The 144,179-nt window shown below is 33.3% G+C and overlaps 8 protein-coding genes, 3 long non-coding RNA genes and 1 pseudogene across 19 annotated transcripts; 6 read left to right on the forward strand and 6 right to left on the reverse strand.

The window, feature by feature from the left end:
• The first annotated feature begins 14,200 nt into the window (after positions 1 to 14,200).
• On the forward strand, positions 14,201 to 20,005 carry LOC147407835 (uncharacterized). The gene is made up of 4 exons (XM_086436593.1): positions 14,201 to 15,116; positions 15,209 to 15,283; positions 15,389 to 15,535; positions 17,965 to 20,005. Exons 3-4 carry the CDS (start codon positions 15,487 to 15,489, stop codon positions 19,923 to 19,925), a joined length of 2,010 nt encoding a protein of 669 aa, XP_086292719.1. The 5' UTR covers positions 14,201 to 15,116; positions 15,209 to 15,283; positions 15,389 to 15,486; the 3' UTR covers positions 19,926 to 20,005.
• Positions 20,006 to 23,797: 3,792 nt separating this feature from the next.
• Positions 23,798 to 27,305, forward strand: LOC147407836 (fumarylacetoacetase-like). Its single transcript, XM_086436594.1, has 5 exons — positions 23,798 to 24,119; positions 25,441 to 25,519; positions 25,754 to 25,805; positions 26,271 to 26,345; positions 26,957 to 27,305. Exons 1-5 carry the CDS (start codon positions 23,934 to 23,936, stop codon positions 26,982 to 26,984), a joined length of 420 nt encoding a protein of 139 aa, XP_086292720.1. The 5' UTR covers positions 23,798 to 23,933; the 3' UTR covers positions 26,985 to 27,305.
• Positions 27,306 to 34,524: 7,219 nt separating this feature from the next.
• On the reverse strand, positions 34,525 to 36,602 carry LOC147407837 (uncharacterized). Its single transcript, XR_015175822.1, has 3 exons — positions 36,214 to 36,602; positions 34,949 to 35,093; positions 34,525 to 34,858 (listed from the first exon to the last, which is right to left on the reverse strand). It is a non-coding gene; the product is annotated as an uncharacterized LOC147407837 (long non-coding RNA).
• Positions 36,603 to 37,475: 873 nt separating this feature from the next.
• Positions 37,476 to 43,871, forward strand: LOC147407838 (fumarylacetoacetase). Its single transcript, XM_086436595.1, has 14 exons — positions 37,476 to 37,799; positions 39,162 to 39,240; positions 39,475 to 39,533; positions 39,683 to 39,807; positions 40,000 to 40,074; positions 40,602 to 40,677; positions 40,818 to 40,917; positions 41,004 to 41,063; positions 41,201 to 41,271; positions 41,380 to 41,442; positions 41,692 to 41,756; positions 42,150 to 42,246; positions 42,352 to 42,477; positions 43,510 to 43,871. Exons 1-14 carry the CDS (start codon positions 37,593 to 37,595, stop codon positions 43,570 to 43,572), a joined length of 1,266 nt encoding a protein of 421 aa, XP_086292721.1. The 5' UTR covers positions 37,476 to 37,592; the 3' UTR covers positions 43,573 to 43,871.
• A 1,671-nt stretch (positions 43,872 to 45,542) lies between these two features.
• BAG5 (BCL-2-associated athanogene 5) lies at positions 45,543 to 46,637 on the forward strand. Of its 2 annotated transcripts, XM_086436597.1 has the most exons (2): positions 45,543 to 46,483; positions 46,523 to 46,637. In XM_086436597.1, the coding sequence occupies exons 1-2, from the start codon at positions 45,885 to 45,887 to the stop codon at positions 46,539 to 46,541; spliced, it is 618 nt and encodes a 205-aa protein (XP_086292723.1). In that variant the 5' UTR covers positions 45,543 to 45,884; the 3' UTR covers positions 46,542 to 46,637. The 2 variants fall into 2 exon arrangements, with proteins under 2 accessions (XP_086292723.1, XP_086292722.1); XM_086436596.1 differs by having other exon boundaries at positions 45,546 to 46,637.
• Positions 46,638 to 50,705: 4,068 nt separating this feature from the next.
• LOC147407840 (serine/threonine-protein kinase rio2-like) lies at positions 50,706 to 58,835 on the reverse strand. 2 transcript variants are annotated; one of them, XM_086436598.1, is made up of 14 exons: positions 58,581 to 58,827; positions 58,429 to 58,475; positions 58,275 to 58,345; positions 58,078 to 58,191; positions 57,795 to 57,970; positions 57,613 to 57,701; positions 57,265 to 57,382; positions 55,431 to 55,504; positions 55,234 to 55,281; positions 54,106 to 54,274; positions 53,258 to 53,383; positions 53,005 to 53,082; positions 52,478 to 52,582; positions 50,706 to 51,099 (listed from the first exon to the last, which is right to left on the reverse strand). In XM_086436598.1, exons 1-14 carry the CDS (start codon positions 58,662 to 58,664, stop codon positions 50,908 to 50,910), a joined length of 1,491 nt encoding a protein of 496 aa, XP_086292724.1. In that variant the 5' UTR covers positions 58,665 to 58,827; the 3' UTR covers positions 50,706 to 50,907. The 2 variants fall into 2 exon arrangements, with proteins under 2 accessions (XP_086292724.1, XP_086292726.1); XM_086436600.1 differs by lacking the exon at positions 53,258 to 53,383 and having other exon boundaries at positions 58,581 to 58,835.
• Positions 58,836 to 64,061: 5,226 nt separating this feature from the next.
• On the forward strand, positions 64,062 to 73,269 carry LOC147407841 (polyadenylate-binding protein-interacting protein 11-like). 5 transcript variants are annotated; one of them, XM_086436603.1, is made up of 11 exons: positions 64,065 to 64,546; positions 64,637 to 64,747; positions 64,850 to 64,897; positions 64,991 to 65,063; positions 65,180 to 65,292; positions 65,377 to 65,436; positions 65,508 to 65,555; positions 65,654 to 65,722; positions 72,659 to 72,720; positions 72,848 to 72,919; positions 73,055 to 73,269. In XM_086436603.1, exons 1-10 carry the CDS (start codon positions 64,493 to 64,495, stop codon positions 72,903 to 72,905), a joined length of 696 nt encoding a protein of 231 aa, XP_086292729.1. In that variant the 5' UTR covers positions 64,065 to 64,492; the 3' UTR covers positions 72,906 to 72,919; positions 73,055 to 73,269. The 5 variants fall into 5 exon arrangements, 4 of the variants coding, with proteins under 4 accessions (XP_086292730.1, XP_086292729.1, XP_086292728.1 ...); XR_015176916.1 differs by having other exon boundaries at positions 64,066 to 64,546; positions 72,848 to 72,985; XM_086436602.1 differs by having other exon boundaries at positions 64,066 to 64,546; positions 72,848 to 72,942.
• Positions 73,270 to 74,755: 1,486 nt separating this feature from the next.
• LOC147407842 (putative RNA-binding protein ARP1) lies at positions 74,756 to 80,500 on the reverse strand. 2 transcript variants are annotated; one of them, XM_086436605.1, is made up of 7 exons: positions 80,286 to 80,500; positions 77,188 to 77,455; positions 76,909 to 77,047; positions 76,165 to 76,270; positions 75,970 to 76,006; positions 75,370 to 75,559; positions 74,756 to 75,274 (listed from the first exon to the last, which is right to left on the reverse strand). In XM_086436605.1, the coding sequence occupies exons 2-7, from the start codon at positions 77,365 to 77,367 to the stop codon at positions 75,129 to 75,131; spliced, it is 798 nt and encodes a 265-aa protein (XP_086292731.1). In that variant the 5' UTR covers positions 77,368 to 77,455; positions 80,286 to 80,500; the 3' UTR covers positions 74,756 to 75,128. The 2 variants fall into 2 exon arrangements, with proteins under 2 accessions (XP_086292731.1, XP_086292732.1); XM_086436606.1 differs by lacking the exon at positions 80,286 to 80,500 and adding an exon at positions 77,634 to 78,038.
• Positions 80,501 to 92,365: 11,865 nt separating this feature from the next.
• LOC147407843 (uncharacterized) lies at positions 92,366 to 93,201 on the reverse strand. Its single transcript, XR_015175823.1, has 2 exons — positions 92,684 to 93,201; positions 92,366 to 92,600 (listed from the first exon to the last, which is right to left on the reverse strand). It is a non-coding gene; the product is annotated as an uncharacterized LOC147407843 (long non-coding RNA).
• Positions 93,202 to 97,060: 3,859 nt separating this feature from the next.
• On the reverse strand, positions 97,061 to 98,320 carry LOC147407844 (alcohol dehydrogenase-like 3; annotated as a pseudogene). Its single transcript, XR_015175724.1, has 4 exons — positions 97,976 to 98,320; positions 97,363 to 97,445; positions 97,194 to 97,269; positions 97,061 to 97,110 (listed from the first exon to the last, which is right to left on the reverse strand). The product of XR_015175724.1 is annotated as an alcohol dehydrogenase-like 3 (transcript).
• A 69-nt stretch (positions 98,321 to 98,389) lies between these two features.
• Positions 98,390 to 98,970, reverse strand: LOC147407845 (uncharacterized). Its single transcript, XR_015175824.1, has 3 exons — positions 98,770 to 98,970; positions 98,551 to 98,686; positions 98,390 to 98,440 (listed from the first exon to the last, which is right to left on the reverse strand). It is a non-coding gene; the product is annotated as an uncharacterized LOC147407845 (long non-coding RNA).
• A 34,310-nt stretch (positions 98,971 to 133,280) lies between these two features.
• On the forward strand, positions 133,281 to 135,644 carry LOC147407846 (NAC domain-containing protein 43-like). Its single transcript, XM_086432863.1, has 3 exons — positions 133,281 to 134,033; positions 134,273 to 134,541; positions 134,968 to 135,644. The coding sequence occupies exons 1-3, from the start codon at positions 133,865 to 133,867 to the stop codon at positions 135,520 to 135,522; spliced, it is 993 nt and encodes a 330-aa protein (XP_086288989.1). The 5' UTR covers positions 133,281 to 133,864; the 3' UTR covers positions 135,523 to 135,644.
• The last annotated feature ends 8,535 nt before the right edge of the window (positions 135,645 to 144,179 follow it).

Here is a 144,179-nt window from a genome sequence, read left to right on the forward strand (position 1 = left end):
AACATAATGATCATAGTTAATATAATAAGTAAAATTGAAATAAATAAAAATATGAAAAATATACATCCAACAAACGCATACAAAATATATTATCCAAATTGCGTTGGATAGATAACTCACCCAAAAGGGAATACCAAGATAAGAAGAAAGCAAGCAACATGTTAGCAGCTAGCACCTTGCATCCACCCCTTCCTGTGTTCACAAACCCAGCGGGCGAAAAGTAGTCATGATAACATCTCTTCTGAGGGGTCAGGGGGGGGGGGGTGATGAATATATGCCCAAAAATTGTCTCAAAATAACAAAAAAACACGTCTCAAAAATCTTAGATGGAAATGAGAAGCACCTAATCGAAACCTGATTCCTATTATCTTAAAGAATTTACCAAATACTCCACTACCAATATGAAAAGGAAACAAACAAAGAATCCCCTTGCAACAACTCCTAGAGCTTCCAAAAAATTGGCCCCTTACACATGGGGAGAAAATTAAAAAGATGCACTTCTGAACCCATCTTCACCATATCAACCCAAAACTATTTCCACCCAATAAGATAATACAATAAATTACAACTGGCATAGTCATATGCCCTTAGTATGTCTATTTAATTGAAAAAAAAAATCTCTAAAATCACATAAAGGACTTTGGAATCAATACACACATCTTCAATAAGAACTCCTTCCAAGATATGCCGACCCTTAAGCCCATAGATTGATTTTATATTTAAATTATATATATATATATATATATATATATATATATATATATATATGTCTTACAAAATGAAACACCCATGACATGTACCTTGACAATGTAAAGTGAAAACAAATCAAAGAAGAAAGCCCAAAAGGACACATGATGCAAAAGAAGCACATATATGAGATTAGCTTCAAATCCTCTACCCACCACCATTCAAAAAAAAAAAATAATAACAATCCCTAACAAGAACCATCATCACATAACCCCATTCTTATAACTAATATTTGGTTCAATATGAAGATAAGCTTTAGTTATGTCATTCCAAAATTTATTGTATAAAACTTGAGTCTTATCCAATCAAAAAACCTAGAAAATGGTAATAAAACCTTCAGATTATTTAAAAAATCTATCAACTATCACTTTGTGCTCGGTGGTATTATAGCAATACATAGTTCACCATTCCATTATGGTCCAAAACAGGGGAACTTATCAACTATCACTTTGTTTTTCTTTTTTGGTTATTTGAGTGAATAAGCTAGAATTGGAATTAAACCCAGGATTCCAATTCAATTATAGGCAAATCCAAATAATTTAAAGTACAGTTTCATTCAAGATTTATCTATGTCAAATGGATACTTCAACTGTATAAAAAAATTTCTGAATTATTTACAAATTCTCAACTAAGGATTCAAATACTAAATCAAAATACAGATTATGTAAATTTTACATTGAAATCTAAAATCGAAATTAAAGGAAAAAATGACCAAAATGATGATGAAATGGACATAGATTTACCTTCAGAGCCAATTTAGAAAGGAATCCCAAAATCCCATGGTGTTAGAATCTGGAGTACTTTCTGAATCTGTAGGTTCTTCAATCATATTGAGATCTCCAATATTTTTCAATTTCTCCTTCTCTAATTTCTCGATAACGGTCCTACACCCAAGTAATCCTCTTCATCTTCATCATCAACGATTTCTTCACCAGCCCCTTTCTTTTCCTCTCTACACCCAAGTAATTCTCTTCATCTTCATCCTTGTGACTTAAAACATCAACACCACCAAGAATCTAGAATACCCGATAGTATTCTATTCAATTTATTAATTTTTTTAATATAAATTTATAAATTAGATTATCGAATACCCGATAGTATTCGATTCAATTTATTAATTTTTTTTTTTATAAATTTATAAATTAGATTGTCGAATATCCGATAATATTTGATTTATAAAAAAATATTATAAATTAGATTGTCGAATACTCGATAATATTTGATTTATAAAAAAAAATTATAAATTTATAAATTAGATTGTCGAATACCCGATAACATTCAATTCGATATATAATAATTTTTTTTATAAAATTATAAATTAGATTATTGAATACACGTAACAGTCGATTCGATTTATAAATTTATAAATTAAATTGTCGAATACCCAATAATAGTCGATTCATAAAAAAAATTATAAATCTATAACTTAGATTGTCGAATACCCGATAATATTCGATCTATAAAAAAATTATAAATTTATAAATGAAAATCAAGGGTTGTGCTGTGTGAGGATCTTTCGAGAGAGGAAAACTCTTGATTTTTGAAGATGAAAATCAAGGGTTCTTTGGCTTAGGTTGAGATGAGAGAGAGGATACCTAAATAATCGTCGGAGGTGTACTGTGTGAAGCTCCGTCGAGAGAGGAAAACTGGTGTCCAGATTGGCTACCGTTGGGTGTGCTGTGAGAGGCTCTGTCGAGAACAAAATGTGTGTGTTCGAGCTTCTATCGACAACGAAGAAAAGAAGAGATGATGAGCGAGATATCTGTGCGAGAGAAAGAGAGAGAGAGAGAGAGAGAGTGTTGTGTGAGATAGAGAGAGCTGTGCGCGAGAGAGGAGTTTCTGTCGACAGCGGAGAAGAAGAGAAGAGAAGGGCATTTCCGCCTTTTTCATTCGATCGTTTTTCGGTCATTGCGTCTCCCGCAAATGCAGAAAAAAAAAAAAAAAGCTCCTCTCAAGAGCTTCTCAAAATTGCAGTTAAACACAGTTGCAGATTCGAAACACAGAATTTTAAAGCGTTAACAAACGCTAATTTGGGAGGAAAACTCAGATTTTCAGCGCAAACGCACTGAAATCCGCGTTTTGAAGCGGAAACAAACACACCTTCATAATGGGCTGATTGTTGACAAGGATGATCTCCTCACCATAGAGATCATCCTCACAAAAAATCAGCCCATTCCAAACATTTTTGCCCATATAAGATAAAACACGTTGTAGCTTTATGTGTATACGGATTCTAATCCTATGTATATATATATATATATATATGGGTCAATTCAAGGGACATGAGAAAACATATGTAAAAACAATGTAACATTAATAAAATTTTAAAATATGGGTTAGAAGTTTCGAATTGAACTGATTTTTTGTGAGGATGATCTCTATGATGGGAAGATCTTCTGAAGAAAAAAAATTAGTCCAATCTGAAACTTCTAACCCCATTAAAAGTGATTTAGAATGTGGACCATCGACTTTTTGTCAATTTTTGTCAATAATTTCTTAATCAATTTTGATGGATTTAGAAGTTTCTGATTAAGCTGATTTTTTGTGAGGATGATCTTCTCATCATAGTGACCATCCTTGCAAAAAATCAGCTCAATCCAAAATCTCTAACCCATATTTTGAAAAACCATTGTTTTTTCATATGTTTTTACATATGGCCCTTGTATCGCCCCCTATATATACATATACTCATAAAGCTACAATGTGTTTTGTCTTATATGGGCAAAAATGTTTAGAATAGGCTGATTTTTTGTGAGTATGATCTCTATGGTGAGGAGATCATCCTTGCCAAAAATCAGCCTATTATGAAACTTCTAACCCCATGTTTACAAGTTGAAAAATTTTAGACCGTCCAATTTTTGTAAATCACTTTTGATGGAGTTAGAAGTTTTGGAATGAGATGATTTTTTGCAAGCATGATCGCCTCACCATAGTGATCATCCTCACAAAAAATCAGTCTATTCTAAATCTTTTTAACCATATAAGATAAAAACATTATAGCTTTATGAGTAGTTTTATGTGTCTACGGAACCCGACCCATATATATATATATATATATATATGGGTCCCGTTCAGCACCAAACATTTTGGCCAACATTTTAGCCAACCATTTTAGTCCTACATGGGTTAGAAATTTTGGAATGAGTTGATTTTTGATGAGGATGATCTCTACGATGATGAGATCATCCTCACCAAAAATCAGTCCATTCCAAAATTTCTAGTCTCATGTTTACAAGTTGAAAAATCGTGGATCGTCCATTTTTTGTAAACCATTTTTGATAGGGTTAGAAGTTTTGGAATGAGCTGATTTTTGGTGATGATGACTCTTCACCGTAGAGATCATCCTCACCAAAAATCAGCCCATTCCAAAACTTCTAACCCATGTTTTGAAAAATGTTTTACCAAAATGTTTGGTGCTGAACATTTCCCTATATATATATACACATATATGGGTCTCGTTCAACAACAAACATTTTGGCAAAACATTTTTCAAAACATGGGTTAGAGGTTTTGGAATGGGTTGATTTTGGTGAAGACAATCTCTACGGTGAGGAGATCATCCTCACCAAAAATCAGCCCATTCCAAAACTTCTAGCCCCAGTTTACAAGTTGAAAAATCGTGGATCGTCCATTTTTTGTAAACCATTTTTTATTGGGTTAGAAGTTTTGGAATGGGCTGATTTTTGGTGATGATGATCTTCTCACCGTAGAGATCATCCTCACCAAAAATCAGCCCATTCCAAGACCTCTAACCCATTTTTTGAAAAATGTTTTGCCAAAATGTTTGTTGCTGAACATTTCCCCACATATATATATATATATATATGGGTCCCGTTCGCCACCCTTAGTTTTACCACACACTTTAACAAACGCGTTTTGTCTTACATGGGTTAGAAGTTTCGGAATGAGCTGATTTTTGGTGAGGATGATCTCTATGGTGAGGAGATCATCCTCACCAAAAATCAGCTCATTCCAAAACTTCTAACCCCATCAAAATTGATTTACAAAAAATGGACGGTCCACGATTTTTCAACGTGTAAACATGGGGCTAAACATTTCGGAATGGGCTGATTTTTGGGGAGGATGATCTTCTAATCATAGAGATCATCCTCACCAAAAATCAGCTCATTCCAAAACTTCTAACCCATGTAGGACAAAAAACATTTGTTAAAGTGTGTGGTAAAACTTAGGGTGCTGAACATTTCCCTATATATATATGGGGGGCGTTCAATGGCAAACTTTTTGGCAAAACATTTTTCAAACACATGAGTTAGAAGTTTTGGAATGGGCTAATTTTTGGTGAGGATGATCTCTACGGTGAGGAGATCATCCTCACCAAAAATCAGCCCATTCCAAAACTTCTAACCCCATCAAAAATAGTTTACAAAAATCGGACACTCCACGATTTTTCAACTGGTAAACATGGGTTAGAAGTTTTGGAATGGGCTGATTTTTGGTGAGGATGATCTCCTTACCGTAGAGATCATTCTCACCAAAAATCAGCCCATTCCAAAACCTCTAACCCATGTTTTGAAAAATGTTTTGCCAAAAAATTTGCCATTGAACGCTACCCATATATATATATATATAGGGGGCGGTTCAAGGGCCATATGAGAAAACATATGAAAAAACTTTCGTTTTTCAAAATAAGAGTTAAAGGTTTTGGATCGAGCTGATTTTTTGCAAGGATGGTCACTATGATGAAAAGATCATCCTCACAAAAAATCAGCTCAATCAGAAACTTCTAAATCCATCAAAAGTGATTTACAAATTAGTGATAAAAATTGATAAAAAATCGACGGTCCACATTCTAAATCACTTTTAATGGGGTTAGAAGTTTCAGATTGGGCTGATTTTGTTTTTTCGATGATCTTCCCATCATAGAGATCATCCTCACAAAAAATCAGCTCAATCCAAAATTTCTAACCCATATTTTAAAATTTTATTAAAAACGAAAGTTTTTACATATGTTTTCTCATATGGCCCTTGAACCTGACCCATATATATATATATATATGGTCCTGTTCAGCAACAAACATTTTGGCAAAACATTTTTCTAAACATGGGTTAGAGGTTTTGCAATGGGCTGATTTTTGGTGAGGATGATCTCCTCACCGTAGAGATCATCCTCACCAAAAATCAGCCCATTCCAAAACTTCTAACCCCAGTTTACAAGTTGAAAAATCGTGGACCGTCCATTTTTTGTAAACCATTTTTGATGGGGTTAGAAGTTTTGGAATGGGCTGATTTTTGCTGATGATGATCTCCTCACCGTAGAGATCATCCTCACCAAAAATCAGCCCATTCCAAAACCTCTAACCCATGTTGTGAAAAATGTTTGTTGCTGAACATTTCCATATATATATAAATGTTCAGCAACAAACATTTTGACAAACATTTTTCAAAACATGGGTTAGTTATATATATAGGGAAATGTTCAGCAACAAACATTTTGGCAAAACATTTTTCAAAACATACGTTAGAGGTTTTGGAATGGACTGATTTTTGGTGAGGATGATCTCTACAGTGAGGAGATCATCATCACCAAAAATCAGCCCATTCCAGAACTTCTAACCCCATCAAAAATGGTTTACAAAAAATGGACGGTCCACGATTTTTCAACTTGTAAACTGAGGCTAGAAGTTTTGGAATGGGCTGATTTTTGGTGAGGATGATCTCCTCACCGTAGAGATCATCCTCACCAAAAATCAGCCCATTCCAAAATCTCTAACCCATGTTTTGAAAAATGTTTTGCCAAAATGTTTGTTGTTGAACGGGACCCTATATAAATATTCACAGTTGAATTTTAATTTTAAATTTGAGAGTTTTGTAGTCAACCATTTTCAATACCTTGGATCAAGTTCCAAATGTGTTTTTTTAATCTGAATTTTTTCATGAAATCTACAAGGTCGTGGTGTTGGATTTTCAATATTATAGTGAATGATCATTTGTTATCTAAGCGAATGTCACTTTCTTTGTGTTGATCTTCAAATTCTTTCGATCTTTTTGTTATTGTTCCTCCAATTTTGTCTTGCTTATTGCTTGTACAACCTTCCATAAGGCTATTATTTCGTCAAGAAGATGGTAAAACTCTCTTATAATAGTTTTACAATAATCTTTCAATATTTGATTATATTAATTTCTAAAATTGATTTTGCTAAAAAATCATTGCTACATAAGTGTTTCTTTGAAATAATGTTATTAAATAAGTGAAATATAATTAAGTCTAATATTTAATATTAAAATAATAGTAACTTCTCAACAGTTAGGAAATTAAAACAATTTAAAACATCAGACTGTTCAACGGTTTTTTGAAATCACTGGACTATCTAGGTTCCGAACTACCCATCTTTATCACTCTTTACATAAAAGTAAGACAGTCGAGAGAATTATGTTGGATTATTTTAGAGAGTTGCTATTGCCACACCAACTGCTATGCAAATCACGGAGGAGTTACACAGTTGGTGTGGCGTTAGTAAAAGATGGTGTGGCAATAGTAACTCGCTTATTTTAGATATACAAGGAAATGGAAGCTAAATCAACAAACTGTCAAGGAATTTTAGAAAGAGTCGTGCTGGAGTGACCTCGAGATTTTTAAGTCATATCACACATCACGTGTAAGAATCAAAAATGCTTTTCATTGAATCTTTCAAGTCAGGATGTGCGATATGAGGTATGATCTTGAGGTCACTTAAGCATTAACAACATTGGACAATCACTCATATCTCGATGAAAAGTCATTTTCCCAGTGCAGTGAGGATGTTTGATATCTGGTACAATCTTGAGGTCCATTTAAAATTGCAAAATGATGGGACCGTTGTTGAAAGGGTAAGGGACATGTTGAAAAACAAAGATCAAAATACCTGTTGGGTTGACGCTGTAGAACCAGCAGCCTTTTATTTGCATAAAATTACAATATTTTACCTATTGGGTTTTGATAATTTTTCAAATTATGTTTTCCTTTTTGATTACTTGCTTTGTCCCTCCCCAGCCTTACTCGGTCCATTTCTTGCCGACAGACATAGAGAGGTTGTATGCGAATTTGGCAAAGAAAAGTGGGGTGAGATAATTGAATAAGCATCTAGTGACATTTTCAATGATGATATTCGAATATGGATCTTAATATTAAGATTTGATAAATAAATAAATAAAAATCGATCCATATTGGATTGATACCAAGTAAACCTCTATCCAATCTGGACTAGATCCATTGATAGCCCTAACTAGATGTTGAATGTGAAAGCATTTTGATGATTAATATTGGTAATTTTCTTGATCATATAACATTGCTATAAAATTTGGGAGGCATCTTAAATATTTGAAAATTACCCCTTCTTTTAGAGTGGTAAAAATATAATAGATAAGGCTTGGTTTTGGTGAATATTTGAGATACCTGTGCTCTTTTATGAGATTAATAGAAAATGTCTAAAAATGCTCTCATTTTTAACCTCTTACAAAAAATCGTTGATTTTGGTGAGATGGCCAAGACCATGCCTTAGGAGATGTATTGAATTTGAATTCATTCTTAAAATTTTTTCCCAGAAATTACCTGGTGCATGGGGGGGGGGGGGGGGGGGGGGGGAATTGCACATGTCCCAAGGATTAGTTCGATGCTCTAAAATATCTAGATACCTTGGCTAAAAAGAAAATTGTTGTGAAAGGATAAAAATATATATTTGAAACCTCTAACAAAATTTCTCCCCAAAACTCTGGACTTTCTCTTAAAATCATTCCACATTTACCCTCGATTTATTTGACAAAGTAATCTAAGATACAATTTTTTTTTCTTCTTCTCAATTATTTAGAACATGAAACAACATATAATTCAGTAATAAAGAAAGATTTACTGGGCAGACCTATCTTTTGGTTTCTGTTACAAAAACACCCCTTACTTTATCAAATTGGTTACTCAAGAAACCTTTCATTCTAATAAAAAAAATATAGATTAGCCTTACTTGCATAGTAAGATTTGAAATCTTGCTAATTGTCATTGGGCTCACATGGATTATCAACTTGGCTATCTAACAATACAAACTTCTAGATCTCATGGAAAAATTCATATTCAAAAGAAAATAAAATCAAAGAATTTTTTTCTGAGCTTGATTGATGGTGTTGAACATGGATGACAACTAAACTCTCAAATTTAAAGTTGAAATCCAATGGTGAAAATTAATTTTTTTCGTTTATGAATTTTTTTCAAAGTTCTTAGAATTTTGTCCTTTAAAACTGTATGGGATCGAATCATGTTTCTTGATGCCAACAATTGATGCGGAAACTTTCCTTAATAAGTTGGTAAAGAAAGTGTTATTCTTTCTTTAACATACTTGGTATTATCAATCACATTTAAATAAATAAAAAAAACAACCTTGACAATTCTACCCCGATATATATTATTTTACTTTTCTAAAAGTCATATCTTATTCTTGATCTTTGAAGGTTGAAAAAGATGAAATCCAAAGATTGGAGACAAATTTAACTAAGATATCCATCATCTTTAAGTTGTTAACCTCTAAAGTAAATTACTTTTAATATATTCAACCTCGTCTTGGATTGTTCGATATTTCCTCTTTTACCCCTTTTTAACCTAGTTTATTATTTTTTATCTTTTACTCCTTTAATCTCTAAATTCTTTTATTATATCCTTTACCCCTTTAACTCCCACATCAAATTATAGTTTTATAGGGTCAACTTTATTTTTTTTACACTTCATCCTTTATAATTTTTCTATATTTTCTCTTTTACCCCTTCAACTCATTTTATTAGTTTTTATATTTTACCTTTTTAATCTTATAAAATTTTAATAATATCCCTCTAATTTTAATTTTTATGTTTTTACTCTCTTAACCCGAGAGAGGATGTCCGTGTTATACGCACAAACGAACTCTAATTATTTTAATAAGTCCAGTTGAATCACTTTTGAAGTCAACATTTGCTTTTATTTTAACAAAGCTTGAGGTCTTGTTTTACACGTTTCAATGTCTCTTTCATGGTGGATGAGGCTTAGTAAAGCCATTTTTCCTCACTATCTCGGTAAGGAAAGGGTTTCTCTTTATTTATATATAGATAGAGTATACATCTCTACAAGACTTGCTTTTGCTTTAGTTAGTTGCTTTTACTTTTGATGAGTGATTGCTAACCATACGATTCTAGCTGCCTTTTTTTTTATATCATGGACTTGGGCTTTCCGCTTTCAATTTATGGGCCTCTTTCAACGATTAGGCTAGTTCTAGGTTTAGCTATGCTCAAAACAAAGATGATTTTTGAGATATAATTTATTAGTATTTTGTCACATATAAATTTTCAAGAAGGTGGTCCCTAATTATAATAATACTTACTAGATAACATTAGAGAAACTTCTTAATTTACTATAGCTCCTTAATTTTGAGAATTGTCCAATTATTATTATTAGATGGGTAAGCCTATTTTTAATGAGTTCAGTAACTTGGTGTTGGCCGAATCATCCAAGGGTCTTGTTAACCTATGCCCTAAGGGCACACGTTGGAGTGCTATATACTTTGGAAATTGAATTTTGTATCGAAAATGCCGTTAAAAATTACTTCTTTTTTATTTATTTATTATCAAAATACCCTCAGATTAACCATCATCCAATTATTGTGTACAATTGGGTACGTTGAAGTGCAATAAATATACTTTGGCAATTGGATTTTGTACCAAAAATGCCCATAAAAAATTATTTTTTTTACAAAAATACCTTCACTGCATAGCAGTATGTTCGTGGAGTCCGACTTTGAAGTGAGCAGCCTGCTTCAAAATTTGAAGGAACCCTCATCATTATCAGACACGTGGTGAATTAAATTTATTTCACACCCCTACATGTTTACCAAAATTTGAAATACATCCTTGAAAATGCCACACACCACCTAACGAAGAGGGATAGTCACGGAATGGCCGTAGTAGGCTTTGATTGACGTAGCCCCGTTGCTTGCTCAATCAAAGGATGTGAAATAGAGCTTGCTCGACTAACCCTTTCTCCTTACCTAAGGGAAGCGAAGGCAATCAGTCAGAGTACACTTACTAAACAAATAAGGGAGGAAAAAACTAAACAATGCATGTTAGAAGAAACATAAACAATGTTGATCCAATATTCGATTCAAGGAATGTTGAACATCTTTTCTTTAAGATTATACTTGCGTACATTGTGCAATAATTTACCCTTACTCTCTCCACTTGTAGAGGAAAAAAACTTTGAAGATGGAAGCCCACTTTAAAATTTTGAAGGAATCCTCTTTATTAGATTACACGTGACATTTCCAAGGAAGTATTTCAAATTTTGGTGGAAATATAGGGGTGTGAAATAAATTCAAAATGCAACATGTTTTCTAACAGTAGGGTTCCATCAAATTTTAGAAGATGCACTAAACGGATAAATAGAAATGCACAAACTTCAAAATACGGAAAATTGGATATAAAGCACAGTGGTGCACATTCCAAATACTAAGAGTTCGAAATTATGTTTTATGAAACTAAATGTTGTTCATGATAATTAGAGATGAATGTATTCATGATAAATTAAGGGAACGTGGATTTAAAACATTCACGGCAACTCATATTAGTATGAACATGGAAACACACAATAAGTCAAATCAACGTTATTAAAGCAATTCTTACTACCAAGTGGGGATACTTTATGTTTTTCTAAGGGACTACTACACAGTGAGCCTTCATTCTAAAGAAATTTCAAAAGATGACAATTTGCTTTTTTATTTTATTTTTTAATGTCTTATATTTTAATCTAATTAGTCCTCAAAAACACAATAAAAGAGAAGTTCGGTTTAGTTGGATTTCAAAAGATAGCAATTTCCTTTTCAGATACATGACTGAAAAGCATCTATGGTTCTGTGCGCACCTCAACATCAGTAAAGTGTGTAATGCTGTCATTGCAGCAAGTCTCTACTTTGTTTACTCAAGTCACACAATTATTTTTTTTTAAAAGGTTAACAAGGCAGACTCAGACCAGCATAAGAAGAGGTTCAAGGGATTTTGAACCTAGGACCTTGGGAACAACCTCCAGAGAGGCTTACCACAGAGCTAAGTGGTCCTTCTTAATCATACAATTTGTTATTTAGTTAGTTGTGTCTCACAACTTTTCTTTTGAAAGACATTGTGACTCACGGGTGACGATGACTTGAGAGTTCCTGATATAGTAATGTCCTTTTCATCGAGATACATGACTGAAAAACATCTATGATTCGATGTGCACCTCCACATCAGTAAAGTGTGCATTGAGGCCATTCCATCAGGTCTTTACTTTGTTTAGTCAAGTCACCCAATTTGTTATTTAGTTGGTGGTATCTCACAACTTTTCTTTTGAAAGGTATCATGACTCACTGGTGACGACGACTTAAGAGTTTCTGATTCAGCAATTTCCTTTTCATCGAGATACAAGACTGAAAAGCATCTATGGTTATGTGGGCACATCCACGTCAACAAAGTGGGGTCACTCCAACAAGATTCTACTTTGTTTAGTCAAGTTGCAAAACTTGTTATTTAATTGAGTATCGATAACCTGACACTCCCACGTGGCATATTCAAAATACTTTCCTAACATGGCATGTGCCAGAACCATATATTTTCTTTCATCAGGATACACAACTGCAAATATCTGTGGCGATGTGCAATTGTGTATATCCCGGGGCATAAAGTCTATGGTTCTGACACAAGCCACGTCAGGAGAATATTTTGAGTATGCCACGTGGGGGACTCAGATTATCATGACTATTTAGTTAGTCGTATCTCACGACTTTTCATTGAGTCATGATAATTTGACTCCTCCATGTTTCACATTCAAAACACTCTCCTGACGTGGCATGTGCTAGAACCATAGATTTTAGAGTCGTTTTTTGCTTACAAACTCCTCAATGCTTGCCATGTCAAGCATGCAAGAGTAGTTTTGTAACTAATAAGAGTACTTTGGAAAATTATGAATGCCATTCAATACATGTGGGTACATGTGATTGGTGGATTCCAGATTTGTGTGGCTTCTACGAGCAAATATTTTTCTAGATTTTATGCCTCGGGATACACATCTGCATAAATTTTATGGAGATGTGCAGGTGTGTATCCCGAGCCTTAAAATCTATGGTTCTAACACACATCATGTCGGGAGAGTATTTTGAGTATGCCACGTGGGGGAGTCAGAAAATCATTACCCCTTTTGAGTAATGATAAATCCACTCCCCTAATATGACATGTACGAGATTCGTAGATATATACTCATTGGGATACAAAATTACAAAGCCCCATAAAAAGTTTAGATGTGTATCCCAAGGAGTACATATCTACTGGTCTAGCATGTCACGTCAGGGGGAATCGATTGAGTATGCCAGGTGGGAGAGTCATTTTATCACGATTCTACGGCAATATCCATCTTCTAAAACATGGACAAGTTTCCTCCTCAAAAACACTATAAAAAGAGAAGTTGGGTTTAGTTAGATTGCAAGTTAAAATTTAGTGTCTGTCTATCATCATGGAGTGGAGGAGGAGGTCTTCTCTCATGTGTTGTTTGTGGGTTTTGGGGGCATTGGTTAAGTTTGAGGGTTTAGGGTGTTTGGGATGCTTAGAAAAAGAGAGGATCGCTTTACTGAATATCAAAGCCGCATTCAATAACCCAAATGGTTCTTATTTTACTTCATGGGAGAAAGAGAGTGATTGTTGTGTGTGGGAGAGAGTTAAATGTAACAACAACAGCATGAGGAGAGTCATCAGTCTTTCTCTTAAGAATATTAGGGGCTATCAGTTACCAGGCTGGTATTTGAATGCCTCCTTGTTTCTACCCTTTGAAGAACTCATTGGACTTGACTTATCAAACAATTCGCTACTTGGTTGGATTGAAAACGGAGGCACTCTCTCTCTCTCTCACATTTTTTCTAATATTTTAAAAATAACCGTATTATTGGGTTGTTTTACAATTCAAAAAGACTATTATTAAAAAAAAAATGTCATTCTAACACTAATTTTCTCATTTTAATAAAATGTTTTTACCATTATCTAATTTAAAATTCATGAACGTGGTTTAATATTATCTACGGTAAGGTTAACATCATGATTCCCACACATTGATGTAGTTATAGCTTATAAACCTCTAGGTTTTGCAATTCATGTCTAATGATGTTTTCATGGATTTTGATAATATGACACCCTTTCTCTCTCCTGCCCATAGTGGAAAAAAAGAAATTTTTTTGATCTGATCTCCTTGTGACATTCAAAAACATTATTCGATGCAATGGAGTTAGAGGACAAAATTATATGAACTTTAAAATAAATAAATAAAAACAGTTATTTACACTGTTGAATTTTCTTTGGGCTGTTCGGAGATTGTTTGTGGATCTTCGCCTTCCCTCGTTTCTCTTCTTTCCCAGGATAAAAAGGGTTATCCTTTCCTGAGATTGTAGCTGGTCTGGGTCTGCCTTAACCCTGTTGACCTTTCCAAAAAAAAAAAAGAATTTTATTTTTAAATTTGGGTGCTCAATGGCCATCCATTTTCAATTCCTTGGATCAAGTTCGAAAAATATTTTTTTTATGAATATTTTCATGAAATCTAAAAGGCATTGTTGTTGGATTGTCAATGTGGACCCAACGACCCATTTTAAGATTTGAAATCTAAAAAAATAAATATGTGGGCAGAGGACGTGCGAGCAAGAGAGAGAAGAATTCTCTCTATTGTTGACGTTATTTGTTCTACATGTCAAACGTTTGTTGGGCTGTGAGCAAACACGTTAGGGGGCGTGTGCTAAAAAAGGCGTAACATTATCAACACTGTATTTCTTTTAAAGAATTTTAGATAGATTATCAAGATTTGATGATATTTTGAAGAATGGAGATTATATTTCCATACCAACTTTTACTAACGCCACCCCCAAGATGTTTACTAAATCTTTCATGATTAATTTACTTATGAATTGGGATGGCATTAGCAAAATTTGGTGTGGAAATAGAATCTCTCTCTCTCTCTCTCTCTCTCTCTCTCTTTAAAAGAATATCATTAGAAAATGACAAAAAACACCCCTTACTACTATTATAATTAAAAGATAATATTTTTTAGAGCTATTTTCGGAAAGAAATGATTTTTAAGTTTGCAAAAATTATATGACCAAGGGAATATGGATTAAAGTCTATGATTTATACATTGGAATAGTGCATTGACATTGACGAAAACATGTATCTGATCTTTGAGCATTCTCTCTTGTTTGTATACTAAGGTTTCGGTAAATTATCAAGAGTCAACAAATTACGAGTCCTTGTGCTAGATGGTAACTTCTTTACAAGTCTAACATCTTTGGGTGAACTTTCATCTCTTAAGTCTCTGCATCTCAAGGGTAATGAATTACAAGGAGCAATTCCAATTCAAGGTATGTTTAAGTCTTGATGCCCTAATAACATTTGTTTGTAGTTTTATCTCTCAATTTGGATCAGATAATACCATTTTTATTTTCTTTTGTAGAGTTCAATTCATTTAGGAAATTGGAGATTTTGGATCTGGGATATAATAATTTCAATGGCTCCCTACCAATTCAAGGTAAAGAAGGTTTCCTAAGATAACGTGGGCTTTTATTTATGAATTTTTTTTAAAAAAAACAATTAATTTATCTATTTTTCCTCCCTTTTTTTTTTTTTTTTGTAGAGTTCACTACTTTGAGCAAATTGCGATTGTTGGGCCTAGATCATAATAATTTCAGTGGGAGTATTCCTTCATTTATTGGGAATCTGACTTCTCTTCAGATGTTATATTTGTCACACAACAAACTCAATGGCTTCCTACCAACCCAAGGTATATATCTCTCTCTCTCTCTCTCTCTCTCTCGGAATGGACTGATTTTTTATGATGATGATCTCTATAGTCAGAAGATCATCCTCACGAAAAATTAGCAAATTCTAAAACTTCTAACCCATGAAAAGTGCTTAGAAACTAACGGTACAAATTGACGATTCACGATTCTTTATCTTATAAACTAAGGTTAAATTTTAGAATTTACTGATTTTTTGGATTTTCTCACCATAGAGATCATCCTCACAAAAAATCAGCCCAGTATAAAAAATTTAGCCCATATAAGACAAAATGCTTTGTCTAGAATGTTGTACAACACCCACATATATATAGGGAGCGGTTCGACAGCCCTAAAGTTTACCAAGTTTGATGCCAAACATTTTTTGTAAATCACTTTTGATGGGATTAGAAGTTTTGGAATAGGCTGATTTTTTGTGAGGATGATCTCTACGGTGAAGAGATCATCCTCACAAAAAAGACCGTAGAGATCATCCTCACAAAAAATCAGCTCATTTTGAAACTTCTAACCCTAGTTTACAAGTTGAAGAATCGTGGACCGTCCAATTTTTGTAAATTACTTTTGATGGGATTAGAAGTTTTGGAATATGCTGATTTTTGGTGAGGATGATCTCCTCATCATAGAGATCATCCACACAAAAAATAAGCTCATTCCAAAGCTTCTAACCCATATTTTGAAAAAATGTTTGGCACCAAACTTGGCAAACTTTAGGATTGCTAAACCGCCACATATATATATATATATATATATAAATAGGGTGATGTTCGGAGGCCCTAAAGAGAGTCAAACATTCGAATGATCTTTATAATAAGGAGATCAGCCTCACCTAAAATCAACTCATTCCAAAACTTCTAATCCCATCAAAAGTAATTTACAAAAATCGGATGGCCCACGATTCTTCAACTTGTAATTAGCGTTAGAAATTTTGAAATGGGCTGACTTTTAGAGATCATCTTCACCAAAAATTAGCTCATTCTAGAACTTCTAACCCTTATTTTGAAAATGTTTGACTCTCTTTAGGGCCTCCAAACGCTTCCCAAATATATATGTAAGGGTGGCGTTAGGAGGTCCTAAAGAGAGCCAAACATTTTTTTAATGTTTCAGCCCAATCTAAAACTTCTAACCCCATCAAAAGTGATTTATAAATTAATAGTAGAAATTGATAGTCTACAATTCTAATCCACATTTGATGGGATTAGAAGTTTCATATTCGGTTGATTTTTTATGAGGATGATCTCTTCACCACAGAAATCGTCCTCACAAAAAATCAGCTCATTCCAAAACTTCTAACCAATATAGGACAAACATGCTGGCTCTCTTTCGAATGGGACCTTATATACATTCCATAATGTTATGTTAGTGATCTCTAGACTACTTTTTTATATTATAAATATATCTAAAAGTATATTTCTATTTTATCTTTAAGTATAAAACACATACTTTATTGTCATTCTGCAATAATATTTTTCTAACGAATAATGCTGAAGTGACCTCATGCTAGAACCTCACATCGCACTTCTTGATGTGTAAGTGTATGAGAACAGGAGATACTTTCATCGAGATATGAGTGAAAAAGCATCGATGGTTCTTATACACTTTCACGTGAAGAAGTGCGATATGTGGTCAATCTAGCACCACTCTTTTCTAATATCATGAAAACTCAGAAAAAAAAAAAATGAATTAAACTATGATATTACACTAGAATAGTGAAACATGTGGGCCTTATATGAGTTGTGAACTTAATTTCTTACAAGTTACACCCAATGGTGGGATTCACATGAAGATCATGCTAGCTGTATAATCAAATCACAAATTGAAGAATGTTGAATTAAACTTATAATTCATTTGGATGATTTTAACATTTCAAATTTAAGTCAACTTATAATAGTTTAAAAATGTCGAAATGTACTAAATTTTTGTATAACAGCCTTCACAAACCTTATTATGAGGTTGGAATTGTTGTTAAACCATTTTACAATAGAAAATCAATAGGACCTTGTAACATGCTACAATACACGCCTTTAGAGAAATTAAATTGTCCGTGCAACTTTGAAAATGAGTTGAACCCATTGAGTCATTTTTCATGATTTACCTGATCTTGAATAAATTACGTATATAACGGGATCAAGTTTATGGACCATCAGCAAGATAAAAAAATGGTAGATCAAAGACAAGGAGGTCCCAGTTTCACCCAAGTCCACCAATGACCACAAAATCGAGAAGGAGATTTATTATGTGTCGTGCTATCCATGATCTTAGATATGAGATCATGGTTTCTTAATTGTGTTTAGGGTCTAATAATGCATTCTCAATTACTTTAAGTGCATCTTTATCATACAGTATGTGCATCACACTCCCTTCACTAGTGTTTATATATATATTCAACTAACACTTTCTTCATTTATTGCTCTAGGTTTGTGCAAATTGAAAATCCTTCAAGTGTTAGATCTCGGTTACAATGGACTTGAGGGAAATCTTTCAACATGTCTCGGCAACTTGACATCCCTTCGTCTAATGGATGTCTCTCATAACCAATTGGAAGGAGAGATTCCTTCATCTCTGATCCTTGGTCTCACATCGCTTCAGTTCCTTTCTCTTTCTAAAAATCGATTTGAGGGTCTAATATCACTTGGTTTATTTGCCAACAACTCTAAGCTCGAGTATTTCAGTCTTACTAATGGAAATGACCAACTTGAGGTGGAAACTGAATATCCACCTTGGATCCCTCAATTTCAACTTAAATTTCTTAGGTTATCAAATTGTAACCTAAGAAACCCAATTGGTTCCATTCCTAGCTTTTTGTACAACCAATACAATTTGAGACAAGTTTTTCTATCCGAGAATAACTTGAAAGGAAAGTTCCCATCATGGATACTGGGGAACAATACAAGGTTGGAAGCTTTAGATCTCAGCTATAACTCCTTCATAGGTCCTCTTGATTTGCCATCCAATTCCAACAACACTAACATACGTCTACTCGACATTTCCTACAACCAAATTCACACAAAACTTCCTTCGAACATTGGTGAAATCCTTCCAAATTTGCATTTCTTAAACCTGGCTGAAAATTCCTTGCAAGGTAGTCTACCTCAGTCGCTTGGTGACATGAGAAGCTTGTTAGCATTGGATCTATCGAAAAATAAATTGTCAGGTAAAGTTCCAAATTGGATTGGAAATTTGTCGAACTTGAGGTCACTTGTCATGCCTAAAAATTATTTTGAAGGTCATATTCCAATTGGTTTTTGCAAACTGAACAAACTTCACTTCCTTGACCTTTCTCAAAATAATCTTGATGGGACCATACCTTCTTTCACCAATTTATCATCTTTGAAATACTTACATTTGCAAAAGAACGGTTTTACCGGACCACTATCAAATGTTTGGACCCTAAATTCCTCCATGTTGTCAATAGATATGAGAGAGAACAATTTGTTTGGTAGCATTCCAAATTGGATCAATACTCTTTCAAATTTGAGAATTCTTCTCTTGAGAGGAAATCTTCTTCAAGGTCCCATTCCAGTTGAGTTATGTCAACTAGTCAAGTTAGGTATTATGGACCTTTCTCAAAACAAACTTTCTGGATCAATACCTTCTTGCTTGAGCAACGTATCATTCGGTAAAGCACGGAGTATAGATGATGTTTTTAGTCCGGATAACTATATAGAAACATTATATTCAGCACAACTGACGTTTCACATACTTGACACTATTATACGACTCACTAATTTATATTCAATTTCCGGCGTGCAAGAAGAAGTGGAGTTCATAACAAAAAGTAGGTCCGAATCTTACCATGGTAACATTCTTTACTTCATGTCAGGCATGGACCTATCATGGAATAGACTAACAGGTCATATTCCATCAGAAATTGGAAATTTAAGTGAGATTCATTCGTTGAATCTATCCCACAATTATTTAACAGGGTCAATTCCAGAATCATTTTCCAACCTGAAGCAAGTAGAGAGCCTAGATCTTTCTCACAACAGATTGAGTGGGACAATCCCTCCACAGTTGACAGATCTAACTTTTTTGTCAGTCTTCTCGGTGGCTCACAACAATTTATCTGGTATGACACCAGGGACAAAGAATCAGTTTGAGACATTTAATGAAACTAGCTACGAAGGAAACTCTTTTCTTTGTGGACCTCCATTACAAAAAAGTTGCAACACTACTGGAACACAATCATTGGTGCCAAGACCTTCAAAAGCAGGAGAAAATGACACAAGCAGCAATTTCTATATGAGTTTTGCAATATCATATATTGTCGGGTTGCTGGGATACTTTGCACTTCTCTACTTCAATCCCCGTTGGCGAGAAATTTGGTTTGGTTACATAGATGCATGTATTGCTTCCTTTCATCATCGTATTACTTGATGTCGTTCATTCTTCGTAAACTACGTGGCCATGTACTTAAATAACTTCAATGTTACTGCTAGAATGTATTTTATTCTATATATTTTTGTTCCCTTTTTGAATCAAAATCAAGGCAAGTATCCTCATCATATTTACATGAAATTTTGTCTTGCCTTCTAAAACACCAGTGGCCCACTAAAATTATTGGGAAGTTAGTGGCACAGGTTGATGACTTTAAGTAGATTATGTTGAGATCATATTTAATGAAAACATAGTTCTAGCCCATATAACTAATTTGTTGTACGGAGAATGCTTTGATTGTTGTGATGCATAAAATAATTTATAAATTAAATATTGATACAATATTAAAACATAGGCAAATGATAAAAATGAATTAAACTTATTATTGAAAATAATCGCATCACATCCTTTTATAGAGAGAATATAGAATAAGATACATATTTTATGATAAGTTGTCAATGTGCATGTAGCCAAATTGCTTATTCTAATTGAAAAGGGTCTCTCTCTCTCTCTCTCTTCATATATGGACTAGAAGTTTTGGAATAGGCTGATTTTTTGTGAGAATGATCACTATGGTGAGGAGATCATCCTCACAAAAAATCCAGCCCATTCTGAAACTTATAACCACATCAAAAGTGATTTACAAATAATTGACAGTCCACAATTCTTAAATTTGTAAAATGTGATTAGAAGTTTTAGAATAGGCTGATTTTTTGTGAGGACGATCTCTTCATCATAGAGATCATTCTGACAAAAATCAGCCTAATCCTTATATTGAAAAATGTTTGGCTTTCTTAAATTTGTAAAATGTGAGCATTCAGAGGCCCTAAAGAGAGTCAAACATTTTTCAATATATGGGTTAGGCTGATTTTTGTGATGATCCCCTATATATATATATATATATAGGGTCAGGTTCAAGGGCCATGTGAGAAAACATGTAAGAAAACTTTCGTTTTTCAAAATAAGGGTTAGAGGTTTTGGATTGAGCTGATTTTTTGCAAAGATGGTCACTATGATGAGAAGATCATCCTCACAAAAAATCAGCTCAATCAGAAACCTCTAAATCCATCAAAAGTGATTTACAATTAGTGATAAAAATTGAAAAAAAATCGACGGTCCACATTCTAAATCACTTTTAATGGGGTTAGAAGTTTCAGATTGGGCTGATTTTTTTTTTTTGGATGATCTTCCCATCATAGAGATCATCCTCACAAAAAATCAGCTCAATCTAAAATTTCTAACCCATATTTTAAAATTTTATTTACCACCGAAAGTTTTCTTACATGTTTTCTCACATGGCCCTTGAACCTGACCCATATATATATGGGTAGCGATCCATGGCCAACAGTTTGGCAAACATTTTGGCAAACACATTTTTCAAAACATGGGTTAGAGGTCTTGGAATGGGCTGATTTTTGGTGAGGATGATCTCTACGGTGAGGAGATCATCCTCACCAAAAATCAGCTCATTCCAAAACTTCTAACCTCATCAAAAATGATTTACAAAAAATGGACGGTTCACGATTTTTCAACTCGTAAAATGGGGCTAGAAGTTTTGGAATGAGCTGATTTTTGGTGAGGATGATCTCCTCACCGTAGAGATCATCCTCACCAAAAATCAGCCCATTCCAAGACCTCTAACCCATGTTTTGAAAAAGTGTTTGCCAAAATGTTTGCCAAACTGTTGGCCACGGATAGGGACCCTATATATATATATATATATATTGAACTAATGACTATTCACGATTCCATATTGAATCAATTTCATACCAGTTCCAAACTAGAGGAATGTTATGGTAAACCTTCATTTAAAACGATGTGGTAAAAAGCGACATACGGCTTGAAGGACATGATCAGTTGTGGATTATTACATCCGCCATTTGATTATATATAATATAGGATATAGGATATAGGAATGAAGGTGCTCTTGGCTCGACATAGTTTGTTCTGTTCTACTAGAACGTCCATTTTGTTGGGTTATAATGGAAATAGTACGTGATGAAGCTCGAGCAGAAAGTATTATATATATATATATAAACACACACACAAATAGCTATATATATTATTGATTTTCCACCACTCAACATTTGTATTTGATAATAATGAAAAGACAATAGCATTTTTAACATTTCTTGTAAAAGTTAAATACAATTTATTCATCCTCCCATAAAATTTAAAAATAAATGTCAAAATATTACCTTTTGAACTTTGTTAATAAACTCATTTGATAATAGTGTGTAAGCACCATATTTATTTTGGAATTGCCTTGCTATGCAGATAATGTACAAGGTAATAAATGCTTCGAAGACTTGGAATTTGTTTCTTTGCTGTGTTAAAGTAATATATATATAATGTCACAATTGTAGAAACATGACCAATAGAATGAGGTTTTGAATCTAGATTCTGAAATCAATTTCAACAATTCGACTTTAAAATCAAAATCTAGCAAACTGAATCAATTTATTGAATTCCAATAGCTTAAACCATTATCATTTAACAAAATGGAAACTAATATGGGTTTTGGGAAACCAGTGAAGCCTTATCTCTATCACGAGGAATAGTGAATTTTATGGCCATTATTTGTACACTCACATCTGCTGCCAAACGTTGTCATGATCAACAGTAAGTCACAAGTCGCGAAAAACAACTGCCCAAGGATGTTTTCATACACTCTGGATTTCTAGTCTTCCCACTCCTTACATTTTATCAAATTACAATCTTAGTTTGAGAGGTCAATTACCTTTGAAATCTAAACGCAATTTTGTTCCCTCTTCCCTCTCAATTCTCACACTTTTCTTAGTTATTCCCTCCCAATTGAGAAATGGAATTTTCCTCCTCCCATCTTCTTCCCTTCTCCTCTTCTCTGAAGATAAGAAAATAAAGTTTCTCAACACCAACATGAACAAGTTCTTGCAATGGGGTTTTACTAAATACCCACCTATACCTCTCCTAAATCTAAATCCTAATGTTGTAATGTAAACAAACAAATCAAAATATACATATATCTTCAGGTTCTTATCTCCACATCAATGGAAAAAATAAAAAATAAACCCAAAGATAAGGAAAACTATCTTTAGAACTCCATTATTTCTAATGGATAAATTGATTGGGGGAGGGGGGGTTTTCTTTAAAATCTAAAAGTCAGAAAATAATGGATAACATAGATCAAAGCAACCCCCAACATGATCTGAAATTCTTCATTGCACCCTAAATGCACATCCCCAAGCACTGGATGCAACAATAGCCTTTAAAACTTGCAGAAGAGACTCAAAATTGGTGCTCTTCTGTTTGTTTTAAATCACTAGTTTCTTCTAATTTTCACTAAAATTTCCATTATTTTTCTTTCATCCTTATATCCAGCTCAAGAACACAAGAACATAAAAACAAGACAAACTTAGAAGCAATTTAAGAGCTTGAGACGCAAACCTGGTGAGGTTTCGTATGCTCTAAATATAGGGTTTTTTTTTATATTCCCAAATTCGATCGATTTCAATGTCCTTGAAGCTGTAGAGACACAGAATCGTTGCGGCCTGGAGATTGAAGACTCAACCACGGAGATCCAAGTTCAATCAATCAGAGAGAGAGAGAGAATCCAATGTGTTTAGTGGCACTATTACGAATGCACCTAATTCATTGATAAACAATGGATGAAAATATCCATTGGGAAAAAATGATACCCAAAAATCGTCTCTTCACATAATAAAAAATAATAAACTTGTTACTGGCAACCCAACTCTACTTGTTACACTCATTTAAATAAAAATCCCCCAATGAAATACAGTGGAATAGAAAAATATAAATATATACATTTTAATTAATTTCATTTATTTCAACAAAAAAAAAAAAAAAAAGGGAATATTCATTATCAAACTTATTTTTTATTACAATTTTTGTCGAATTTGGTCGAACAATGGATTGAATCTGAGCTTTGCTCTTTGTAATCCGGCGAGGCGTGTTGTTTTTATCATTCATCCATATCAACATCCTCATATCTGCTACGCTCATTCTATGAATGTGTTGTTTCTTCCAAATACACTTGAAAACCTTCCGTACGGTATCTTCAAGCCTCTACAAGGCGGAGCAGAACCTCGTCCCTGCGTCGCAATAGGTGACTTTGTCTTGGATCTCTCTGCGATCGCTTCTGCTGGTCTCTTCAATGGCACAATTCTCAAGAACTCTGATTGCTTTCACCAGGTTCTCCTAATTTATTTCTGTTCGTTTAGTTTGATTTCGATTTCGATCATGTTTGTTGATTTTTCTGAATTTTGTGTGAATTTGATTAAGTCTAGTAGAATGTAAACTGTTTTGTTAATGATCGGTTACTGCGTTTCGTGTTCTTGCAAGTTTTGTTAGAGAAAATGATTTTCCAGATAATTTATTTTACTTCTTACGAAGTGGATTTTGGGGATCTTGGATTTATGTAAAATGTGAACTAACTGACAATTTTTATGGAAGAAGTAAAAATTACTCTGGAAGGATCGATGATACGAACCGAACACATATATGAGAAGCACAGAGAGGTGTTTGAGCAAAGCCAATCCAAGGCTTCAAATTGGCTTCTTCTTCATTTTGAAGACTCTGAAGTCCGAACCACTTTTGAACTCCAACTAGATTCATCTTTAAATCACTATTCATTCTCTCAAACACTATTTACTTGCTTACAAAAATAAAAGAATAAAGGGGGAGAATAACATGTTGGGGAAAAAAATGATATTTAAAACATATTCCATTAAATAAAAAAAAAAGGTTAAAATTGATATTTATGAAAAAATGGGGATATACTAGATATTTAAAAAAGGTAAAGAGTGATAGAGATTGGCTCTATATATATATGTGAAGACTTGAGTAGTGATATAGGGTTGAAATCTTCATTTTGAAGACCAATTGGAGTTTGGTTTGGATTTCGGAAGGCTCCATTTCTAAATATAGAGATTTGAAGACTGGTTGGAGTTGCTCTTATTTGTCTGGCTGGTGGCCGAGGTGATCCACTTTGCGGTGGCTTTGGGTAAAAATTACTCTGAAAGGATCATACTGATACGAACCTAACCAATGCACCAAAAGCATCTAGATGTTAATGATGTGTAAGGTTAAGTCTTTATCTCTTAGGGCTCATAACATACAACAATGCCCTGCAACCAACGGCCATGTTATCTCACTTGTTGCTGCTCTCAATCTGATACCCTTCATCTGGAGACCCCCCACCCCCAGTCCTTTCCCAAGGACTTTAAAGCTGCGGGCACTTGGTAGTCCTTTCTCCAAGTTATTCCTTTCGAGTTTCAAACCTGAGACGTGGTTTTGGCTCTTATAGTTACACAATTTGAAAAGAATCTAACCAATACAACAAAAGCACTTGATCGTTAACACATTTCTTTTGTATGAGTTTATGTATTTGTTAGCACATTTAGAGTTTGTTTGAATTGTCTTTTTGTGTCCATACTCGGCCCTCCACATAGACATTTTTATTTTTTATTTTTTGAATAATATAGTGGACTAATTCCTTTGATTTTGTTGCTAGATTAATCTTAACAAGTTTCTGGGAATGGGACAACCTGCTTGGAAGGAAGCTCGTGCAACAATTCAAAAGCTATTGTCATGTACACTTATATTCACTTTTTGATCATTAACTAGATTCATCTGTTTCTGTTTTTTGTTCTTTTTCATTAGTGAGGTTGAAACTTGTTATAGGAAAAAAAAATTTGGAGAATTTGAGAAGCATTCTCACTTCTTGCAATATTTTCTTTTACATAGTGAAGGAATAATTGCTCTCATGAAAAGCTCCTTGTGTGATTCTAATATAAACGAGTCATCAGAGTTATTTTTCAATGCAGCTGATGAGCCAGCATTACGTGACAATGCAGATTTGAGGCACTTTTGCCAATGGTAAGGCATATTCATGATCTGGTTGAAACCTGCCTTCACCTACTAATAACCAACCACTAACCCATTTGCCCAGTAAAAAAGAAAACACTACAACTTCCGCAGTTGTGTCTGTATTTGTTTGTAATAGGGATTATTTTTGCCAAACAGACTAAGGTCGAAATGCTTCTCCCTACTTTAATAGGGGATTACACAGACTTCTATTCCTCTATGCATCATACAAAGAATTGTGGTACCATATTTCGAGGTCCAGAGAATCCAATTCCATTAAACTGGTATGCTGAGTTTGAAGTTTTTATATTAAAATATACCTAACAAGTTGACTAAAATGTTGGGGTTATGTTGGATTACTATACTGTATTACCTACAAAATGACATTCATGAGTGCCATTTTGTATTTCTGCTAAATGCTAATGTCCTCAATCCATTGTTTTCATCATCCAGATAAGAATTTGATTCACTTTTCAGGTTTCACCTCCCTATTGCATATCATGGACGAGCATCATCAATTGTTATATCTGGGACTGATATTATACGGCCAAGGTGAGCAAAATCCCTTCAACCTTTTTATATTTTTGTTTCTTAGATTACCTTGCACTCAAAGGTTTCAGTGGGCACAAAGACCATGTTTTGACAATGTAGCTAAGGAATTACTATGATCTTCAATGTTCCTCTAGTTGTCTGGACAAAGAGAAGACCATTACTGGTACTCAGATTCGTGGTAGGATCCAGAGGATAATCATTAAATTCTCAGCCTCACAGATTGCATTCTTGTGATAAGTTGATGCGTAGGGTTTTTACCCTTTTCAGTAAGTCAACCTCCCAGTGATGAGTAAGCATAAATACTAAGTCCAAGGAAGAAAACTATGTTATTCAACTTCATTGTAGGCATTTGGGATGCCTTCACTTTTCAGCTTATTAATAACCTTTTTCTTACTTATCATTATTGTTTGGATTTTTTGTCTCCTATTATCCTTTCCAGTGTCGGAAATAAATGTGGTTCACATCACTGCTGACTAGTTATTTATCTCATATTCTCCTTATTTAAACTAAGCTGTTTTACTTGAGTCGGACAATCCCTCCACAGTTGACAGATCTAACTTTTTTGGCAGTTTTCACGGTGGCTCACAACAATTTATCTGGTATGACACCAGGGACAAAGAATCAGTTTGGGACATTTAACGAAACTAGCTACTAAGGAAACTCTCTTCTTTGTGGACCTCCATTACAAAAAGGTTGCAACACTACTGGAACACAATCATTGGTGCCAAGACCTTCAAAAGCAGGAGAAAATGACCCAAGCAGCAATTTCTATGAGTTTTGCAATATCGTATATTGTCGGGTTGCTGGGATACTTTGCACTTCTCTACTTCAATCCCCGTTGGCGAGAAATGTGGTTTGATTACATAGATGCATGTATTGCTTCCTTTCATCATTGTATTACATGATGTCGTTCGTTCTTCGTAAACTACATGGCCATGTACTAAAATATCTTCAATGTTACTGCTAGAATGTATTTTATTCTATATATGTTTGTTCCCTTCTTTGAATCAAAATCAAGGCAAGTATCCTCATCATATTTACATGAAATTTTGTCTTGCCTTCTAAAACACCAGTGGCCCACTAAAATTATTGGGAAGTTAGTGGCACAGGTCGATGACTTTAAGTAGATTATGTTGAGATCATATTTAATGAAGACATAGTTCTAGCCTGTATAACTAATTTGTTGTGTGGAGAATGCTTCGATTGTTGTGATGCATAAAGTAATTTATAAATTAAATATTGATACAATATTTGTAGGATATTAAAACATAGGCAAATGATAAAAATGAATTAAACTTATTATTGAAAATAATCACATCACATCCTTTTATAGAGAGAATATAGAATAGAAACATATTTTATCATAAGTTGTCAATGTGCTTGTAGCCGAATTGCTTATTCTAATTGAAAAGGGTCTCTCTCTCTCTCTCTCTCTCTCAATAAATGGACTAGATGTTTCGGAATTAACTGATTTTTTGTGAGGATGGTCATTGTGGTGAGGAGATCATCCTCACAAAAAATCCAGCCCATTCTAAAACTTATAACCACATCAAAAGTGATTTACAAATAATTGATGGTCCACGATTCTTAACTTAGTAAAATATGGTTAGAAGTTTCAGAATGGGCTGATTTTTTGTGAGGATAATATCCTCATCATAGAGATCATCCTCACAAAAATCCGCCTAACCCATATATTGAAAGATGTTTGGCTCTCTTTAGAGCCTTCCAATGCTCCACTATATATATATATTGAGCCAATGACTATTAATGATTCTATATTGAATCAATTCTATACCGTTTCCAAACTAGAGGAATGTTATGGTAAAACTTCATTTAAAACGATGTGGTAGAAAGCAATGTGCAACTTGAAGGACATGATCATGGATTATTTACATTCACCATTTGCTTATATATATAATATAGGATATAGGATACAGGAATGAAGGTGCTTTTATTAGAACGTCCATTTATTGGGTTACAATGGAAATAGTACGTGATGAAGCTCGAGCAAAAAGTATTACACACACACACACACACAAATAGGTATATATATATTATTGATTTTCCACCACTCAACATTTGTATTTGATAATAATGAAAAAACAATAGCATTTTTAACATTTCTTGTAAAAGATAAATACAATTTATACATCCTCCCGTAAAAATTTAAAAAAAAAAAAAAAAAAACCGAAATATTACCTTTTGAACTTTGTTAATAAACTCACTCAATAATAGTATTTATTTTTTAGTGATTCAAAATGAGTTCATATTCCATTCCTTCCATTTATGTTCTTTAGTGTATGATTCTAACTCTTTTAAGACTTTCAAGTTGAATATTTCTTCTAACTGAGATTCTAATCGCCTTCATTAAATACTGTCAAACCATCTTAATTAGTCAAATGTGCTCATTTCAAATTTAACTTGTCCTATTATTTTCACTCATCTATTTTAAGGGGCATTTGATTCAGTTCTAGAATCTACTTCTTGCTCATAATCTGATGTTACATTTGGTTTGGATTATAAAAATGATTTTCCCCCATAATCAGGAATCAACTAAAATAGGAACAACATTGAGTTTGTTTATTGAGATTTTGGAATTTTTTTCTTGTTTGTGTTAAAGTAACATGAATGTATATGTTTTTTTTTTTTTTTTTGGGTTGCATATCTAATAGTTAATGTCACAATTGTAGAAACATGACCAATAGAATGAGGTTTTGAATCTAGATTCTGAAATCAATTTCTAAAAGAGCATAGCCAAATGAGATTCTGGATTCTGAAAATCAATTTCAACAATTTGACTTTAAAATCAAAATCTAACTAACTGAATCAATTTATTGAATTCCAATCGCTTAAGTAATGAAGTTGATAAAGTAGGGGAGCTCCTCCAATAAAAATAGAATAGATAGGTCCGTCCGTCTGGTGAATCTCTCAATCAATCTGTGCGGAGAATAGAGGGTGACAAAAAGAAGAGTTGATATTTGCACCCCAATTTTTACTTATTACACCCCAATTAAAAATATATTTTTTTAAAATGAATGATTGAGAATAAATAAAAGTTTGGGTCTCATCAGAAGTTCTCTCATTTTTTTTCGTTTGATTTCTATTTTTAGGTTTTGGATTCTATATGAGCCTAATCCTACTTATAAATAACAATTAAAATTGTTTAAATGAGTGTTATAATATTTTATAATATTGAGATAATAACTTGAGTCAAATCTCTATAATATTGTGTGGACTTTGGACAGTATGTTTTAATTTTTAATTGGGGTGTTATAAACAATTTATGAAAATTGGTTGTGATAAATAAAAGTTTACGAAAAATGATTTTTGGCAAGAGGCCGTGAGTAATTCTTGTGTTTATCCCTTTCTATTAGTCTTTCAGCATAGACCACTGTAAAGTGAGCAAATAACCAATGTTAGAGCATCTCCAAACCTAACAAACTCTACCTGTACCATAAATGAGCTTTTCGGGTAGATTGGATTGTAATTATGGATATTTATGAAGTGGTTACCTCAACCGTGCTATCCTTACTCTTACTTATAATTTTTTTAAATATTTTTTTTATTTAATTTAATTTTTAAATAAAATTAAAAAAAATTAAAATTCTTGTCCTCCAAAATTCAAATTTCTCTTTCGTCAAAGTTCAAATTGAAGTAAATTTTTGAATCTCGTTCTCAATCGACAAAACATTCAATATTCAAGCATTCTAATGCAAAATTTCAAAAATTACAAATTCCCTTCAAAGATTAAAATTTACCTATAAATCTTAATCAGAAAAATTAAAATTTTAATTCCCCTCACCATTTAAATTTTGATGGGTGAAAATTAAATTTTGAATTTTGTTGAGTGAGATTCTAAATTTTATTGGGAGGAATTTAAATTTAAAGATTGAAAGAATCATATCAAACTAGGTGTGTCAAAAGGTACCCATTTAATTGAAAAAAAATTGAAATCGGAATCGAAAATCCTGATTCTGAATCCTTTTTTATTGGAATCGATTAGTGTTGGATTTAAAATGGAATCGAACCGATAAGAATCAAAACCATTAGATTCTATCCAATGGGTATCAAGGAACAATTTATTTTGTCATTTCTTTTAATATTATAGATGATTTAAGGTATTTTTTATTTCAAAATAAATGTATCTTGTATAAAAAAATTTCAATTTTTCTTATAAATTATTGATTGCATCTTAAAATGAGATACTTTTTCTAAAAAATTATTACTTTTAAGAAAGATAAATTTTTATTTTTGAAAAAAAATCATTAGTTTGTATCTTTAGTATAACAAATTGTAACTAAATTAATAATTTTGTTGATAATATGTTAATTTTTTAAAATGATTTTTTTTTATAATAATAATTTGAAATATATTTTTTCTTGATTATTGAGAATTAGAATCGATGGGTATCCGTGATTTTTGATAGTTTTGATTTCAATTTTATTTATTTGGAATCCGCTCGAAATCGACAAGAACCAAAATCAAACTAAATATCATGATTATGGTTCTATTCTTTAGGAATAGAGTCATTGACACTTCTTGATCAAACTGGTTTTTGATGAAAGTGGACTCTTACACAGGTCCCACTAATCATTGACCAATCAGATCCATCAAAAGTCAAGATTACTATGGGTGCACATTGAATTGGGTAAATCCGATAACCGAACCAATCCGAAGTCTTTTGGATTGGATTGGTTCGGATTGAACATGGTTGGTTTTGGTGCGGATTGTAAAAAAAAAAAAAAATCTGATTAATTTGATTTGATACCGGATTAGGGGTATAATACAACCGAACCAATCCGCAAACCAAACTAATCCGAAGTATATATATATATATATATATATATATATATATATATATATATATATATATATATATAGGATTAGGATCCGTATACACATAAAGCTACTGATAAAGCTACAACGTGTTTTGTCTTATATGGGCAAAAATGTTTGGAATAAGCTGATTTTTTGTGAGGATGATCCCTATGGTGAGGAGATCATCCTTGCCAAAAATCAGCCTATTATGGAACTTCTAGTCCCATGTTTACAAGTTGAAAAATTTTAGACTGTCCAATTTTTGTAAATCAGTTTTGATGGGGTTAGAAGTTTTGGAATGTGATGATTTTTTGCAAAGATGATCCCCTCAACATAGAGATCATCCTCACAAAAAATCAGTCTATTCCAAATCCTTTTAACCATATAAGACAGAAACGTTGTAGCTTTATGAGTAGCTTTATGTGTCTACAGAACCCCACCCATATATATATATATAGGGAGCGGTTCGGCAGCCCCAATCTCTTCCAAGCTTCGTGCCAAGTTTTTTAAGGCGTCAGATTATAATGCATGCGACGGTTCGGATCTAATATTACGGTTTTAAGTTAAAAAGAAAGTTAATTAAGATCGGACCCCTCTAAAAATCTTCTATTCGTTTTTAACTCCCTCTCTCTTATCAAACCTTCCTCTCTCTCTCTCTTCGAATCATCTTCTTCGTTCAAACAGAACGAAGCTCCGTGCCCTCCCTCCTCTCTCTCTCTCTCTCTCTCTCTCTCTCTCTCTCTCTCTCTCTCTCTCTCTAGTTACAGCTCACATCTCTCTCTCTCTCTCTCAAGTTTTAAATCGAACGACCCGAGGCTGTCGATCTCTCTCTCAAGTTACAGTTCGAATTGCCTTCAAATCTCATCTTCTTCGGAGCTCTCTCAACCCTCTCTCGCCGTCGACGACGCCGTTAATCTCTCGCTGTTTTCAACGAACGAGTATTTATTTAACTCTTTTTTTTTTTTTTAGGAAAATCGATTGGGGTTTTTTTATTTTTTATTTTATTGTAGTTGTTGTTCTTGAACTTAGGTTTAATGTGGATGGTTTTATTTATTTTTTTTAACTTAAACGATTTGCATTCTGTTACTACTGCTCATAGTTAGTCTATGGAAATTTTTTTTTTTTAATGATTGTTTCTTGAAATCCCTCATTACCTCGTTTTCCTGAATTTCTCTTTGAAAATCAAATTTCTTTTATTTATCTATATTTACTCTGGTATCAATCAAGGAATAATAGTTAGGCTTTGGTCTCATGGTTTAGGAAATTGCAGTGCTTCGCTCCAGTCCATGTTTGAAAATATTGTTGCATGTATATATCTTTAGAATGTGTTGTTTACTAACTTAAAAGGCTATTTCACAGTTTTTCCTGTTCCCTCCCATTGACATGCTTATTAATCCTGACTTTTGTAACATCAAGTATTTCTTGTTACATAAATTGATGGATATTAGCATAGCATTAGATTTTGACTTATCCCACGTAATATTTCTTTCACAAAAATGTTGGCCGTGAAATTTACTGATAGTTTCTTGTAGATATTTCAGCAGAAACTAACTATTCATTTCACAAAATAGTTCAAAATATTTTGGTGGACAATGAATTTCTACCGAAATTTTTTGGGTTCTACTTGTTACAGAATCCTTCTGTTTGAACAATTTTTTTTTTTTAACTCTCTCTTGATTTGTTTTGTTATTTGGATCTTGATTTTTGTAAAAAAAATTTATGAAGTCTGATTTCGACTAATTTGAATTGAAACCCCACCAAATAATGGTCACAAACAACAAGTCATAGAGCATAGAAGCTCACAAAAATTTGCTCTGGACCAGGAAAAGGAAAAGAAGACTTGTATAAATTTAGTGTTCTCAAAACACTCCTCTGTCTTAGCAATGGTACTTGGCAAGATCACTTGTATAATGTAGTTGTTATGTGTTTGTGACTTGTTTATGTTGGTAGTATTTTATTGGGATAAAGGGACTGCATACCAAATTTATTCCTTAAATTTGAAAGAAGTGTTTCACTTGTTATAATTGGTTCATTAAATCTATAACTATTAAGCAACATATCTGCGATTTCTTTTGATCAGTGTGATTTTCTTCGTTATTTCTCTGCTCAAGAATTCGATTGACTCGTAACTAGCCCTTGTTGAATTCGACTGTATATTACTTTTAATTAGAGTTGTAACTAGCCCTTGTTGAATGCTTTCTTTCTCTACTCTATTCTTTGCTTTTTTTATCAATATTTTTATTAAATGTTCATTTTTATCACAGATTGGAAGACCATCGATCTATGGCTTACCATCGAAAGGAGAATATGGGGGGCAAGACATGTCATCAAGATGCTGAGGGATGAGCTTGAGCTTACCAAGGCCCTTAGTATGTGTTGTTTCATGCATGAGGGATATTACTAGGAACAATGTACAGATAGCGTGATCAGTTTCTATTACAAGTGTTAATTGTTACTGTGTGCATCTGAGCTCTATTTTTCATACTGTAACATTTTTCCCATTTGTGAAAGAAATTTGTAATGGAATGCTACGGCTTATCCAATGAAGGACATTGTTTCATTCTCTGGCAATTATTTACCTTTTGTTTGATCAATCAATGGTATTGCTTCCTGCAGAATAAGATAGATCGGATGGTTAATATCACTTTATCATGTTGATTTTGATCTCTTAACCATCTTTAACTAGGGATGTTAATGGGTACTTACTTGATTGGATACCCATCTGGATCCAATATCTACAATTCTTGTTTTAGGACCATTTGGCTTTAATAGGAATGGAAATCAATTTTTATAATAAGATGTGACTCCTGGTCTAAATCTTAACCACCAGAAGCTCCCTCCTAATTGGATAAAAACGTAGTGACTCTCCACTACTGGAGTCCATTTTAGAAAATGGGTACACAAGAGAATTCCCTTTCCCAAACACAAGCACAATAACTCAGTTTAATTTTGATAATTTCTCCCTTATAGTCCCCAACCATCCATCAATTATCAAAGCATAAGAGCACCCATTTTGGTACCTTAACAAGCAATAAGGAATTAGATTCAATCACCATAGTTTCCTCTTCCATCTACAGCAAGATGAACCTTTCATAGAAGGCTTTGAACTTTGCCTCATTGTTTGATAACAGTCCAAGGTAAGAGTTGTACGCATGGTTTTAAAACTTGATTTCACATCTTGTCTCATCTCATCCATTGCACATGATCGTGCGCGCACGTCTATATACTGCAACATGGAATCTAAAAACTGAATAAGCACAACACCATCAATGATCAATCGATTCCATCAAGAAATGGCATGTTTCATTTGAATCCCACCTTGGTGCAAATCTTAATAGATTTAAAATAGCTATTAACAAAAAAAAACAAAGAGAAGGAACTAATCTAAGAAAAAGAATAGAGTGCAGAGATTCAATAGAAGACTCTTAATTGATTGTAATTTTTACAAACTTCATGAAAGAAAATTGACGAAAACTAGCATTTAGAAATGGTGGTTGCATTGGCAAAGGAATGATGTATTCTTTATCGATTAGCATTTGAACCACTTCGGACATGGATGGCCTTAATGAAACTGAAGCCTGTGTGCATAGAAGCCCAATTTGTAGAACATTTGATGCCTCCGTCACGGGAAAATTGCCTCTCAAGGAAGGATCAACAGATTCTAGGAATGAATTTGATTTATAATGATTCCAAACCTGACACAGTTAAGGAAAAACGCTCTTATCAGACACCACGTTCATGTTAAAGAGCATTTGACACAATGCACAAAGGAGAAAGAATCTTACTGTTTGTAGAATGAAACATGACTCCTGCACGAAAACAGTGTTCTTCCTACCACATACAATTTCAAGAATTATAACTCCAAAACTATAAACATCTGTTTTATCTGTTAGTTGCCCTTGAACAAGATATTCAGGAGCCATGTACCCACTGCACCAAAAAAAAAATACACATCAACAAAAAATACATAAATTAAGCTCACATTTCCTTATTGGTAATGAATTTAAAAGATATGTAAATGTATGAGTAGCCTATATAGGTGATAAGCTAAGGAACATGTATAAGTCAATTGAGAGGGTTTGGCCCTCTGCAACGAAGACTGTTGACAACACCAATGAAGACTGCTCACATTTGTTATTTTGTGCTCTACATCTTATAGCGCTGCTATTGTTGTCTGAGTAATCCCCATTTCTTTGCAATATTTGACATAAGTTGCACACGTCTTCTTTTTACGTAGATTCTTTTGTCACACCAAATTTTCCTAATCCCACCACAACAAGATGTGTGCTAATTATTTGATGATTTACATATGACTTGGATTGGCATTAGCAAAAGTTGGGGTTGTTTTGTTTTACAAAAATCAAGATCCAAATAACAAAACAAATCAAGAGAGAGTTTAGAAAAAAAATTGTTCAAACAGAGGGATTCTGTAACAAGTAGAACCCAAAAATTTTCGGTAGAAATTCATTGTCCACCAAAATATTTTGAACTATTTTGTGAAATGAAAAGTAAGTTTCTGCTGAAAATATTAAGTGGGATAAGTCAAAATCTAATGCTATGCTAATATCCATCAATTTATGTAACAAGAAATATTTGATGTTACAAAAGTCAAGATTAATAAGCATGTCAATGGGAGGAAACAGGCAAAACTGTGAAATAGCCTTTTAAGTTAGTAAACAACACATTCTAAAGAGATATATATGCAACAATATTTTCAAACATGGACTGCAATTTCCTAAACCATGAGACCAAAGCCTAACTATTATTCCTTGATACAAGAGTAAATATAGATAAATAAAAGAAATTTGATTTTCAAAGAGAAGTTCAGGAAAACGAGGTAATGAGGGATTTCAAGAAACAATCATTAAAAAAAAAATTTCCATAGAATAACTATGAGCAGTAGTAACAGAATGCAAATCGTTTAAGTTAAAATAAATAAATAAAACCATCCACATTAAACCTAAGTTCAAGAACAACAACTACAATAAAATAAAAAATAAAAAAACCCCAATCGATTTTCCTAAAAAAAAAAAAAGAGTTAAATAAATACTCGTTTGTTGAAAACAGCGAGAGATTGACGGCGTCGACGACGGCGAGAGAGGGTTGAGAGAGCTCCGAAGAAGATGAGATCTGAAGGCACTTCAAACTGTAACTTGAGAGAGAGATCGACGGCCTCGGGTCGTTCGATTTAAAACTTGAGAGAGAGAGAGAGGGTACGGAGCTTCGTTCTGTTTGAACGAAGAAGATGATTCGAAGAGACAGAGGAAGGTTTGATAAGAGAGAGGGAGTTAAAAGCGAATAAAAGTTTTTTAGAGGGGTCCGATCTTAATTAACTTTTTTTTAACTTAAAACCGTAATATTAGATCCTAACCGTCGGATGCATTATAATCTGACGCTTTGGAAAACTTGGCACGAAGCTTGGAAGAGATTGGGGCTGCCGAACCGCTCCCATATATATATATATATACTTAAAAATCAAACTTTTTTTAGTTTTGTTCTTCTATTCTCTATTTCTCTCTTTTTCAAGTTTGAAGAAAATCTAGTCATCATTTGACTCCCTCACCTTGCCACTCGCCACCTCGTCAGAAAACGAAGAGATAACTCATCAAAGTCTTCAACTTCATCTCCTCTATTTTTTCTAATAAAAACTCATTAAAAAAATGTACACAAATCTATCTTTCAACTCTCATATGGATCTATCCATTTATGGAAAAACTTTCTCAAAGAGTTTAATTTTTTATTTTTTTATAAGAACCTTTATGCCGTATTTGTTAGATAAAATATACCATACGAACCTAGACTTGGATTCATTAATCTACCATTTATGGATTAATTTTCTCACTAATCCATCCAAAATGCCAATTTTAAAAATATAATTTTTTTTTAGTCTCATTGAGCTTCTTCTAATTTTTAATTTATACAGATTTCAGTCAAAATTTAATCATAAAATCATTTTCATTTTTAAAATATGTATTATTTATGATCTGATCCAAAGGGTTCCTCTTTTGAAAGAAAACATACTAGTTTTTCTATTTTGAAAGTATGAGAATCGAGAATCGATCCGAATCAAGGTTGGTTTGGATTTGTTTGGTTCAAAATTTGTAGAATCGATCATATTTAGTTCGATTCTAATTTTGTCAAAATCCAAATCAATCCGATCCATGTGCACCCTAGGGATTACCACCCATCATCTGCACTCGCACGTGTGCTGATAGAATGGAAGTCGATGACTTTTGAAAGGTTGATGGCAATCTAATAATAAGTAACACCTCACCTCAACTTCATAGCACACGTTTATAGTATTGGTAGGTACCTTAGATCCTCTTTTCAATCCGCTTTGGTAGCTAAACTTCGTTAGATCTTCGATTTCATCCAAAACACACAACCCCCACCCACGCAAAAAAAAAAAAAAAAAGGGGAGAGTAAAAGATGTCTCTGAAATCTTTTGTTGAAGTTAATCGAGATTCTCATTTTCCACTTGAAAACCTTCCGTACGGTATCTTCAAGCCTCTACAAGGCAGAGCAGAACCTCGTCCCTGCATCGCAATAGGTGACTTTGTCTTGGATCTCTCTGCGATCGCTTCTGCTGGTCTCTTCAATGGCACAATTCTCAAGAACTCTGATTGCTTTCACCAGGTTATCCTAATTTATTTCTGTTCGTTTAGTTTGATTTCGATTTCGATCATGTTTTGTTGATTTTTCTGAATTTTGTGAGAATTTTATTAAGTTTAGTAGAATGAAAATGTTTTGTTGATGATCGGTTACTGCGTTTCGTGTTCTTGCAAGTTTTGTTAGAGAAAATGATTTTCCAGATAATTTATTTTACTTCTTACGAAGTGGATTTTGGGGATCTTGGATTTATGTAAAATGTGAACTATCTGACAATTTTTATGGAAGAAGTAAAAATTACTCTGGAAGGATCGATGATACGAACCGAACAAATACATGAGAAGCACACAGAGGTTTTGAGCAAATCCAATCCAAGGCTTCAAATTGGCTTCTTCTTCATTTTGAAGCCTCCAAAGTCCGAACCACTTGTGAACTCCGATTCATCTTTAAATCACTATTCATTCTCTCAAACACTATTTACTTGCTCACAAAAATAAAAGGGGAGAATAACATGTTGGGGAAAAAAATGGTATTTAAAACATGTTCCATTTAAAAAAAGTTTAAAATTGACATTTATGAAAAAATGGGGATATACTAGATATTTAAAAAAGGTAAAGAGTGATAGAGATTTGGCTTCGAAAATTCTCTATCGGCTCTATATATATTTGAAGACTTGAATGGTGATATCATTTTGAAGATCGATTGGAGTTTGGTTTGGATTTTTGAAGGCTCCATTTCTAAATATAGAGATTTGAAGACCGGTTGGAGTTGCTCTTAATTGTCTAGCTGGTGGCCGAGGCGATCCACTTTGTGGTGGCTTTGGGTAAAAATTACTCTGAAAGGATCATACTGATACGAACCTAACCAATGCACCAAAAGCATCTAGATGTTAATGATGTGTAAGGTTAAGTCTTTATCTCTTAGGGCTAATAACATACCACAATGCCCTGCAACCGACGGCCATGTTATCTCACTTGTTGCTGCTCTCAATCTGATACCCTTCATCCGGAGACCCCCCCACCCCCAGTCTTTTCCCAAGGACTTTGAAGCTGCGGGCACTTGGTAGTCCTTTCTCCAAGTTATTCCTTTCGAGTTTCAAACCTGAGACATGGTTTTGGCTGTTATAGTTACACAATTTGAAAAGAATCTAACCAATACAACAAAAGCACTTGAACGTTAACACATTTCTTTTGTATGAGTTTATGTATTTGTTAGCACATTTAGGTTTTGTTTGAATTGCCTTATTTGCACAAATAAAGATATTTTTTATATTATTTTTTGAGCCATAAATAGTCCTTTTTGTGGCCATACTTGGCCCTCCACATAGACTTTTTTATTTTTTATTTTTTGAATGATATAGTGAACTAATTCCTTCGATTTTGTTGCTAGATTAATCTTAACAAGTTTCTGGGAATGGGACAACCTGCTTGGAAGGAAGCTCGTGCAACAATTCAAAAGCTATTGTCATGTACACTTATATTCACTTTTTGATCATTAACTAGATTCATCTGTTTCTGTTTTTTGTTCTTTTTCATTAGTGAGGTTGAAACTTGTTATAGGAAAAAAAATTTTGGAGAATTTGAGAAGCATTCTCACTTCTTGCAATATTTTCTTTTACGTAGTGAAGGTATAATTGCTCTTATGAAAAGCTACTTGTATGATTCTTACATAAAAGAGTTACCAGAGTTATTTTTCAATGCAGCTGATGAGCCAGCATTACGTGACAATGCAAGTTTGAGGGAGAAATCACTTTTGCCAATGGTAAGGCATATTCATGATCTGGGTTTGAAACCTGCCTTCACCTACTAATAACCAACCACTAACCCGCTTGCCTAGTAAAAAAGAAAACACTACTACTTCCGCAGTTGTGTCCGTATTTGTTTGTAATAGGGATTTTTTTTTCCAAACAGAATAAGGTCGAAATGCTTCTCCCTACTTTAATAGGGGATTACACAGACTTCTATTCCTCTATGCATCATGCAAAGAACTGTGGTACCATATTTCGAGGTCCAGAGAATGCAATTCCATTAAACTGGTATGCTGATTTTGAAGTTTTTATATTAAAATATACATAACAAGTTGACTAAAATGTTGGGGTTATGTTGGATTACTATACTGTATTACCTACAAAATGACATTCATGAGTGCCATTTTGTATTTCTGCTAAATGCTAATGTCCTCAATCCATTGTTTTCATCATCCAGATAGAATTTGATTCACTTTTCAGGTTTCACCTCCCTATTGCATATCATGGACGAGCATCATCAATTGTTATATCTGGGACTGATATTATACGGCCAAGGTGAGCGAAATCGCTTCAACCTTTTTATATTTTTGTTTCTTAGATTACCTTGCACTCAAAGGTTTCAGTGGGCACAAAGACCATTTTCTGACAATGTAGCTAAGGAACTACTACGATCTTCAATGTTCCTCTAGTTGTCTGGACAAAGAGAAGACCATTACTGGTACTCAGATTCATAGTAGGATCCAGAGGATAATCATTAAATTCTCAGCCTCACCGTTTGCATTCTTGTTATAAGTTGATGTGTAGGGTTTTTACCCTTTTCAGTAAGTCAACCTCCCAGTGATGAGTAAGCATAAATACTAAGTCCAAGGAAGAAAACTATGTCATTCAACTTCATTGTAGGCATTTGGGATGCCTTCACTTTTCAGCTTATTAATAACCTTTTTCTTACTTATCATTATTGTTTGACTTTTTGTCTCATATTATTCTTTCCAGTGTTGGAAATAAATGTGGTTCACATCACTGCTGACTAGTTATTTATCTCATATTCTCCTTATTTAAACTAAGTTTTTTTTTTTTGCCAGAGGGCAGGGTCGTCCAGTAGGCAATTCTCCCCCGTATTTCGGACCTTCGCAAAAGCTAGATTTTGAGCTAGAAATGGTTAGCCTTTCAGTTTGTTAGCATTTCATTAGTTCTTTTTATATCTGCAAATGCGATCATGCATTCCTTGAAAAATTTATGAACAACTAGAGTTGTTTTCCATGCATTTTCTTACGTGGGTTTCCTATTATTGCTCCTAGGCTGCTGTAGTAGGTCCAGGAAATGAACTAGGAAAGCCAGTGAATGTGAATGAGGCAGCAGATCATATCTTTGGACTTGTACTTATGAATGATTGGAGTGGTAGACATGATTCTTGTTATATAAGTTGCAAATTTCTCTTCAGTTTTTCTTATGGATTTACGTTAACTAGTGGTTGGTTTTAACAGCTAGGGATACCCAATCATGGGAATGTGTGCCTCTTGGACCTTTTCTCGGGAAAAATTTCGGTGAGCATTCTATCTTTCACTGCTTGATGACATTGATCATGTTTGACAAAAATCAAGTGTTTAGGAAAATGTTATTGCATTACATCTGGTGGTGCTATTGTATTTTAAGTCTTACTTCTAGTTTTGGATGCTTTCAGGTACAACACTATCCCCTTGGATTGTGACACTAGATGCTCTGGAACCTTTTGCTTGCGATGCTCCCAAACAGGTATCTCAACATTTAACTATTTCAGAACCTAAAGTCCTTATAGTTTATAATCTTCATTTTTTCTTTGCATGAAACATATTTATTATGGTAAAACTCTATAAATTTCAGGAGCCTCAGCCATTGCCGTATCTGACTGAAAAGAAATCCAAGAACTATGACATTTCTCTAGAGGTAGTATATAGATGCTTTGGTTTTTTTTCTTAATGCATTATCATTTACATCAATTGTTTCTCCCTATATTTTTTTCCTCTTCATTTACAGCCTAATTATGACTTCTTAGTAATGATTATTGTGTTCAGCATGACCTAAAGCATAGAATGATTAAATTTTGATATATTCTTATGGTAGTACCAATAAATTGTCACTTACCCAAAAATATATATATATAATAATAATGATTGCACTTTTTTTTGCTGCAAGGTTTGTATCAAACCCGCTGGAATGGAGAAGTCATCAGTTGTTACAAGGAGTAACTTCAAACACTTGTAAGGAGTTTCAGATGAACAACCATCTGGTCTTAATTTGTACCCCAGCCTTACATGTTTTCTTGCATATATGAATATTTATTGGACCAAACATCCACTTTTTCCATCACTCACTACTTACTGGCCATGTATATAGGCTGGCATATATGTAGATGTAACACACGATACTCCTTCCTACCCAACATTAGAGTAATAAATATCTCAAGTGCTATGGTTCTTTACCTGCAAGTATTAGAGGAAACTTACCGTTGAATTAAAAAGTCCTAGATACTTGTTTTGGTCAATTGTTTTTGCTACAATTTCAGCAATATTCCTTCAGAATTTGTATATCATTTTGATTTAATCTTCTTTAGCCGCAAAACATCTCCAAACTTTTTATGTCTTGTGGATTAGATATTGGACCTTGACGCAACAGCTTGTGCATCATACAATCAATGGGTGCAATTTAAGGCCTGGCGATCTTCTTGGAACTGGAACCATAAGCGGACCTGTATGATTTTAAATTTTGTTCTATTTCTTCAATGCTATTCTGTTCATTAGCTCATCATGCAAGTCTTTGATAACTCTGAGTCTTGACACTTAACTTTCCTAACAGGAGCCAGAATCTATGGGATCCTTGCTAGAGTTAACATGGAATGGGCAAAACCCACTATCTTTGAATGGTGCAACTCGTAAATTTTTAGAAGACGGAGATGAAGTTATTTTAACTGGTTTTTGCAAGGTTATTTCTCATAAAACTTCTCTTCCATCTCACTTGAAATTTGCTGCATTCATATATCTTCATAAATCTTTGAAAATGGATGGAAACTGAAAACCAGCCCATAAAATTCTTTAAGGATGCTAAATCTCCCCCATCAGTCTCTTTCTAAGCTGAACAAAACTACTCTGAACCAGTTCTATGTACTTTGAACCTCATGTACCATGAACATATATATATTTTTTTGATAGGTAAAAATAATTTCATTAATAAAAAATGGAGGTTGAGAGGACCAACCGAAAGAAAGAAATACAAACCTGCCAAATGATGAGCAAGCAGCCGAAAAAGAAGAGAGATTACCTCATATCCACATTACAAACCCTCTCCCACCTAACTAAGAAATCTTCAAAGAAAATACCCTAAACTCTTTAAGCCTTTTACATAAAAAAAATAACAACGCCAGGACCTCCAAAACTACATCATGCACTTCCCTTTCTGTATTCTTGAACACTCCTTGATTTCTCTCCTTCCAAATCGACCAACACACTGCAAAAGGAACTAAATCCCAAAGAGTCTGCTTTGCCTTGGTGAAATACCTCCCCAATCTAGCCAACTCTCCCCCAAAACCTTCACCGAGTTAGGCAAACACCCCACCACCTCATATAATTGAAGAAAGTGGTTTCAAACTTTGCAAACGTAGCGGCAATGCAGAAGCAAATGGTTTACTGTCTCCCCATCTGAAACACAAAGGCAACAAATGTTTGTTAAGTAAATCGATGTTCGGCAATCTTCCAAGCATAGCAAGCCACATAAACATCGATACCTTTGAAGGAATGCACGTCCTCCTAACTGTTGCACAAGGGAAGCTTGAGTCATCAACTTGAGCCCCAGAACTGTAAATAGACCGCATCCTGAAAATACCATCCTTCGTGCTGTCCCAAACCTGTCTGTCCTCCATATTAACATATGTTCATCTGTGTGTTTCTTTAGTTGCATACCTTAGTGAAAACATGCAAATTCGACACTAACATTTGTTGATCTTGAATCAATTTCCAGGGTGACGGCTACAAAGTAGGATTCGGGACGTGCTCTGGAAAGGTCGTTCCATCTCCCCTTTGAGAAAAATATTGCTCGTATTTTATTTCTTGGGTGACTTGGTATGATAAGTATTTTAGATTTGTATTAGCAGGGCGACAATAATTGTTGTGGTGTTGCATCACAAGTTCTCCCCCCCTCCCTCCTCGTTCTTTTCAAATATTAGATGGTCTGAAGGTGTCTGAGTTACTATGAGTTGTCTACACGAACATGGGGTTGGTGACATTGTTTCAAAAGGTGATGGTCATTGATGCAGTTATAAATACCGATCAGAACCATTAAATAAGTAAGACCATACCATCTTTTGGGTGGCACTACAAGAACCCTGATGTATGTTGATTTCCCAAGATTCATGTGTGGTAGGGTCAGGAAAAACATGAGTGCTGCTATTGCCACACCCAACTTTTGCTAACACCCCCCCTCCCGAACAATGTGCAATTATTTGTGATTTACATCAGAATTGATGTGGCAATAACAGCTCTAAAAATTTTGGCAATTTAGAAAACCATGGTTTTATATCTCGTCCAAGACTGAGATGACTCGCCCAAGTCGTCTCGGTCTTGTTCAACAACAATACAGATTTACACGGTTTATCAACATTCACATCATCTTGTAAGATAAACGAGATATCTTGGACGATATTTTGAAAATCTTGTCCGAGTCAATCAGGATTTTATGAATTTTGGTTTAAAATAATTAATTTTTTAGAATTTAAATATTTATTATATAAATAAAACATGATTTTATCACTAAACATTTTCTAATCTATATATATAAATCAATGAATGTAAACCGAGTTAAATGGATTGTCTCGTCTAAGATGAGTTGAATTGTCCGGAACAACTCAGTTTCATCCATGGACGAGATGAGGTGACAAATAGAGTTTTGAAATCATGATGGTGACGGCTGCATTGAACTGCACTTAGGTTCCATTGGGGTTGGTGTCTGGGTCCATCCGAGAGGATATAAAAAAAAAAAAAATCCACTGCACAGATTTATGGCAGTTGCACATCTTGAGGCATAAAGTTTATGGTTGTAGCACATGCCACATCAGGTGAGTATTTTGAGTAATCCACGTGGAAGAGTTCGATTACTTTTTATAATGTATGCAACTTATGTCCAAATTTCAATTTTGATATACTGTTCATTTTAATTCCCAAAACATTATTTCGGAAGAATTTGTCACTTTTAAAATTAAGGTATGATAAACTATAAAAATGACGAATACATGTTTTTGGAATTTTGTCATATTCACCGCATGAAGAGATTCTCCCATGGTAAAAAGTAAAAAAAGAAATAGAGTTGACATCTCAACATTTACTTATCACACTTCAATTTCTTGGATTAATCATCACACTCCAATTAATCGAAACACACTGTTTCAAACATTACAAAAGTTTGGTTATTATTTCAATATTACAAAGCGTTATAACACAGGTTAGAATCCCCTGACTCAAGAAGAAAACACATGATCCCAACTTTTAACACATGAAACAACTTCAACAGTTGTTTACCATTAGGATTAGCCCAACATAAAATCCTAAATCTAAAAAATACAAAGAAAATTTTTATTGACACCCCAATTTTTTCTTATTATCAACTATTGACTACTTTTTTTTTTAGGATGAATCTCCATTCCCTTTGTTGAATATGATGAAATTTCGAGTCCGGTAAACTGTTTATTTTAATTTTCAAAATATGTTTTTTTAAATGAATTTGTCACTTCTATAATCAACGAATTCGTTGATAAAATACTAACAATTTTTTCATATCTAAGAACTCACTAGTTATAAACTAATTTAGCAACAAATTTGTTGAGTATAAACTGATGAATTCACTGAAAAAACATGTTTTGATAATTAAAATAAACAGTCTACCGGACTTAGCATTTTGAAATAAGTTAGGCACATTTTGGAAAAAATCTCTCTCTATCTCTCTTGTTTTTTTCTTTTTCTTTTTTTTTAAATTTGGGTGTAATTAGTAAAATTTCTAGTGCCAATAGCCACTCTCAAAAGAAAGTGGGACCTAAGTTTGACAATTTGACATCCAGTGCTGCAAAAGACCATTCGAGAAACGTCCCCATCATATATCACTGAATTTTGTACATCAATCAAGGGTTGAGATGAGAGGAAAAGCAGATATTTCCTAGCGATCCGTTCATGTCTCCAAATGATTTCGTTTAGTTTGGCTATCTTTAAGAATCATCCTCACATCTCAGCTGTGTTCGTTTGATAGAGAGTCTCAAACCTCGGTTGAGACTAGAGTTTTCCACTTTTCCTATTTAACTCTCCATCTTCTCCACTTACCACTCACCGAGTCTCCCTTTGTTCTCAACAATGAAACCCTCTCGCAAAGCTCGCTTTTTCTCCTCTACCATCACTACCACTACAATCGCTTATACCAACATAAATGACCAAAATACCCTTACATCTGAAGGCAAAACCACCGAAATTCCAATCTTGTCCTCAGAAGAAACTCCAATCTCGATCAACGTCCATCCCCCAACTTCTATCCAATCTCCTCCTGAATCTGCAGCAGCCGTTAAGATACAATCTGCCTACCGGTCCCACCTGATACGTACTTTATTTCGAAAGATCTCAGCCGTTAATTCTGAAGCCAATCGACTAGACCGCCTGATCCAACGGCAGGAAACTGTAGACGCGATCCGGAGTGATGAAAGAGAGAAGCTGCGGATGAATGAGGCTCTGATGTCTCTGTTACTGCGTCTTGATTCCGTACCAGGGATAGATCCAACAGTTCGTGAGGTGCGGAGAAGGGTAAGCCGTCGGATCGTGGGTTTGCAGGAGATATTGGACGCGGTATCGGATACCCGAGTCAATGACTCGGACGAGTTACTGAGGTATTGGGAGGAGATGATGAGAGGGATCGAAGAAGAGGCGTGCGAAGAGAGCGGAGGAGGAAGAGAAATGGAGAGGTTTTGTGCTGAGAAATTGGGTTTTCGGTGCATGGAGAGGTTTCTGAGAGGGGTTTGATCGAGTGTATTGTGATGTATGGCCTTCAATGTATTTCTCTTTTAAGATTATAATGACACGTGGCATAATAATTTTTAGATGTCATTATTTGATAAAGTTTTCAAGTGTTCCTCTTCCACCAAAAGAAATTATACTGTCACACCAAATTTTATTTATAACACGCCAATTGATGCTGTGGAAGAGGAAATAAGATTTTCTAGAGTTCCAGGTGAGACAACATTGTGATCCATTGGTCTTTTTTGGTGGGATCAAGGTGTATGCTACCACCACGTTTTTGTGAATGTTTTCAGGTGACGATAATATCTACACTAATGTTGGAGTAATACTAACGAGGACACAGCTGACACAAATGATGTGGTGGCGAGCATGTAACCGTAGATGCTTTTTAAATGTATATCGTGGACAAACATCTACGGTTTTGTGCACGCCACCATGCCATTGTGTCACTCTTGTGTCAACCCAGCATGACTCTAATATCTCTGATTTTCAAATGTTGGAATTTCATCTTGTCTCAATCCTCAACCAATATTAGGATGATTCAATAAGGGGTCTTAATTATCTCGGATGGAACAAAAACTTTTGTTTGGAATTTTGAAAACAGTAGAAAAAAGAAAACGAAGTAGAACCAAAGACGAGGAAGAATGAGAGGGAGCGATGGGGCGAGCTCATATGTGATATCTCATTTTATTTACAAGTGATATAAAGATGAGTAGTCTAAGAACAACTCTAACCCACTCTAGCTCAGTCTATGTATCCTCTTCCAACTGCTATTTTATAAAGTCAAAGTCCTTCGAAAGCATTCCAACACACTTAGGCTAAGACTATCTATTTTGAAGTACTTTGAGAGAGAGAAAGTGGGAGAGACAAACAAAAGAGTGAATTTCTCTCCATCTATACCAATTGTTGGTAAAAAACGATTGCAGTTATAAAATATTTCACTATAATTGAATTTGTAAATAATCATTCCAGTGATTCAATTGGTGTGTCACATCATTGATGGGCCATATACTTGAACAGATTCGACTCGGTAGTGTGACACCCAATACAACAGTTCTTTTCACTCAATAACTTAATACTTCTCAGCCAACTTTTACTTATACTAAATCACTTTTAATGGGATTAGAAGTTTCAGACTAGCTGATTTTTTTTTTTTTTTGAGAATGATCTCCTCACCAAAGACATTATCATCCTCATAAAAAATCAGCCCAAGTCAAAACTTTTAAGTCATATAAGACAAATTTTGTCTCCCAACATTGTCTCCCAAACACTACCCATATGCATGTATGACAGCATTCGATAAACAAAGTTCTAGAAAAAGTTATCTTACATGACTAAAAAGTTTCTGAATGTACTGATTTTTTTTTGTGAGGGTGATCTCTATGGTGAGGAGATCATCTTCTCAAAAAATCAGCCCATTCTGAAACTTCTAACTTGTGAAGTGGTTTATAAATTAACGATAAAAGTTGACAATCCATGATTCTTCAACTTGTAAATTACAGTTAGAAATTTCAAAATGAGCTGACTTTTTATGAGGATGATCTCCTCACCCTAGGTCAAAACATTGTCTACAATTTTGCCCACCGAACCCAACCCATGTATATATGAGTGGCATTCGACAAACAACGCTTAGGCTATGTTTGGATTGAGAGAAAAAAAGAGAAACCTAGTTTCTTTCCACCTTGTTTGGATTGAACGAGAAGAAAAGAGAAAGAACCAAGTTTCTCTTGTTTAGTTAGTATTCATAAGAGAAGAGAAAAGAAATTATTTTTGTCAAATAACTATCATACCCTTCATAATCTAAAGAACAAAGTTCTACTTGTGCAATGATACAAAATATAAACACCTAAACTTATTTATAAAGAATATGATAAATATTCATCTTCCAACCAAATATCATATCAAGAATTTATTTTTTGTCAAATGACTATTATTCTTTTCATAATCTACAAATAACCATTGCACTCTACTAAAGAGTTGACAAATGAGTTGAGCTGTAAGAAATTATTTTTAGTCAAATGACTATTATTCCCCTCACCCAACACAGTCGTGCCAAAATTCATGTCAATATATGGTTCAAATAATCAACAACCAAATCCTATTTGAATAGATGGAAGTATAACAACATCCTTCATGAAGATTTCCTAAAACAACATATTATTCAAGGTAGTTGGAAACAAGCTTTTATATCAATTCCACAACCTTGTATTGTGGCTTGTGGCTGCTATGACACAAAAATCATAGATTCACCTTCTCGACATTCTCCCAATGTCACAAAAAAAAACATTAACATTAACATACAAAATAAACAAAAACTAACATATATATTTACTTCCAACTAATTCAAAAAAGTAGCCTATATGTCCAAAAAAACATTTCCAAAGTAGAATCTCGAAAACACAAAAAATATTAACAAATTGAATCAAGAATCTCCAGCACCATTCAACATCGTTATTAAGTATCGCATACGTCACTCAACTGAGTTATCAAAAAAACGCCCTCATTCTTCTTGATTTTTCGAAGAGAAAAGAGTAGGTACGATCAAGTAATTCTGAATCAATTCATAACCTTACCAATTCCTTAAAAACATCATCCTCTGAGTAAACGCGTGCTCGAATCCTCTTCACTTCTCTCAATCCAAATATAGCTTTAAAGATTCCAATAATCTTGGAAGAAATTGAGGTTAAGCCAACTCAATAGTTGAGAACAAGATTGCATTGTTATCTAAATGTCTCTATCCTCAACGATCTTTTCTTCCCAAACAAATCATCTTGAGACTCCTCTTTTTCGATCTATCGTTTTCAACCTCACCTTGTAAAATTCTTCATTGTTTTTTTCCCAAAAAAACAGTCGTCTTCAAGTTCTTCATTTGAAATTCACTGTTTTAAACATCACCTTAGCGAAAACCCTTAATTTTTCTACTCAAACCAGTCATCTCACCTTGACAAAAACCCTTCATTGTCTCTTCTTAAAACCAGTCATCTTCATGTTCGTGATCATCAATCCATCATTTTCAATGTCATATACTTCTCCAAATATTATATTGTGTTCTTCAGGCTTGAAGATGACTAGTTTTAGGAAGAAAAACCAAGGGTTTTTAACTGAAGGTTGAAGATGAGGGTATTTGTGATATTTTCTATAATCAATAAGAGAAGGCCAATGTCAAGTGTTGAATGTCTTAATTTTGAAACCATGCAGATAGATGTATCTCAAATGTTGGTCGCTGTAGCCTCTCTATAAATAAAGAGATATTCTAATGTCACGCTAATTTGTATTTACAACACACCAATCCATTTAAATTGAAAGACAAAGAGGATTGAATATCCACTCTCGTTCTCTAATCCTGAAAACCAGATAAGGACATATAAAGGTTAAGGCTTGCGGCAACATCATTTTCAGGTATCTCTCTTTTGATCTTTCTTTGAAAATCCGTAAGATTCAATTTCATCTTCAGTTTTGAATCAGAAAGCACTTAATTTTTTTTGCTAAATCTTATCTTTAATCCATTGTCTTTTCTACCCAAAATCAGATCTTGTCTTGATGTTTGTAGGTTTCAAAGTAGGACAGGTAGAATATAAAGTTTAAAGATAACTGATTTTGAAGTTGAAAAATCAAGGGTTGAGACTGATTTTGAGAAAAGATTGAAGATGAGGGTATAGAGATGGAAAATGTTTATAGGGATTCCCAAGAGAGATCAGTACAATTTGTTTCTTGAGTTTTTATTGAATTCAAATTTGGATATTGATTCATAATATCTATCAGATTTTGGATTCGAATTCAAATGTTAATTTTTTTTTTTTTTTTTTGGATTCAAATTGAGATATGGACAGATCCAATTCGATAGCCCTAATATAAGATTAAATGACAATAATTCAACATTCCAAAAAACAGTTATTTTCATTAGTGTGTAATATTGTTTTTGTTTTAATTATTGTGCAGTATTAGGTTGCATGTGCAATTACACCCGTATTGCAAAAAATAAAAATAGGATTCATGTGAGATTAAAATTATAATTAATTTCAAAGATACCGGTTTATAGGGATGAAGGCAATAGGCACTAGTGGGTCACTTTTAGTAGTTAGGGAAACTGTGAGGCTTTGTTCGAGCTAACCTCCTCAATTGCCACAGTTGAGTCTTATGCCAATGTCTACGAAGCTCTCCTTTCAATGGTCATTCCAACTGCCAGATCCTTATCTCATTATATTGAAGATTAAAATATTATTATTATTTGTAATTTTAACAATTAAACATGTTTCACAGAACCAGGAAGAAAAAGATAAATCTGCCGTGCCTAGTGGGGTGAAGCCCTGCATGTGCCATACCCCCATTATATTGCATTTGGACATCATCCTTGTTTTACTACTTGTCATCACCAGCCGCCCAATTGCTTCTGGATTTTAGCATTATGAGAGGCCTTACCACCCTTGTCTTTGTAGGAATTTCTAGACGAGAATGCCCTCCCCGGCCTTCCGTGAGCTGCTGCTATTGCCCGTCGTCTCTGCTTGTTCAAGCGCTTCATCAGTTCACTATCACCTTCACTCAGACTCTGATTATCTTCCTCCTGATATAAACATGTCTGAACAGTATTAATGATAGATATCCAATCGGTATACCACCATTGAACAGAAGCAGATGACAAAATTACTTAAGAACATGCAAGTGCAACCACTCTTATCTTCTTGGTAAGAGATGTGTACCACAGATATACCATACCCCATTCATAGAATCATACTCTTGGTCCCCAAGGAAAATGAAAATGAGAAATAATCACAAAAATTCAAAAAAAGAAAACATAGAATAAAATAATGTCAATACAAGAGTTTATGAAATTATCAGTACAACTTACTTATGATTCCTCCAAAACTAATATTGGCCTTTTTTTTTTTTTTTTTGGGTTTTTGGCTAGGCAAGAAGGATTTGTAATCAGTAACTATAGTAGTTGAAGGCAGGCTTTAAATATAAGTCGTGGTATACAGACTTTAACCAACTTGGCAAACTGGCTCTTTCTATGCCTAATTTCAGGCCCTTTAAAAGTCTGTTTCATCTTAGTTGATAGCTAACTAGAATCCCCAGACCTATTTCAAGTCCACATAACCCTACAAGATCCTGCACCCTTAAGCCATTGATCGAGCCACTAAAAGCCCAAAATTCTCGTTGAATCTTATGATTCTTAACCAAATTGAAAACATGAATTCCTACATCAACATGCCTTGACAGAATGTATGTCAAAACTATGGAGTTGAATGGAAAAATAGGTTTTATATTGCCGACGCAGTAATTGGGATAATCCTAGAAAAAACGATGATTAAGCAGGGCAAACCTCAAGCCAACAGCTTTTGAGAGTGCCAATAATTTGGCCATGGGCTGCTCAACATAGAATGGCCACAAGGAAACCAGGGCCCAAAGAAGAAGTGTCTCATGGAAGGTTCGAAACAAGAAAGACAATCTGAGTAGATGGAAGAAGGTTGTATAAAGCAAGGTTAGATGTATTCTTATGTTTCAGCCGAAATGTACTGTATTTTTCGACATCCAGGAAGGGAACACTGCAGTATGTTCTAAAAAATAAATTTGTCAGTAAGTCCTGGATTTGAACTTGAAATCATCTTTCCACTGAAGTTTGTAAGTTCTAATCAGAGAGCAAGGGAGCGAGCGTGCGAGAGAGTGAGAAGGGGGAGTAGGGGATTAGAACACTACAATACCATAAAAGCAAAGTTTTGGAACATTTTCAATGGGTATCGATAAGAAAAGGTGACATTAAATCATTTCACTAATCACTGAAAAAAAAACATTTTCCCTAATCTATTTATGAATAGAAACTAGTTTTTTCTAAATTTGAGTGGAACATTTCAAAATATTTGGGAATGTAACCATATGTTTTGATTTTTTAAATTACTGAAACACTGAACAAAACATTATTTAAACCTTGGCTTCAATCATACCTTCTCACTTGTTTGTAATGTCTCAGGTCCATTGCTATCAACTGCTTTACAAGAACGTTTATCCACCGTCTCATCCTTGTCACCACAACTGGCAGTTGGTTCTTGCTGAAATATTAGAGTAATGAGAACTATCAGTAAAATGATAAAACTTATGTATTGTAATCCAAATTCAACAGGGCATAGTTCATGAAGGTGAGTGATAAATGTAGTCCCACTGTGGAGTTAGTCATTGAATCTAGATGTATGAACAGTACATGCATAAAGATGCACACAAGGCCATGCCACTATTTTCTCTTCATATCATTTCAGCTAGAAATCCCAATAAACATTGAACATGTCCCTAAGCAAGGTGTCTGTCTTACTTTGTGCAAAATCAATATGGATGCAATCTGTACTTAGGACAACTCTGGACAAGGTCCATTAACTGCTGACGGGAGAAAATCTACTAACCTTCTTAAACATCATATCATGTTCATCAAGTTAAAACTCAAACCACATTTATAAGAAGATTGGTTGAAGTTACAAACCTGATCAAACAAATTCTCATCTTCGTTGTGATCATTAGGGAAAGAACCAGATTCCTTCTCAACTCCTCCTTCAATTAACTGCATACGATTACTACATTAGAACATTAATGAACATTATAAATGAGAACGTGTCAAACACCATGAACCCATAGAACAATAAACCAGCACATATGTAAAGTAGCTCTATATGTTAGATCTCTAAATAATTTTAGTTCATATTAAGTAATGCGTATAAATCGGGTGAAGTACCTACCTGATCCACCAAATGCAATGAATCCAAATTAGTGACGTCTGCTTCACTGTAATCATCAGGGAGAGATCCTTCGTCCACAATAACATCATCAGAACCAGTTTCCTCCTCAACTCCTCCTTCAATGAACTGAATATATGATTACAACACTAGATCATTAAAACATGACAAACACCATGAACCCAAGGAACAATACATCACAAACCTCTACAATAGCTCCATAGATTGAGAGATTTATACAAACAATTTAGTCCATGTTAAGTAATATGTATAAAGGATGTACTTAGAAGAGCTGATATACAGTTAATCATCTAAAATAAATATATATAATAGTTGATAAGAAAAGAAAAAAAAAATTAATATCCTTCTGAAAAAGTGGGTCGGCAAGTGTCCATGCTAGTGGCCCTAGACCCATAGCAAAAATTGTGATTCAACTTCGAGATCGTGGGTACAAGTCCAGCTTTAATCATTTAAAATAAAATGTAAGCACAATGCAATATCCGACAAATCAAATTTCTAGTGTCCTTGCAATTTATGTTCTACCACTCTGGCCACATAAACCCTTCATGGAAACAAGTACCTCATGCACCCTTGAAAAAAAATAAGACATGGATGAAGCCACATTCTTTTATGAGGTTATGTAAATGGTCTGGAGATGCAACAAACCCGTAACAAAACAAAGCTAGACAGAAGGTTTGGCATGGTCAAGTTGACCTTTTAATAAATCTTCCATACAATGCATAGGGTAGTGATCCCAAGTTGAAGTGTCGAGCAAGCCAAGGTCATTTTACCAACAATTATGGTGAACTACTTCTATTTTAAAGAGTGGCTTAAATGGTATATCCAAGTACCTGCTCTATCTCTTCCTGGTTCTTTCTTGTAAATCCACTGGCAGCAAGTTCCTTGTCTAGGAAAACAGCAGATTTAGCTATTGAAGAAAAGCGAGGCCTTCCATTGTCATACTCGTCTGTCTCTGACCTATCACATTCATCTCTCTCTTCTTGAAAAGAAAGGTTGAACCTGGAAAAGAAGGAAATGATAAATTAGACAATACAACGGAGAAAATTGCGAACGGCAATCCTGTTTAAGAATCTTTACGGATACACAGTAGAATTAACAATTCAAGATCCTCCTCATCACAAAAAAGTCATATCTTAGAAATTTGACATCAACTGAGAAATAATAATTTGAGTATAATAATTGCAAACCAATAATTTGAAATAAAAATGGGTCATTTGCAAAGCAATGAAGGATCACGTTGACCATCACCCCCATCATAGTTTCTATGCTAGGTGGGTGTGGGTTGAATTCTTTACTCAGTTTGGGATCTCTAGGACAGTCCCTATGTGTATCATGGACTTCCTCAAGGGGCAAACCTGCAAAAGTCTTCACCCTAAAAAGTAATACTTTATGTTGAACCCTCAATTTTGTTGTTTTTTGGTCCATTTTGAAGGAGGGGTGATCAAGTTTCAAAAACATACGGAAATGTTGGGATACAATTCTTTAAAACGATTAAGGTCCTATTATACAAATGGTCTCCTATCTTGGGCAATTTCAAGGGTACCCGCTTCAGAGACTCCATGCTCAGATGGGAGAATGATGCACCATAGTTTTCTTCTGATTCTTTTGGGTCTTAGTGGGCCTCTCCATCATTATCCACAAACACATTGTATCTATGGGATTTTTTGCCTTTTCTAATAAAATTATCTACTGATCAAAAAATTCTAAAACACTTTACATTGTAACATATGTGGGAATACTTATAAAGGTGGTTCCATAAAGTTTCAACTTTCAATAACAAGAAATTCAAGGAAATTTATGTGTATGTATGCATTTGAAATACAAAAGTTATCTTTAAGAAAAAAGAGCACAAGGAACCTAATAGCAACATCGTGGACCAGCAGAACACAAAATATAATTCTGTCTTGTTTTCATTAAACAATTAAGACCTCTAAGAATTTCAGCTTTTAACCACTGACCTCTTGCTGAAGAACTTAAAAATGCATTCAACATCACGATCGAAGTACCTGCAACATAGGTAGCTTTTCAAAAGATGAAATATAATAGCAACTCACAGAAGATAAATTCAAGTTGACAAAATAAAAAATTAAATGAACGGGAAAGAACTTCTAAGAGTGCATCAGATGATAGAAGAGGTAGCTCTAGTTCTACATACATCTGTGCATTACGATGAGAAACAGATACCATTTGAGGGAAATCAATCATCGTAACCTTCTCATTGTCATCAATCTACAATAGACGAAAGAGGAATCCATCAGTTCAAGGATAGGAAATTATTAGCTAATGCAAAGATAACAAATTATCTTTAGAACAGGAAGGCTTCATAATTATTGAAGCACTTGTACTAAACCAATATCTTGACTTGGGGTTATAGTTGAACTGCTGAAATCACTGATTAGTATGAATACAATCATAACAAAAGAAATGACCTTAACCTGTTTAAGAAACCATTGGGACCTTGGCCAATTATATACTCAGGCAAAATGAAGCTAACATTTATGGGTCTTTGGACACATAAGAGATGGAACGAAGCTTTGGATGGAAGAAAAGTTATTTTTCATGCATTATTTTTTGCATCAGATCAGAATAAGTAAAAAAACCTTCCTCATGGGAAAAAACAAATAAGAAGTTGAATGTGTTACTGGCCTAATTTTTATTTTTTTATAAATAACCAACTAATATTTGGATCAAGGAAATTATGAATGCCTAAAAGAGATGCCAAAGTGATCTAACAGGAACCTGAATCTTCATGCTTTCCTTCGGGATGATAACCCAGTGTAAACCATTAAAATATTGACCTACCACAACCAAATGCTCAAAGGAAAGAAGAATATTTGTAATGAGAGGACCTTGAAACTACACTTGAACTTCTCTTTTTCGAAACCTTAACTTTGCCATACTACCATTTAGAATGTCAGTCCAAAACCAATCTAATTCTATTATCTCAATGAAGAGGTGCAACATCAAAAAGTCTTTTTGGACATGATGATCAGATGAGAAAATATTAGAGTGTCGTCAAGAAAGGTGAATTTGGGAAGGATGGAAGACATTTCCAAATGGCTTCAATGGCAAGCATTGTGAAAATATGAGTGTTGAGAAAAAAAATACATGGACAAATTATTACCTGCTATGTATCGAGTATATAAGAAAACTAATAAACTCTCATTGCCTACATTTGGTTATCATGTTACAACTCCTTAAGGGACTCCATTTTTCTTTTCTGGTTTAACAAAATTGTTTTTTTCTAATCCCAATGCTTATACAAGCAATTTACCGGAGAAATAACGCCCACCCACGATGTAAGTAGTTAAAGATGATGACTTCATTGCACCTCTCATCATCGTTATCTATGTCGTATCCAAGATATTTGAGTTGGCAACATGAATTCTACTCAATATTCAACCCTATATGGAGCCATATATCTACAGTCAAAGCAAGCTTGCATATCTTTTCTACTATCTCCATTCAAGTCATTCCTCAGCCTTCCTCTCACCTTTTAGAGGCTTCAACTTGCACCAAACTACTCCATTTCATGAGTGCAGTCATCATCGTTCATCTAACATGCCTAAACCATCTCAATCAACTTTTTTTTATTTTATCTTATATTGAGATTATTCCTAAATTCCATCATTTGTACTAATTTCTAATTTCACTTTAACTAGATCTACCAATCATCCATCATAATTCAACATGTCCATCATGCCCCGTCTATGGACATGTTATTTCTTGATTGCCTAAAATTCAGCTTCATAAAGCATGGTTAGTTGTTCTAAAATATGCCATCAGTTTGATTGGACATTATCTGTCACATTATACTCAAAAAACACTCATCCCAGAACTAATTTAGTGGATGAATTTATTCCAACTATTCATAATAATCAACAAGTCAAAGTCAAGACCTAGAAAAAAGAATGCTAAGATAACGAGAAATATACTTAAAGAGAAAATTTTGCGAGAACAGAAATGTTCATAGAGTCTCACACACATACCATTATATTAAATTCGTTGAAATCACAATGGATAAGGCCATGTTCTGCCAGACGAATGACGAGACCAATAATGGTTTCAAAAACCACATCAGGGTTTTGCAATTGCTTCACCTGCACCCTACATGGGGAAAAACAAGCTGTTAATTAGCTTACCTTGTATCTTGACGAGACCCTTGTAATCATTTTTTCTGGCAAGGTGACCCACAAAAAGTAGATAAACTGAATGAAAAAACTACTATCGATTCCATAGTAGTATTAAAAAGCAAGATGACCAGCCCATATCATAAGTCCTAAAACTTGATATAAAAGAAGCAAAAGCACAATCAAAATGTAAGAAGGAATTCTTACAGTGGATAACCTTGGACAAGTGACATAATTACACAATGCCTATTGCAGTCCACAGCATTAGGAACCGAAAATCCATGATCTTCCAAAGCCTAAATAAGTTAACATAGACAAAAACACTAAGAACAAGACAGTTACCCAATAGAATAAGTAAAAAAAGAGAATAATAAACAACAGTAAGCAACCTTCATGAACGCAAATTCTTTTAATGCAGCAAGCCGCGACAAGTACAGCCAATTATAACTATTACGATGCATCAAATAATCACGTTTAGATTTGACGGCCCTAAAAGAAACTCTACCCAATCTATGCAATTTCATCGCCAACACTGTTCCATCTTCAGTAGCGACCTCAAATATATCTTGACAGAAGAAAAGGGTTATCATTGTTAACATTAATAATAAATATGAATCAGTGTATAATATCGTCAAAATAAACAATTTGAAGTTCTATAAGAAAAAAGCTTACCAGACTCTTTCCCAACGCCTATTTGGCGACCAACAGCTGTAAATACTCCCCGATTGACCAGAGTCTTAATTGCAAGAAAATCGTAACCAAGATAGGTGAGACGAAAGCCGTCGTCTGCATATAAGATGAAACCACAATCAATTATAAAAGATTGATCCTTTTGTATGGAAATCGATACTAATTTATTAGATGCTCACATTTGGAAGAATCATGATGGAGTAACTTATGCCTAAGCAAATTCTTCAACACTTTGTAAGTGCCTCCATGCCTGTATATGGTGATTGATTCATTAATTATATAATTGATGAACAAATAATTTAGGGTTCTAAAAAAGAGGAAAAAAATTATTACTTGAGACCAGCGATGCGGTCGATTAGCTCTGTTGGTACAATTTCATGCTGAAAAATATAATAAATCAAATTAGAGAACAGTAGAACAAGGCCTCTTTCAATCGTTCAAAAAAAAATCAACATAAGGGTTTAAAGAGGAAGAGAGAGACGTACGTTCCTCATTCCCATCTCGACAGAGGTAAGAACCCTAAAATCATCTTTGGAGAGATATCTCAAAACATCTACGTTGAGCTTCATTATAATGAAGCAGAGACTCAATAGTGGTAGCAAAGATAAGAGAAGGGAAGAACGATGTAGGATTGAAGAAGGGTTTTAGCCTACAAGTTTGACTCAATAGTGGTAGCAGAGAGAGAGAAGGGAATAACGATGTAGGAGTAAAGATTGAACAAGGGTTTTAGCCTAGAAGTTTGAGTTTGCTGTTTAACACAATACAAAGCTTTGATGTTACCCCTTGTAGCCTTTAGGCTATGTTTGGCTTGAGAGAAGAGAAACCTAGTCACTCTCCACTCTGTTTGGATTGAAAGAGAAGAGAACAAAACCGCACATCTTTTTCCTTGTGTATCCCGATGAAAATAAATATATTAGATTTATTTAATGTGAGGAGAAAAATAATCAAAACTCCTTTATTACTCAATTAAGCTCCACGTTTGTGAAAACTATCCAACATGTAGTATTAGCTATTTCGTTAATGATTTTCTAACTGTGAAAATTCTCACTTAACTGACATGGCAAGGGCACAATACGGATCGAATGAATTTTCAAGTAAGAAACTCTCAGACTCTATTTATTTTGATGAAAATGACCATAATAATAATAAAGTTAAAAAAAATGTGGGAGCATTTTTATCTTCAAATGTGCACATGTATTATGTGGATATTTTTGTAATTAAAAATAATAACTACATGCATTTTGGAGATAAAATAAGAAAGGGATGTTTTCATAATTTATATAACTAACTAATGTGATTCTAGGGGGCATGAGCTCATGAGATATTAATTTTATTGTTTTTAGACGGAAATTATTAAGTTTAAATGTAAAAGTGAGGGCATTTTTTATCTTTCAAATTTTGATGTTAAACCATTTTACTCCCTCTCTCATTATAATGAGAAAGAGCGGAGTAGAAGTAGCTCGATACAAAAATTATGATTCTAAAAATGCCCCCACTTCAACATTTAAATTTAACAAAATTCATACCATTTTAATAAAAAATCAAGAAAATTGCAATCTCACATCCCTAAAATCACATTGGTTAATTTTCAAAAATCAAAATTACCAAATGCGGAGCACCTCTATCTACGATCACAGGTAATAATTAGGAGTCCTATTACACCTAAAGCCAATTGAAATTTACCAAACAAAAGTTCAACTTGTGTAGTGATGTGATATTGGATAGACAGTCGAGTTTGGATCTAACAAATGTCCCTACTTTTATTTTCAAACTTAATATAATCAAAGGTCATATTGGTCAAAAATTAAGAAAATTGCAATCCTACGACCCTATAAATATAATCAAGTTAGTTCGTTTCAAAATTATAAAAATATTCTTTTTTACAATATAATCTTTTAAAAATATTTAATTAATATCTTATAATGCAAATAAGCCCTTTTGATAAATATACGGTTTGCATTTCTATAACTAGCGTGATTATAAGGGTCACAAGAGTGAATTATTACCACGTTCCCTTTGAATGTTGAAGAAAACAAAATTTTGGGGGTGAGGGATAAATTTTTTACCATATTCAGTGATTGGTCCATCGATTAATTTGGCAATTCATCAATTTAATCGGGTATGCTGAGAAATTTTTGAAAAATTCAAAGAAATTTATGACTATGGATTTTAGGAATCGTTTGCTACATATTGAGAACAAGAATTCACAATTGAAATTTCATTAATGCAAAATCTGAAATTGCAGAAACCCAGTTAGCATCAAGAGCGTCCATCGAACAATACTTTAGTGGTCTTTACTTGGAAATGGTAGAACAAAACAGTAGGTAGCACTACCTTAGAATCCCTTTCCTTTCTTCCCAAAAAATCAAGGGAAAATTACTTAATGGTCTCCGGTGGAAGGTTTTCTTTCTAATTAGTCATTGACTTTTGGGGGTTAGCTAAATAGTCCATTTAGTAGATCCCTATTTTCTTAATAGTTCCTCAACCTCACCTCAGATTATAATATTTTTGAAATTTTGAAACTACCCGTTTTTCATCTTCTTCAAATTCTTAGGTTTTCTAATGGTGATTTCAATAATTTTCAACTATATTTTATCGTGAATGATGAATGGAAACGTTATAGTTCTCATTTTAAACTTTTAGACGTATTATTTATTTATTTATTTCAATGATTTATAATAAAAAAATAAATCTAGGATTTTCAGTTGTTTTATTTATTTTTTGGATGAAAATCAATCGTGGATGATTCTTTTGGTTTGAAATCATCTACACAAGTCGTTATGTCAAATTTTTAGTTGATCTTTCTATGTGTTTTAGTTGGAAAAATTTGAAAAAATGAAAACGGGTGGATTTTAAAACGTCAAGAGTTCAATATTTTTATTTTTGAGTTTAAAATTTTTATTATCGAACTCACCAATTTTTATTGTTGAGTTCAACAATTTTTTTAAAAAATGTCAAACTTGACAATAAAAATATTGAACTGAAAAATAAAAATTGTCGAACTCGACGCTGTAAAATAGACCCATTTTTTTCTTTGAGTTTTTTGAACTAAAATAGATGAGAAGATCAACGTAAAAGTTGACACAACGGCTTGTGTAGATGGTTTCAAACCAAAATAACCATCCTTGACCGATTTTCATCAAAAATGAAATAAAATAATTGAAAAATCCTAGTTTTTTACATAGATATTCAAAACCTTTGAAAATGACCTTTTCTTCATTTTTAATCATTTCCATCAGAATGGAGTCTCCAAAAATCGATCGAGATGCCATAAATCCAATTTTTTTTGGACGAAAATGATGAGGTTAAATAGTTTTTTCTTATTTTATATAAGTAAACGAGGTTAAATAGTTAGGACAATTTTGACATTTTAGTGGTGAGAAATGTTTACAGTGGGATAGAGGGAATGGATAGAAAAGAGGGATTTACTAAATTGACTATTTTGCTAACCCCTAAAAGTCAATGACTAATTAAAAAGAAAACATTATGCCAGGAACCATTAAGTAATTTTCCCAAAAATCAATCCCTAAAAAATGGGAGACTCGGCACCCATGTATTAGACGCTCTTGAGATTCCTTTCCACTCTCAAAATTTACACCTAAAATCTTAGGTGGTGCATCAAGCCCACATCAAAATTGACGCGTGTGTGCAAATCAACAAATTGAATGTTTTTAGAAAAATTAAAGCTCATTTTATTATTTATTACCTAAAGTTTGCCTATGCCTATGACATCATCGTTCTTTTTTAGGTTAATAGGGGGTAAAAACAAAAAAATAATAAAGTGGAACCCACAAAATTTGAGCTAATGAGATGTTTGTCCTAACAAAACTATAGTGGATGAATCGTTTATCCCCCATACAATTGTAGTCAAGCATGTTTTACAATCGTGTTTTATTATATAGATTAGAGTTCACAAGAACTTCCTCTTTAGGGTTAGAGGGAGTAAAAGTAGAAAAAATAAAATTCCACAAATAATACCATTAAAAAAAAATAGTTTAAAAGGAAAAAAATATAAAAAATAGGTTAAAGAAGAAATATAGTAAAATTAGAAGAGTTGAAGAAGATAAAAAAATAAAGTGGGACTCACAAAATTATAATTGGATATGATGTTTGTCCCACAAAAAATTATTGAGGATCCCCTACTTAACCATGACAAAGTAGGCCCTACAATTGTGTTTTGTTATATAAATTAAATCAAATATGTGGATAGTTCGTGTTTTTTGAAAATCATCCAATGCGTAATATTATTTATTTTGATGAAAAGAAAAAAACAAAACTAATAATAACGGCATAAGCAAATTTGGGAGCATTTTTTATCTTTTGAATTTCGTTATAAAACACCATCTCTCAATACAATTTAAAGAAGAAGACCAGTATTTGATGTGCGCAAACAAACATGTATAGATCTTTTTGTAATTAAATATTAATGACAAGATTTTTGAATATAAAATAAGAAAAATGATATTTTTGTAATTTTTAAACTAACTAACATGATTATAGGGTGGTGGCAATGTATGATTATTAATTTTGAAAGTGACTTTGATAGTATTAAATTTAAAGATAAAAAATAAGAGCATTTTTTCGTCTTCCAAATTTTGATGAATTCTCTTCTCTCATTATGATAGTAAATAGGGGTGGTAATTAATCGGGTGGTGTTCGTGTTGTGTTGTGTTGAAGTAGGGGTAATCTAAAAATTTATCCCCTTCTAATAACTAAAATCCGAACCCGAAAAATTTATTAAATAGATTATCTGATCTTTGTAATTAGTTCAATAAATTTTTATTAAGAATGAGAAAAATAGGTTATATTTCCTCCACCAAATATAGTGTCATGGATTTTAAGTCCAGATATATATTTGTAGTAAAACTAAAATCAACATTAATTAGTGAAGGAAGAACGCATGTGTATGTCAAAAAGAGGCTGAGCAAAAAACAAAAAACTTGATTAACATATACTTGATGTTTGCATTAAATAGTTCTATTAAATAAAAAATGACATATAATTATAAGAGAAAGACATGGAGAGAGAGAACTTAATTTTTGATTATTTGATAAATATCTTTAACATTATATTTAAAAAAATCAATATTTTATTTTATTATTATGACGCGCAAAAAGATTATTACAAAATTTAAGAAAAAATAGGGTAATTTCTAAGACCTTTGAATGATTATTGATATCTGAGACACCTCTTATGTTTCATGATTTAAATCAATTATATATGAGTCAAGTTGTACATGTGCCAATATGACACGTTAATGATATGGCAATTAAATAGGTTGATGGGATTGACGTATCTAACTTAAATTTGACCTGTTTAATAAATGAATTGAATAGATTGACACGCCTATGACCCAATCTCAATTAGAATGAATCCAAACCCCTTAATTTGGAGTTGTGATATTGTTAAAATTGCCATCAGATTTGTGCAAGTGATAATCATTAATCACAATTTTTATCAAAAAAAAAAAAAATAGGGGTAAAGAATTTTGCATTTAATAATGATTTTTTGACTCGAAAATTTTCATTTGATTTGTAGTGGTTGACGTGGCAAGGGCATAGAATTGTTGATCTGTTTACTTGTATATCCCGAAGGAAAAGATCTATGGTTCTGTGCCCTTGGCATGTTAGTCACGTTATGACCGAGCAAATATTTTCGAGTAACGACTCTTTTGCATTTGCATTGAGTCATGATTTTCTATCTCCCTCCTCTGACATAGTCTCCATACTCTCCCAACAGGGCATGTGTTGGAATCATAGATGTTTTCTTCAAGATACATCAAACAATCTCCCATAAATTTGTGCAGTTATGTATCTCGAGAAAAAATTTATGATTTTAGTACATGCCACGTCAGGAGAGTATATGGAGTATGTGGCAGGGGAGTCAGAAAATCATTAGCCCTATTCATTTACATTTTGTGTATCTCGAGGTGTATAGATAGACGAAAAATAACTTTGTAGTCACAGGTCACAGTAGTCAAGAAATTAAAACCGTCGGTCAGGCGGTCAGCACTTCTCTTCACAATCAAAAACAAAAACACTAAAATGTGAAATAAATGCGAAACGTCTTCTCTGATCCCTCAAGTTCTTCCGTTTTTTTTTTTCACCTGATTTAATAGAGGAATCTTTGAGAGCTGTGTATCGATAATGGCGATTGTTCAGAACGCTGTTATTGATTCCGGGATTAATGTTGGTTCTTCGATTCAGCAAAATATTGATCATCAAGGACTAAAGAATAATGATTTGCAGAAGAATGAAGAGTTGGTCGTGAGGGTTTCAAACGGGAAATTAGGGATTTGGAAGAACTTTTCTCAAAATTGAATCCCTCAGCTGAAGAATTCGTTCCGCAATCACTTGTTAACGATGGATCGGGAGGTAGATTTTATCCTAATAGCTTCATGATTCACAATAACATCGGAAATGTCAATGCGAACAGAAATATAAGTAGAAAGGTATGATCAGATTCCAAATTCTTAGATTTTGTTTTGTTTTTTATTTTGGATTTCTGATCTTTATGTTTTATTTCGGTTTTCGATTTTTAGAAGAAGAATAACCATAATCAAGGAATGCGGAGAAGTAACAGCCGAACAAGTATGGCACAGCGAGAAGAGATAATTAGGAGAACTGTTTATGTCTCTGACATTGGTCACCAAGTAAATAATTACAAAAAAAAAAAAAAAACATTTTTTTTGTGTGTTGGTTTTTGATTATTTTCATCTAATACTGAAAAACATATCTAATAATTTGGTATTCAGGTTACTGAAGAACAGCTTGCAACCCTTTTCACTCATTTTTGTGGACAGGTAACAATCGCTAATTTTCAATTGCTTTTGATTTTTTTTTTTTTGCTTATGAATTCTTATATTTCTGAATGATTTTTGATTTTTGGACTGAAGGTTGTTGATTGCCGTATCTGTGGTGATCTTAGTTCTGTTCTTCGTTTTGCTTTTATTGAGTTTGCTAATGAGGGTAATTTTCACAATCTCTGCAGCGTCTTTTGTTCTAGTTTATGTTTTTGATGAACTTAGGTGTTGTTGCATTGTAAATTAAATGTTGTTCATCGTGTTGGGTTTGTGCCACTTCAGAAGGTGCAAGGGTTGCTTTAACTCTGGCTGGAACAATGCTTGGATACCACCCAATAAGAGTGCTTCCATCAAAAACCGCAATAGCACCCGTGAACCCTACATATTTGCCAAGGGTGAGGATGTCTTGTGATTATAATGGTTGTAGTTGGATCATCTATCATTTTCTGTTCTACACTTATGACTATTGTGGTTTCCAGTCTGAAGTTGAGCGGGAAATGTGTGCCAGAACCATCTATTGTGCAAATATTGATAAGAAGGTAGTTTTGGGATTTCTCTAGTATTCTTGAATTGGTGGGTTGTGATTGATTTTTCTGACCATCTATTATAGGTTTCTCAAGCAGAATTGAAGTTCTTCTTCGAATCTAATTGTGGAGAGGTTTGTCACACTATTGCAACAAAACACAAAGTTCCCCTTTTTGTTCACTTCAATTTCAAAAAGGAGAGAGTTGATAAAGTACATCTTCTATGGTGCAGGTTTATCGTTTGAGGCTGCTTGGAGATTATAGTCCTTATACCCGTATTGCTTTTGTTGAGTTTGTGATGGTAATTGCTCTAGCACTAATGATTTCTTCATGCTTAGTTGTTCACTTTTAATAATTAACCTTGTCGTGTAAATGAGTGGATTGAGGTAGTGAGAAAGATTGAAGAACACACTTTAACGGAGGATATTTATGTTATTGAATCTTGATTCTAATTTGTTGTGATGATTTATTGTAAATTAATGAATGGATTATGCTATTGCCTACTTACCGTATAATTTGAAGGATGACCTCTGGTTTGCATGTTGTATCCTATTCAGTTTGAAGTGTTTCTCTTCATTGCCGTTGTTTATGAAGCTACATTATCATTTGCATTGAGGATATATGCATGCATTCATATATATATATATATATATATATATAAACACGTGTGTTACTCTTTACTTCTGTAGTTGGGGTCATATGGATATAATGTTGCATTATTGAACTGTATAGTGAATTTTCCATACCTTGGAGACCATCATCATAAAATGGAGTCCTCTTTGACATTCATAGCCTCATGAAAACTTGTTTTGAAGTTGAAAATTTTGGATTGTTAATTTGAGCATTATTGTAGGTAATCTTTTTTATGTAATTACTAATATTAGAGTAGACTTTATTTGTAACAATGATCGTCACAAGTATGAATCATTGTGGTTGGATTGTCCAAGATGCTGTCCATTTTTGTCTCTGTTAGGGGGAGATTCCAAATAGGGGTAAGAGCAAGAAGTATAGGCCATCTCTCTCTCTCTCTCTCTCTCTCTCTCTCTCTCTATATATATATATATATATATATATATATATATATATATATATATAAAATAAATAATAATAATAAGACACAATGGTGGGTCTCACTCTTTTATCTCAAGATTTATACACCATAAACCAGGGGCGGATTTACAGTTGGGGCTATGGGGGCACTTACCCCCACAAGAATTTTCAAAGTATATCGATTAGTGAACTATTGCAACAGATTTTAGCGGTGGATAAAAAAATCTGCCATATTGCCCCCACAATTTTTTTTTCCACTCTTAGTTGCCCCCAACACTATTTTTTTCACTCTTAGTTGTCCCTCACAAAAAATTTTTTACTCTTGGTTGCCCCCGCATGAGCAAAATCCTGGCTCCACCTTTACCATAAACAATGAATCTCGAGGAAAAGTTTACTTTTTTTAGGACAAGTTTTACCTTTTACCTTTTCTCTTCTTTCTCTTTCCAAAAATACTCCCAACTTTATTTTCTTTCTTCTTCTACGCCTTTGTCAATATTGCCCCTCCAACTTTATTATCTTTCTTGACAAGTTTTACCTTTTCTCTTCTTCCTCTTGTCAAAAATACCTCCAACTTTATTGTCTTTCTTCTTCTCCTCTTTATAATACCTCTCCAACATTATTATTTTTCCTCTTTTACACCGTTAACCCCAAAGATTGTTTTAATAATACCTCCTAATTTTATTATTTTTCCTCTTTTATCCCCTTAACCCTGTTGCAGGGGCAAATTATAGTATATAAAATAAAACACAACGTTGGATACTACTCCTTTGTCTCAACATTCATACCCTACAAAGAACGTATCTCTAATACACAATTTTACCTTTATTGTGTTTCCTCTTCCTCCACTTTCCAAGGATACCCCCAACTTTATTTCCTTTCATCTTTTACCCCTTTTTCCTGAATACCCTTCAACTTTAAAACCTCTCCAACTTTATTATCTTTTCTCTTTTACACCCTTAACCCCAAAGAGGATGGCCCGTGTCATAGGTATATGCAAGCTCTAAATATAATAAAATACACGGTGGACCCCATTCTTTTACCCACATGAATAGGAGTTGGGATTTAATCTCACTACAAATCTCGAGATTTTTTTTTACTTTTTTCTCTTTCCTCATTTATTACTTTCAAAGAATACCCTTCCAACTTTATTACTTTTTCTCATCTTCCCCTTCCAAGAACACTCCAACTTTATTGTATTTCCTCTTCTCCCCTCTTTTTGAATAATACCCTCCAAATTTATTATCTTTCCTCATCTCCCTCTTTTTCCAATAATACCCTCTCCAACTTTATTGTTTTTCCAATTTAGCCCATTAACCTCAAAGAGAATGCTCGTGATGTAGGCGTAGACTTATATATTCTAGTGAGTATATAATTTTCTAATTTGGCAGCTGTCATAATATTGTTTACCAAGGAAAGAATTCATTCCCCCCAACATAAATTGACACCATTTACACATTATACTCTCAATTGTATTCCTGGAGTCCTTTAACCTCATCGATTATTGGGTTTTGACTCAAATTTGAGTTAGCAGCCGAGTAGACAAGATGCCAAATTGCTACGATTGAAATAGTGTAGGTTAAATACCCCAAGTGTAGGGTTGTTGTGAAGTAATAAAATCTTAGGAGTCCGAGGTCAATTCACGGGGATTGTGTAAAAATTGAAATAAAACACGTGTGAGGTGAAAGAAGATTTGACCTAACTTATGAAAAAGATGATTTTCCACACTTTCGTATAGAGCAAAAATTAAAAGATTAAATTTTTTTTTTTTTTAAAGCGCTAAAGCATTGGGGATCCATTCAAAAATCACAATTCATTTAATTTTTTTTCTCAATTAGTTTCGAATAAAGATTCTCCCTAACCGGATGATATAATAATTAAGCTAAAAAATTATTTTCTAAAATATTTTGGAAAATATAAGATTGCCACAAGTAACACATTCATATACCACAAGGATTCTTTAAGCAATCAATATAACAATCATCCGCAATAAATCAAGGAAAATTTCCAAGCATTCAATGTGATTATCGTAAATGAAAAAACAATAATTTATAGATATAAAATTAAACAAAAATAATTAACTCACCTTAAATCAATCCAAAAAAATATAAATATTAATCCACCATTATTGGTCGAAATAAAATAACAATCTTTGAGTTTCACCTAGCTAGGATTTTAGCCAATAATCTTCATAGATGAGTCCATGAAAATTATTGAATAAAAAATCGAGAAAAATAAACTAAAAGAAATTAAAGAGGGAGAAAGATTAGAGAGGAAGATTGGAGAATAATAATAATAATAATAATAAGTCTAGAGAAATAAATAATGGTCGGAGAATAGAAAAAAAAAAAAAAGAAACAAATTAAAATTGAAGGTGAGAGATATGTGAGGAGAGAATTTAACATGTAGAGGGGAGAGAGAGAGAAAAAAAGATATGGAAAAAGTGTATGGGATCTTTTAGAATAAGACAAAATAGACAGAGAGACTTTGATGCTTTTACGTAAAAGAATGTGCAGAGATTTTTACTTTTTGGAAAATTTTCTTTCTTTTTTTATTTACCACTTTAACTTGTCTCATAATTGCTCCTCCGCCCTTTTGCATGTTTTATTCACCAAAAATCCATCTTTCGCATTTTTCTCCCATTTTGAACCTCCAACACCTACAAAAATGAAAATTCAATTAATTAGACATATTAACCAAATTAACATTAATTAATCACTACAAATTGGGGGTAAATATCATCAATTTATACAATTATCACAAATTAACTAGATTATTTATGTAATTTCAAGAAAAAATCACCAAACAATACTAGTAGATAGACTTCGTGATGGTCACCATCACCATCAATGTTTTACTCCAAAGATTTGGAGCATGTGATGGTCAAATATTTAATAAAGGGGTCCAAACTTAGGTTACATAGTCATACATAGAATAGTACAAAACTGAGATCTCGGTTGTTATTTTGCAATTCCCTTTGCTTGTCCTAGATAATGGAAATTATTTATAAAAAAAAAAAAAAAAATTAGCTTTTACTGTTGTTCGTCCTCGCTTGTTGGATCATCCTTTTTAATTGAAAATGCAAAATCACTGCCATGTGTTCTTCCCCTTAGTGGTCATTTTCTGAAAGGTGTAAGATGTATTTATTGCAAAAGAAAACAAAAGAAGAGGTTTCGGTTTCTGGGTATATGCACCCAAACTGAAACCAACCTTTTGAGTAAAACCCTTTAAAATACTATTGTTTCTTCAAAATTTGATGCCTACCGAAATATAGAGGTTACTATTTTTGAGGATTTTGATTTTGATAAGCCAGATATTGTAGAGCCTTCCTTGTGCGCATAATGCTCATATTATGTACTTTGATTTTATGGGTTTATATGAGCTTCTCTTTCACAGTCACTTTTCGTTGTATTTTCAACCTCTAAGTACTAAATCTTCATTCTAATGATAAAAGAATTAACTCTTACACGCATTTAGGTAAATAATAGAATAATCATTTACGTGTAATTACATAAAAGTAGTAGTATTTATTAATTAAAATAATAAAATTGGATGAAGGTGCATGAACTTAACATTTAATACTCTGAGCAATGTACAATGTGTCTGAAGTGAGATACATACTTGAAATCTCCTAAAAGCCATAATAGAGAACAACTTGACAATATAACAATGGAGGAGGGAGTTTTATGAGGCATACGTTAATTGATCAAGCGTTGGGTTAAAGGGAAATATAAGTCAATGCACTTAAAGGTTATATATATTTTGTCTTTTGTATTTGAAATATTGTGATTATAATCCTTTTTATGTAAAATAATAGCTATACACAGGGTGTTAGATATCTAAGCATGTGATAGAGTCCTATGGACATTTATTTTCTCACTCTACATAGTTTTTTTTTGTAGCTTGATGATTGGGGAGAATGTTTTCATGAACGTTGTTTTTTTTTATTGAAATTGTCTCAATATTTCCATCGTTCCTTTTGAAAAATTCCCTTTACTAGGAGGTCGAATATACATCTACGAATAAATTGGTTAAGGAAGAAATGTGAAACTTAGAGACAGAGATTACAATGATGTGGGATGAAGTAACTTAATCTATTGAAAAGTAGTGACATAGTTCCTATGGAAAAAAGAACACATAAGAAAACTCGGTGGTGGAATAATGATGTCCAAAAGGTCATTAGAGAAAACAAAATCCATTACAAGTTGTGGAAAATAAACTGAAGAGAACTTAAAAAAAAATAAAAAATAGAAGTGCTTACAAAGAAGCAAATAGAATGACAAATGAAGCAAGTGTATTGGATAGGATGATCTAGATAACATATTGGTACTATATAAGTGAGAAAGATGTTTACAAGCTTTTGCGAATTGGAGAAAGAAAAACTGAAGACTTAGATAAATTATTAAATGAGGGTCACACAAGACGCTTGGTGCTTAACAAGAGATGCATGGGAGATTTGAAAGCACACATACTTCTCTAAAAGTGAAAAGAATACTAGTAAAGATATTTGAGTTTATATTTTCCTCCACCCTCGAGTTTGTCATACCCCAGTTAAGCCCAGTGACCCTCTTATATTCCCCCTCTCCAACAGATCAGTCTTTTGGAGTAGTGGGTTGCTTAACATAGTATCAGAGCGCTAGGTTCGTATAGGTCACGGGTTCGATTCTTTCCACCCTTATGGGTGAGGGGGAGTGTTGATTGTATATTTTCCTCCACTCTCGAGTGTGTCCTACCCTAGTTAAGCTCCACGGACCTCTTATATTCATAGTTCTCCCCCTTTCCAACATATCGGTCATTTGGAGTAGTTGGTTGGTCAACTAAGATGAAAGAAGGTGAGACTTTTAGACCAAATGGAATTCTGATAAAAGTATGGGAAGTTTTGAATTGTCCTTACCGACTGGGCTGTTCAATAATATTTTAAATACAAAAAAGATGTTACATGAATGGAGAAAACCCATCGTAGTACCTATATATAAGACTAAAGAAAACATACAAAGCTATATCAACTATTGAGGTATTATACTTTTGAACTACATTATAAAATTATGGGAATGAGTAATTGAACAAAGATTATAAAGGAAAATATATCATATAACTAATTTAATTTTATACCAAGTAGACCAACCATTGAGGTGATCTACATATAGTTTTTATTAACCTAGAGAAAGGATACGACAAAGTATCTAGGGAGTTAATTGGGTGTTGGGAAAAACCTTTACATAATTAATGACATACATATGAGGGCTGTTCCTACTGTGAGTACCCAGTTACAATTTTAGTTCAGGGGTTGACTTTGAGTCCATATTTGTTTGCTTTAGTTATGGATGAAGTAATTATTCATATTCATGATAGCGTACTTTTGTGTATGTTATTTGCATATGAATTATGATGCAGTACTAGTTGTCGAGATTACAAGGGGAGTCAATGCAAAACTTTCTATGCTGAAAGGTGTTGGAATCCAAGGGCATAAAAATAAGTAGAAGCAAGGCCAAGTGTATGGAGTGGCTACAATGAAGATGCATTTCCTTAGCTATGCCACTGTCATATAATGACAAATAATTTTCGACACTAGTAAGACCAACTATGCTTTATGAAGGAGAATCTTAGATAGTTCCTTGAATGACTATACAAGAGATGGGTATGTTTAGATGGATGAGTGACTGGAATAAATTCAGAAGTGAGCACATCTGCTGTAATATAGGTCTACCCCAATAGAGCATAAAATAAAGTTAATGGAGATGTTTTTGGCTTGTACAACAAAGAACTATGATGACACTACTAAAAAGGAGCACTTCGGTGCAGGTTGTGGGCTATTCAAGAACAAAGGAGGGCTGAAAATGACGCGGATTGAGGTAATAATAATATATATGATGACATAGGCCTTAAAGTAATGGAAAAGTTATATAGAATTGAATGGCGGAATATAAGTCATGTTGCCAACCCCAAGTAGTTGGGATAAGGCGTTATAAAATGATGATTACAACATTACATGTAATGTTTGAGTAGATAGTCGAGGGTGTTGCATTGAAATCCAAACATATGTGCAGTTTTGAACACTTAAATTAATTTTTGAAGCCAGGAGTGTGGTCCTTTTTTAGACAATTGGAATCAAAATCAAACCTTGTTCTTTCGGTTAGTTTCAATGTGGTTGTTTACCTATTTACACTCATGCTTAATTTTCCTTTCACAGGCTGAAAGTGCACTTGCTGCTCTTAACTGTAGTGGTATAGTGCTAGGATCCTTGCCGATAAGGTCAGTTTTGAAGATTTTGCTCTACGTCCTTATGGCTTTTATAGTTAATAGTTTCTAGTTTGAGCTGATAGGTGTATTCTCCTTGCTTTGTTGTTGTATTGACCATTCATGTTTCATGCCTATTCAGGGTAAGCCCGTCAAAGACGCCAGTTCGACCTCGTGGTCCTCGTCCACCCGTGCACTGAAGGCATGATCGCAGGTCTCCCAGACAGATTTACTGCTGTATATAATTTGTCTACATATTCAATTTTACATAAATTTAAAGGTACTTCTGGTCTGGAAATTTCATTTATTTATTTCTATTGCATCTTAATTGGGAATCTTTGTTACCCAGGGGGATATGGTTTGTTCTTGCTAGCATGCAGAGTTGGATGGAATTTTGAGACTTCAAAAGAGTTCAATTATCACAGAAAATGATTACTGTGTGGATGGTTCTTACTCTTTAAAGACTAGAAAGGCTTCCTTATATGGATTTGATGAAGGTTTCTTGTTACATTTAGTTATATATAGCACATTGATTTCAAAGTGAAGCTCACAGTTGAATGGTTCTATGATGGCTTGGCAGTTCACCTGTTCTTCAGAGTCTGTTGGAGCGTAGTAAACTCCATATCCGTCTCACCTATTTTCTTAACCATTACTGCTTTCTAAGACGATTTACTGCATGGAAGTTATTTTTAGGCCCACCATTTGAGTTAGGTTAGTTACGTTGCTAGGTTTAACAAATGCCCACACTCGTATGTTTTCAGAGTTTTTTGCATTACTCCTAGAGATGTTTCCTAGTCAGTAGGGGTCAAGATGGAACTTTTGTTTGGGGGAAAAAAAAATGGCTGGAACAACAAACTTCTTGGCTTACACATTGGGATGGGTTATTATAAAATGATGATTCAACTGGACTAACACAATTGAAAGACATCCATCACTTGGCCCCTGTTTTAGATCAAAGCTGATGACATTGGACTAATTTGAATGCAGAAATTTCAGAATTGTGTTTTGGATGCTGTATATGGAGAAATGAATCACATTTTCTCTGATATTTGGTTTATTTTATCTACTTGGAGCCTCTAGGTTAGAACTAGGGAGAGTTGGTCGGGGAAATTAATCCTTTATTCAACTCTATCTAAAGCCATTTCTTCAGTGGATGCAGAAGTTTTTTTTTCATTATCTTTTCTTATTATTTTATTGTTTTCAGCTTTTCTCCTACTTGCATTAAAGCTATCCTCGTTGCTCATTCTTGATTGTCTTTCCTAGTTTTATCACTCATTCATCTCAACATCTTTATCTTTTCCTAGTTTTTTACTTGATGTAGCCAAATTCCTGTTATTCAATCTAAAGTAATATTTTGTTAGTTAAATATCCCATAGTTAACCCATTCAAACTTAACTTTTGTTGTTGAAAAACACTTTAAACAAAAATTATTCCTAGAAAGGTGTTCTAGTGTAAGTTACTTAAAGTTCAGAAGTAATGCCAATTGCATCCTTTGAATAACTTCTCCCACAAATCTGTTTGCATGTTCTCATCCCTCTCCTTTCTTCTATTTTTCTCTTTCATCTAAGCAAGTAAGATTAGTGTTCTGTGATTTGTATGTAAAGGTGGGTTTTGAACACTAGTCATGGTGTCAACACTCCCAGATTTCAACCAACTTAGTAAGCTGGCAAGTTCATGTGTTCCCATCCCCTTGGATTCATATTTCTTTCACAACAAATTTCTTTGGATCTTTTTTTATTGCATGGAAAGTTAATTTCCAAGGAATTTGAGATTCGCGGAGAAATGGTGGTGGAAAATGTGTGGAGTTGTAAAATCAGTTTCCATTGTTATATTGCATCTAAAAAAAATTAGGGGACAAAATTCAGAAGAAGAAGAGAGGTGGTGGCCAATGATGATGACGGGGAGAATGGGGGTCAAATGTGATGATGGTGTTGGAGAAGAAGAATAGAGGAGTTTAGGGTTTTGATTTGGGAATAGAAGAAGTTGAATTTATAGAGGGTGAAAAACCGTTTTCTATTGAAAAATGTAATCAAACACAATGAAAATACCATTTTTCATGCCCAACCAAACAGACAGCTAATGAATTTTCTCGGAATTCCAATATCCAAAGCAAATGAAATTCTAAAAATCCAAAGCAAATAATACAGACCAGCATGCTTCTACTTTTAAAAGCAGGAAAGGGTCCAAAACCCATATCAAATCCTAACCGAAAGTGATATGTGAAGGTTTAAAAGGGTCCAAAAGCCACATCAAATGCTAACAGAGAGACAGTGAGAGAGAGAGTTTCTTCCCATAATTAGTCCTACCTTAAATTGTTCATTAACCAAGGAAAAAATCAAGCAAAAGATAACGTCTGATGGCCAAGCTATCCTAGCTCACCCTTCTTGCTATACCGCCCCTTTTTCACTGTTTATTGATTTTATTTACTCATCGAAGACGAATCCAAATTCTTCTCCTCCAACAATTTGAGCTGGTGGAATCTGCTCAATTGTAGTCTCTGGGGTTTCCGTCATGTCCAACAGAGTCCCTGCTCCAACAGATGTCTCACCCATCATACCCACTGTGGCATCTGTTGCATATATATCACCTTCGACGGTTAATTATTATAGATGAAAAAATTTTAGTGATTGAATGAGAATAAGAGTCTTGAGTTTGAATTCTAACCAGTTGATAATGGAGGGGGAAGCGATTGGATCCTTCTGGTGCTATATAGAGGGGGAAGGAGCGGAATTTGTATTATTTGAGGGCTTTGCATTTCAAAACCACCATGTGGTACACCATTTTGACTGTAGTGAACAAAGAAAGGATGGGGATTGTGGAAAATCCCTGGCACAGCCCCGACACCAAGATAATTCTGCATTTTATAAATCGAAATATTTAGATAACTTGATTTTTTTTTAGACCTTTAGAAACTTTGTTGTTGTTTCTTTAACCATATTTCTTTGTAAATTGGTTTTAAAAAAAGAGCCATAAAGGTCGTTCAGCTTCCACTCCAAAAACTGTTAAAAAATATATTCTTTTTTCTTTCTTATTCATTTTCATTTACATTGGATTTCTACGATTGGATCGTAGCTTAGAATTGTGTCAATGTTTAAGACTGAAACTTCAAAGCCTAGAATGTTTAATACTCAACTAGGTGATTTTTTTTTTTTGAGAAATGATTTCTATGGTGAGATCTCTCACTGAAAATCTACGCTTACTCATTCTAATGTGGGTATACAACATACTTTGAATGCAAGAGAGGAAGAATTTTTTTTGACTAACCATTGGGTACATGTTTCTCTGTAAATATCCAGCATACCTGAAACATTATATCGAATGAAATCAAACTAACTGATAAGAATCACACATATGCATTGGTATTATTCTAGACAAAATGAAATGGCGGAAAAATATTTATGTTGCAGACCCAATAACTGAGACGAGCCATAGATAATGGTGATGAAGATATTTATTTACCCATATGTAGAATAAGGAAATGCATATTGCAATGGCTGGTAGTAGCCCATAGGAGAGAAGCCTTGGTAAGTTACAAATTGAGGGTGTGGTGCGAAGCTCCCCATAGCTGCAAATTAATCCACAAAAAAGTTATCAAAATGAGATAAATGTTTAATAGCAAACTTGTATAATGTTGAAGTTGAAATCGAAATGAAGATATGAGATGGGTCTCTGAAATTTAATTTAAAAACTTGAAGAAATAAAGAGAAACAGATATAACAGACCAGCCTTAATTAGGAGTATAAGATTGGTATATTAAATTTTAATCAACATTTTCGAATTGTTTATATTGAAATACAGGTGGAGATATTAGATGGGTATCTGAAATTTGTGAAGATAAAAAATAAAAACAGAAAAACTTGAAAAGCAATGAGAAATAGAGATAACATACCATATTTTAGAAGATATGAGATGGGTATCCGAAATTTTAATCAACATTGTAAAAATAAAATGTTGAAATTGAAAAGGAGGGGAGATATGAAGTGGGTATGACAAATTTGATAAAATAAAGAAGGAAGAAACTCAATGAACTTTAAGAAAACAATTGGAGAAATAAAACGACAGAATTGTTTTTTTTCTGAAAGGTGACTACGACAACAACAACTACAGAACTATTAACATTATAAAAATAAATAGAGCTAGAGATGTGAGGTTGGTATATAGAATTTTATATAAGAAGTTGAAGAAAAGAGAGAGAAAACAGACCAGGCTCAGGAATTGATGGACGAGACCGATTTCTCTGTGCACCAAAGTATGCAAGATTGCAGTTAGTTTTCTTTCCATCTATCACAGGACAAGGATCCATACAAGCCCTCCTCGCTGCTTCTGGATCTTTAAATGTCACCTAATTAATAAAACAAGTAAGAAATTATTAAAAAAAAATAAAAAATAAAAACCGATTCTCTAAATTTTAAAAAGAAAAGAAAAGCAAAAGAAGATGAATGAATGAAAATGAAACACAGAGAGAAGTCTTAGAGAGCTTACAAATCCATAACCCTTTGATCTTCTTGTTCTCCTATCTTTGATAACAACGGCTTCATCAATCTCACCGAACTGCTGAAAATAATAGTGAAGGTTTTCTTCTCCTGTTATCCAAGCCAACCCTCCTATAAAGATCTTAGTATATATGGTATCGATAAATCTAGTTGTATTGTTTTCTGCCATTATGATTCTTCTCTTCTTCTTCTTGGTCTTGGTCTTGATCTTCTTGTTGCTCTTCTATTTCTTTTGCAGCGCCACACGACCTCAAATCCTTCAATAACGATAGCCCAATAGAGAAAATCATTACTGAGTGAGAGAGTGAAAACTGAAAAGAGGGGGAAGGAAAGAAAGAAAGAAAGAAGAAAGAGATACAAAAGAAGTCCTATACAAATGAATCAGAGAGAGAGAGAGAGAGAGAGAGAGGACAAAAGGCTGCAATGGGTACCCACAACAGTAGTCAGAGAAGGTCAAATTATTTTCTTCAGTTTCAAGCACTTCGTAGGCTAATATTGGGTTTGTGCAAAACCTGCACTGCTGTATTCAACCTTTGACTCTCTCTCTCTCTCTCTCTCACTCACTCATATGATTGGTGATAGTGATTTTTGTTTTGAGAAGTCTTGAGCATCTCCCTTTCTTTGGTCAAATCTCAAACTGAGGAATGAGGATATAGAAGGCGAAATCAACTTACAATATTTTTGGGTAACCGATGGACATACCCCATTGACCATGATCTTTTCTGAGAGAATAATTAGAATGACTGAACTACCCCAATATTCAACTACTTGCTCACAGGGCAAACAACCAATGATTGTGTTTTTTAAAAATCCATCATCTTCAATTAAGGTGATACGTTATTTCATTGTTCATTTGCTGTCCAAGAGAAATTAGGATTTTATGCAAAATGACTTTGCCAAATAAATAAAGGATCAAGAAAAATATCAAGGATTAAAAAAAAAAAAAAATCGAAGTTTTATTTTAAAGATTGAAGAGGTTGAAGATAATGGTAATTTTTTTTTTTAAATCAAGTGTTTTTTTTGTAAGAGATTGCAATGGGAGTATTTTGGTCATTTTTATTAATCTTTGTAGAAGCCCGTGGTCACAACATATGTCCTCAATCTCACGGGTGGCAAGTGATTTTTTTGCTCATAGTCCAACATCCATTTGACATGATGCGCAGATGGCATCAATAATAAGAGGAAATTTCTCTCATGTCCACATTGGAAAACAAAAATTTCTTGATTGGATCACCTAATAGCATTCAGAAACATGATCTGATGCCATACGGTTGCAAAGGAGGAAATTCTACAAGCTTTCAAAAAAACATGAAGAAAAAAGACATTTATTTTTCATTGTTGAATTTTAATTTTAAGCTTGGGTACTCGATAGCTGTCCATTTTCAATTCCATAAATTCAAGCTAGAAAAACTTTTTGTTTTTGTTTTCGAATATGAGTTTTTTCATAAAATCTAAAAAGCTGTAGCGTTAGATTGACAATGTGATAATCCATGTAGTCTCAATGACCCATTTTAAGATTTTAAATCTTAAAATTGAAATTTGTGCACAGAGGACATGCATGCAAGAAAGCGAAAAAATTTCTTTGATACTAATGTCATTTGCGCCATATGTCAAACGAATGTTGGGCTGTGAGTGAAAAACATTTTGCGATGGCAATGGGTCAACTCATGTCGTATTGAGGTAAGGATATTCTAGAAAATTTTCCAACCTGAACACAACGCATTTAATAATCGTACCAAAACCTAAGATCTGAACCCTACCTATTTATTAAGTGTAACCCATGTAACTCGTTTAATAAACAGAATAGGTTGTGTCGTGTTTAGGTTGACACCAATAACCCATGACATGATACGATTATAACCTTCTTAGCTTGTTAGAAATTTTTAAACATGATTAGGTTAGGTTGTCTGTGGGTTAACATAATTATAACATGCTTAACTTATGTTTCATGATTTATATGTGTCATATATGGGCTAGGTTGTACGCAGGTTAACACAACATGTTAATGACACAATAATCAAAACGGGTTGATATCCTGAACTCGAACACAATTAGACTCAACCTAAACTCTCTAATTTCATATCGTTTCCGAGTTGTCTTCCGCAAATCATGTTGAGGATTTTCACTCATAGTTATCACTTTGAAGATGAGTCTGGAGGGGTATGTGTAATGTACAACTACCCATTTTTCCTTAGCAATGTTTAGAATGGAAATGATAATTTCAAGTAGATTTTTTACATTTTAGATCATTTGATAGACATTGACCATAATACATTAGGAATATTTTGACCAAGATCAAAAGACATGCTAACCTGATGTAGCTGAGAATTGAACCAGTCAAAAGGGTAGTTAATAATTAACAGTCTACAAGGAAAGAAATAGAGGGAAAAGGATGAGAGAAAAAATGACAACTATAAGCCTTAAGGTTGATTGACATATTAAGAGGAAAACTCTTGAGAAAGGTTCGTTCTATAAGAAATTTTCAACAAAAACTCCATTTACACAATAACATAGATGTATTTATACTAAATCCTACTAAAAATAAATCTAAATCATCCATATATTTATAATTTAAACCATCTAAATAATTTCTAACCACAATGGACAAAAATGCCTCTAGTACATGACTCTTTTAAACAATTAGGATATTACTAAGATATCTCTAATAATAACAAAACATAGATAAAGAAATCAAAACAACACTATTTTGATTCTTCATTTCAATACTAATGCTCTGGCATCATAATCCTAAAAGTTGAATGTTTTGAACGTATTTGAGATTATTTTGGAATGTCTTAAGATGAGATTTAAAATTTTGTATAGCATCTCTATTTCATTTAAAATATAATGGTAATTTTCAAATCCATTTAGAACGAACATTGTGATGATGGTGGGTATTTAACATTCCATTTAGAACAAAGCATAGATGTTGTCGACGATAATGACGAGTATTTTGATCCAAACACAATGAAACAGCCCCAAAACACTAGTATTATAATGGCATAATTTAAATATATATAAAAAATGATTTTTTTGAAACTGATGATGATTATCCCTACCACACAATAGTTAAGAAATCGATCGAACCTGACTTTTCTCTTTATCTGGATGATCGTTATCAGCTTTTCTTTTCACCTCTTTTGCTAGACATTCCGGTAGGTATTTTTGTAAGGGGTGTTGCTAACTTCCAACCAATTGGTGTTGAAGTTTAAAGTTCACCCACCAGGACACACAAAAAAAACCCTAATTTACCTTCACAAAAACCCTAAAACCTTACCAGAGAAGGGATGGGAGGAAGGCTATTAGATTTGGTTTGCAATGGAGAAGAATGTCTGGTTGGTGGGTATTTAAAATAAATAAAATAATTTTTTTTTTATGATTAGACGCTGACGCGTCAACCCATTTCATTAGCTGTCATTGGCCTTCTAAGTTCATTGATGAGAAACATTGTTTTGCGCTTTGTGATCTTTCAAAATTAAGAATATCATAATTTTTTTAGGAAATATTTTGAATTTTACATTATATTATCTGGCAAAACTAAGAGTTACTTTGTCCTCTTATCAAAACAAAAAAAAAAAATCTCATTGGACAGCAACGCACAGATTAGCTATTTCAAATCTCAGCAAATCTTATGAAAATCTAGACTTCATTAATGAAAAATGTTATTTTGCGCTATATTTTCTTTCCGTATTAGAAGTACCGTTTTTTTCTTCTGGAGAGGAGATTTTATGGATTTTGTATACTATATGTTGAATTTTATAACTATTTTGCCCAAATCCTTAGAAAACATTCCATACTTGGATGTTGACGTGTCTACCCATTCCATTAACTTCCATTGGTTGTTTTAACTCTCAATAAATTTTATTGGCAACCTAGACCAAAGTTAGGTAAGGGTGTCAATGGGTCGGTTTTGGCTCAGATCCTAAGATACTTAGAACCATAACCATTATATTTATTTCAGTTTCGGGTCCGGTTTCAATATAAAAAGAAATGGAATTACCAAAAAACACGGGTATCCATCGATTTTTATTATCAAGAATCGAATGAGAAAAAATGTATTTCAAATCATTATATTCCACTGACCCCAACTTCCAACCACATTCTCCAAAAATCCCATGTTATTTTCCCCCACTTTTTATTTTAGACCCTTTTGACCTTAAAAAGTGTCTTAAAACTCTATAAACAACCATCTCCCATGAGAAATTATATGCTCTCGTGCCTCCTTCTCAACCTTAAACTCTACAAAAAAATTTAATCTCTCTTTAAAAAAAATCCAGCACAAATACTTCATTAAGGACTTAAGAAGAAATAAGAATTCAAGCATACAAGGTAGGTTTAGGGTAGGATTTAATTTTGTAGTATTGCATTCCCCTCTCCCATTTCTTCTATTGTGTCTCTTTAATTTCTTTTTAAACAATTTTAGGATGTAGTGAAGAATCTTTCCTCATACCGAGTAAGTCAAAACTCAATTTTACGCATGGAATGCTTGAGGCGGTTTAATGGGAAGGATGAAGGTTGAAGCCTTGTTAACCTCTTCATGCATCATAATGTATGCAAATGCACACACTTACACATGCATGGCGATGATGAATACAAATATCCCTCTCTTGAGAAGTTGAAACATTAAATTTATAACCATGGCATGGATGCATTAAGGCCAAGGTCTTAGGGGAGTTCCAACATGGATTCTTTTTAAAAAACGTAGACCAACATTCCAATTCCATAGGAAAGGTATAGACTCATTGGTGGCATTATTCTCAATAGGATATCCCTTAAGTCTCACACCAAAATTAAATCCTCTTTCTAAAAAAGGGTACATTTTTCACTAATAATCAAACACATACATATCACTTCTCATGCATTGTTTCTCTTTTATTCAAAAAATACTAAAAATGGTTAAGTTTGAAGGTAACCACCGTAAGGTGAAGAGAATGAGTGTCTAACACATTTCTCATTCTTTAACCGAACCTCTTTGTCTAGACTTTCGGTAGTCATATCCCCATTATCTATACGAGAGTCACTATAATGCCCAAAACACTGTAATGACCTGAAAATCCTAAAAATGTATCTCGAGGAAATAATTTTAGATCCGTGCATTGATTTAAAATATGGATTCTTAATTTTTAATATTTGAGAAAAATTAACTTTACCAATAAATTTAGAAGGATAAAAAAAATATATTTTAGCCTATAAACACGCCTAAATCTGAAGTCGATTGAAAAAGTTATCAAATCCTTGAGTTTCGCATTAGATATTTTTTCAATATGTAAACGACACTTTAGAGACGTAATTTGAGAAAATCGATCATACTATTAGATTCGTGTCGAAAAATCATCCGAAATAGAGTATAAATTTTTCCAATTCGACATTCGGGAAAAATAATTCCCAAAATGACAAGTATGTCCCAACTTAAGTTATATAAATATCTGAATTCTATTAGAAAAATCAGATTTTTCTTATTCTCCTCTCCAAACAAATCTCAACCCTTTTTTCCTTGATATTTAAAACTCAGATTTACGCCAAACGAGAATGATTCGAGCCTATCTGCAAGAAGGAAAGTTGTTCCTCTCGCCGAGGGTTACGCGTGGACTCAAAGAAATCCAATTTTCGGCTGAAGAAAAATTTGAAGATTGGCCGGAGGCGATTTTAAACTTCGTTTTAACCGTTGAAAATAGTTTGAAGTAGGTTGCCTTCCCTTTTACCTTCTAGTTATGCGATAATTTCATAGAAAATCCATGTGATTGTCAATAAATCGATCGTTTCATTAAGTTTATACATATTTGAACGATTTGAATCATGTTTGCATGCTTATTTATTATTGGTTTTAATTCATTTGATGTAATATAAGCATTTTATAGTTGGTATAATATTTGGATCGATTTTGGTCGAGTTTCGAAAAAAAAAATCAGTAATTCGAAAAAGTATCCGAATGTTGAGTTTGGTTCTAACTTTTTTTTTTGTTGCTTCCATATAGTATGTATACCCATTTCCTACCTTTATTTCATTAAAAACAGTTAAGTATTACTTTAAGTTCTTTAATAAATAAATAAATAATCCGTTTTAAATTTCAACTTTGAAAATCATTTTTTCAACACTTAGCCAAATTTTCACAGATTTTCAGGTTTTACGTCTTATGATTTTATCTTTATTTTCTACTCTTTCGACTCAACCAAAATTATCGAATGAAATTGGTTGATGCTATATGGATTTCAAATTACTTTAAAGGTGAAATTACTTTGATAGATATGTAGGAAATTAGATGATAGATTGATCGATTTAATTGATGGATGGATAGAGAGAACGTATGTTCTCGACTGATTGATGGGACAATGCCTCCAGTTCTACGTAGTGGCCATGCCACGTAAAACGTGATTGATAGATAGAGGGATGAGATGGTTGATGGATGGAAATGACAGATAACTGTCACTGGAGGGCATTACCAGACTTTGTTTGTATTTTCGATTAAAAGAAATGATATATTATATACAAAATAAACTATTTTGTTTACTAGTAAAGGTTTGTAGAAAACCCATAAAGAGTGACGCGTTGCTGTGTATTCGGAAGCGACGAGTCAATTTAGGATAACATTAGATGTCATATGCTCTTCGGTAGTATGGGATACCTTAGAACATATTACAGTTTATGAAATCTGAGAATTTCTCCTACTTATTTCCTGGGGAACGTTGTGTGTAAAGGCAGTCTCTGTATAGTGTAGAGCTAGGCGGGGTTCACATGCATTGCCTCTTCATAGGCTTCAATGCGAGGGGTCTCCTAGGTTAGTTAGTGATCACTGTTAGTCTGTAGTTGTCAAACGGTCGACCTCACCATTAGTTGAACTCAGTATTAGGTTCTTGGTCAATGGCCAGTCTAAGCCGGATAAAAGGTCATCCAACTATGGTATGCTAGACCGGCAACAAAATCAGATTATAATGATGGAATTCCACATTGGAGGTTAAGTTTGGAATATCATATTGCCATAACCAAGGCGGTTATATCGGCGTGTTCCTCTGCTCTCTTATCGATTACACCGCCGTGTTCTTATTATATATATTTTTCTTATTTTGTAATGATTGATAGATGTTTTCATTTAAAAGATGCATATGCTACTTTAAATGATTGAAAATGATAGATTAAAAGTTATTATAACTGTTTACTGAGTATGTTTAAACATTTATCGTATGTTATATTATGAAAACTTGCATTATTTAATTGTTCTGATGATTACTCGAGCATGTATAACTCGATGTTAGAACGGTGTTCATCCTGCTGAGTAACATTCCCTTGTTACTCACCCTATCCTTCACATTTCAGATTATTCAGCTCTTGAGAAGTCGTTATTTGAGGAGTCTTTTGAGGAGGTCCCCGAAGATGAGCAGATTGATGTCTTGCCGCCATCGTGTCTTTGAGGATTAGTAGAGGATCCTAGAGATTTTTACTTATAGATAAGAAACATGTTAGTTTACAAATTTTTAACCTGATGTATTATGAGATTGAGGATCTTGACTTATATCAGTGTTTGTTGATTTCTTTCGTTTACTCTAGACTCTCGTATAGATATTAGTTAAATGTTTATTCCGCTGCATATATATTTTTTTCATAGGTATTATTATTTGTGAATGTTCTATCAGGTTGTGTGATTGATTACCTCACACCTCGATATTCTGACTGATGAATCGTAGGGATTCGTGTTGGGATTTCGGGGCGTGACAAACACGACTTTCAAAATTATATTATCCGAGTGCTCATTCACACTTATTTTTAAAAAAAAGAATGATAACGACTCTGAACCAAGTGGTAATGCAACTTTCCTCATCGAAAATCACATAACTACACTGGATTTCAATACACTAAAAATCCACATTAGGTTAAGTCTTTATGCTTGCAGGAGAACCTGTACTTCAGAAGTGTATCCACTGTCAAATAAACATTGATAGATTTTTCTATAATGAAAGTAGAGTTCGTTGCATGTTATGAAGTGGCATGCCATAGGAAATGAGTGAGGAATTTTAACTTGGGGCTTTGTATTGTCTACAACATTAAAATGTTGAGAATAAAGTGTGGCGATATCACTACAATATTTTTCTTCTAGAAAAACAAGATTAATGGAGGTTCCAAACATATAGATATTTAATTTCTTACTGTAAGGGAGAAAACTCATGATCAAATTGTCACTATAGAGAAAAATTAGCACTGTAATCATGTTGGCGGACCCTCTAACCAAAGATTTCGCTCCCAAGCTCTTTGTTAATCAAGTTTAGCCTTGGAGGGACGATCAAGCAAACCCATCCATGGGATCGAAAGCTATCATCCTTGTGTTGGGTGAATTCCCAAAGTTCTAGTCAAAAGACACCCCCTTTTATAATTCATCATCATCTTGTTCTCCGGGTTGTCAATGGATCAGAATTGGATCCGATCGGGCTTAAACGATTTCACATTCATGAAGGAGTTGGCTTATGTGGAATCGTCCCGATAAGAATTGGAATGTATTTGAAACCGATCCAATACTAATTGGGCAGGGTCCATATCCAGTCTCAATATTAGGATACAAAGCTGATCCAATGACTATTGGGTCAGCCTGGATAAAAAACATATGCATCATATTTCTAATATATTAAATATTTTCTCACATATTGTTGGATCGGATCTTAACATGGTTGATCCAAAAACCGATCCTGCAACTTATTAAATTGGACCCGGCATATATCAGATCCCATGGACCTTAAGTTATTGGATTCCAGGTCTGACCCAATCCATTAACTCACAAGCCTACTTACACCTAAATCCAAGCATTGGGAATGTCCTTACGAAAGAGATTAATAATCCAGGCTAACCTACTAGGCTGGTAGGCCCAATATTACATTAATTTTAACATGGGCTTAAGGGCCTATACATATATGGGTTAGATTTTGATCCATTCCACGGCTCCAGTCTCGTTTTTTCACTTCTGTACGTTTTGTGGGAAGTGATGTCTTGGCTGATAAAAATGCTTTAATTTTAATATTCCCATTTCCCTATAGATTTCAATTATTCCAATATAGGATAAGGTGTCTGGACGAGGCCCTTCTGTCATTCTCTTGAAAATGGAACATAACTTTTGTTATATTGTTTTATACATTTCTTTAAACAACGCCCCTCCCTCCCTCCCTCCCTCCCTCCCTCTTTATTTATTATTGGATATCCTTGTAGACAATAGACGGGGTCTGTATCTGGGCTTTGCCTAATCCATAGACTATGATCTTGTCCAAGAACTAGTCTTGGGGCACGTGCAATACTCGCACATCACACGCACTAGGTAAGTGAGGATTTGCCCTCATGGGTGGTCCTTGAGGAATTAATGCTCATATTGGATATCAAACTCACAACCTACGGGCATTAACCGCTTATTGATCCGAAATTGCCATTGAACCAACTCTTTTTGTTGAGTCTTTTACCTACTGACCTCAAATTCAAGTATTATACACACGAACTCCCCTTCCCCCCTTTTTTAAAGTTACTCATAAATTCTCCCTCCACAAATTATTTGACTTTTTAACGACAAAATTATGTTCTTCAACAATTAATTATAAATTGCAAAAGTATGATATGTTGTCCGATGATGTTAGACATAAAATGCTTTATAGCATTCAAATATTACTTATTAAAAATATAAATATCATTCATTAATACCATCTTAATGGTATTAATGATATAAATACCATTAAGATGGTATTATTTATATGAGTCGGTTCCAGAATGGTTTCCCATTCCTACAGCATAGGAATGGTGTCTACATAGCATGTTTCGGCAAGAGTTTAAGACACATTGGACTCCTATCCAAGCCCTTGTTTTATATGGCACGCAGTCCAATATATTTTTCTATTAAACATGTGTCATGTAAACATTGTATTTTGCTATAAGAATGGGACATTGTTTTGGATCGCAACTCTATTTATATACTGTAAACTTGAAAAAAAAGTATAAGCTTCCTTACTTCTTTTTTTTCTTTCTCTACTCTTCTCTTTTTTTTTTTTTTTTCCCCTTTTACTATCATTATCCAAAATATTACAAAGAGACTAACATGATTATGTCCTATCTAATTTTTATACTTTTGTTTTTTACTTATTTATAAATACATTTCTTTTCATGAGTGGCATATTATTTTAAATAATCTAATTTTAGTTGAATCCAACCACCTTTAACAAAATCCAATTTGACCTAGTTCACAGCTAGGGTTGTACATCGGTTGGTTTGGGTCGGGTTTGGTTGAACCTCAACTTGATCATAAAGTGACGGGTCATTCCTTAGACCACCTTTATTTTATACCACTACCAGGCCTACTTAGTTGGACTAACAGCCCTGGATCAAGCTTAGCTTGATTTTTGTATTTTATTAAAAAAAATTTACTCCCTGGACTTTTCGAAATCGTTTGGTGTCGATTGATTAACTTGAAGGGTAACAGTGACGTTTGATTCTGAAAAATATGGTTTGAAAATCCTTCTTAAAATACAACTACCCTTAAATTTGTCTATGTGAGGGTTTCTTGTTGCCCAATAAGTCAGACTAGTCTTCTGCCCTGTTCGAGCATAAGTTGGCTTAGCTCAGGGCTATGAAACTGGTAGGTGAATGAGTATTTTTTTTTGCTCATAGGCCAACAGTCGTTTGACATGTGGCACAAATGACAACAACTACAAGAAAAATTTCTCCCTCCTGCCTTCCTGATCTGCCCATCTTGTTGCATTCAAAAACATGATCTAATGCACGGGATTGTAGAGAACGAAATTCTATTAATTTAAAAAAATATTTTTCATTGTAGATTTTTAATTTTTAAATGTAGGTGTTCATTTGTCGTTCATTTTCCATTCCTTGGATGAAGCTCGAAACAACTTTTTTTTTTAATTTGTTTTTAATTTTTTAAGGCTTGTGTTGTTAGATTGAAAATGTGATAACCCATGCGGGTTTACTGACCTATTTTAAGATTTTAAATTTTAAAATTAAAATTTGTGGGTAGATGACGTACAGGTAGGAGAGAGATTTTTTTATCTATCGTTGATGTCATTGGCGTCACATGTCAAACGGTTGTTAGGCTGTAAGCAAAAACTCATTTGTGGGTCAACTTGCTAGTTAGCAAGTACTTTTTTGCTCAAGGCCCAATAATGATTTGATACGTGATGCAAATGACATCAACAATAAGCAAGGAAATTTCTCTCTCCCCATGATAAAAAAAAAAAAAAATTGCTGCATTCAAAAACATGATCCTATGCCACAAGGTTGTAGAAAACGAAATTTTATGAATTAAAAAAAAATGAGAAAAAAAAACTTTATTTTGCACAATTGAATTTTAATTTTAAGTTTAGATACTTGTAACTGTCCATTTTCAATTCTCTAAATTAAACTTGAAAATCATTTTTTTTTAATTATTAATTTTTTATAAAATCTAGAAGACTATGGTGTTAGATTGACAATGTGATAATCCATGTGGGTTCAATGACCCATTTTTAATTTAAATCTTAAAAATGAAATTTGTGGACATAAGACGTGTGAGGAGGAGAGAAAATTCTCTCGCTATGTCATTTGCACCACATGTCAAACGACTGTTGGACTGTGAGCAAAAAGAATCATTCCTACTTAGCAGCCCACATAAAAAATAGGTTTGAAGTAAAATAATAATAATAAATAAATAAATAAACAAAACAAAACAAAAGGAAAAGACATACGTTGGAGTCCAACTTTGAAGGTGGCAGGCCACTTCAAAATTTCAAAGAACCCCACCCCGTAACTGTGAAATTAAAAAAAAAGAAGAAAAATCAACTTCCTTTTTTAAATACTTAAAATTACTAAATCAAAATTTGAAAAGATCAAGAAAAAACAATGTTTACTTATGGTCAAGAGGGTAAATTTAATCTTGTATTTTTTTAAGAGGTAAATTTTATATCTCCAATTTTATAGGAGGGTGTTTCTAAAATAACATTTTTTTTCTTTAACTTGAGGTGGAATGTCCAAGCGTACATGTATCCGATGGGTTATGGATATTTTTTTTAATTTTGAAAACAACCAAACATGACTTTAGGGAAGAGAGATTGCAATTTTTTAGGTTTTTGACCACTTCCACTCTGCCTTCTCTCATTATAATAGTAAAGATATTTGCAATATGGAAATATCACATGTAATCTAAAGGAGAGTGTAATATATTGAAATCCTGAAAGTGCTTCAAAGTTTTTTCCTATGTACACCTCTTGCAATTGAGAGGATTCTACTGAAATTTTGAAATGGGATGGATGCCTAAATTTTCTTTTCCTACGGAGTTCAACTTTGAAATTCCCAAACCGTTTCAAAATTTAGGAGGAACCCACATCCTAACATGACATGTAGTTTTTGTACTTATTTCATAACTTTATTTTTTCGTTAATATTTGGAATACCTCCTTCGAGACACCACATGTAATTTGAAAGAGAGGATTCTACCCAAATTTTGAAAACAGGATGGGCGCTTCAAAGATTTTTCATAACCGGATTGGATTAGGAAAGCACCAAGGAGGATGTCGAAGGTCCTTGAACATAGAAGTTGTAGTGTACTGTACTCCTCCTCAATTGTTTCCCATATTTTTCTCCGTCACGACATTCACGTTAAATTCATTGGACCCCACCTATCGGTAATTGCCACAACAAACTGATGGGGATGGTGGTTATTATTGATCCGACATGAATAATGCACTATATGGTTGTTGTTATTAATGGTATTATCGGTACCTTGATAATTCCATGATTCAAAATTTCAAGAGTTGAGTATAGGATGCATTTTATTTGTATTTTGTCTCGTCATATGTTGAAGATCGAAATGGGCCCACTAAATCCGATTTCAGTTTTAATTTAAAGTGACCCTGATTTGCAATGAAATTGTTGATCGTTTCATTCTCCAACCAATATTTCTATCTCATCCGCATAGGAACCACTAGTATTTTTGGTGGTAGGGCCACATAACGTGTAATTAATTTTTTTTTTGTGAGAGATTTACTCGGCAGACCTAAGAGGTGCATTTTTATGACAAAAACTCTATTGGAGTTGTAGAACTCCAAGTACTTAACATAACTTGGAATGGATTGTAACTGCATCAATTTGTCACATATAAAAATATGATTTGATGCTACAGTGTTATAAATGATAAAATTCTAAGAACTCTGAAAAAAAAAATTCGAAAAAAAATTAATTTTCATTGATGAATTTTAATTTTAAATTTGGGAGTTTGATAGTCATCCATTTTAATGACCTTAGATCAAGTTCAAAAGGGATTTTGTTTTTTAATTTTTTCTTGAATCTGAATTTTTCCCTGAAGTCTAGAAGTCTGTAGAGTTCGATTGTCAATTTGATAATCTACGTGATTCCAACAAATTTTAGTAAGATTTTAAATCTTCCTAAATTAGTTATGCTGGTCTGATTCAGTTCATATTCAATAACTTATTCAATCAGGTCCTGTAAGGAATCTCAACGTTCTAATCCAAACCTGATCCAACACCAATCATATTGCATCCCATACAAATAAATCCAACATCTTTGTATTATAGAAGATATCATTGAAACAGTATATATATATGGGTAGCGTTCAATGGCCAACAGTTGGCAAATATTTTGGCAAACACATTTTTCAAAACATGGGCTAGAGGTCTTGGAATGGGCTGATTTTTGGTGAGGATGATCTCTACGGTGAGGAGATCATCATCACCAAAAATCAGCTCATTCCAAAACTTCTAACCCCATCAAAAATGGTTTACAAAAAATGGACGCTTCACGATTTTTCAACTTGTAAACTGGGGCTAGAAGTTTTGGAATGAGCTGATTTTTGGTGAGGATGATCTCCTCACCGTAGAGATCATCCTCACCAAAAATCAGCCCATTCCAAGACCTCTAACCCATGTTTTGAAAAAGTGTTTGCCAAACTGTTGGCCATTGAACGGGACCCTGTATATATATATATATATAGGGAAATGTTCAACAACAAACATTTTGACAAACATTTTGGCAAAACATTTTTCAAAACATGGGTTAGAGGTTTTGGAATGGACTGATTTTTGGTGAGGATGATCTCTACGGTGAGGAGATCATCATCACCAAAAATCAGCTCATTCCAAAACTTCTAACCCCATCAAAAATGATTTACAAAAAATGGATGGTCCACGATTTTTCAACTTGTAAACTGGGGTTAGAAGTTTTGAAATGGGATGATTTTTGGTGAGGATGATCTCCTCACCGTAGAGATCATCCTCACCAAAAATCAGCCCATTCCAAAACCTCTAACCCATGTTTTGAAAAATGTTTTGCCAAATGTTTGTCAAAATGTTTGTTGCTGAACGGGACCCTATATATATATATATAAAACACTTCTAATGCCATCAAAAGTGATTAACAAAAAATGGTCGGTCCACGAATATTCAACTGTTAAACATGTGGTTAAAAGTTTCATAATGGGCTGATTTTTTGTGAGGATGATGGGGATGATCTCTTTGCTAAAACTTTTAATCCCATTAAAATTATTTTAGAATTGTGAACTGTAGATGTTTTACCGAAAATTTGTAAACCACTTTTGATGGACTAAGAAGTTTCAGACCTGGCTGATTTTTTGTGAGGATGATCTTCTCACCATAGAGATCATCCTCACAAAAAATCAACTCAATCTGAAACTTTTAAGTCACATAGGACAAAACTTTTGTCAGCATTTTGTCATCCTAAGATTGTCAGTCGAACGCTCTCCTAAATAGGTATGTATGAATTTGGGATATGGAAGACTCAAAATAGATTAAATAAAATGGATCAGATTATTATCGGATCATGTCCTTTCTAATCCCAATCTCAATGTAGCGAATTCTGATCTAATACCTACCAGGTTGAAGACGGACCGACTAAGTTAATGATATAAATCCAGCTCCTAAGAAAGATTTTTGGCACATAGAAAAGCAAATCTGAGATTTCATAGAATCTTACATGAACAATCACACAAAGCCTAACAATAATAGTTTTGTAATTTGGAGATGCCCTCAATACACTTGGGTTTGTGTGATTGGTTTATCTATGATTCTAGGAAATCTCAGATTGACTTTTCCGTGTGTAAATTTTTTTTTTTTTTACTCCCAAACAAGTTAAGACTCACCAAATGAACTGATTACAAGGTGAATTTTAAAGCTATGTGAACAAATGATATTCAAGCAACACAATACCGCGAAGCAGTAAATTTATTAGATTCACACACACATTCAAGTCCTACGCTGGAATAACAATAATTATGTGGCATCTCTATTCTCTAATACAAGACACATAGAGAGGCTCAAAGCTGTAGAATGCATCTCAATGACTTCCCATCAATGAGAAGTTTAAAAGCTTCATTAATCTGAGAGAAGGGAAGCTCATGTGTTATGAATCCATCCAAATTCACCACCTGAAACCAAATGTGGCACTAAAATTTTATGGAAACATTCATAGAAAAACATGAAGATAGAATAGCCACATATACATACTTACCCCATTCATGCATTCATTGGCAAAATGAGGCAATTGGGTCTTCCCTTTGAAGTCTCCAAATACTGATCCCACGATTCTCCTGCCGTCGAAAAACTCCATTGGATGAAAAGGCATCATCCTCGGCGTTGGGTGAATTCCCAAAATTACGGTCAAACCCCACCCCTGTCACAAATCATCATCATCTTAGGATTGTCAATGGATAAGGTTCGGAATTGATGCAATATTCATTGGTTTAGGTCCTTTGCAGGATCTTAAGGTTAACCAAATAATCTATTAGGGCCAAGAAGCTGTATTATAGACCACTACATTCTATATGGGCCCAACTAAGCCCATTATCAGATATGGGGTTGGTTTGGGCAACTTGGGACAAAATCCTGGATCCTTCTCTGTGAATGTCTCAGCCATGGTTTTTAAACTCGTCCGAGATCGAGACGTATCGTCCGAGTTAACTCGGTATCAGAGCTGAATAAGATCAACTCACAAAGTGATTTTTTTGACCGAGTTTTATGTCTCACGTTATATTTTTGAGTTATCTCACGAGACGTCTCAAACATATTGGAAAACTCGTCCGAGACGACTCGTATCAGAGCTGACGAGACGAGATGCGATACCGAGTTTAAAAACCATGGTCTCAGTTACAACTCATCTAAATAAAACCTTATTCATCCATCACATTCTAAGGGTCCATCTGAACGGGTCCCACTCCAGCGTGGAAATCCCAACTAGATTCCGATAGAACTTAGAAGGCACCACTATCGTTTTGGAAAAAGATGGTCTTGACTCTAGACTGATAAAATATCTTATATAGCCCCAATATCTTGGACATGTTGTTTCGACTTTTCAGTATATTGATTTAGGGCCTTTCGTCTTCACTCAATGCCCATCTTTTTCGATTAGACTGACTTTGACGCTTTACTTATTACTATTTATTTTTTAAAATTAAATGTTTCCTCAGTTTTTTATTATTATTACTGAATGAGTGGATGATGTAAAAAGAGAGGGTTTGGTGTATGAATCTTTCGAGGTTGCTGGTTGTCGAGACTGAAATCACATAGAGATTGTTCGATTTGAAGAGTGTTGGATCATTTTCATCACTTAGAAAGGATTTCGTGTTTGATTCAGATAGAGAGGATTTGTGGAGGGCAGTTATCGGAATTACTAACATGTGACGACCATAATTAATAATATCCTATCCGGCGAGTATATCATGTCATGCCGAGCTTGATGGTGATTTGACAGGAATAAAAGCACTGACAAAGAAGAGATAGCTTTTATGTATGTTAGTGTAGTGTACCAAACAAGGTTGTGCCAATGAACCATAGGATGACAATGCGGATGATTGAGAGGATGGCTGTGTGGATGAACAAGTAAAGAGTCGAAAAGATAGCTAGTTGTGTGGATGGCCAAGTGAATGACTGTGTGTGATGGTTGAGAGGATGACTATGTGTGATAATTGTGCCAATGGCCCATAAGATTGATGAGTGAATGGCCTAGAAGATAACTAGTTGTATGGATGGCCAAAAGGATGATTGTGTGTGATAATTTTGCCAATGGTCAAGTGGGTGGCTGAGTGAATGCTCAAGATGATATTAGCACCAAATATAATGGATTCAACGTTTCAAGTTGACTTAGTTGAGTCCACTCAAAAATGTATCGAGTAAGTTCAAAAACTTAACTAAGTTATTTGATTATTTAAAAAATTTTTGTAGAGAACAGAGATATATTATTATTTATTATATTTTTTTAAATATTCATAATATTAAATATAATTTTATTCAATTAGCAAGTTTTCAAGTTAATTCAATTCAATGGAAATTTGAGTCAAGTTTTAAAACAATGTTTAAATATTTAATATAGCAAATACAAATTAAATTATTTAGTAAGAGAAAAAAATAAGGAAGATTCTAGAAAGAGAGGAAAAAATTATAAAAAAAAAAAGAGGCTGGGGTAGAGGGAGAGAGCAAAAAAAGAGGAAGGGTAAAATAAATTAGATTTAGAAAATCTTAGATTTCCAAAATCTTTATGAATGGGACTTCAAAGAATCTCATTTATTTTTATCCCTCTTAAAGAATACTTCTTAATGGATTGAGTGACTTCCTAACAAAAAAAAAAATAGAAACGAGGACCGTTTACATCTTACCAAATAATTTAATTTGACAAATGTTAATAAAGTACGTAAAAAACTGGTATGATGTGGTCTTTAAAAAAAAAAATAGAGAGAGGATTACGTACGTCATGGTGGACAAGAAAGCATCACGGAGGACGTCCAAGTTCCCTGAACACTCGAAGCTGTTACTGCACACCTCCTCCCGTCATTTCCCGTATTTTCTGCACAAATAATTGCATTAAATCAATATCTGCCACTTGTTTGGTGATGGCGTTGTTATTGTTCCCTCATTAATATATGGATGTTCCCGTTAGGCCAATAATTGTCTATTATTCAAAATTTATGGACTTGACTTCTTTACTTTAGAAAAATATAAAATCTATTTTATTATTATTTATAATAAAATGTAAATGATCCGTTTGGAAGATATAATTTTTATTTATTTATAAATTTCATGTTTATCTGATGACCTGATTAGATCCAATTGAATCGAGGCAGATATATTGGTGATGGTGATGGGCCCATGTAATCTGTAATAAGAATCCCACTTGATGAGAATGGTCATTTCACTTTATCTTTGTGATATTATTCTTTTCGACTCTTGCAGGGAACCATTGAAATGTACATCTATTCTGATGCGGTGGTGTACACCTAGTTATAAGTGCTTTTCACTTTTATTTGGATGAAAAAAATCTATAATGTGTGCACCACGACAATGATGTGTATTTTAATGTTACTTCAGCATTGTCCCTTTCTAAATTTCAATGCCGTCTCAAAATAACAAAAGAGTGACATTGGTGTGCACAAATCACATATGCATCTCTCTTGTATCTCGATGAAAAGCATCTATGATTTTATAGACATGTCCACATTAACAATGATTCAAAAGATGTCAATTTCAATGTTACGTCAACTTTTTTGCCTAATAAAACATAAAATAATGCTGAAGTGACTTCAAATTGAAATCTCATAATGCACTTTTTGACATGAAAGTGTATGAAAATCATTAATGCTTTTATCAAGATACTAATAAAATATCTATGATCTCATACACTTTCACCTCAAGAAGTGTGATAGAGATTCCAAGTTAAAGTCCCTCTATCACAACTATAAAATGTATTATTATCTTCTGTCGGCATCTCGTTTGGTTTTGTCAACATGTGCCATTGGCAATAAATACAATGGGGGAAATTGTGTTTTGTGCCAATAATGCCGTCTAAAATTTTATCAAAATGCCCGTCAATGCTTGTTCGCAAAAGTGTATTTATCGCACTTTAAGCATCATGGAGGACGTCCAAGTTACTTGAACACCCTAAGGGTCACACGTTATAAAATGAGTCTTGCTGGAGTAACATTAAAATTGAATCGGTTGAGACATTGGTGTGCACATAACCATAGATATTTCTCACTTGTATCTCGATTAAAAGCATCCATGACTCAATAGACACATCCACATCAGCAATGTCTGAAATGATATCGATTTCAATGTTACTTCAACATTTTCTTTATAAAAAAACCCTTAATTTATAATTGGAAGGTTGGCATCGAGCCAGTTGACCAAAGGAATTTTCTACATTGGCTGCTTTGCACGATCTCTTTCCATTAATATAAATAGAGAGAGGGTTGGAATCCATTGACTCAAACATAATTACGATCCTAACCTTTCAATACAAATAAACGGTTCATAATTTTTCTTGAGATAAATATTATTGTGACATATTTTTGGGATACGCATAATATCGTTGTTGTACAGATTGTGTGTTTTTGTTTAATCATATTTCTTGCAATGGAATCCAAATTAATTATAATTATTACAATAAAAAATAAAGTTGACAAAGAAATATTTTATTATTTTAGTATAAGATTAATATAATTTATAAAATCTAAAATAGTAAATACCAAAACATCATCAATGAATAATTTAATAATCACAATATGATTATAAAGTCTAAAAGAATTTGATGCATTAACCTATATTCATATCCATTTTAAATTATAAGAGGATGTACCTATTTTGATTTTCAGAATATATATATATATATGTTGATACAAAGTAAAGGACCTTATTATATAACTTTGGATCAGGTCCATAACATATCTCAACTTTGATTTACACCTGTAACTAATATTAGATCATATTCTGGTCCAAACAATTTAAACATAATATCTTTTTTTTTTAACGTTTTATTGGAGTCCAAATAAGAGAGGATTATCATGTTTCAAGTCCTAAATAACATGTTAATCAAATATTTCTTACCTCATTTACAGGTTTATTCGAGATCCGTTGGATTGATAAAATCAGTGATTCCCATTGCTTTGCCTATGTTTCCAAGAAATAAATAAAACTCCTAAATTCATTGAATTTCATTTGAAAATTGATCAAATTATCTATTAAAGACGTACCTTTGATGAATTTATCTGGATTGATATCAACGCCTATGATTTGAGAAGCTCCTCTTGATCTTGCTCCTTCAGCCACCTATGCCGTCACGATTTAACCATACAATAATTATATATAAAAATAGAGGTAAGGTGGTATCGGGTTGGGTACGGGTCAGGTTCTCAAACTTACTGCAAGCCCCACTGCACCCAAACCAAAGACGGCTACACTTGACCCGGCTTGCACGTTTGCCGTGTTCCATGCAGCTCCAACTCCTTCGATCAAAAATAAAGAATTTCAAGTCAAAAGTCAAAATAATAATATTTGATGATGGGCCTTTCCATAATCAGAGTGGACCCAACAGACAATCTATATGCTAAGAAGCACTTATACAAATTTTGATACTATATGGATATATATTAGAACTTCTCTCTTCATCAATGAATTTCATTTTCATTTCATTTATGTACAAGAGGACCCACACCACAATGTTCGGTTGTCGTGTCATATAGATGCCTAGCATAAAAGTCAAAATAAACATTAAATTTGACTGATTTTTCACTCATAGGATTTCTCGTCACAATGCTCGCAGACTGTTTAGTCTTTAGAACATGCCACGACAGGCCTAACGAGGGCTCATGTGATTGGCGGACAAGACGGCAAGGTAGATCTAGATCAGATGGTTATAATCATCGATCCGGCTAAAGTTTTCTCAAAAACTCTATTAAAGACATGGTCTACAAATTGAACGTTTCAGATCATTTTCCAGCTTATACATTAGGGTATTAGCATCATATATTGTTACCTGTAGAAACACCACAGCTTAGCAAACTCATCTTCTTTAGAGGAGCATCCGAGTTGATCTTGACAACACAGGCCGAGTTAAGAACAGTGAACTCGGAGAAAGTTGAGGTGTTGAGGAAATGGTAAATGGGTTTTCCATCTGGAGTAGAAAACCTGGGTTTGCTGTCTAAAACCATGGTGCTTCTCATCGGTTTGACTCGGAACGTTTCGCAGAGATTAGTTTTCTCTGAGTTACAATAGATGCAATCTCCACACTCCCCATTAAGATGGGGACAACATGATCACCTTCTCCCATATCCATCACTCCTTCCTTCACCAAACACTTTCGATGATCCTGCAAGACAATATAAGTGATGAGAGAGAGAGAGAGAGAGAGAGAGAGAGAGAGAGAGAGAGAGAGGAGAGGGAGAGAGTACCCAGAAGCTTCATGCCCGAATATTCGAGGATAAACTCTTTGGCTCTCATTCTGTGACAGAAAGAGAAGTATTGAATGGTTAGATAAGATTCAAGACGACACAAATCTTTCTTGAGAAATTCTCTTTGCCTTTAATGTTACGTATATGGGATCTCTCTTACCTCTCCTATCCAAGCACTGAGATCAAATGGCAGATTGATGTGTAAAGGATCTTAATTCGAACCTCCATTTTCTGAGGAGGATCAACTTGTACTTGTTCTATAACAAATGGTTGTTTAGGACCCCATGCAACAGCAGCTACATCATATAAAAAACAGGAGGAACTTAATGATGATGATTGAACAAAGAGAAAATATAAGAGATGGAATTGAATCACTTACCCTTACAGCTGATGATCTTCCCTCTTGTTTCATTTGACTTAGGAGCCCATTAGCAGATTTATCAGTGAACTTACTCATCTCTCTCTCAATATCTCTCAATATGTTGTTGCTAATTCCATTGATTCTAGGAATATATTTGTAGTCCGGATTGGAAGAAGTCTAGCGATGGGTAATTTAGACCTACCCTCTAAGGATTTGGTGAACATTGAGATATCCCCTATGTTTTTAAAAAAATAACATTACCCTTTGATCAAGGTATTCTATCAGAGACTAACATAAAATGACATAAATACTCTTTATTTCAACTTATTTTCAAGGCATCTCTAATCTTTAGGATAAAATTAGAAAAGTACTAAAGTGACTTCTTACGACACTGCATCCAACACTGTTCTAACATGGTGGTGTGCCCAGAACTATAAATGCTTTTCCTCGAGGGTTCTGAGCACACCTCCACGTCAGCTTATTTTCAAACATATTTTGAGTAGTCACTCTACCATCATTCTAAAAGTTTAAGGTTGAAGAGGGGACTATTCCAGTCATTTTCTATTAGCCTCCCATGGAAGAGTAGGGTCAAAAGGGCATCATCAGTTTAAAAAGAGGGGTATCTCAGGTATTAACAAAAAGCCAGAGGGGTAGTATGTCTAAATGGCCCATTAAATATTATGGTTCACCGAAGTTCTTGTTTGAAACAATCAAAACTCTGGTCAAACTATTATTATATATAATATCTACTACAGAAAAAGAAGTAAAATTAATTTAGAAATAACAATCTATGGGGGACTGTTTGGTAACGAGTAGGAAGTTGTATGGACTGGAATGAAACTGTTCCAGTACAACTTGTGCTCCAATGTAGTGATAAGGCGCCCTTATTTGTGTTTTAGTACTGTTGTGTGCCGTTTGATCTCAACTGAATTATGCACAAATTATTCAATAATTCGAAATAATTCATGAATTTTTAATCCACCCGAATTATGCATAATATTATTCACGTAGCAATTAACATGAAATACGAAATATTCCTGAATTATTGGGAGATAATATTTTATAATACCAAAATTAAAATCTCATTTGAAAATTTTGGCCAAAAATAACTTTTTGAAAGTTGCTGACATGGTTTAAAATTTCATTTTGGATCGATGTTTCGGCTCTTGAAAAATCAAAATGATACCTAAACAAACCCGAAACAATATGATACATTCTCAATACATTTCGAGACATTCAATATTTTAAATTAGGCGTTTTTTTTTTTTTCTTCTGAAGGTCCTACTCAGGAGATTCTGGTTATTTTGAAGACATAGGGTATCTCAGATATTTACCAAAATATGAGGGTTAAATATATAACCGAGTCTTCTAAAGAAACCTAGGTCAAAGGAAACTTTGTTATTTCTTTAAAAAAAAAAATCGAAGCAACTGCAACAAAAGAAGAAAAACATTGTACCTCGAACTTCGACACAAAGTCGACGAAATTCTGGCCACATCATTCAACACCAGGTCTCTCTCTCTCTCTCTCTCACACACACACACACACACTTTCTTATCCTTAATTTCCTTCTTGTTCTCTGATTTCTCAGAGAAATCGACAAAATTTCATATATTTCAAGTTACGTAAAGTTTCATATTGATTTGTTCAAAAGTCAAACGTTTCACACGACGAACGTACGACATTTTGAACCATGGTTGCTCAAAGTATAACCATTAGGGATTGCCTTCACACAAATAGCAGTGGAAGTCCAATTTCTTTGAGATTTGAATTCATTTTTTAACGAATGTTATTTGCATGCTTGAATTATAGATGTACAAACTAACTTAAGGGTTTGAGATAGTGGAAAAACAAGGATTGAGATAGTGAAAGTGGATATAGTTACATTTTTCCATCGATAGAAGGTTCTTGAGAATTATGGGTGCAATTTGAAAAAAAATGGGGTGCAAGGACTGACATTCATTGTCCCTCTCATATTCTCAAGATGCACCCCCTAAAAAAACAATAGCTAATAGGTCCATCTCTTATAGTTGCTTACTGGATCCATTCATATCCAATTGGTAACAGCTTGCCGAGTTGATTCATTTTTTTGTTCGTAACCACTTATCAATTGTGGTACAAATTAAATGGGGTGCAACGACAAATCTAACGCGGGTTCATATATTGTGAAGTGTTGGTATGCAAGCTGGGTTTGTTTACTAATCAAATCAAGTCCAACCCGGCTGCATTCAATCCAATTTGATGACCTTCACTAAGGCTAAAACGGGTGGGTTATGCCGGATATATGTCTACCCATATCTATATCCGGATTTTAATTAATCGGATCCTACTAGCTCAAATCATATCCGATTTATTTATTTCCATTAAAACCCATATTCGGATCCCATCCGACCGAATTAAATTAGATCCGGGTTAGTCGGGTTGGATAATTTCAAATCATTACAAAGTAATTTATTAAAAAATGTGAATTAAATGTAATTTGAAGTTAAAACCTCTCCCCTTTGAAAGGAATTTTGACCATTACACATAATACTCATTTGTTGATAAATGATAGGCTAAAAATATAAAAATATAACATACAACATACAAAAATAATATATAATTCTGATATAGGGATGGGTCCGTATCCGACTCGGGTCAAGAGACATCAAACCATAGCCAACCCTATTTTAATTAATTCGGATATGCTTGAAGAAACCAAATCCACTAAAAAGCGGATTCAGATCACTCAGATTTCGAATAAAATCCGACCCATTTTAAGCCCTAACTTTCAATTAATCTTTTTTTTCCTAGTCTTAAGTCCGTTTACTACTTTCCATGGTATTAAAACTTGGTATTATGTCTCATGCCGTACAAACCATTTAACTCGAATTACAATTATTTATTACTATATATTAATATTCAAATAATTATATATAATTTTTCATAAAATAAGTTGCCGTAGAAGATTCTCATCATATTCCTATAATATTTAAATCAGTAAAGAATTATTTATTTTTATCATAAAATATAAAAAACCAATTTACTCGGACAACGAGCCAATATGCAGGCCAAAAAAGATATTAAGATGACTTGAGTGAGCCATCTGGGTTTCGAATGATTTTTAAAACCCTAATACTGCTAAACCCTTCTTGTTAGATTCTCAAAAGATTATAATTAAAATAAATTCACTTTTTTTCTTCGTTCTGAAAATGATCCATTTACCTTGAAAATAGGATTTTATAGGAAATCTTTGGCACTCCCTAAGGTGAACTTGGAGCGATCTTGGAAGGTATCGTCTTAGTTTTAGATGTGTCAATGGGCCGGGCTTTTATGGGCAGATTTTAATCAATCTTAAAGTTAAAACCTAGTATGCTAACAAAGCAAATTGATTGGGCTTTTAAAAATATGTTAATTTAATCCCAATCCTGCTTTGACTACGTCAACCAATGTATATGAGAGAGAGAGAGAGAGGTGTAGAATTGTTTCGACTGGTCTTCACCAAGTCATTTCATGTCTCTATCTCTACATGTTCCTTTGACCAAGTTTTTGCTCATCGACCAATGAACAACGTAAACAGGTCAATGTTTTAAGAACCAATCAAATCAATGGCTGGGTTTGACCGGCTTTCATATATACGTTAAGGAAATTAATTTTTTCGTTTCAAGTGGAAGTAAAGATCTTTGAATGACTTCTCTTGAACCGATTATTACATCGTTGAAAATACAGTTTTTTTTTATAGATATTTCGGGAAAATAAAATGCTATTATGGAAAAATATATGATAATCAAATTTTAAGAAAAATATTATTTATGTCATTTATTAATTATATAAAGATAATACAATTTTAAAAAATCACATTATATTTTTAAAATCTTCAAATAAAAGTAAATCGGTCCAACAAAATTGAACCAAGATGTGACCGGACCAATTTGACAAATTTTTGGTCCAAGCATTAAAGCTCATCATAAGCCCATTATCCAATTCCACATTGTACATTGGTCCATGAAATTTATTGTCCATCCTTGGTATATTTAAACGCCAAATTCAGTTTATTTGGTGACATGTCATAAGCTACTACATCCAAACATCTTAACCAATAAAATGATCAAATGGGATAATCATGACCATCCATTTCGATGCACGATAAAACCAAAAATGTGGGGCCAACAAATTGAAAATGTTGCCCAGCTCGCACATGTTTACTGTGTAGGTCCAATAATTTTTGTAAAATACTTACTGAGAATAAATTTTGAGAGGTTCTATTGCCACACTAACTTTTGCTAAACAGCACCCCCATTCATATGTAAATCACTAAAGAATTGACACACATCTTCGAGTGTTATTAGTAAAAGTTGGTGTGGCACTAGAAAGATAAAGTGTTTGGGAGGTGGGAACTAGAAATAATCAGTGACTCATGCTGGAGAAACATTAAAATTGACATCAATTCTCACTTTGCTGTTGTGGAGGTGCACACATCGCCATAGATGCTTTTCATTGGTATCTCGATGAAAAACATCTATGATTCCGTACATGCATCTACATTGCTATGTGAGAATCGATGTCAATTTTAAGAGATGTTTGATTAATCAATGCTTGATTGAGAGACGCTTGCTCTGATCCACTAATAAAGTAACAAGAGCTCTTTCTAAAAACGACGAAGAAGGTTGAATTGTAATTTTAGAACTCATTGAATCACTTCTGAACAAGACCGAGCTGATTCGATTGGATTTTGAGGTCACTCGCTATGCAACTAAGGAACTTCTATGTTGAATCAAATCACCAGATCATTGAGTCAACTCATTAACTCAGTCAATTAAACTCAAGTAATACTGAGTGGGGTAAAGGATTTGTTCGAATTATGCAGTTTTATTTAATTTTTTAGAGAAAATAAATAATATTATTATTTATTTTAAGCATTGGAAAATATTTATAAATTTAGCATATTTTCATTTGACTCATTCGAGCCAATTTCACCCGTCTCAGTGAACTTTCACTATGTGCATGGTTTTAAAATCCTTTGAGACCTTCTCCGTGGCACATGGGTGAGATGGTCAATGTGAATTATCCCACACATTGACCCGTCTAATACATTGTTAACTTGATCGATATTTTAATTCAACAGAATCAATTGGATTTTTATTTTTTATTTTTAGTCTAAATAATTTTTTTTTATGAATATAAATATTTATTTATCTATACAAAATATAATAGTGAGATTGTTTTTCGTAAAAACTAAGAAAGGATTAAGAAACTAAGAATGAAAAGAAGGTAAAGAAAATTGAGGTCATGGCAAAGGAAAAAAAGACTCTAGGGTATGGGACCGAAAGGCCTCAAACTTGGAAGTGGGGGTAAAAATACCCCACTCACTCCCTTTTTTTTACTGTTCTTTGAAGATAGGAATTAATAAACATTCCATCCTCAAGACTCTAAATTGATCGGATAAAAGTAAATTCTCCCTCAACATCTACTACTAATCCACCTTATAATTAATAATACTTGTGATTATATAAATAAGTAAACATTAATCAAATTAAATGATTTTACTCATGATAATCTTCATCCGTAAAAAATCTCACAACCCAAAATCTCAATCAACTCCCCTGACGTGGGGTGTATCAAAACCATAGATTTCCTTTCATCGGGATAACAACTGCATAGATTTATGTGGATGTGCAGTTGTGTATTGGTAAGTCATAAAGTCTATGGTTCTGGCACACCCATGTCAGGGGAGTAGATTGAGTATGTCACGTGGGGGAGGCATACTATCACAATAAATTTTTTTAGAACTTGTGATAATCTAAATACCTCACATGGCACATTTAATCGATTTTTTCTGATGTGATAATTTTGAGAATCGTGGATTTATATGCCTCAATACGAAACTATAATCTTGAGAGAATTGTGTATCTCAAGGCATATATATCCATGATTCTCAAATTTGTCACGTCAAGAGATCTATTGAATGTGCCACGTGGGATAGTCCGAATATCACTACTCATTTCTTCAATGTGAAATTTGAGCATTCGTTTTACACATTACATGATGCTAGACTAATTTCCCACGCAAAATGCTCCTTAAACTAACTTTTTTAAAATAAAAAATTTGTGGAAATACCTTTTTGTTTTTCTAGTTTTTCTTTTATACCTTATCAAGTCAAAAGTAACGGAAAACAATTTCTTAAGAGACGAAGTCTTCGCATCATTATAACCTTTCAACCCATTCTTTGGACTCAAAAGGACTTCTTTTCGTCCTTGACGCGTAAGGAATCCATATAGGAAAATACTGAAATGACATTGAAATTGACATAAATTCACACATTGATGACGTGGATGAATGTATGGAGTCATAGATGCTTTTCATCGGATACAAGTGAAAAAGCATGTATGGTTATATGCTCACCTCCACATCGACAATGTGCGAATCAATGTCAATTTTAATATTAATCCAGCAATTTTGTCTGACCTCCCAACTAAGAGGAATTCTATCGTATTGTACAAGTGGAAAAGCACACTTGTGTCCAAGTTTGTGTCACAGTCACTTTACCGTGTGCAGTACGATCCAAACTCTGATTTGGTCTAACAACGTTCTTCACGTCCACATTTTGTCGTGACTTCACATGAGTAATATGGGACCCATATCAATGCTAATAAACTTATGTGATCAAAATAAAAAGATAAATACTACACTGACTTCTTACAATACTACTTTCAACAACGGGACAGTGTGTATAGATCCATAGATTTTCCTCAAGATACAAGTGAAAAACAACTATGATTTTTAACACAACACCACGTCAATGTAGAAATGCTCAAATAAAAATTCTCTAAAAGTGGCCTCACTTTTAATAGACTTAATATCCTCTTAAGGAGGGTTGTTTTTGCTATCTTTTCTCATGATTATTGTCTTGGTTAGTGCATCTTGGGGTGATCATAATGTTTAAAAATGTTAATCTTATTGTGGTTTATAGAGCTTATTAATACTGGTCAACTAGAAGGTATTGTAAATCAAGCCATACCTTCATGTTGATCGAGGGGGTCCAACGGAGTCTTCAAAAGAAATTTCTTAAGGATATTTTTGTAATTTCACTAATATTATGTAAAATCATAGTTAAATTTCTTAAGGTATTTATATTTCTTTTTTTTTTTTTTGTGAAAGGGTGTAATCTATAATTGCGAGTTTTTTCTCATTGTGGAATTAGTGTAATTTGTGGACGTACCTCAATTTAAAAGGAACCACATAAAATATCTCTGTGTTTCTATGTGTGATTGCATCTTATGTTTGATTTTTCGATTCGTTTTCTTGTTTTGATAGTACCTGTTTTCTTAATAATTGAGTTAAATAGGGTTTGGGTTGATACATAATGTGCTTCAAACTCTAATTCAAGGCTTGGCATGGGTTTATCTTTGTAAAATAAAGAGGGAGATTGAAGGGATTGGGCCTGAATTCCAAATTCAAGTTGAAATCACCCATTTAATTTGCTTGAACAAGGAAAATAAATTAAAACTATTTAAGTAATTAATCAAAACCTTTATCTCCCAATCTTGGGGATGCAACTAGATGACAATCATATATGTGCATCAACAATATATATCTCAATAATTGAACTTAATATATATTTAATGTGCACTTCGAGGCAGTGATTGACACACATTCTAATATGGATCCAACATTTTTCTTGAGACACTAAACATAACACATTCTAAACATGATTTCGTGCATATCTCAAGGTCTACTAGATTCTCATTAAAGACACCAATTAACTTACTTTATCAGTTATGTTTTAATTATTTGAATAGGAAAAGAAAAAGCCATGCATAACGGGAAAGATTCTTAATTGATTGATTTACCTTATTTTAATCCTTATTGATTAGATAGTTAAATATTTTTATATTGATTTTGATTGAATACTGCTTTGAGCTTTCCTTTAGGAGGATTTTTTTTTTTTAAATTTAAAGAAAAGATGGCAGGGATTTGAGAGAGAGAGAGGTCCCAACAAAAATGTATCCCTAGGCATATACTGATCTCTAGAATTTTTTGTTTTTGTTTTTCCTCTTTATCCATCTGAAGTTTGGGAGTTGTTTGAATCTATGATAGATTGCATTTAGCTCAGAAAGTTTGTTTGAAGGAGGAATCTCTATGAGTACCCTATGACATCCCAATTAAATTGTCCTCACAAAGATGATTTAAGCAACAACTTGAAGAAAATTTTCTCTTGAACTCTCAAATATCAAGAACAAAGAAAGAAAAAAAAAATAGATAAAAAAAAAGTTTTTAAATATATCCATCAAATCATTACATTAATTCCAATGCCTATAAGTGAAATTATTAAAAAAAAAAAAAAAAGAGGATGAAAACAGATTTGGGCAATTGATTTTGTTCCTCAACCAATCATCGAAACCTCAATTTTCTTCTTCTTCTTCACTTATGGTTTCTAAACTCTCCTTCGCAACATAATCATCGTGATCAACAATTTGAACATCGCACTTTCCATTTAAACACTTTTCCACAACAAGCCGACCGATGTCCTTCTTGCCTTTGCTAAGATCTGCCTGTGCCGTCAACTCCTTGAATTCTCTGGCAGTCATTCGAACCTTTACACGTAGAGGGTTCGAACCCTTCGAAACATTGGTTGAGTCGTCGAGATTGGATGGGTGCACCAGTTGGTGGTTCATAGCTAAGCAGTTCCCCATCTTCTTGTGTGGCCTCTGTTTGATGGACAATGTTTAGAGTTTGATATGTGAAGTGAAGATGAAAGTTGCAATAAATACATAAACAATCACCAATCAGGATAGAATTTTATTCTTTTTGGTCTACAAGGGGGTGGGCCCAAATTCTTATGACTTTGACTGACTTAAAAAACGAGGGCAACGCGTGGAACATGGAATATGCAATAATCTTAGGGGTGATTCGCATTCCAACTCCCACGTACGGACTGACAATCACAAACTTCCATGACTTAGGTAGTTGGAAGATAATCTAACGGATTTCTAAGAAAAGTGAATCCTGAATTATACTTCACTGATCCCAAGGAATCTGTCTCCAACTGTATTATCTAAATCTTGATAAGTTCCTACTTGTATTTTTCTTTCCACAATGTGATTAAATAGAAACAAACACAAATATCATTTTAGAGTAATTCAATAGTTTTAAAATTTTTTTATATTTTTGAATAGTTTAAAACTTAAAATTAAGTTAGTCTTTATGTTGTTTATCTCTTTTGTGTTACTTTAGGGGTGCAATGATGAAAAAAGAAAAAATAAGCCGGAGTATAACACAATCTTAATGATCCGATTAAGATGAAATGAAGATATTTTCATCTTTTAAAATAAAAAAATATTTCAATAGTGATAGATATTTTATGTCTAGAGTCATTTAATAGTGATTGTTTTTTTATAGATCATACTCATTCGTTGCAAAGAGGGGTCATTGGTCAATAAAAATAAAAGATTGAGAAGGGAGAATATGTATCTATACATGTGAATGTATTGAAGTTGTTGAAGAAAGTTTAACGAGAGTTTTTTCAACTTTAACGGAGAGTAAATAATATTTGGGTTTAGGGTCAGGCCATAAAACATAACATATTATTTAAAGTACTTGACCTTGAACTTTTTTTTAATAAATTATTTGAAAATAATTTGAATGCACGTATCTTCAACCTATAACCACGAGCCTTAGATTTTCATTCCCAAAACCAGCAAACACGTTAACAACAACTTTTCAATTGAGTGACCTCACATAAAACTTCAACCGGTAGTAAAGTGGCTTTGTTGACATAACAAATACACATAGTGGATTTCCTCGCCATCACAATGTGATAAAAGCCCATATTTTACAGTTCAAGACCGTCAAATTTTATAAAATTCAACATATCAATGGGTCAAATTTTTTCCTTATCAATTTTTTATTTTATTTTAAATAGATTGAAACTGTTAAATTAATGGAGGATGGGTGAAATTAGACAACTCAAAGCCATCAAATTTGAGGAACATAAATTTTTTTAACAAACTTAACCCGTTGAATTTTCTTGTCAAATTTACTAGTTTTCAGGCAATTCCAACCACCAAACCATGCCATCTGTTAACTCGTTTATTGATTAATCCATCCAATGAATTATTGGGCTAGTAGTGCCTCCGATAGAATAGATCATCATGCTTGACTTACACTATAATACTCAACATAGCTTGATTTAATGAGCCCACACGATTATGTATGTGACATTTGAATGCGTTGATGAGGTGCATATGTGATAATTTATATCTCATTGGCATTAATAGATACTATAATAATGGTCAGCATATGTAAAGAGGGAAATGTCATAATTGAGTCGCAAAGATTTTTAGACCAAAAACTTGATGCAGGAGAAGTTTCCACAATCACATTTAATTTCGCCAATTTTGCAATAAGATATTATTAAGATACCCTAAAATTAACAAAATCAATTTATACTTTTTCCCCTATTTTTGACATTTTTCCTTCACATTTCTTTGATTTGTTTTGTGATTGAACTCAATCAATATTTATTAATTGATTGAGCTAAATCACAATTGAGCTCAAAATCCTGTGATTCTATTTTCGATCATCCTCGAGATGCTAGGATTCGGGGTGAATATGACAGTCATCTTGGGATCCCGATTTTAGCTCATACACCCACAAAGTCTCCCCTTCTCTCTTACCCCATTTTATTTCAAAAGGTTTTTTTTTGACAAAATTTAATTATAATATTTATTTAGATCAAATGGTTAGGATAATCAGATCAAATTAAATCACCATGCATCAATAATCCGTAGCTTTTTCTATGAACATCTAGAATTGTTCTAACTCATGACTAAGTCATTGATGGTCACCATCTCTATATGTGATCTCTTTGACCAAGTCAATCTTCTCTATCTCCGTATATGGTTTCTGTAACTTTCCTTTCTCTTGACTTTTGGGTGCTGTTAGTCCACTCTCATTATGGAAAACGTCGCTAACAGGTCACTGTTTTAAAAACTGGATTAAATTGATGCTCAGACTGGTCCGATCGGATTTTGTATTAAAATTTGTTCGAATCAAATTGGACCAATATTATTTAATGAATCAACCCTCAAAATTATTTAATAAATAAACCTTAAAAATCTTTAATAAGAAAATCGCCCCAACCAAATTGATTCAAGGTTTGTCCAGACCAATTTGATAAATTTTTTGTCCAAGCATTAGAGTTCATCATGGGCCGATTATCCAATCCCACATTGTGCAACATTCAGGCCCATTGGTCCTTGAAATTTTGTTCATCTTTTAGTACACTTAAATGCCAAAGTTCAGCTTAACTGCTTGATGATTTCTAGCTATACGATTTGATCATTTTTTGAGCAATCCATGACATTGTCCATAAGCCCATGATTTAAGATCTTGAATCAAATGGATAAAATAACAGAGTTGCTATTGCCACACCAACTGTGCAATTCTTTGGTGATTTATATATAATAGTAGCTCTCCAAAATAACCAAGGAGACTATTTTTGTTGTGTGAATTAGCCACGCATCAAGTGCAGATCCATAGGTTAGTGTTAACTTAGGATCTGTTGACTCGTAGGACTAGGCGTTCTTAACCCGTAAGAAATCGACAAAAAACATGACTTGTCCGTGACTCCGTGTCACCATGACCAACTTGGATTCTATCGAAGAGTGAAGAAGCACACCTATCGAGGTATCACAATCATTTTACCGTGTAAGGTACGATCAGGGATGTCAAACCATACGCATTTAACCGAAATCAAATTGGAATCGAAACGGGACAAAGACAATAAACACCTATTTTTTTAAATATATATTCAAGGATTCTTTCTAAAAAATAAAATATGGGCTCTTTAACACTCAATTTATCAAATATTAATCTTAAAAAAAAAAATTAAAGGAAAAATACTATCATTTCTCTTTCAATAATTTTTGAAGTTTTTAAAAAATATATTTATTTTAGAATATTTGAACAACTCTTATGTTTTATAATTAATGACATGCTTCTAAACTATGATCGTATTTTATAGGTCAATTAATAAAAACTTTTGCTTATCAAAGCTAGTAATCTTTAAATCATATAGATGATGATGATGATGATGGAGATGAGTATGATCATTGTCAAATTAATTAAGTCTATGTGTATTAGATTTATTAAAATATATAAATAATTTTAAATAATAAAAATATAATTTTAAAACTCAACTTGAATGTTCATTAAATTTATTCAACTCAAAAATTAGTAAGTTGACACAAATGAATCAAATAAAATTATATTGAATTTATGAATAATTTTTAATAAATAAAATATCTATTTTTTATTTTCACAAAAATATTAATAACTAAATAAATTAATCAAGTTTTTTTTATTTGACTCCTTATATTTTTAGATCAAACACTTTGTAAAGTTGTTAATAAGGTATTTCAAGCATTTTTCTTTAAAAAATATTTAAAAGATTTTTAATAGACTAATATTTTATTAAATGAAACTTAAATGGTCCGCATTCTTTACTAGAGGACTATTCAATGCATATTCTCAATAAAAGAGTCTTGCAGAGTCATTCTCCCAATCGAAAACCCCAATTCCGATTATCTTTTTATTAGAACCCATTATAATATGTTCTAAAATAGAACCGAATTGATAAGAATTGGAATCGTTAGATTCTATCCAACAGGTACCCCAAGGATACCCGAAACCGATTTAATTTATCACTTCTTTTTATAATATAGATGTTTTAAGATATTCTTTTATTTTAAAATTAATGCATGCTATATAAAGTTCTTCAATTTTTCATAAAAATTATCAATTGGAGCTTAAAATAAACTATTTCTTTTTAAAAAAATTATTACTTTTAAATAAGATAAATTTTTATTTTTGAAAAAAAATCATTAACTTATATTTTTAATATAGAAAATTTAACCAAATTAATAATTATGTAGATAATATATTAATTTTTTGAAAGGAATTTTTTTTTTATAATGATGTAAGATACTTTTTTTCTTATTTAATTCTTGAAAATTGGAACCGATGGGTACTAGTGTTTTTTGGTAGTTTCAATTCCATTTATTTTAAAACCGGACTCAAAACTAACAAGAATCGGAACAATATGTTGGTTATGGTTCTAAGTTCCATAGGAACCGATCCATTAACACCCCACGGTATGACCCTAACTCTGATTTGGTCTTAACAACGTTCACATAGAGTCTGACTAGCCTTACTAACTTAGTAAGATTTTAATTCTTACAAAAGGTCGTCGACCTCACCTTGTGGCATCCAAAGACATGATATAATAACACAATGGTGTAGGGGACAAAATTCTATCAACTTTGAAAAAAAATATAGTTTTTACCATTGAATTTTAATTTTGAAGTTGAGAGCTTTGTGAAAGTTCAATAGTAATCCATTTTCAAAATCTAGGATGAAGTCCCAAAAAATTTAAATTTTGAATTCTTTTTTGGATCTAAGTTTTTCAATGAAATCTAGAAGGTTATGCTGTTGCAAGATTACCACAATGGTAATCCATTTGAGCAAAACGACTCTTAAAATCTTACCAAATTAGTAAGGAAACTGTATCTACATTTGGCGATGGACCCATATAACGGACATGGGATCCATATCATGTAGTATCAATGAGGTTAGGGATGTCAATTGATCCCACTCGCCCATTAACTTGGGCCGGTTTACCCTGCCCCTCTGAAAAAAGATGGGTTAGGGTTATGAGCATAAAACCACAAAGGTAGGGGTTGGGCTTAAAGGACCTAACAATGACCAAACCAGTCTGTTATTATAAATTATAGGTTTATACTATGTGTAAGGGCAGGATATAGAATCTTGTCTCTACGTGCTAATCAAACTATATGGAAAGGTTTCGTTACAAAATATTACCCAGAAAATGGGACATCTTGAATCCATGATAAATTCAAATTTAACGTCCCATGTTATGATGCCATGTTCTCGAGCTTAAGCCTAAATTTATGAGCACAACCACTTATGTGTGCCTTTGATAATTAAGGATGCAATCTTTTAACACGTTAGAAATGTGTTTAGGCGGCTATTACATGTGGCATGAAGATAACTCCAAAACTCAGATAAACCCGAATAGAGTATTTATAAGTATTACATCAACCAAGACATAAAAACTAGTCTAATACAAATATTCTAATTTATCAAATACTTCTTATGTAGAATGTCATAATTGATATATTTTAAATATATCATTCTCCATTATAACATTTCATTTGTCATGAGATACTCTAGCAATGATACAATGCATCTTATTCTTTAACAATTCTTTGTAAGAAACTTCTAATTAGAGATAAACATAGATCCAAAAGTCAATGTTTGATAGGATTCTTGGAGAAAATTTATAAATAAGTGCACAATAGAAAACAACGTGATACACAATCTCTAAGACTGTTACTATTATTGTGTCAAAATATCGACTTGCTTGAACATTAGATTGTTTTCAGGGAGTCCCTGGCCGATGGGAGCATCAATTGGAAACAAACAAGATGGGTTGAAGGATCTTAAATAACCAACCGCCCCCCATAGTATGTATATATAGATGAATGTATGATTTTATAACAAAAAATATATCATAAATAATAGGTTTACTTTCATCTTTAACTATTCTCTCAATTATGATAGATAGTATAATCCAGTTTGTTTTTATTTATTTATTAAAATGGTATCTAATAGTTTTTTTTCGAAGGGCATGAATTTATTTACTTATAACCCAAAAATCAACTCAAACCCAACCTAAGCCCGCTAGGACGGTGTTAGGACTTATTCAAATTAGATATTATAGAGGTCTAGGGCTAGTTTGAGGTATAGCCCGCCTCTTTAGGGCTGAGCTAGAGCTCAACCAACCCATGAAAAAATTGTTTGAAACTGAGCTCAGCCCTACTAATGATTGGATCAAATTTATGTATGCAAAAAGCCCCAATAGATCGAAGTTGTCTTACTTTCGATGTTTTCTTATGGATATCTTTCATAACTATTATCTTGGCTGATGCATCTTTAATTTTGACACAAAATTGAGAAATTTGTTTGTTTGAAAATTGTCCCCACGATGATGGTTTCAGCAACAAGTAGAGGAACATTTGTGTTAAATTCACAAATATAAATAAGAAGAAAGAATAAAACCTTATAAATTTATCCTCTCAAATTACTCTATTAATTCTAATCCCTATATATAAAGCTCTAAAATTTATATTAAAAAAAAAACAAAAACAAAGTACACCTGATATTTAACACCTAACGCTTTTACACAAAACTACCTGCTTTGCTTCTTAGACCCTATCATTAACAAACCTTATAGTTCTAATTAATTATCACTCATAAACCATAAAAAAAACACTGATTTAGGCAATCGATTTTATACCTCAATTTCCTCCTAATTCTTCTTCACTGATGGTTTCCAAACTACTCCTCTTCGTGTCATAATCCTCGGGCTCGACAACTTGAGGATCGAACTTCCCATTTAAACACTTTTCCACAATAAGCCTACCGATATCATTCTTGCCCTTCCTTTGATCCGCCTGTGACATCAACTCATTGAATTCTCTTGCAGTCATTCGGACCTTTATGCGTAAAGGGTTCGAATCCTTGGAACCATTGAAACTGGAAGGGTGCACCAATTGTTGTTTCATGGTTAAGCAGTTCCCCATCTTCTTGTGTGGCCTCAATTTGATCAACTATCAGTAGGGAATAGAGATTGGTTTGTGGAGGGAAGATGGACGTTACAATAAATACAAACCTATCAAGTGGTTGTGTCTTAATTTGATTTGAATGTATGTGTTGACTTATGATTTAAACTCGCGGACACAAGTTGAGTTGAGTCCACTCTGTACTTAATTTCTTCCCGAACCAAATGGGTGGTCTGGGAAGGTTGGACAGGTTTTTGTAAGAGTCGGACTAGTTTAACTAAGTTTGTAAAGATTTCACCCGTGAATTTAATTTTAAATTTTGAATTAGGTCAATTGGTCGGGCTCTGGTGTTGGACTGCTAATGTGACAATTCATTTGAGCAAAATGACCCTTAACACGGTTTAAAATCTTATTAAATTAATAAGAAAAATGTTTTTTTTTTATAATTAATTTGGTATGATTATTATATTATTATTATTATTATTATTTTGATAATTTGGTATCCATATAAACAGTGAATCGGGTTTGTATCTGGGCTTTTCTCAGTTTATAAACCATGATCTTGTTCGAGGACTAGTCCCGGGGCGTTGCACGTACATCACACGCACCAGGTGAATGTTGTGTAGCCATCCATTTACAATATCTACTATCAAATCTAAAAGATTGTGGTATTGAATTGCTAATTCGATAATCCATGTGGATCCAATAATTTAATATATGATTTAAAATCATACTTTTTTTTTTTTTTTTTAGGACATGGTATCCCCGTTGGTAGCGGACCGGGCCCCGCGGTCTGCCCAGTAAATCTCTCATTATAAAATATTAGAAATATTTTTAAAATATATAATAAATTTAATTTATATTGGCCTAGCTCGAGTTTGCTTGAGAGTCATTGAGTGGATCCGAAAATGTGGGGCCTTATTATATAACTTCGAGGTTAGGGAATCCGTTATTATTGGTTGGATTTAACGGGGGCGGCTTGCAGTATATATCTTGATCCTGTATTTCAGGGAGCCAGGTTACAATCTTACTTTAACCATCCTTTTCGTGCCACATGGGTACCCTTCGAGGCCCGCTAATAGCAGATCCTCTGTAACACTTATTTTACTGCAGAAACCTTTACCTTTTTGGAACATTTAAGAAAACCTCACGTCGAGTCGTCAACAAGATATTCAAATCATGCCATGAGATTTCAATCACCATCTATTTTCAAAGCTTCAAATCTATTTTTTATTTTTATTTTTATTTTTATTTTAGATCTGATTTTGACTATGTACCCTAAAGGACTAAGATGTTATTTATGTTCATAATAACTCAAAAGCGGATTTTATGTGGCATTTTTTTCCTTAGTCAGCTACAACACTTTTCATTCAATTGAGAGAGAGAGAGAGAGAGAGGGTGACTGACTGACCGAGGCGTATTTGAAGAAAAAAATGTAAAATAACTCCTCAATACTTTAGGTTTCAGGGCTTCGATCAAATTTAGAAAAAATAAATAAATCAGAAACTAAACTTTTTATAACAATATATGAAAGGTATTGAAAAAAAATGCCCGATGAAATCCTAAATTGAAACAATGTGATTTTATCGTAGAATCCTATATTAAACAACATTTATGAATTAAATTACAAATAACCAAAAGATCATAAAAATTAAGCATGGGCCTAAAAAAAGTTTCTTATATATATATATTTAATATTAAAAATGCATTTAAAATGTTGAAAACATGTTTTTTCTTTAAAAAGTGTGGAGTTTTTTTTACATGTACAAAACACATTTTAAACAAGAATTATTCCAAAATAAAATTGAGATTTTTGTTATTTCAACTGACTTAAAACACTATGGGAAGCTACAACAAAAAAATGTACAGAGAATCCACTCCTACTAACATGTTAATGTTTACTTTGCTTCAACAAATTCAAACACTAAAAGATAAATCCTATTCGAAGGTTCATAGAAATTTTTTTTTATTGTGGGCTTAATGAACAAGCTAGCCTTTCAAGTTTATGACCCAAATCAAGGGCTAACATCCCTAATCAAAATGAGGTTGCTTGTGTTCTTTAGGTTACCAAGGATTGGTCCAAGGGTGAATGGATCAAAAGACAAGTGATTTTTTTGCTTATGGGCCTATGAGCCATAGCCCAACAACTATTTGACATGTGGAATAAAGATAAAAATTTATCTCTCGCTCACACAGCCTTTGCCCATAAATTTTTATTTTAAGATTTCAAATCTTAAGATGATCGTTGAGCCCACATGAATTTATCACATTGGCAATCTAATACCACAATCATCTACATTTGATGAAAAGAAGTTTAAAAAAAAAAAAAAAGATTTTTTGAACTTGATCCAATGAATTGAAATTAGATAGTTATCGAGTATCCAAATTTAAAATTAAAATTCAACGGTGTAAATAACTTTTTTGTTTTTCATTTTTTTAATGGTACTTGAGATTTCGTCCTCTACAACCCTGTGGAATCAGATCAAGTTTTTGAATGCCACAAGGTGATCCAATTAAAAAATTTCCATTGGATAGGAGAGAGAAATGTTCCTTTGTAATGCTTATGTCATCTGCACCACTTCTCAAATAGCTATTGAGGCATGAGCAAAACAACATTCATCAAAAGACTCAAAAGAAAAAATGTTAAAATCACCAATCAAACTAGAATTTGATTTTTGATTTATTTATTATTAATTTAGGTCTACTAAGTAATGGGCCCAATTTTTATGGATTTAATGGGCTAAATAAGTGTAACGTGGCAGTTTTACAGCACCGACTCATCTAATGTTCAACTATCTTTGTTCATCGAACCTTCCAAAATAAATAGTTATTTTGGTCATCGTAGTATCTCGCATAGATAGGGATCAAAACTGACAACTGTTTGGTTTGGTTTGTTTCACGAAGTCATTTAAGAGGTGGGACCCAATGTGGACCCAACTTCATTTATAGATCCGAAAGTTGGTCTATGGATCTCATTTTACGTTGTTGATTCAAAGTTTACCAAGTCTCACTCAATTCATTAATCCAAAAACATGTCTTATTAGCTGACCTATGAAAATTCTAGCGTACAACAAAATTTGGACAATATGTCACTTATGTCATTATTGGAGAAAATGGGCTTTTTTTTTTTTCTTAACCATGATAATACGGCTCACAGGTGGCATACTCATGCCTCGAGAGACATGATTGTTCTGTCTCATAAAAAAAATGAAATCCGAGAAAATCATATCTATAGTTCCAGAACTTGCCCACATCATGGAGTCATTTGAGTATGTCGCCCAGCATGTCAAGGACTAGTCTTAGGAATGTGCAATGCTCGCACATCACATGCACCAGGTAAGTGAGGATGCGTCCTCACAAGTGGTACCTAAGGAATTATTGCTTATATTAATGTACAACGAAATTGAAAATCATGTATGATGAAATTTTTTTAATGTCCAATGGCAGTGAATAAGATTGTACGAACAACAGAGGTGAGAAGATATTTGTAGGGATTCCTTAGAAAAATGAATTCTTGTAAATTATCTGTTCTAATATTTCCTTTCATCTCAGCCTTGGGCTTGCGGTCGGTCTCCAATATTATCAAATTTCCTTGGTATTTATTTTTCAGCCCAAATACATTTTCTTCCCACATTCCAGGAAAATGATTTTCCCACCTCGTAATGTTAGTCTCTTCCACCCCCAAAAAACTAAAAGCCAACTCTTTTTTCAACATTTTTCTACGTACAATCAAATTGTTGAACTTATTTTCCCACATAATTTTCATTTTTCCGCTACCGTTGTTTTGAGTAAATCATACTATTCCCTTAAAAAAAAATTCCCTGCAATCATATTTAATAGAAATTAGTCCTAATATCTTTGCAATAAAAATAGAAATTAGTAGAAATCTTTTTATAAGATCATCAAAAGGCTATTCAATGCTATAAAATCATATTTAATTATATATTTATATATTTTAAAGTTTTATATGTGCATTATTATTTGATTTTCTAATTCTACTAATGTTTTTGGGCATTATTCATTTGATTTTCTAATTCTACTAGTGTTTCCTATCTCGATCTCTGCCATTTTCCTTATTTGGATTAGATCTATAGTTGATTGTTCGTTACTACATTAATGGGGATCTATGATTATATTCTGACAATCAAGTTAGTATAAATTCTAATTGAGTAAAGACTTTGGTTAGAGAAAGTTATTTACTTTACCTTTGCCTTCTATTTATGGAGTTTAAAATACTTGCTCATACTGTAGATTGTCTTATTGATGCCATAATTAGGAACGTTGACATGTGACCATGTGAACATGTGTAAGTGTATCGATACTTAATTAAGGATCATAGAACCTTAATAAGATTTGTATAGAAAAGAGGAGAATCTTAATCAGTCTAATAATCCAGATAGATAAGATCATATTTAATCAGATCTGATCTAATTCATAATTATTTGATCTAATCTTAAAATATGATTTAGTGTATCATAATACTTTTTTACGATGCTTCATTTATAACACTTTAATACATTCCCTAAAACTCAATGCGATTAACAATCAATGTGAACTAGTCAGAACCATTGAAACCCTTCAAATTATGTACCTCTTCCATCTTGGATTGCACGTGAACATTTGTTGCTGAAGAAGTATCTCCGGATGATTAGATGGACCTATACCCAAGCAAATAAAATAAAAATAAAAATAAATGGACAACCACAAAGAATCAAAGATCGAATGGCCTCTTTTAGACCTTAAAGAGATTCAATGTCGACTCCATGTGGGTTTTATTATTGTCCATTACCTCTTTTGGGTCTTAGATTTTCTCAATATGGCTTCATCTTGGGGTTAGATGTTAGTCTAATTTGGACGTTCATTAACCAATTTTTATAATGGGCTGAACTATATTATTTTGAAAAGAAAAAAATTGATTTTGGCCAATCTAGTAATGTTTTTGAAATTGGGTGGTCTCTTGACTTACACCATTGCACTTTGAAACCATATATGAAATTGAGATATGCAATTGTAGGGATTAGACAATATACCCAAAGGAATGCAGGATACCTATTTTACCACCCAAAAAAAAAAAAAAAAGATTTTTGGCCTACTCTATTGTATTGGATCTTGGCCGTCGAATGATGTGCAAATTTTTTTTACGTAAAGCTTTAGCAGACAACAATTGAGCCCTATATCCAAGTTGAATCCAAATCAAATTTGACAACAATTGGATTGAATAAGGATTGGATCCTCATCAAACCCAAAACCTTGATCTGGATCCAATGTTATCAGATAGGATGAGCTGAACGGATCTGGAGACTAATCAGATCCAATGAGTGGATTAGTCTTAATCTGATCTCGAATAACATTTGAAGTTTTGAAGAGGGTAGACATAATGAGTGCAAGAAGTGTAAAATAAATATAGCATTGGGCTTTGAATCTCGATAGCACACCCTTGTGTGGTTCAAATGATGGTCTCATGCACTCTGTTGTTGATATCTAAACGGTTTTTGTCATACTTTTGAGACTCTTGAAAATTCAAAGTGTCTAATTATTACCAAACAGCCCTCATCATTACTAGTTACCTGAGTGGCGCCGAAAGTTGTAATTTAAACATTCAAAGAGTGTATCTTGTAAATAAGAAATAGTACAAGGGCGGGAAGAAATGCCTACACAGTGTCTCGGTTTCATAGTACAGAGACCACAAATGTAAAATGTTAAACCGTTTGACCTCATTATTAGTTAAGAATAACCCAAACATGTTTGTATAAAACGTCAAGAAAAGTCAAGCCTGATTAGTAATTTCTAGCCATAGAATTTGAACTATTTCTGATTGTCGGTTTGGCCCAAAAAGAAAAATCCACTGGGCTTGAAGTCTGTGGTCAAATTGGTCAGTACTGGACCAAAAAGAATTTTTGTTTGTCAATGCGGGGATTTTAACTGAGCCTGGTTGGGCCCTAGAGTGGTGGGCTATATACCTTAGACTAGCTCTATAATCCTATCAGGTCTTAGTTTGCTATGCCGGAGAAACAACCCTTAATGGGCCCGGAATAAACTCAAGTTAAATTGACTCCTAAAAGAAAATATAACCTTTTTTTTTTATTATAAATCATTTGGAATCGTTTGATATATTCATTTATTTTTAAATCAAAATATGAGTGCAATATATATCTTAATTGAAAACCATTAGATATGAAAGTAAATTTATTGTTTATAATATGTTTTAGCTATCTAATTATTATAAAATCATACATCTATCTATATATAATATACACATTTAAAATGTGATAGTGGGCCGAATCCGTTTGGGACAGGATGGTAATTGTTAGGTTTTGGCCTAGCCCAAATTTAAATGATTGAAAATTTTAAACCCGACCCTACCTTTGCGGGTTCAAGATCAAGGCCCTAACTTTGCTTTTTTTGAGTGGATCAGGTCGATTTTGCAAGCCAATGAGCACGAAAGCGGATCCTCTACAGCACATCTTCCTGTGGCAACCCTATAGCACACTTTAAATGTTTGAGAGGTATGTATATATATTTTTTTTAATAAAAAAAATTAACATCTCAACCTCTTGTGTTCATGACTTAGATCTGATTAAAAAAGTAAGATAAATCAAATACTAAATTTTTTTTTTATGGAGATCCATATATTTAAAAATTAACGACTATTGAACTCCCCAGATTCTAGGTGTGATATCTAATTTTATTGCTGATGTGGCGCTCTTCTGATCGTTTAAAATGTACTACAAGGTTGCTACAAGAATCATGTTGAGAAAATTTTCATTCTCAAATGATGTACGGCTAAGATGAGAGGATATCCTAGTTATTCTTAAAAAAGACATTCCTAAAATATTTGGGACAATGACTGCAAAGACCTATTTTTTGAAAATATGTATCAAAAAGTCCCTTCTTTAAAAATATGGGCTCTTTAGTATCCAAATTATCAAATATTAATCTAAAAAGGATTTTTGAAACAAAAATACCGTAATTCCCTTTCAATGATTTTTGAAGTTTAAAGAAACATGTTTATTTGAGAATATTTGAGTTATTCTTATGTTTTATAAAAAAAAACTTGTTCACTTATCAAAATCAGTAATCTTTAAATCAAATAGATGATGATGGCTACACTAATGATGATGATAGAGATAGGTATAATCATCACCAAACTGATTTGGTCTATGTATATTAGATTTATTAAAATATATAAATAATTAAAACATAATTTTAAATTTCGACTTGAATGTTCATCGAATTGACAAAATGTAAAAAAAACCCATTTTGATAGACTAAAAGATCGAATTGGCGTCGAATTTTTCATCATCAAATTTTTTCTTTCGACGGGCCAAATCTATCAAATTAATGAAGGATGAGAGAAATTCGACAACTCTAAGCCGTCTAATTTGGGAACATCAAGAATTTCAACGGTCCTAGACCGTCAAAATTTGATTTTCAAAATTCGTGGGCCTTGACCCGTCAATTTTTTTGTAAAATTTTCCAGTTTTCACATATTGTGATTCAACTCAAAAATTAGCAAATCAACACAAAAGGAGTCAAATAAAATTATATTGAATTTAATTTTTAATAAATAATTTTTTTTCATAGAAATATTAATAACTAAATAAATTGGTCGAGTTTTTTATTTGACTTCCCATATTTTAAAATTAAACGTTTTGTAAAGTTGTTAAAAGGATATTTCAAGTATTTTTCTTAAGAAAAAAAAATCTTCAAAATATCCTTATTAGACTAATATTTTATTAAGTGAGACTTAAATGGTCCGAATTCTTTACTAGGGTCCTAAAATATTTGCACTCTTTAAGAAACTGGTGCTTTTGTTTTTACATCTCAGCCGTTGGTTTGATCCAAGAAAAATCCAAAAAATAAAAAGAGAAAAGAAAAAGGCTTGTCCAAAGAAAAATTAAATGGGTCAATTCGCACTTCATACAAAATGGAAAAAAGCAAATACCATAGAGTTACGATCATGCTCTGAAACAAAGGAAAGTCTGGTCCAACTCTCTTTATATTTTATTAATCTTTTTTTGACAAAAAATCTCTAACTTCAAACAATGTTTGACGCTCTCTCTCATCCTCATAGATCAATAGTAGATTCCTAGAGATTAGAACTTTCTTCTGGGAATCCCTGTGTGTAACCTCCTAAAATCTCGGCTACTCTATTCCTGCCTAGCTTTTGACCTTTGTTTTTCTTTATTCTCAAATTTGCAGCACAACTCCCAAACCTTTTTTTCTTTTTAAAAAAGTGACCTATGGGTGGGCCACACTTAAACACTAAAAAGGAAAAGATATGATGGTCTTAAAGACTACCAAAGATGGTCAACTGGATAAAAATGTGCCCAATCTGAACCTTTGAATAAGTGGGCCCATCTTGGTTTAACAGGCCATCTGTGACTGAGATTAATTTTAAAAGAGATTTATCCGACAAACCTAACTATTGCATTTTTATTAAAAAAAACTCTCTCGAAGTTTTGACAACTCTCAGAAAATGATACTTTATGATATTAATTACCCACCAAATCTTACAATATGTAACAAACCGTGTAATAGAGATTCACGCATTTAAATTATGGGGTTAATTTGTTACTTAACATACCTTGAAATGGATTCTAAACACATCAATTTGTGACATCCAAAAATATGATATGACGCCCCAAGATTTATAAAGGACAAAATTCCAATAATTCTATAATAAAAAAAATAATAAATAAATAAATTATTTTCATCGTTAAATTTTTTTTTAAAATTTCGAAGTTTGGTAATCATTCATTTTTAATACCTTCGATCAAGATCAAAAGAAATTCTTTTTTTAAAATTTGTTATTTTGGATATGAGTCTTTCCATTAAATCTAGAAGACTATGGCTTTGGATTGCCAATTTGATAATCCATACAGGTCCAATCACAATGCTAAAAAAAGCTCATATTTGACGATTCTAAGCCATTGAATCTAGAGAGTATATAAAATTTGACAACTTGACTGTCGAAATTTGATTTTTAAAAATTGTGGGCGTTGACCCATCAAAAACTTTTTATAGAAATTTTCACTTTTCATATAGTGAATAATCCTTAGCAAGATTTTAAATATTACTAATTTAGTCATGCTAACAAAATTGATAAAGTAAAGGAGTTTTTGTAATAAAATTGCGGGAGGTCTGCCGGCTAAATCTCTCTAATTTTAATACAGCACCTAAACTGTCCCGTAGCATAGGTTTTTTTTGGCAGGCCCATCAACGTTATACATCATTCTTTTACTTTTTATATATAAAATAATCCGACTGGGTCACCAATCACTTTTGATTGGTGGCTTGAATCAAAATGAACGGAAGATGGTGTAAAAGTGCATCATTCTTGGTGAACCTGCACATGATCTTAAAAAGTTGAGTGGGCCACCTCAGGAAAAAAACAAAAACATGTTATCATGGGGTTTCTGTTCTGATCGTAAAAAAAGACAATTGTGTCGGTCAAGAAGCCCTAAAGAAACGTCCCACCGACGCCCATATCTCATTCTCCATATCTTCCTTTCCTTCTCTTCTTCTTATTCTTCTTCTTCAGAAGAAGAAGACAGCACAGGTTTTTATACGGTGTGAAACAATATATGGGGAACTGTGTGTTTAGAGGCTTTGGAGTAATTGATGAAGTGGTCAAAGTCATAACATCCAATGGTGGGATCATGGAACTCTACACACCCATTACTGTCGAATGTGTCACTAACGAATTCCCCGGTCACGGGATTTTCCGAGGCCATGATCTCTTTTCACAACCATTACTCCACACTCAAGAGCTTCAAGTAGGAGAATTATACTATCTTCTCCCTTTAAACACTTCAAGAGGAGGTCGAATTACTCGAGAAGGCCATATAAGAGCTAACAGTTTTGCTACATCGTTCGTTACACCATATCGGATGTCTATCGATAATCAGAGAATGTTGAAGAGATCAGAAAGTGAGGTGGTTCATAGATGTAACAATAGTGGAGTGTGGAAGGTGAAGTTGGTGATCAGCCCCGAGCAGCTATCGGAGATCTTATCGCAAGAGGCGAGCACCGAAGCCCTCATTGAGAGCGTGAGAACGGTGGCAAAATGTGGGAATGGGTTTTCTTCTATGTCAAATTCAGATCAATGGAGTCTTTCTAGCAGTTGGAAGGCTTCTTCAGATAACTAGGTCTAGAGAGGGAAGAACACTTCTTTACTTTATGTGATTCTATTGCCACACCAGCTTTTACTAACAGCATCCCATGATATGTGTTATTCTTAGGTGATTTACATATTACTTGGGATGCTGTTAGAATAAAGTTGGTGCGGCAGCTTTTACTAACAGCATCCCATGATATGTGTTAATTCTTAGGTGATTTACATATTACTTGGGATGCTGTTAGAATAAAGTTGGTGCGGCAATAGAATCTCTCTTTTCTTTATTTTATTTTATTGGTTGTTTTAATTGCCTCCCTCATTAACTAAGCAAAATAGACATGACCCATGATTGTGAAAAAAAATTAGTGTCTCCACCCTTGACAATTTGAAGCTAATATAACGAGAATTTCATTTCTATTTGAACACGGGACACTGTTCTTTTCTGTTAAATTAACTTCCTTTAAATCAATGATCAAGGGATATATGTCTAAATTTTTTAATCTAGGGAGGCATTTCTAGTTTGTTCAATTTAAGGAGGAGGTAATTCAAAAAACCAATTTTTCATGTATAGTTTCTAACCATCTAGTTATCTTTCATGTTCTATGTAACCCATCTTTTCTTTTTTATTTATTCATAACTATATCTAATATTATTGTACTGTTATTGAAGATCCTGCATCATGCATTTGGATTTAAGGGGTTAACGGGTCGACCCATGAGTTTAATTCATGGTTTTAAGACCTGGTTTCACATATCCATCGACCCACTGTGGCGAAGACCGAGTTGACTTGGACACTCATCTTGGACGAGTCAGGTTCTTTTAAATGGAATTTAAAATTTTATATTTAACATAAAATCATTTTTTTTAGAGTGCTGATTTTGTAACTCAACCAGACAGAATAACTCAAAAACTCAGTGATGTGGTATAGGTAAGAATCATAGATTTTTTCCCTCAGGATACACAACTACACATGTTTTATTGAGATGTGCAGTTGTGTATCCCGAGGGAAAAATCTACGGTTCTTGCACATGCCACGTCAATGAGTTTTTGAGGTAGTCTGTGAGAGTTAGAAAATCATTACTGATGATATGACTCATCAGGTGGCACACTCAAATGACTCCATGATGTGGACAAGTTTGGAAATCGTGGATTTGTATGCCTCGGCATACATGGTTCCCTCAAGATGCACTTTTTAATGGGAAATTACTATCATGTATCTTGAGACATATAGATCTACGATACTCGAACTTATCACGTCATGGAGTCATTTGATTATGCCACTTGGCGAATCATATTATCACTTGACTTTTTTTTAAAAATAAGTTAATTTATTGTTCTGAAAAATATATCAAAATCAGTTGAGTCATCTCGATTCTTGGGTTTGTTTCAGGTTCAAAAACAAAAGCTAAATTAAAATATGGTTGGGCTTAGGGCTAGGACTGTGGAAGCTGATAAAAACTTAGTTGGGCTAGGACTAAGACTTTGGGAAGCCTGCCCAATCCAAGTACAACTTCTCTCACATAATTAAATAGGAATCATAGATTGACTTCATATATATGTTAGAAGATTTGATTAAAACAAGGATGATCGAGTTCAAATTTGAAGGGTTTTAATTGTGGTGATTTAAATATATGTGATACGAAAGTAATAATTCTTAGTAGTGAATAGTTTGTTATTTTGGTCACTTGATCATAATCAAAACATATTATAATGAAAACAACTTTTGATTAATTGTGGTCGTGAATAGTTTGTTATTTTGGTCACTTGATTAGTAGTTTTGCACTATTATTATTTATTTTATATTTTATTTCTTTACTCTATTATTCTTTATCTAATACTTCATTAAAATTCAAGTAAAAGCTATTCTCATACACACAAACACATTGATTTTTGAAGATTTTTTGGAGTGCTGAGCTCGAATTATATCCAAACCATTATCATATCGTATTTTTGTTGTTCTTCATCTTTTTGGCCAAATTTCTAAACAATTTGTTAAGTGTATATTCTAAATCGTACTCAAATTATTTCCAAAATGATTTTTTCATACAATAAAAGGCTCCTATAGCTAACTATGGATGAGATTAATGATGATGATCCGATGCATTCTCATGCACTATATACTATATATGCATCTAAATCTATCAACCATTGCCTTCGTTGATACACAACGTGAAAATATCCTATATTTTACGGCCTAAGGCCGTTAAATATCATAAAATTCGATGATTCAAGGCATTGAATGTTTCATTGTCAATTTTGTTTTTTGATGAATCGAAACCATCAAATTAATAGAGGATGGTAGAAATTTGATTCCTCTAAACCGTCAAATCAGGGAACATAAAAATTTCAACGGTCATAAGCCGTCAAAATTCAATTTCTAAAATTTGTGGGCTTTGGCCCATCGAATTTTCTAGTCAAAATTTTCAGTTTCTCGTAGTGACAGGCCTATCAATGGATTGTTGATTAACCAAATCCTATTCGAATTCAATTAGAAATAATAATAATAATAGATCCAAAAGGATAATATCGGATATATGATAATTTAATTAAATTCGAATTTGAATATAGATTTAGAGTATCCATTGGATTTTGGATTCAAATTTGGATATCAAAACAAACAAACAAAATCCGGTATAATGAAACTATCCTTTTTTTCCCCACTCTAAGAATGAAGAAAAAGAGACTCCACCTCATTGACATGGGCCTTACAATATCCAAAGCCTATTTATGAGCCTAATAAGCCCTACACTTCATTTATCAAATTTTAAGGCCCAATACGGATCTTTGTCAGTAACTTAATTAATGCATGATGAAGATTGAATTGATTCTATTTACTATTCCTGCATTTCATCATTTTACTCCTAAACTATGGAACCAGCTTCCAAAATGTTGTGAAAAAAGGGTAAATTCGATACTAGGGTCTGTCGCATTTGACTAAATCCAAGCAAATTTGATTCACCTAAGCATCAAATTTACCCCTTTTTCACGTAGTGACCGTCACTTCATCTGTCATGTTAAGAGTTTTTTTTTCCTTAAATAGATTCCAACCATGGATGTCCTCAGATGAATTTTTGTTGGTAATTGAAAGATAACAATAGTGTAACAACCCAAAAGAAAATAGAATCATTGCTACAATTAGAAAATTAATCTAAAATCTCCAAAGTAGAAGAAGCTTTAACCATTGAAACATATATTGAATATTTGTTACTTATAAATATAATATTGATCAAGAGTTGTTTTGCCGTAATTAGCATATATATTAACATTAGTGACACTGGTGAAGCTTTGCAATAATGTGGAAAAAAAAAAAAAATGCTACAATGGCATGGATATGGGGAGAGTGAAAATATAACCATGTTTATGGGACATAGTGGAACGAATATTTGAGATTGTAAACTGGTCATGGCCCAATCGAGATCCATCTCATACAAGTTAATGTATTTATTCTTCATTATCTTCTACACATCTAGGCATGTTAGTTATTCACCCCTCTTTGATAAATTATCACTTTATGAATCGTCTTTTCTTCAAGAACAAATATTTGACATTAGGCGACTCTTACATGGATGTCCATGCTCTTCAATGGAAACCATCTTAGAAAACTAAGATGATGGTTTTACGACCAAATTAAGATCGGGTTAGGTGTCTCGTTCCTATTCTATAGGAATGGTGTCTACCTCACTTTTTTAGCCATAAAAAAATGTAAGTGAATTATTTTAAGAGTCATACATGATAATTAGACTTCCCCATGTGGCATACTCAAATACTCTCCTGACATGGCATGTGCTATAATCATAGATTTTTGCCTCGAGATACACATAGTACATCCCCATACATATTTGCAATTATGTATCCCGAGAAAAATATATATATGATTCTAGCACATGCCACATAAGGAGAGTCTTTTGAGTATGCCATGTGGGGGAGATAGAAAATCATTACTTTTATTTTATGATTAATGAAATGGTATAAGGGTTTTTTTTTTTTTTTTTTTTTTAATAATCGGGTATCCCTATAGACAGCGGATCAGGTTGTATCTGGGTTTTGCCCAGTTCATATGCCATGGTATTGTCCAAGGACTAGTCCTGGGACATTTGCAACACCTATACATCACACGTGCCAGGTGATTGAGGGCGCGCTTTCGCGGGTGACCCTTGAGGAATTAATGCTCATATTGGGTATCAAACTCACAACCTACGTGCATTAATTGCTTACCAGTCTGAAATTGCCATTGAGCCAACCCCTTCAAATTTACAGTATAAGGCTTTTACTATGAAAACATTATGTAACTGAAAATTCCTTTCCACTTAACTTAATATAGGAGATTACCATGAGAACCATTCATGTCGTAGTCTAATACTCTAGTTAGTAGAAAGATGTGATTTGTGATCGGATTCAATTTTGGGCCAAACGACAAGTTTATGTTCGTTTAGTGGAAAGTTAGGAGAATAACAAGGATATTCTAAATGCCATGAGTGTTTGGATGGCAGCACAAGAGAAAACTGATGATAGAGATAGGCATGGGGACCTAAAAAATTTCAAACCCATAATAAATGAATATCGTAAGTTATAATGTTAGTCTACCTTTCCTTCATAATTGTATAACAACAAAAATTGAAGTCACATCTGTGGCATAATTGCCAATCAGAGCGATTTGTATAGAATAATTATGGGAAGCATTAAGAGACTTATGTGTCTTTAGGGCTTGGAACTATACTTTGGATGATTGATACCTTGGAATTCTAATTTGAGATTGTAAGTTGATGTTCAACTTATCTTTAAATTCTTTTGCCAAAGATTTGGAGTTGGCTATACAAATCACTTTCATTCTTTGTCTAAATAGAGAATCCAAGAATACTACATGGTAATTTTCTTTTCGATGTGGTGTTTTACGGAGTCAAGAGGGAGCTAGAAGGGGCAGTTGCCGCCCTCCCTCCTCTCTAAATTTTTGGAAGATTTATATACTTCCTCCTCAAAAAATAGTCATAATTTGAACAACACTCATATTTTCAAATTGTTGCCCCCCCTCTTTCAACATGTTGCCCCTTATAGGATTCATAATTAATATTATTTATTGGATTTTGTTGGGAGCGAGATTTGAACTCAAAACCTTATTTTCTCTTAAATGTAGTTGTAATATGGTTTTTTTTTTTTCATTTTTGGTGAAATCTTAGTCAAAAAAACATTTTCCTTATTTGTGATAGTTGAACAGTCAAAGATTTTTTCTCTCTCTTGAGAGTTATAGAGATAACTCTTTAAATATATGACTTATGTTCAACTTATAAATGTTTTCACTCTCCTACTTACTTGAGTGAGAGAAAAAAAAATTAGGACTTACACGTACATGGGGACCCAAGGCACATTATGCGTACATAGGGGTCCAAGGCACTATAGGACTACAACACATTGTGTTTGGGGTTAAACCATCGCAAACCCTTAATGCTCGTGTGTGCATACGATGCGCGCGTAGGGGGGGGGTGCAAATTTCCGATTTAAACTTCACGTGGGTGCACGTGAAAGGCCCACTTATCGTTGGGCTTCTTTGTACCCAAATACTATTATAAAAGAGGAGTATGTCCTAGAGTTTTGTATGCAGAAATACATATTGCAAATAGAAACTTCTATTTTTCTAATTCTCATTGCTCATATACCGATTCGATTGAGTTCGTAGAAAGTTTGTTATTTTTAAGTGCACAATTAACAAACTTGTGATTATTGAATCTTGAAAATCGATCGCTTGAGAGACCAACTGTATCGTGGATATCATCCTAAGGGGGCGAAATTGATTTTAAGGACAACGACTTTTTCGTGCCTCTATCACTTAAACTGATAAATTCATTCCAACTATTCTTATTGTCTGATTTATAGAACTTTTTTTTTTTTTTTTTTTTTTTTTCTGATTTAGATTTATACTAGGTTCAATGTCCCCCCCTCTTCCACAACTTTTTGGATGATTTATGTATTTCCTTGAAACATAATCATAATTTGAGATACTCTTGTATTTTCAATTTCATGCCCCCTAATCTTCTACTAAATCTTTTGACCCTACCTTCCTCTCATTTTTTCCTCCTCAAGTTTTTTGGGTGATTTAAACACCCTTCTACTACTCCTATGTTTTCAACTGTAAGCCCTATTTGACTTCTTCCCCTTTCTTTAATTTGTTGGGTAGTTTAGACATTTCTTTATATTTTATTAATAGGGACAATTACCGTAAAGACCTATTTTTCGAAAATATGTATCAAAAAGTTCATTATAAAAAAATATGGATTCTTTAGTACCTAATTTATCAAATATTAGTCTAAAAAGGATTTTTGAAGAAAAAATAACATAATTACCCTTTCAATGATTTTTGAAAATTAAAGAAACTTATTTATTTGAAAATATTTGAACTACTCCTATGTGTTATAATTAATGAGATGCCCCTTAACTATGGTAATCTCTTGTAGATAAATTAAAAAAAAAAACTTGTTTCTCTTACCAAAATAAAATATCTTTTAAACACAGATGATGATGATAGTGATGGAGATGAGGATGATCATCATCAAACTTATTTGGTCTAAGAATATTAGATTTATTAAAATAAATAAATAATTTTAAATAATTAAAATATAATTTAAAAACTCGACTTGAATGTTCATCAAATTGATTTAACTCAAAAATTAGCGAGTCGACACAAATGTGTCTTATAAAATTATATTGTATTTAATTTTTAATAAATAAAATATTTATTTTTTATTTTTCACAGAAATATTAATAACTAAATAAATTGGTCGAATTTTTTAATTGATTCCTTATATTTTCATATGAAACACTTTGCAAAGTCGTTAAAAGGATATTTCAGGTATTTGTCTTTAAAAAATCTTCAAAAGATCCTTAATAGACTAATGTTTTATTAAGTGGAACTTAAATGATCCGTATTTTTTACTAGGGGACTATTCGGTACATATTCTCAATATAGAGTGCTTCAAAGTCATTCTCTCTAAAAAATATCTACCTTCAAACTCTCTAACCTCTATCTTAAATGAATTTTAACTTTTCCATTTAACCTCATCTTAAATTCATTATTTTGAACCCTTCACCTTTATAGAAAATCCTAAAAAAATTCTATAAAAAAAATCTCATCTTTCACTTCAAAAATTCTATATTATTCTTTAGATTTGAAGGCTAATTAAGGGAGATTCTTTTGCTATATCAAGTTTTGCTAACACCACCCCGATTCATATGTAAATCACCAAAGATATAGCACACATCTTAGTATTAGCAAAAGTTGGTGTGGCAATATAAGTACTCTTAATTAATTGTATGGCTTAAGACTAGGGTAAAAATTTCACCCAAAGGGATTGAAGATGACTGGTTGATTTTAGTTTCAAATTGAAATGAGGCTGAATCGATCATTTTGCATTCTTTTATTAGAGAAGGCCAAGGTCAAGTGAGCATGTAGGTGTTTTGGTGAATATTTGAAATTAGTGTTTTATAAATCGGACCAGACCAGACCTGCTAGCTTCTACGGGTCGAGTCAATTGAAAACACCTAATTGACCTGTCTGATTCAACTAATTGGACTGGTGACCCGGTTGGATTTGTGAAAGGACTGATTCAATTTTTAGGTGATTTTTAACATACCCGTCCACAATTTGGTGACCATTTGAGTTGCCCATTGTGTTTTGAAATTGATGACACATCCCTTTATCAAAGGTCCACTCTTGTAAAGTCTAATTTAGTAAGATTTTAATTGTTTGACTAAGATGGATTGGTATACAACAATCTAAAATTCATGCCTAAGCCAAACCGAAACACATAAAATAAAATTTAAAAATATACTTATTTATTTACTTGATCCATGCAACTTTTAAATATCAATTCAAAATCAATAGTGAAAAAGTATCTCTTAAATTTCAAATTCAATTCCAATGGTAAAATTTATCCTTTTAATTTTTTTAAGGTATTAAATTATTTACATTCTATAAAAAAATAACCTTATAGACATATTGTCCATCCCTTGGTGAACCTACTCACAAAAGAGTAGGTTGATTGGTGATGCGCATCCATTGATTATAACATTGTCTTAAGAATGAAATCTAATCGTTGGATTTAAGCTCTTTTTCATGAGTTAGATCTAGTGGATATAAGTTATCAAACACTATGATTTTCAATACATAGGTTCACAAAGGGATCAACTACATATCCATACAGTCAGTGGGTCCTAAAAATGCCATGTGGCATAACATGAGATGCCTCCTAACCTTAGTTAGGTATGGGACACCGGTTTGGATCCCTAAATCATCTTAAAATTAAAATTTGTGGGTAGGAGAGGAGATAAATTTTTTTTCTTTATTGCTTATGTCATTTGTGCTGCATGTCAAACCTGTTGGGCTACGTGAGTAAAAAATAACTCATGAAAATGGAACATAAGGTATCCCTTTATTTTGACGGATTTTTTTTGTTCACAATCCAAGAGTCATTTGATGTGGTGTGAATGACATCAACAATGAAAGAGAAAGTTTCTTTCTCTTGCCCATAGTGAAAAAAGAAATTTTTTTTGATCTAATCATCTTGTGATATTTAAAAATATGATCCGATGCAACAGGATTGTAGAGGACAATTTATATGAACTTTTAAAAAAAAAAATATTTTTTATCATTGAATTTTTTTTATATATTTAAATGCTCGATAATTATCTATTTTCAACACATTAAATCAAACTCAAAAAATAATTTTTATTTTAATATAAATATTTTCATGAAATCTAAAACATTCTCTTACTAGATTGTCAATGTGATAATCAATGTGAGTGCAAAGATCCTTTTTAAATATTTGAAATCTTAAAAAATAAATCTATAGGTAGAGAACGTTTGGGTAAGAGAGAAATTTTCTGGTTATTGCTGATGTCATTTACACTACATGTCAAACTGCTGTTTGGCTGTGAGCAAAATACCACTCCTTTATGTTGACTCGTTTTTTTTTTTTTTTTTCTCGACTCGTCAGTGCTGGCTACGTCAAGCATTTCAAGGTACTTTTGTAAATTATGAATGCCATTCAATACATGTGGGACCTTATGATTGGTGGAACCCATACTTCAGTGAGCTCAAAAAAAAAATCCTTTATTTTGGACATCTACCCGACCTCCCCACACATATTTCGACCCCTCGTGACCCTCCCAAGTCTCAACTTGTTTGTTTGGACCCCCATCACCATCCCAACTTTATTTTTGCTGAAAGCCTCCCCTCCAGGCTCCAAACCACGTATAAGTGACCAGCCTCTTACGTACATTCTTTCTTCCTCAGTTTCCCTTCACTTATGTTGATTGACATATAGAATTCAGTTGAATTCTAAGAAGTGTTGGGTCTCTAATCAGTATAGCCATTTTCGTAAAATGAGTCTAGCGAACGAGAAGTCTCTGGTCCCTCCTGGCTTCCGTTTTCATCCAACAGAAGAGGAGCTCTTACACTACTACTTAAAGAAGAAGGTTACATATCAGAAGATAGACTTGGATGTAATCCGGGACGTTGATCTTAATAAGTTCGAGCCGTGGGATATACAAGGTAGTCCCATATATAGCCATTTCTTCTTATTTTCTTTGGAATGAAAACTTCATTCTTGTTTCTATAACAATTTCTTTGTAAGTGTTTCATTTCTTCTTATGATGCTCTATTCAATCTCTGAAAAAAACATATATATGCTTGGTCATATTTCAGTGTTCAACTCAATGTCTTCAACCATGAATAAATAAAGTATATTAAATTTTGACATTATATTGGTGTTGAATTGGGATTTTATGCAGAGAAGTGTAAAATAGGATCCACGCCTCAAAATGAATGGTACTTCTTCAACCACAAAGACAAAAAGTACCCAACAGGGATTCGAGTTAATCGAGCAACAGCTGCAGGATTCTGGAAGGCCACCGGCCGTGATAAGGTCATATATAGTAGCTTCAAACGGATTGGAATGAGAAAGACTCTTGTGTTTCACAAGGGTAGAGCCCCGCAAGGCCTAAAATCTAATTGGATCATGCATGAATATAGACTTGACAATAACTCCATCGAAAACAATGTAAGTGACGAACCCTTTTAATGCCTTCTAATTATTTACATTTTAAGGTCTTGTTAATTACTTCTACATCTATCTTTCTTAGCAACCTTCACAATAATGTTTCTTTCATGAATACCCTTAAAAAGTATACCTACTTGTTCTTTTATGTATTAATTTTTTTTAAAAATTTTGTTATCATTTTAAATGGTATTCTTGTAAACAAAACGTATTAAGACTTTGTGATATTTACAAAAATAAGATTGAACAATGACAGTAACTTTTTTTAATTAAAAGTTAAAATAAAAATGTTTTTAGGGGATTTTTGTGAAACAAACATGGTTGTGAAGGTCACTAACTTCTAAATGATCATTTCTTGGATGCTAAGATGTTCCTTCAATTTTATCACCTTATAATCATCTTAGGCTATATAATCACTGTAAAATTTAGGCCGTTAATCCAACGGGAGAGACGACACAAGACAACGGGTGGGTAGTCTGTCGTATTTTCAAGAAGAAAAACGATCAAAAGTCTGTTGATAGCCCAAACCACTCATTGATCACAACCAATACAAAGACACAAATGCTTAAATCCCAAAATGATGGACCGTTGGATCAAATTCTTCAGTACATGGGAAGCACTTGCAAGCAAGAATCCGAAGCCAGCAAAAATATTAATATCACCCCCAACAACAACAACAACAACATGGGCCTTCTCAGGGAATTCGATGTAACTATCTGCAATGATGTTGAGGAGATTACAAATACTGAAGCTTCCATGACCAACCATGGTAGAAATGGAAATCTGAGCCAGGTTTACCACAATTCCGAAACAAGTCCAAACGACTGGATCATCCTGGACCGGCTTGTCGCCTGTTGCAATGACCCAAACCTCGCCTATTACCCCTCCCTTGATCATGATCTCCAATTCCAACAGCTACAATTGGACCATTGCTCACAAGAATATAACAATGAAATTGTTCTATGGAACTTCACCCGATCTTAATCAACTTCGCCAGACGCACTTTGCCATGTGTCAAATGCCGATGAATAACAGAGCAATTTTCATGAGTCAGATAATATTATAGTCTATAATGTGATATTTACATATAATTTTCGTTAATTGATGTCCAGAATTCTAAAGTTGAGGTTATATGTTATCAATCATTATCTTAATTTAATTACTGTCTTATACATTCGTGATGTTATAATCTTTTTCTACCGTTACTATAAATCAAGGCTTTAGAAGGCAGTGAAAGCTCTTTTGTGGCCTTAAATGAGGTCAAGATTGGCCACAATTGGCTTAATTGTTGAAACTATAAGATCATAGTGATAAATTAAATAAATGTGCATGGGATACACAAAACCGCTATTGTTGAATTAATCTCATTAAGTTGTATTATTTGGTCAATGTAATCAATATTTAGGATTTTCTAATTAGGAAATATTAGTGGCAATCTATTCTTGAAAAAGAAGAACAATCAAGTACACCTGCGACTCGTGAGCATAAGTGTTTGATTGTACCTAGGAAATTTAAGTTGGCTTTGTAATAATGACAGTAACAGCATTTCATTTTCATGGAGTGAGGAATGTGCGAGGGGGATATCACCAAGATGAAAATATCATTTTCTCAGGAAAATTATTTTTCAGTGGAGAGTGCAACATAAGAACATCCGGTGTCCACGTGGAATTAATGAACTGCATGCTATTTAAAATGGCCTTGTTAGGAGCCTGATGTATTTTAAACTCAGAAGCGGATCCTTTGTGGCACACGATTTTTGTAGCACACATCCAACGGATAAGAAAAAGCTATTTTGTAAAAAGAATTAACATCTCAATCTCTTATGATCATGATTTAGATTTGATTTAAAAAAAAAAAATTTAAAAACAGTTTTTTTCCTTCAAATCCATGTCTTTAAAAATGAACGGCTACTAATCACCCAATATTTTAAGTGTGGGAGCTAAGTGTATGGCTGACATGGTGCTCTTTCAACTGTTGGATCTATGCCGCAGGAACAGTGTGCTACAGAAGATCTGCTTCCTTTAAACTCCTACCAAAAATTTGCCACATAGACCCTATTCCTATTATATAGCGACAAACAAAACCTTACCTGATCCTTTGGTGTATTAAGTGTAATCATGTCTCCATGAATATACTTGCAATAATAAATTAAAGATGTAACTTTAGACATAAAAGAATTGGGAAAAAATCATTCATTTAGCCGGTCCCAAATCTTTGAGATATTACTTCGATAATGATGATTATTCATGTCTTAGGGCTTAATGATAAAATAATAATTTATATGTGATTTGATTATAAAATGGGAGAGAATTTTTTTTTTTTTCCTTTCTCCTCTACTTCTTATCTTCTTATTATAACATTACAAGAGAATATTTTGCTATTTCACAAACTTCCAGGCAACAAGGGAACATTAGGGATTCATCAGGAATGAGACACCCTTTACCCTACGTGGGTAAGCGATATGTACGTTTACTTTGAAGGATTGTTAATGACAATCAAACCTTTCAAGTCTCAAGTCTTAAGTCTTCTAACTATAATTTCTGTTGTCACTCTTATGTAACATATTATTAAACTTCGAAAGTGAAATCCGACAATTATAAATAAAGTTGATGGGTTCCCTTCGTACAGATTTATGAAAATTTTCACATTGTGAGTGGTGGTGACTTTTGTTTGTAATTGGAAAAAAAGAATTCTATCCTCTTAGATATTTACAACAAGAGATTCTATTATTGGAATTTTGATGAAGTTAAGAGTAAATAACAAAAAACGGGTTGCAAATTTTCAATCCATTAATAATGATTTTGCCACCTAATGTTATTTTCTCACGATTCCTCCATGTCCAAAATTTGATACCAGTTCTCATTTTGACATTTTCTTATGACACTCATTTTCACTTGACGATTTTCCTTAGTGATTGATAATCACTTGAAAATGAATTCCTTGCATTCATACTTGCATGCCCTTATTGTATTATGTAAAAGGGACAAAATAGCATTTCTTAGGGATAGTTATCAAACAAAAATTTGTTCAAATGCATTTTATTTCTCCTAACCAGTGTTTTAAACATCGAATTAGACCGTGAGTTGGATAGAGTCCAACCGGATATTTTAATGATGTTGGTTTAATTTGGAATCTAAAAATTGTGTAGAGCCTACGGTTTTCTTTAAATCAAAGAATCAACAATTCGAACCACCTATTTCTAGAGAACTTCAGATCAAATCCCTAAGGGTGGCCTTGCTTGGGGGAACTGCATTCTAGGTCTTTTTCCCGGAAATTAGATGTGGGAATGATCATGTGTCGCAAATGTTTACAAACTACTAAGTGATTGAGATTGGTTGGACATTTTTTTTTTCTTTTTTACTTTCTAAGGGAAACATGACTCGCTCAAGCAAAGTTTATCTTTGTTTAAATGAAAGCATCTGCTCTATCCTATTAAATCAGACCAAATTTAGATGATTGCATGGAAGAATTACCAATTTTATACTTCAGTTACTGGTCTATATATAGTTTATATGAAAGTTATATTATAAAAACTGTCCAACCAATTAGATCAAAATTTAGCTCAATCATCGATTTACTTTTTAAAACATGGCCTCTAACTCATTGGCTTTCTAGAAGTAAAAGGCTAGAGTAAACTCAAAAGGGCCTAGAAAAGCAAAGCCTTTCTCCCTCTCACTCAATACCCCCATATTTTACTATAAAAATATTATATATATATATATATATATATATGAATAAAACCCTGAGGGGTTGGCTCAATGAAAATTTTGAATCCAATATAAGTGGTAAGAGTCCGTAGGTTGTGTGTTCGATACCCAATATAAGCAGTGGCTTCTCGAGACCATTTGCAAGGACATACCCTCAATTCCTTGGGGTGTGTGATGTGCGGGCATTGCACATGCCCAAGGAAGGGACCCATATACCTTGGTCCAGGCTTTGGCTCACCCGGTCCCACTAGTCGGACATAAGTTCGGATACTCCTGTTAACAAAAAATAATAATAATAAATAAGAGCAAGTGGATATAATTGAAATATTATATATTATTTCGTGATATTTAAAAATTTATTCACAATAGATGTATTAAGGTAACCTATTATATCATGCTAATATAAAGTTCAGTGTGAAGTTTGAATTTTATAGACTAAGTTCAATAATTATATTATGTTATTAATACTTATGAATTTCATGTCCAATTAAATATAAGTTACTTATTTAATTAGTTCCTATAAAAAAAAATGGTGTAAGTTATTTTATTTAGTAAACAAAATATATTTATTGCTTAATTTTGTTGAATAAAGGATCACCGCCGTTTTATTGTATGGGATCTCCTTCTAAATCACAAGAAAAAAAAAAATCAGGTTGTAATGGTTGATAATGGTGTCAGAGCAAAGTAATAAAATATCATTGAACTTAGCATCGACTATTTAATATTAGTAATAATTATTAAGAGTATATATTATATCATATTAATAAAAAGTTTAATGTCCAGCTTGGATTTTATACTGCATGGATATGCATATAATATAATATATGCTAAGTTTAATAATTATATTATGTTAAGTCGAGATAAATCCACGCATAGGTAAGTTGGGATAAATCTCAGTAGGTGGCCAACGAAGGCTCTTAAAGTCAAGACCTCTCCCTTTTGACTATTAATCTATTTAAAGAAATTTTATTATGTTAATATAGTTTGCAGTCACAAATTATGTTATTCCCATCGCTTCTCAATTAATGTTTAAGTTTGAACTTTACAATGGAGCTCTTTATTAAATTTGTTCCTGAGTCAATCACCTCAATTTGTATTGATTTGACGCTCTTTAATACCATTATATAATTAAAATAAATATTATAATTATTTATATTTATATATTATCTTTCTTTTAGGAATAGAATTCATCTACTTATTAATTGGGATTATAGACACTTTTTTAAAACCTGAATAGGATTTATGTATACTGTAAGAGAGTTTCTCAACTTATCTCTTTGGTAATTGTTTATCATCCTCAATCTGTCATATACAAAACTAAGTTTATTAAATTTCATTGGAGAAGACCTATTTCGTATGGAATCTTTTCTTTGGACAAGATTTCAACCATGATTTATGAGAGGATGGAAAATCTGACAAGTAAGAGGATACATCTCTAACCCCAAGAGCTTGGCTCAATGGCAATTTTAGATCGATAAAAAATTATTGCCCGGTAGGTTGTGAGCTCAATACCCAGTATCAGCATTAATTCTTTAGGGGCCACCCATTAGGGCACACCCTAACTCATATGGTGTGCGCGCGTTAGATGTGCAAGAGTTGCACGTGCCCAGAGACTAGTCTTTGGACAAGATCATAGCTTATGGACAGAGGAATGCCCAGATATGAGCCCAGTCCACTGTCTATAGGGACACCGATTATTATAAATAAATAAAAAGGATACATATCTAAGGGGGGAGGGGGGAGGGGGAGAAACAATCTATGCGTTTGGATAGAATTTCTTGACGACTTCTGTTCTTGTGGGGAGATAGCAAATATTTGGATAGGTTTTTACTTTTGAGGGAAGAGGTTTTTTACTCTTTGTTGAGAAGTTTCAAGAACCTACTCTTCCACATAGAGGTTTTTTGCTCTTGCGGGGAGAGATTGAGCTTTTGCACTTACGTGAAGAGGTATATCCACACAAGGCCATTTTCTAGTAAGGAAAAAAAATGAGATTTTAAGTGGAAGCATCCATGTGGGCAATCCCATTGAGTGGATTTGTTATTTTAAAATTTATGTGCTAAGCTGACGAACCAATGGCATGACGCTGTGTGTATTGAAAATGTAAGTAAATTCAGGCATTTAAGCTGTTTTGAAATTTTCTCCCCACTAACTAATCATTCTTATTTTTTTTAATACACATGACATCATGTCATTGGTTTATCAGCTTAACACATAAATCTCTTAATAACAAATCTTTGTTCCATTGAGTGGATTCATTTCTTTTGGGAGTTGTGAGCTTTTAAGACCTTGTATTTAAGGTTACATAATATCTGATATAAGAAACAATGGGATTTGGTTGCTTCAAGAAGTTGAAAATTGGAATTCTGCTAAACATGGTTTCAAAACTTGGTTTTTTGCATCTCGTCTCGTTCATGGACGAGACAAACTATTTAACTTGATTTATAACATATATTTAATTTAAAATAATTATAATTTTTTAATAAAATATAGTAGGTTAGAGGATATTTAATTATTTAGTCATAAAATTGTGTTTTTATTTATATAATAAATATTTAAATTCTAAAAAAATTATTATTATTTTAATCAAAACCTATGAAATCTAGATTGATTAGGTTAAGATTTTCAAAATATCATCCGAGACATCATGTTTGTCTCGTGAGATGATGTGAAGGTTGAGATTCTGTGCATATACATATCGTTGTTGAACGATACCAAGATGACTCGGGCAAGTCATCTTGATCTAGGACTAGATTTAAAATCAGGATACTGATAATATGACGGACTTTTGGTGGACGGATTTGATGCAGATGTGAAAACACATAACTTATTAAAAAAAAATTCTCTTTCTTACATGTTCTCTGTTCAAATATTTATTTTTTTAGATTTCAAATTTTAAAAAGAATCATTGGGCCCACATTGATTATCACATTGACAATCTAATAACACAAACGTCTAGATTTCATGAAAATACACAGTAAAAAAAAAAATTATTTTTCAAGGTTGATCCATAGTGTAAAAAATGAATGGCTACCGGTTACCCACATTTAAAAATAAAATTTAACGATGAAAAATAATTATTTTATTTAAATTTTATATAATTTTATCTTCTATAACTTAATTTCATTGGATCATAATTTTGAATGTCACAAGATGATCACATAAGAAAGCTTCTTTATTAACATTATCGGTAGGAAAAAGATTTTTTTTATTTTTTTTAAATAAGTTATATGATTGCACGTCAGCATGCGTCAAGTCCGTCCTATTATCAGCACTCTTTAAAACCATGCAGTGAAGTCCCTAATTTTTACTCAATCTACGCACTGACGTGGATTTAGAAAAGTCCAAGTGAACTGCCACGTCACCTATTTAAAAATAAAACATAAAAAATTGATTTCATAACTCTACACTCCTCAAAAAGAAAAAGAGAAAATCAGAGCAAGAGACAGAGACGAACTCGTCTTCTTCCCTAGATCTGCCCCTTTCGTCCATCTCTCTCTCTCTCTCTCTCTCTCTCTCTCCCTTTTGTGCCATTGGCCGATGAGGGCACAAAGCAGCAATCAGACCAATTTGAATGTCTCAGCTAAGTTGGTTAAAGTCAAAAACCTTCCTTACTGATTACTAACCACTAATTCATTGATAAAAAGGTGATCTCCATAGAGCCTTCTATGGGCATCTCTTGATAATTTCTATGAAGTATGCATTTGGGTGTGGATTGATTTTAAGGCCTTTCAATCCATAAAAATAAAATAAAATAAGGTCTTTCTATTTGGTGGAATTATGAAATTTGTTTTTTTAAGTTTTATTATTTTATTTTTAAGTAGGTGACGTGGCAGTCCACTTTCACTAGAACTTGGACTTCTATCAATCCACGTCAGTGAGTCGATTTAGCCGATCCCAAATCTTTGAGATATTACTTTGATAACGTTGATTATTCATGTCTTAGGGATTAATGAAAAAATAATAATTTATATGTGATTTGATTAAAAATTGGGAGAGAATTTTTTTTTTTTTCTTTTTTTTCTCCTCTACTTTCTTATCTTTTTATTATAACATTATAAGAGAAAAATTTCCCCATTTCATTCATGAGGAATGAGACACCCTTTACCCTACATGGGTAAACGATATGTACGTTTACTTTGAAGGATTGTTACAGAAAATACTGGAATGACACAAAGATGATAAAAATGATGGGGTGGCACGTGCACAACCGTAGATGCTTTTTATTCGTTTCTCACGAAAAAGTATCTAAGGTAACGTGCAGCCCACCACATCATTTTATCATCTTTGTGTCACCTCAGCATGACTCCATTGTTAATGGGCGTCAAACCTTTCAAGTCTCAAGTCTTAAATCTTCCAACTATAATTTCCGTTGTCATTCTTATAAAACATATTATTAAACGTTGAAAGTGAAATCCGACAATTATAAATAAAGTTGATGGGTTCCCTTCGTACAGATTTATGAAAATTTCCACATTGTGAGTGATGGTGACTTTTGTTTTTGATTGGAAAAAAAAAAAATTCTATCCTCTTATAAAGATATAGCAAGAGATTTAATTCTATTATTGGAATTTTGATGAAACACGTTGCAAATTTTCAATCCATTAATAATGATTTTCCCACCTAATGTTATTTTCTCTCCCCTCCACGTCTAAATTGGGATATTAGTTCTCATTTTGACATTTTCTCATGGTACTCATTTTCACTTGGATATTTACCTAAGTGGTTCATAATCACTTGAAAATGAATTCCTTGCAATCATACATGCATGCCCTTATTGTATTATGTAAGAGGGATAAAATAGCATTTCTTAGGGATTGTTATCAAACAAAATTTAAGAAAAAGATATTTAGGTCATTTTCAATTCATATATGAGAAGACCCAGCCAAGAGGCAATGTCATCAACAACAAAAGTTGAAAATATAGGAGTGTCTCAAAGTTCTATGGAGGCAATTGTCCCCACCAACTCCTAACTAGTTTCGCTCCTACCAATCGGCTATTTTAATCATGTCAATTTGATTTGGAATCGAAGAATCAACGAACAAACTACCTATTCTAGAGAACTTCAAATCAAATCCCTAAGGGTAGCCTTGGTTGGGAGAACTACGTTCTAGGTCTTTTTCCCGAAAACTAGATGTGAGAATGATCGTGTGTCGCAAATGTTTACAAACTACTAAGTGATTGAGATTTGTGCCATTATGATTGATTGGACATTTTTTTTACTTTCTAACGGAAACATGACTCACTCAAGCAAAGTTTATCTTTGTTTAAATGAAAGCATCTACTTTATCCTATTAAATCAGACCAAAGTTAGATGATTGCATGGAAGAATTACCAATTTTATACTTCAATTATTGGTTTATATATAGTTTATATGAAAGTTATATTATATTAACGGTCCAACCAATTAGGTAAAAATTTATTTCAATTATTGATTCGATTTTTGAAACATTGTCTCTAACTCATTGGCTTTCAGCTAGTAAAAGGCTAGAGTAAACCCAAAAGGGCCTAAAAAAGCAAAGCCTCTCTCTCTTTTGATGACGGGTTGTCGGACGTGTAGGCCTAACTAGAAAGGACAAGGCAATTGGCCTCTTAGTGTTAAGACCCCATAATTTACTATATATATATATAGATATATCATGTTAATATAAAGTTTGGATTTTATACTGCATGGCTATGCATTTAATATAATATATGCTAAGCTTAATATTATATTATGTTAAGCCGAGATAAATCCACACATAGGTAAGTTGGTATAAGTCTCAGTAGATGGCCAACGAGGGCTCTTAAACTCAAGACCTTTCCCTTTTGACTATTGATCTATTTAAAGAAAATTGTATTATATAAATATAGTTTGCACTCACAAATTATGTTATTCCCATCGCTTCTCAATTAATGGTTAAGTTTGAACTTTGCAATGGAGATCTTTATTAAATT

This window comes from Akebia trifoliata, chromosome 3, assembly GCF_017979445.1.
Source record: "Akebia trifoliata isolate Shusen 1 chromosome 3, ASM1797944v1, whole genome shotgun sequence".
Classification (NCBI taxonomy): Eukaryota; Viridiplantae; Streptophyta; class Magnoliopsida; order Ranunculales; family Lardizabalaceae; genus Akebia; species Akebia trifoliata.

Bases quoted from the DNA above. Each gene is read 5' to 3' on its own strand.
- LOC147407835 (XM_086436593.1), top strand. From the start codon at position 15,487: ATGTTATATTTGTCACACAACAAACTCAATGGCTTCCTACCAACCCAA. The intron at 15,536-17,964 runs GTATATATCTCT...TTATTGCTCTAG, and splicing joins TGGCTTCCTACCAACCCAAG to GTTTGTGCAAATTGAAAATC.
- LOC147407836 (XM_086436594.1), top strand. From the start codon at position 23,934: ATGAATGTGTTGTTTCTTCCAAATACACTTGAAAACCTTCCGTACGGT. The intron at 24,120-25,440 runs GTTCTCCTAATT...TTTTGTTGCTAG, and splicing joins ACTCTGATTGCTTTCACCAG to ATTAATCTTAACAAGTTTCT. The intron at 25,806-26,270 runs GTAAGGCATATT...TTCACTTTTCAG, and splicing joins TTGAGGCACTTTTGCCAATG to GTTTCACCTCCCTATTGCAT.
- LOC147407838 (XM_086436595.1), top strand. From the start codon at position 37,593: ATGTCTCTGAAATCTTTTGTTGAAGTTAATCGAGATTCTCATTTTCCA. The intron at 40,075-40,601 runs GTGAGCGAAATC...TTTTTTTGCCAG, and splicing joins ACTGATATTATACGGCCAAG to AGGGCAGGGTCGTCCAGTAG. The intron at 41,443-41,691 runs GTAGTATATAGA...TTTTGCTGCAAG, and splicing joins ACTATGACATTTCTCTAGAG to GTTTGTATCAAACCCGCTGG.
- BAG5 (XM_086436596.1), top strand. From the start codon at position 45,885: ATGAAACCCTCTCGCAAAGCTCGCTTTTTCTCCTCTACCATCACTACC.
- LOC147407840 (XM_086436598.1), bottom strand. From the start codon at position 58,664: ATGAAGCTCAACGTAGATGTTTTGAGATATCTCTCCAAAGATGATTTT. The intron at 53,384-54,105 runs GTACTTGGATAT...TCATATATTCAG, and splicing joins ACCAGGAAGAGATAGAGCAG to TTCATTGAAGGAGGAGTTGA. The intron at 53,083-53,257 runs GTAGGTACTTCA...AATCGTATGCAG, and splicing joins CATTGCATTTGGTGGATCAG to TTAATTGAAGGAGGAGTTGA.
- LOC147407841 (XM_086436603.1), top strand. From the start codon at position 64,493: ATGATTCACAATAACATCGGAAATGTCAATGCGAACAGAAATATAAGT. The intron at 64,547-64,636 runs GTATGATCAGAT...TTCGATTTTTAG, and splicing joins ACAGAAATATAAGTAGAAAG to AAGAAGAATAACCATAATCA. The intron at 72,721-72,847 runs GTCAGTTTTGAA...ATGCCTATTCAG, and splicing joins CTAGGATCCTTGCCGATAAG to GGTAAGCCCGTCAAAGACGC.
- LOC147407842 (XM_086436605.1), bottom strand. From the start codon at position 77,367: ATGGCAGAAAACAATACAACTAGATTTATCGATACCATATATACTAAG. The intron at 77,048-77,187 runs GTAAGCTCTCTA...TTTATTAATTAG, and splicing joins GATCAAAGGGTTATGGATTT to GTGACATTTAAAGATCCAGA. The intron at 76,007-76,164 runs GTAAATAAATAT...ATAATGTTTCAG, and splicing joins TTTCCTTATTCTACATATGG to GTATGCTGGATATTTACAGA.
- LOC147407846 (XM_086432863.1), top strand. From the start codon at position 133,865: ATGAGTCTAGCGAACGAGAAGTCTCTGGTCCCTCCTGGCTTCCGTTTT. The intron at 134,034-134,272 runs GTAGTCCCATAT...GATTTTATGCAG, and splicing joins CGAGCCGTGGGATATACAAG to AGAAGTGTAAAATAGGATCC. The intron at 134,542-134,967 runs GTAAGTGACGAA...TGTAAAATTTAG, and splicing joins ATAACTCCATCGAAAACAAT to GCCGTTAATCCAACGGGAGA.